This window comes from Astyanax mexicanus, chromosome 7, assembly GCF_023375975.1.
Source record: "Astyanax mexicanus isolate ESR-SI-001 chromosome 7, AstMex3_surface, whole genome shotgun sequence".
Lineage (NCBI taxonomy): Eukaryota > Metazoa > Chordata > Actinopteri > Characiformes > Acestrorhamphidae > Astyanax > Astyanax mexicanus.
Window position 1 is genome coordinate 35,271,084 of NC_064414.1, and position 139,486 is coordinate 35,410,569.

Sequence of the window (139,486 nt, forward strand, 5' to 3'; positions counted from 1 at the left end):
TCTAAAATGCAAGCATATTATACATATCATCATTTCTGCCCCTGCTGAACCAAAGCACAGTCACAGCCCTATCAAACACACAGCTATTGCATGCTCTGAGTGGAGAGAAGCCTTGTGGTCAGGGCTCGTGGTTTGGTGACTCTATCTGTGATGTCCGGTGAGGCGACTGGTCAAGGAAGTTGGATCGGAAGCGTGGTCTGTGTGTTAGGGAATGTAATGCAGTATCCTCGTTTTTTTGGTTTCCGACTTACAAGAGCTGCAAGAGTTTCCGGACGAACAAAACTCAAAAACAAAACAAAAAGAATCCATGAATGAGATTCTTTGCAATCTTCCAATTTAACTGACCAAGAAGAATGCAGTTCAGTGACGCTGCTTCTATCCAGTTTCATTGACAACTGGATTACAGATAATTCAGATTGTTCCACTAAAATAAATGTGTGAAATTGAATTAAAGCAGAATAAAAAGGATTAAATGAATTGGAATAACAGTGTATGAACTCAATGTCCTCATTCAACCCTATGCTCATACTTACTCCAATACAGGAGACACCATGAAGACACTGAGGAGCCAGACAAGGTGGAGTTGGTAAAGAACCCAGTTTTCAATATTTTATTTATAATTTTAACTGAATTAGAATAGTATTTGGCAAGATGTTGTCATCTTGACTAATTTGCTGCACGCAATTTGTTGCATTGTGAACCAAATGCAACCCAATAGGTTAGATCTTACGTCAAGATCTGTATTTAAAAAAAACTTATGGAAAGTTCAATTGAGTGCAACTCTAAAGAAACTATGGGCTAAACCCCCCACCCCCCTACAATGAAGAAGTATTACGTCCCATGTATTTTGCTATGTCCCATAGAAGCTAAAGTGCACTGCATTGATCCTTGGTGTATGCATGTTGAGCCTTCTGCATTAAATGTGGATGTGTTTTATTTCGCTTGTGTGTTTGTTACGGACAATTCTAGTAAGACATCACAGGCCACGATATTTAGTACCAACTGCACTGTCCACTGTGGGTGGTAATGCCTTCTATGACATTTTCACAGTACACATGCAATACTGTGAATCTAAGAATGTAAAACACCTGCAGAACTTTAGAAAGGGAATGTCCCATTTCATCTGGCACCTAATATCAGGCCTCACTAGATAAACAGAAATTACTTTTCATCACTCACAAGATAACACCTCACAACTTACACAGATGTGGGTGTTCCCAAGCCATCCCCTGAGTTTCACTTCATGACAACTCATGATCAATTTACATACTGTTATCCCATGACTTTTGGCATGTCAGTGTAGTACTGACAGCGTTTTAGTAATGCGTAGTTACGTTGAGGTTTTTGAACATCTGCATAAATCATTTTGATTTATGAAAGTCCTGCAGCTGTCATTGCTGAAAACAGATTTGTACATTCTTGGTGAGTGGGAATGCTGGGCAGGTCCTGCACCATTAAAAATTCCTTTGACAAAACAGATGAGGTTTTATATCTTTATGTCAACCCGAATCAAGGGTCCAAACGGTGCAAAGAAAAATGATATGCCCTCTGCAACATTTCAATAACACATGGCCATGTTAGCAAAGTGAGTATTTACTGTCCTCCTGGCTCAGATGGCCAGATATGTCTTTGAACTGTTACATGGTCTACGTCTGCCGAACGAAGCATGATTTACAGTCTTGTAAACACAGGAGAAGTGGCACTGAACATGTTTTTCCAAAGGCAATAACAGCAGCGTTTCTGGGGCTGGATTATGTGTACTCCCATTGGGCTTAACCGGCAGCTCCTCCAACGTGTTTCTATCACTGCTTCTTCGGTTTGACTCATTTGTCCCAAATAAACGGCACAATTTTGCACAATATTTCACATTATATTTCACAATATATCACAAAATATTTTTTCTCTTTCATGTTCTGTCTACATACCATGCTCTCTCTCTCTTTACTCACACTCTCCCTCAGTCTGCTATATTGCAATGTGTTTCACAGCCCTTTTCTCTTGCCCTATTAAAAGTTGCCTTTTTAATCTTGGGCCTCACAGACACTCAGTTGGCCTGAGCAGCTGTGAAGACAGGGTTAGGGTAAGGGTGACTCCCACAAAACTGAGAGGAAAAAGGCAGCAGAGAAGAAGAAAGAGATTTCAGTGGCCCACTGGGAGTCTGACTCGTCTCTCAATCATCCCTGGCTGAGCTGCAGAGAGAAAGAGAGAGAGAAAAGAAGAGAAAGAAGAAGAAAAGAGAGTGAGCGAGAGATGTCTCAGTGCATCCCCGCTCTGTGGATCATGTTTCAGTTGGAGGCCTCTCTAAACTCTCGTCACAGGCCCATGTCCCACACGTGCATGCACACACACACACACACACTCAATAGGATTTCTATCTTTCTGAGGATTTCTAGTCATACCATACATGTCATACCATAGCTCAACAATGTTACACCTAAGTTTAATCATAAACATAGGAACTAGGTACCAGAGACTAACAAAAAGCAGCTTCTGATGTCATATACTGAAGTTCGGAAGAACTATAGCAACTTTTGGGTGGATTTTAGAAGCAGTAGCAGTAAAATCTAGCAGTAAAATCAGTATATCTGGCTAGCTTTTGCAATGACATGTTCCCACACCCCGCTATCTGACAGACGTATAAAAGAAGTTGTTCAACATACATTATCATCAAGGGGTGTTTGTTTCCAGGGCCCTTTAACCATAAGACAATCAATTTTTTTTTAGTAATTTTATTATTTATTTATTATTATTTTTAAACCTGGTATGAATAAGCCAAATGTCATTATATCTACTGAATGATACCATAACATACAGCTCTGGAAAAAAATAAGAAACCACTTAAAAATGATGCGTTTCTTTGATTTTACCAAAATGAAGACATGGAATATAATCAAGAAGAAGATGGATGATCACAAACCATCAAGCTGAACTCCTTGACTTTTTGCACCAGGAGTGGCATAAAGTTATCCAAAATCAGTGTGTAAGACTGGTGGAGGAGAACTTGCCATGATCCATAAAAACTGTGATAAAGGGTTATTCCAACAAATATTGACTTCTGAACTTTTAAAACTTTATGAATATGAACTTGTTTTCTTTGCATTATTTGAGGTCTAAAAGCTCTGCATCTCTTTTGTTTTATAAATGCTCTAAATGACAATATTTTTATTTGGAATTTGGGAGAAATGTTGTTTGAGTTTTGTATCATAAAACAACACTGTTTATTTTACTCAAACATATACCTATAAATAGCAAAATCAGAGAAACTGATTCAGAAACTGAAGCGGTCTCTTATTTTTTTTTCAGAGAAGTATATCTATATAGACTTCAGACTCAATATCTGTGCATGTCATCTTCTACAGCATAATATCAGAAAAAGTTGCAAATAAAACTATTCTGGTTAGCTTAATTTAATCTTTTAACATGCATACCATTCCTGCATTACAGGCCTGCAACAGATTCCAGCAGAATTGAGAAGGTAACGCATCTGACGGTATTTAAGGTAGCCATCCCTCCGCACAACAACCTCTCCACACATTCTGTATTAGGGACAGGTCAGGACAGAAGGCAATCCAGTTCAATAGCTGTACCTATTCTTTTTTTTGTAGCCATGTCTTTGTAATGTGTGCAGCTTGTGTTTTTGTAATATAAATGTAATGTAATATAAATGTGTCGCTGTAAGAACTCAATGTACATTTCTGCATTAATGCTGCCTTTACAGAAGTGTACTGAGACAATCTGATACTATGACAGACCCTAACTTTTGCTTAGGCTTACTGATATCAGTCTGTGTGGTCCTTTTTGTCTTTGGTCTGGAGAACATGGTGTCTACAAATTCATCAGAATACATGTTTTTTACTGTTTGATGGTCAATCCCAAATGCCTTTGAGCACAGAGAAATTGACACAGTTTCTGGACATGGTTAACCTAATGCTTTAATGGAATTTGTGAACGTAACACAATATTGTAGTGCTTAACAATAGCTTGCGAATGTAGTCTTTTGTGTCTCTATGTTCAGCTTCAGACTCTACACCTTAGACTTCACGCACTGAAATTTCTCCAAATTCCTTGAATCACAATAATCCTGCCCCATCTTTTTCTGAATCAGATAATCATTAAAACAATATCCTTCTAGATTACAGAGTTTGTAACCTCTGAGGTTAACAAGACCCCTCTCTAGCCACAGCTGAGTAAAGTTTAATCCCTATTTATGATATTTAAATAAGAGAAACGAGAAGAAAGGTGGACCAAAATAGGAAAAGAGGAGAAAAGGTGGGTAAGGGAGGGTGAAAATGGAGTGAGGGGAGGAACAAAAAGAGATTGTAAGTCATGGATAAGACCAGAGTGAGCAAAAAAGAATGAATAGATTGAAAAAGCAGAGAAGTGGCAGGTCTTGCAGGAATTCGAGGCAAAGGAGAGCTGAAAAACTAAAAACAGCATGTAGAGAGCTGTTGTGTTTATGTAGTGCTCTTCAAAGGATCGCTTAATTATTTTTCCATGCTAAGTACAACAGCAATGCATGTAAGTTCAGATCGTTGGCTACCTATTCAAAATTTGTGAAGAGCATAAAAGATTAAGACAGAAATTAACAGTGCAATTAGGTTATGAGTATTACATTTTATTGCATTTTATGCATTATATGGCCAATTAGTACTTTCTTAAAATACACACATTTTACAATCAAATTTGGATATTGATATGAAACAACATATGAAATATTTTAAAGAATGCCCACAAAGAATCTTTAAGTCTTTACTTAAAAAATACTGGAAAATTAATTAGCCAATTCACCCAGTAATGAACCTCAGTCTGTAACAGATGTTGTAAATAATGTTTAGTGAAATATGAGATATATGTTTAAAAATCATATATTTGCTACTGAATCATTTTCTACTGTGGTATATATTGATGTACCATGATAGTCCTGTAACAAATAATACAGAAGACCTTGCAAATATGTGAAAAACTAGTATACCACTGTATCAGTCAATGTAGGCCTTCATAATCAGTAAATCTAAATTCATAAATTCATGTCAAGTTAATATTTGAGGATACACAGTGACTTAACTTTTTAATTTTCCTTTTGATTGATATTGGCTTTACTTTCTTTGTTTGAAGTCTCAGAGATCCAACTGCGGTAAATAATCATTATTATAAATATGACAAGCAAATGAATGAAATGTGTCACAATTAAAATCGTTAGTATGTAAGTAGTCCTTATTAAATTAGTAAATGCCATAAACAATTAGGCTGGTGAAATAAAGATTTAAAAAACTTTTTAGTGTCTACTTGATCAATGAAAAGCTTAATTGAATTACCCTTGTTGAAATGTACTAAGCATTCAAATTTCTTCTTTTCTGTATTATGATAAAACAATGTGATTCTATTCCATTTGTATTACTTTGCTAAATAAAATTAGCTGACTCAAAGAATTCACTGTGAAAATATCTGCAAAATACAGCTAAAAGCTGCCACATTCCCCCTCATAGCAATTTAAGTCATAAGTCAGGCTAACATAACAGCGCATGCCACTAACGCCAGCTAACCCAAATGTTCAGGCAGTAAAAGCTCCAGTGTATCCACATTGCTCTGAGGTCACTCACAGAGGCAACCCAAGCAGGGTGAGGCCCTGCCACCCTCACGCCTCGCCTGACCCCCTAACCCCTCCTGTCTCTTTGCAGCTGTAAAACCATGCTGAAGCATCATTAGCATGGAAACAAGATGTTACCTACGCAGACAACCTGGGGAACCAATTAGACGTGACACAGGCCTGGGCCAGAATGAGCCCCATGTGCTCTGCCTTAACCTCTGAAGTATTGGGTGACCTTGCAGCAAGCGGGCTAAGGAGGGAGCTGAGGTGTGGGAATGCTCAGGGTTCACTCAACACACATCAGCTACACTTCACCCGAGCACCACACACTTCCAATACCGCTGAATTACAAAGCCACTGCTTTACCCTGCGGGTCCAGCTTTTGTGTCCACACTTAACTTCTCACGATGCAAAAAAAGATGTCAGTAATATTAGTACTCTGTACTAATGGCTATGTTGAAAGCTGAGTGATGAATCCTGAAGGACTCATTTGTTAGGACCTTGGAGATCCACTTATCTCCACTTATATCTATACAAGAGTGAAATAAAGCTAAATAAAACTGAGTAAAATACGTAGAGCAGGCCACAGGCAGTGAGTGGCCCATCAGGTACAGAAGCGTGCTTATCTCTGGGTCAGACTCGGTCTGCGATTAAGTGGGATATGAGGCGAATTGTATTAAGCCAGATTAAGTGACATGCTTAACAAGCTACCTCAGAGAGGCCAAAGCTCAAGTGGGACTGGGTTGTCTACTGAACAGAGAGCTTGTTAAATCCGACAGGGGCTTGTTAAATATGTCAACATGGCCCTTCATGAAGAAAAGCTTTTGTTACGTCATAAGCTTTTGTTACATCAGTATTTTATAATGGAAGTGTCAATTTTTCAAATTTTTTCTCATTATCTGCTCATTATCTGATTAAATGTATTACTGGATTGTCACAGTAATTACGTTAATTATCATACTATAATTGTATATGACATAAATCATTTTTACTGACTTCAATATTGCCAATACTGATATATAGTAACTTTGTTTGATAACAATGATTTATTATTTAATTTATTTTCATTTATTTATTATATTGAAACAATGCTATATTTCAGTCCCACCGTCTCATTATTCTTCATAATTAAATTAAAATTCAAACTATATTTAAAGTTCAATTAAAACTCCATTGATCAATAATAACTGTCTTATAATGCTTTTATTTTACCATGAGTACAGTGGCATAAAATACTTTAAAACGACAAATAGGCGAGTCATAATAATTTTATTATTGTGAAATACAGCTCTGGAAAAAATAGAGACCACTTCAGTTTCTGAATCAGTTTCTCTGATTTTGCTATTTATAGGTATATGTTTGAGTAAAATGAACATTGTTGTTTTATTCTAAAAACATTTAGACAAGATTTCTCCCAAATTCCAAATTAAAATATTGTCATTTAGACCATTTATTTGCAGAAAATGAGAAATGGCTGAATTATTAAAACATGCAGAGCTTTCAGACCTCAAATAATGCAAATAAAACAAGTTCATATTCATAAAGTTTTAAAATTTCAGAAATCAAAATTTGGTGGAAAAACTTTGGTTTTTAATCACAGTTTCATGCATTTTGGCATGTTCTCTTCCACCAGTCTTACACACTGCTTTTGCCACTTCTGGTGCAAAATTTTAAGCAGTTCAGCTTGGTTTGATGGCTTGTGATCATCCATCTTCCTCTTGATTATATGTTTTATTTTGGTAAAATCAAAGAAACTCATAGTTTTTAAATGCTCTCTTTTTTCCAGAGCTGTATGTACATGACCTCAATAAACTTGGCTGACCTCATTATTGGCTATTGTGTTTAAATATTGAGAAGAATGACATACATTTATATGAACACGCCCATAACTTTAACGCCCATTCATTTATGTAACATTTTATATTCCAATTTCTAAACATTCTTAATAATTAAAATTTCAATGTATTGATTTAATTGTTTAATTGCAATATTATGTTCTACTAGTATATTAGTGGCATAAAAAGGTCTTAAAGTGACAATTATATAATTGATCACAATTATTTCAATGCTTGAAAAAAAATATGAATGTAACATACACTACAGTGTGATTTGTCATTTAAAATAAATTACAATGAATAATTTGATTGTTCTAATAATAATAATAAAATTAGCAGCCTTTTTGAGCAGAAATTTTAAGTTACATCTTATCAACGATAACATGATGTTCGTAAATACCTAATTAGGCAAACCTGAGCTATTTAGGACGACCGTGGCTTAACTGCCAGGAATGCTTTTAAGAATGTTTGGTTGGACAGAGCAAAGACATAAGGGGTGGGGGAACAACAGAGCATTCCACAGGCATTCTCTCTCTCTCTTTCCCTTTTTCTCTCTCTCACCCTTCATACGTCAATCAGTCTTGTTATCTCTCCACTCTCACCCCTGTGCCCGCCTGTCTTCCAGTTCGAAGCTGTCGATGTGTTAATCACCCTGCTCTGCTGACAGAGGGAGCCAGATATTTTAACGTCCTGATAACCCTGTACTGGACCCTGTCGTCCTTCTCACGCTGCCCTGTCTCTGGACCTCACTTCTCTGAGATCCACTCCTCTCCACCACCCAACACAGCCCAAAAAACTCTACCCTTATCTAGACTCCTAGAAATAGACCACCAGGGTCAATGAGAATCTTTGTTGCCACCTACTTTGCGGCCACCTTGAAGGAATAATCGCATTTTTATTGTATAATACAGACAGGTCACTACCTCACATTTCAGTGTTTATATATGTATGTAATTGTGTTTTATGTAAATTTGGAATAATTATGGGACCACTTTGTTAGTCTAGTCCAGTATAGTCTATTAATAATCCAACGTACCTAACCATGTTGTAGTCAATTAGATGACAGTTAGTTCATTAGTACTAATAGTATTGTCCAAATATTTTTAAAACACAGTTGTTACTCTAATACACAGTCCATAGTGGTCCATATTTCCTTTATTAGAAATGACCACACTATAACTATGTAGTGTAGTGGGTGCAATAGTAGCCACAGTAGCAGTAGTTTATGGCTTTCCATCATTATCAGGACATGATTTATTACTGACACTATATTGACAGGAAATAGATGCGGATAACAAATGGAGAGGCTGAATGGGAGTTTTGATGTATTGGCAATGGCGACAGGGAGGGGGAATGGGGTGGAGGGGGGTAGTCATTGAAATAAGAGCTGTTTTGGCGAGCAGTTGATACATTTGATACGAAACTCACTGGATCCTCGACATGAGCTGTCGAAGTGCTAGCAGGGGAGACTTATCAATCACTGGCCTTCTATCAGCCTGCCTGTTTCCCGGAGCCTGGGGATGCCCTGTTTGTGTTCAACGAGGTCTGTAAAGCTGAAGCCTGCGCTGTTACAGCAGCCCACCCCCTCCAAGCCTTCAGCCAGACCGGGCTAGAGCGTCTCCTGGCCTCCGTTTGCGTGTTTGTGGATGTCGCTTTCACGTCACTGTGTCCCCTATGAAGCAGTCCTTAAGGAGAACTTGGCGACAGATACACGCTCAGAAAAATAAAGAGAAGTGCTTTAGGTTCTCTAAAGAATATTTCCAATTCCTTAATGAGAAAACAAGAAAAGAAAAAAGAAAACATTAAAAATTTGAAATTGCTCTACTATACTCTTTTTCCAAGAAGTCCAAGAACACAAAGTCTAAGCGCAGACAGTCAAAATCTATTCATTTTGGTTCTGATGTTTCAAAGCCTATGCTGCAGTCAAAGTAGAGTACACTTCACGGCTGGTACGTCATAGAAGGCTGTTCCAAAGGACCTGAAGAGCCCTTTGCTGCATACAGTCTGATGTTCAGAGAACTTTGAGACTTTGAGGACACAACTGATGTATCCTTCCAGACCCTGAATTACCCAAAGGGAAAAATAAAAAAAAACGCAATATGATAAAATTAGGAAAACCTACTATTCAGGAGCAGAGATCATTTTAAAATGTTAGTTTTAACAATTATAATCCATTTCTGTGAAGAAATGAACAAGTATATACATTTCACGCTTCAAACTTGCTAGGGGTAGGATCTTTTTGGTGATGTTGCCACAAAGCATCTTCAGACATTTATTTTTTGTGACCAGTAGACTGCTAAAAAAGAGACAGTCCTAACAAGGATCCCCAACTGCAGTCTACAGCTACAGTGTAATAAACTATGCTAGAGTGTATTTTACATGTTGCAACTAGTCAGTGTGGTTAAGGAGTAGCAGTAGAGTGGCGAAGTCCTGTCATCCACCGGTTGAATGATGCGCCAGTCCAGTCCCACAGCTGTGACCCAGAGTGGTAGGTGGCTTTGCAAAAGCTTTGGGGACAGAGAGGCAACCCGCCGGCAATTGTTTAACACCCTGAGAATGAATATGTAAAGCGCAGCTAGCTCATAAATACAACATGAAAAGGCCCCTGCTGGGTATAAAGACATGTTATTAGGCTTACTTTGAAAAAGTGAACTGGGAGTATTACAATGAGTCTGTGTAGTCACTTGGGATGTGTCCCTTGCCTCACAAAAGGGACACATCATTAAATTAAAGAGAGGAAAAAAGTGATTATTTGGGGAAATTGTTTTGTACAAATAGAGCGGGAAATGATTTGCTCTCAACCCCTTCTCTTACCAAAACGAGGGACCTTCGCCTTCATGCTGTCTGAAGCTTTAGAATCCTACTCAACGGCCTGTTTGAGTGGAACGGTGATGTGAAATGTGTCCAGAACCAGAAACAATTATGGAGATTTAGATGAGGGACAAGAAGGAAAACTGACAATTCTGTGGGCTTCCTTATTCTGGGCTTTCCATCCCTGCTGTGCTAAGGCTTCAGAACAGTAGCTATTATACAATGGCTGCTGTCATGACTGCTGTAAAAACAACCTGTCCGCTACTTTGCAAGTCACGGACATCCAAAAAAGATGATTTTGACAAATTGTCTGGAGATTCCTCCGACATGCCGGGAGGGTGATAAACATCTGTTTTAACACAAAGGACTTGGAAGGCAAACAGTGGACAGCCGAAAAGCTTCCTCCACACCCCTGCTTGGTTTCAACAAGACAGATTTCACTCTGCCTAAGCTGACACAGATATCAAAGAAGGGAGGAACAAGGGTCGGCAAAATGCGTTTCAGATGCTTCGGTTTAGTTTGCTTTGGCTCATGGAAGGAGATAAGCAAACACTTAGGAGCTTCTAAGTTGCGCACTGATCTACACTGGAGACTGAAGTTTGCACACACACAAGGACAAACACACACACACACACACTCACAAACACACACACTTGTTTTTACGTAATGCCAGAATGCTGCAAGTCCAATCCTACACTCTTACACTCTCAAGTTTTTTCCCAAAAAAGCCCTAATTTTTTTTTGTCCTAAAACTGTTTAAAAACCAACGTACCACACACACACATTCTGTGGTGCTAATTCACCTCCCATACTCCAGATCTCCCTGTGGTACACATTACTGTGTGTTAGATTGATTTAATGTGCTGTGCCTAAGTGTAGCCAAGGTGTGTTCTAGTGTTTTTGTTCTAATGTTCGACTCACAAGGGCCTGGCCGCGGTTCTGCATGTACGACCTTAATTCCAGAAATGTCAAGAGGCTGTGTAAAATGTAAATCTATCTAAAGGAAAAAACAAAATGCAATGATAGCGACATATTTTAATCACTATAGAACATAGAAAACATATCAGATGATGAAAGCGAGACACAATATATTTCTTGGAAAACGATAACTCATTTAGAGCAACAAAAGTTTGGAACTGTAGATCATATTTATCTGCATTTTACACAGCGTTGCACCTTTTTGAGAATGGGGTTAAACTGTATACCACTTATTTATTTTTCTTGTACCTTTATATACTGTTAAATTACATGATGTAAATGAGTGATGCTTGTTGTGACCCACCCTCCATCCACCCCCACAGCCCCCCCATCAACTTTTTCATACAGACTTGCATACTTGCACTCATAACACACACATACACACAATACACATGCTCACACACACACACACACACTTAGCCAACAGATGATGTCCCCTCTTAACACAAACCATTCATCGTTACACAATTAGGACATTTTTTCAGCACCTGCTGCAGTGGGAATGCCCATTTGGCCGTGTTAATTAGATCCAGACTTCACAGCACAGAGCTGCTACACTCTGTGGCCACGTGCATTCCCAAACTGAGGCGCTCCCACCATTACGACTTATCACAGACTGCATCTGCCAATGCATCACTACCACAGCTAACAGGCCGCCGAAACCAATTCGTCGCAGGTTCATCGACTAAACTCATCTACGCCGGTCGTTTGGCTTCTGACGGGACGTCACAGAAGGGCAGCTCATAAATAAGTTAACCATTACTGCGCATGGCTTACTAAAACACTGTTTAACTAAAGTGTTCATTCCTAAAACACAAGCGACAATCCGAAAAGTAATTAGGAAGTGTGATCATCTCAAGCAGATGACCCAGACCATTAGAGGTTAAATCGCTTGCCTTCAAGAACACTTAATAACTCCTGGCCGGTTACAGCCTTTCATTGCTTTCACTTTAAAGAGCTGTAAAGTGCCACCTGAAGAGTGAAAGAAATGCCCTGTCTGACTGAGAAAGAGTCCCGCTCACACTCACTGACTACAGAGCACAATGCAAACTGGGAAATTGTGCTTATTGTTATTCGTAGCGGGCAGACATTCAGCGTGCCCTTTTTACAGGGTGTACTCCACTATTACAGGTAGTTGCGAACTATCACCACTCGTTGAAATTTCGGCCCACTACACAAAAAGAATGGAAGCACAATGACTTCAAATAGGTTTCTAGGTAAACTCCCATTGGAGCCACATAAAAGGAAAGACAGGTCTCAGACACACGTACCTTGCGTATTCTAGCTGTGTATTGGCTTATTGTTTTGCTGTTGTAAATAAGGACAGTAAAATGTCTCCTAGCATTTGTGAATGAATGGGAGTTCCACATCTTGCTTTTTTCATGACCCCTAAAGGGGACAGAGGTTTCATATGTGGTCTTGGCATTTGCTTCCAGGAGCAGGCAACATGAGTTTCTGGTCTTTGATGTTGATTTCAGAAATCCCATTGAATTTTCTTGCAGGTTGGAACGTCATCTTGGGAAAAAGTACAAGAAAACATTGCAAATGATTGTCTTTCTAAGAATAACACATTTTTAACATATATATATATTTTTTTAACAGATCATACTTGTCTTTAAGCATCTAAGACTACAGAAAATCTCACCTCTGGCCTTCTTTAGACCCAGGTTTGTTGTATGGCTTCAAGCATAGTATGAGCATGAGTGTGCCCTGAGCACCCTCTAGTGTCCATATAAATATGACATGACTGCAGAAAACAACAGCAGAAGAACAAACATGAAAACATGGATCAATACATACTCTATTTAAAAGAATAATATATAGACAGTTCAACCAAAATGTGCTGTAATAGATTTTCTTATATATCATCTATCCAGGACTTTCCTATAAAGTACTGCTCATCTACATTCACATCCAATGAGACGTTTGCACATCCATTAGCATCTAACACTCAGTTACACACCAAGCAAAGATTAAGAACAAGGTTACATGTTTACACATAGTCTTAAAGGTGTTGTGCATGTCAGTTTGAATGTTGTGGTGTAAAGTCCACTCCACTAACAGCCAAAGTGAGCAGAATATCGCACTAAGAACGAGAAAAAAAAAGGTTATTTGTGTGCTTTGTTGGCTGAGATGTTCAAAAATTATCAACAAATATGTTTATACTGTAGCTTTGTAATAGTTTTGTATTTAAAAGCAAAACAAAATACATTAAACTAATTAATTTATTAAATTGTGAAAAAAAGAGAATTTTTTTATTTGGTTCAGTTTAAGCCATAAATTTTATTTTGGTGCAGCTTTACTACGGATTTCAGTTATTTATGATTATAAAGGAGACCAAAATATACAACAGCACTGTAAATACAATCCACATATTGTTACATAGCTTTTTCACACATCTTTACAACAGGAGCACAAGTGAAAACAGAAGCCCAGGTGAAATGGGTTCAACACGTTCAAGCCGCTAATCTACATACACACGTTCAACAATACGAAAACCAGTTCTAATACCTGTAAGTCTGAATCACTAAAGAATTGTAAAAGAATGCTGGAGAAGCAGGAACCAAATCTCTCTTCGAAACCAGACACGAATGCTTATTGAAAATTATCTTTTAATAGCATCTCAATGAAACCAGACATGTTTGGATATTGGAGGAAAAAAAATCCGCTTACACAATAATGTATGTGAACCTTAAAAAAAGTAAGAAAGTGAGGGTGATTAACAGAGTGAAACTCTCTCAGCCTCACATAGCTCAGCCTCACTCGCATGTGTCTGGGAAGACAGACAAACTACTCTGGCCGTCATTTCACTCACTCAACTAGTAACTAGCAGGAATGTGCCACATTTGACAGCAATCTGCTGGCATGCAGACAAAAGGAATGGCCGAGAGTTGACTCCGAACAAAATGCAAAAGAATGAAACTGGCAGCACTGGGAGGGACGGGACTGAGGAAGAGATGCAAACAGGAAAACAATAGGAGCAATAACTGTGTCTATTCAGGCCTTATAAACTGTTAGACTGTGGATTATAACAAAAAAAAAAACACGTTCCCACATTTATCCCAAAGCTGTAATATACAGTGTATAGTTATTACAGATTATAATATGCTTAAAATGTTTTGTGTCACTCTTAAAATAGTCACTATTTTATAACTATTAGGGCAGGGTGATATATAAAATTTGGAACATTTGTTCCAGTCATTCCAGTTTTGTTATCACCTTATGGGATAAAAAAAATAAGATATATATCCTATACCCCCACTATTTTTAGGAAAAAAAAATATTAAGATGTTAGTTTCATCCATATCCCCCTAATACCTATTATACCTATTTATTTAGGCATATAACAGTTTACTCTGCTTTACATGTATTTATTATCTATTTTTTAACCCTTGGTGTGTAATAAAAGGCATAAGTCAGGCAGCATAAGTTGTTCATCCCAAAAAATAATTTAAGTCAGTAATATATTAGTTTTTAAACCAAATTAAGATTAAATATTAGATATGATGCTCTAAAATGACCCATATTGAGACAGTAGGTGGCATAGTTATACAAAGCACATAGAGATCCTGCAAAGACTGACAAGGCTTTGCATAGCTTCTTTAGGTTGTTTACCCCTACAGAAAATCAGCAAGCGTGGCAATAGGAGATGTAGAGTACAGTAAGGGCAGTAGTGTTTTTTATAACTAGACAGTAAAGCATTTATCTTTTTAGGTTGACACTGAACATCAGCCTGCTGGATGTGAAATAAGAGTTATGATGTTTTTAATAAACTGTAACATGTCGACAGGCACATCAGTGTGCTTCTTATCAGTTTATTATTAATTTAATTTCGGCACACCAATTGGTTAAGCTATGTCTAGAGCTGGATACCGTACTAAGCATTGGTACAGACAATACAAAATTTCAATATATGAGTTAAGAGATTGTAAGAGAGAGGGGAGTTTGGGCGGCTTCTTCTTTGTAGTAGGAGCCCAGAACCCTTACTGTCAAGAGCAGCTAAGGAACAGATTTACGGATATATATCTGAATCAGTTTCTCAGATTTTGCTATATTTATAGGTTTATGTTTGAGTAAAATGAACATTGTTGTTTTATTCTATAAACTACAGAAAACATTTCTTCCAAATTCCAAACACAAATATTGTAATTTAAAGCATTTATTTGCAGAAAATGAGAAATGGCTGAAATAATATAAAAGATGTAGAGCTTTCAGGACTCAAATAATGCAAAGAAAACAAGTTCATATTCATAAAGTTTTAGGAAATCAATTTTTGGTGGAATAACCCTGGTTTTTAATCATAGTTTTCATGCATCTTGGCATGTTCTCCTCCGCAAGTCTTACACAGTGCTTTTGGATAACTTTATGCCACTCCTGCTGCAAAAATCCAAGCAGTGTGATCATCCATCTTCCTCTTGATTATTTTCTAGAGGTATATATTTGGTACAGGTGGATTCAGGCATGTTCCTAATCCTTAAAATTTGTTATTTCCACTATACCTCTATATACCCACACTTTGTTTTATTAATCTAGTCCCCTGCAGATAATAAATACATGCGTTTACAGCATGTTACATTTATTTCTGATTTTAATTCTAGGTATGCCTTTTGGGGATTTTTGGTAATGTGTCATTATACATGACTCATAATATACAAATAGTCACATCTAGAAAGAACTCCAGGGCTTTTGGCTTGTGTTAAGCAAAAATAACTGACGTAACAACAAACAAATGGCAAACAACCGCCACTTAACCCTTAATAATAGTAATTTCAAATGTATTAGAGCGCAGATCCAATATTTACTATTTTGTAGGCACAACAAGATTCTTGGTTGCTGTTGAATTTGTGTTTATTAAGAATGCCTCTTTAATAGCCTAACCAGTAAACCAGTAATTATCAGTAGTAGTTTATGGAACCTCACACAGTGCACATTTTTTCACACTGGTTCTGGGGGGGGGGGGGAGCTCTGACATGCCAAAAGTCATGGGATAGCAGTATGTAACTTGGTCATAGAGCAGTTATTTGCCTTTCTTCCTAAAGAACACTTAATTCAACTCAACTGTGTTAATTGCCATGTTTAGTGTATCTGTCAGAGCAGGGAGATTAGCAAACTGTGCTGGACTGTCAGCTGGATTGTCAGTATTGCAGAGCCTTGCTCTATATCGTCGCTCAAATAAGCAGCACAATGAAGTAAGCATCTTATTTTTTAAGTGTTTCAGAGTGTAGAAATACTTGTCTAACTCTAGGAGTGTTTTAGTGCTGTCACCATAAACAGACTCTAGGTGGCACACCACACAGTCTTTTCTCATCTTATTCATTGACAGTATCAGCACTGCTCAATGGCCTTTCTATGACTACACTTAAATCACCACAACAGTGATGCTTAACAGATACATTATACATGACAGGGGCAGTTATCACCTACCTCATGTCAGTATGTTTCACAAACATTTATCATCTGGTCAGACACGGCGATCATGTTGCTAATAATAGCTGCTTCCAGTCCAGAGAATTTATAATTACCACAAATACATCCTCAGTCTTGCACACATGTGACTGCAGGTGCACACACACACACACTCACACACTTACTCACACCCACACACCCCTCCCTGCTTCTCATCTATAAATACCCTCTCCTCAGTGACGCCTGTCAGGGCCGGTAACCTTGGCTTCTCCACTAGTGCACTGATTTATGGTAGGGCCAGATTGAACTGACCTTGCACTTGGTCTCAAGCAGTATAAGTAATGGCGGGTCATCAGCGGCGAAACTGGCGGCCATCTTAGCGCAGGGCTAGCGTGTTGCCTTTGTCTCTGTCTGTGTCTGCTCCCTCTTAGTCCGGGATCTGCCAAATGGACGTGAGTGGACTGGCACTTTGTGAGCTATCGCACAAAACTGTCGGAATAAGAGCTTAACTGCAGCGGGGATCAGGCAGCGGTCAGCGATAGCTAGCTTTAATTTCATGCCTAATTTCTCCCTGTGCTCAAAGAATTGATCTTCCTCCTCTGTCTCTCTAACCTCGGCCTGGCTGTCGGGAGCCCCCGCCGGACGGGGCGTGATGGGGGCCAGCCTCCGGGCCATCCATCACCCACCTCCCTAGCCCTGGATTCATGGGACCGTGCTGAGCAGGGCCGCTCTGATGAAAGCCGAGCCACACAATGAGCTTATTTGATCTTCATAAACTCAACAGGCCAGATTCATCAAACAAGCGCTCCGTGCTAAGCAAAATTCATTCTTATTGCCTAGTGTGAGCCACGAGCGCTGTGCTTTATGTCCGAGTACAAAAGACACCCACATATGAACAACTCATTCGCACTTATTCATGAGAACAGGTTCCATTGTTATGTGCAGAACCACTGGCCTGGTTTATTGCAGCCTGCTGGAATACTCAGCAACACTTCATTTCCAGGCTTAGACTTTACATTACATATCTTCTATATTCCACTAATAAAGTTGATGTAATGCTTTAGACAGAAGTTTATCAAAGCATGCTCCACTGTGAGCAGTTTATCAATGCATTCTGTATAGGTTCTCACAAATATTTACCGGTTTTACACTGCACTGGCTTAAAACTAGGGCTGCATTACATTGAGAAAAAAATTACATTGTCATATTATGTTATCCTGTATGAAAAAAAATTACATAATTTTCTACCACATCTCTCCAGAAATCCAATTAGGGCTGGTTGATATGGTTAAAGTTGATACAACATAAATCCGATATAAAGCCACAGAAAAATTGCCAGGAATGCCTATTGTGGATGTGGATGATAGTGTATTAATGAAAATTATGATTTATGTAATGCACCCTCTAATAAACATCAGTCACTGACAGATGCTGTAAATAATACAATAATCATAATGATAATCTTGGCGATATGACAAAACACTGAATTAAAAAACAATATCAATAATACACATATACAATTTTATTATTGCACATGATATGATATGGTACACCCTTAAATTTACTGTATTTAAAAATACAAAAATTTTATAAAATTTGTAACAAAAGTCAATGATCCAGAATGTCATGAAACTAAAAATACACTCCAAATATCTGCATATATTCAGGTTTAAAGTAATATGAATGATACTGGACAGATATAATCTGTCTCTAGTAGATACATAATAGGAAATGAGAACAGTGTGAATTTTTGTTTGCTAAAAACAGCAAAAAATTAGTACGCTGATGTGATAATTAGGGGTGGGTGATACGGCACGATATTTCAGGGTATAGTATCATTTAAGATATTCCAAAATGTTGGCAATATTATTAAGTAGGATATGATGTAGCACACCCCTAATTGAAAATGTGGTAAAAATCATGTTACCATACTGATATTAAACTGTTGTCCAGTCCTAGATCCAACATGGCAAGATATTAATAATGCACCCTGTGTGTTAAAAATCGAAGTAAAAACAATTATATTGGGCTGATATAATCCTGAAATGTGACTACTGCACACATGCACATTGTGATGATGATGCTAAAATGATATATTGTGCAGCCTTATTTAAAGGCTCTACACTTTGCTCATCAGTATATGGCTCATATCCAAATGAATGCACAAAGGCACGATCCATGCCAACTGTCCAGTTGTCCAATAACTGAAAGATACTGCTATGCTTGAAAACGCACCAGATCACCCTCCAGGCCTCAGCTGTGATTTTTTTTTTACTTCTTTGTCTAATGAAACACTACAATTTAATGTGACTAATACTAAAACCACAACACCTGTTAGTTTTTACTATACAAGACTAGTAAGACCTGTAAAGAGAAATAAGACAAACGATTTGCATCTCCTCCTCTTTCATAGCCTTCTTACACTGATGCTGTAAAAAGGCTTAGGAAAAATAGGATGGTGTTTAGTGGACTTTTTCATGGGATTACACGGGAAGACTCCGTCACAATAACCGAGCAGTTCACCCCCCCGGCCATTATTCTCAGATGGAAACTACAAGCTTGCTGCAATAAAAACTCTCATATCATCCTCCAGCTCCTCAGTATGCTGTGGAGCCCCTGGAGGCTTTGAGGGAGATGACCTCATAGACAGAGTCTCCTTTAGAGGTCAGTCTACACAGTACAGAGGATGTTTCTCTGTGCAGGCAATACCCTGTGCTCTCGCTGACAAACACACAGACACACAAAAATAATTCTCTACAAGAAAAAAAAAAAAAAACTACATTTTCTGCATATTTTAAAGCCCACATTCTTTTGTGCCAATATTATGTCATTTGACATAATATTTGTGTTCTTTTAATAATTCCCTTAAATTAAGCAAATACACATTAAGTATGCTTTAAAGACACGCTCATTCGTTTCTTCCAAAATTAACAGAATGAAAAAGATTTTATCTAACTTTTGCTGGTGTAACTGTCTCTACTGTCTAAGACAGTATAAATAGTTTTTCTACTAGATTATCGAGGATTGCTCTAAATATCTGATTGTAACCACTAGCTAGAACATTATTGAGGTTGGGGTTTTGGATGAGCACCACCCGACCTCATCCACAACTCCCTAACTGAAGTATTGGATGGAGTTCCATCAACACAGAGAGGTTTAAATGCACACATTCAGATTGTCATGTCCGTACAGAGAAATATTGCTGATAGAATTGAACACTCTAAGCAGACATATATGAACCTATCGACACCATGCCTAATGCCGAATGTTGGCTAGTGTGGTTTAAAGCCACTCAGCATTGAGCTGTGGAGGAATAAAACTGACAAACTTAACAACTTGTCAAAAAATGACAAAGTCAATGGCAAATCTCCAACTGTTCAGCTATCTAGCAAACTCTTTCTAAGTTAATGTTGGTGCAATAGAGCAGGATAACACAAATATAACTAGTGGGTAAAACAGGACCAGGGCTGAAACGTGTGAGAAAGTCTTTAAATGAAGACAAATCCCAAGGATTGGGCATAAGTTTCACGCCAGTTTTATTGTTTAGCACAAGGATTTGGCTCTGCTACAGTGTGCAATGTCAATGTGTACTCTGACACAGTGTCAAAAGATGCTTGAACCACAGCACTAACACGTTTGCCTCAGACACTTTTGGCAACCTTTTTGCTCCAAAAGGCTTGGGCTAATGCCAGGCCATTGGTGTGACAGATCCAGGTGGTACTATTGCCTGAATGTCAAGGCTAGTGATGGCATAACCTCAAGGTGATACTAACAGGCACTACGTTATCAGAATGGGCAGAGCTCTTTGTCTAGGCATTGTCAAGTCATTTACCATTTAATCCACAAAAAGTCCTTCAGGAGCATAACAAGCATTCGCCGATAATGAAATCAGTGGGTGACGCACAGACATCAGTGAGGGATGGCATACTCGGAGCGCACCAGTGACACACAGTCAATCCTTATTTACTTAATTGCATGGCAAGTGGTTCACATGGAGCTATTTGTCTCTCTGTCTGTCCCACTGTTTGTCAGGATGTTTCATCACTGGCTGGGTTTTGTATCTCTGCTCCCATCTGTGCCTGTCTGTATGTGCGAGCTGGCAGAGAGACAGAGCGCTCCCCATCACTGCCGGCACAGGCTGCATCCCCACCATCCAGCCATAAATCCTGAAATAACGGAATGCACAAAGATACGCTCCAGACTGTGCCACCGCAAAAGCTGGGGAGGGGTGAGCGAGACCGAGAGAGATGGAGAGAGAGAGAGAGAGAGAAAGAAAGAGAGAAAGAGAGAGAGAAAGAAAGGAGGAGTGAGAGAAATAGAGTGAGAGAGAAAGTGCCTTTGGCTTCACTGATCCAATTAGTAGGGCTTGTGTAGCTTCTCTCTCTATACAGCTCTCTTCCTCTCTCTTGCTCTCTCTCTCTCGTTCTCTCTCTCTCTCCTCCCCATCTTAATTGGAAGCCGGAGAGACCAGTCGAAATCGCATTAACAGAGGTCCTGACAGAGAGGACCATCAATCTTTTTTTATTACGGTGTAATGGGGGTTCTTGGGAGCCGCGATTCGATTTGTCACCGGCCTCGTTCGCTGATAACAGGCATTTGTCATCACTTTCCCCCTGCGTTAATGTTATCATCCCGGGCCTGACAGCTGCCTCCATCCAGGGAGTGCCAGCGACACAGCACATCCGTCAACATAATATTTCCACGGCCAAGGGGACTGCAACAGCAATAAGCCACATTAAAGCACTTATGAGGAGAAAATCTGTTGTCATTAATTAAAATGTTAGAGGGAGCAGCGGGTCTTCTTTGTGAGGGTACTGTGTCTGTTTGTGTTCTTTACGAGGTCGGAGGGAGGTGGCAACAATCTCAAGCTTATCTTCATTCTGCTGTAAGTACTTTAAACATGTCCTTTTTCGACATAAACTTGAATATATAGAAGTAAATACAATCATCAGCTCAGTGGCCACATTGCAGCCTGAACCTCTAGATGTGTGTAAACAACAGTACATGTTGAAATTGCTGTGTGAAGAAGAGCACATACCTATACACAGAAGCAATGCAGGGGCACTCCAACATTCATTTCCTGTCCCCAGCCACCAGGCGGCAGAGTTGAGCCCGCAGTGACAGGTGCTGAGGAGATGGTAGATTCTTTTGCTGCTAATTAGACCAACATCCTCTCCTCCTGCTGACCTACAGGACGACAGTCATTCCATCAGGGAAATCAATTCAGAGTGAAATATTAGCCCCTGTACTTAGTGCTGTGTGAGGAGCCATGGCAGCTTTAAGAATAATTAATAATTTCTGATTAAAAATAGCGACAAGCTGCAGTGGGACACAGGACAGATTTACAGGAATATTTCACATTGAATAATGAAATGTAAACAGTTATGCTCTTACACCAAATGTAGCCAATTAGAACAGACTTGATTTGGAGGTTGGGGTTCATTCTTAACACTTGGACTGGATCTACAAGACTCATTTTATAAAAGTCACCCAAACAGACTATTACTATTTGTTAATGAGATGATTATGATATTATTATTTTTTTTTAATAATTTGATTTCTATGTTTTCCCATGTTCTCCCCAAGTCACACGGCCAATTACCCAGCCCACTCATTAGGACTTCCCCTATCACTAGTAATGCCCCAACACCAGGAGTGTGAAGACAGGCATATGCCTCCTCGAATACATGTGAATTCAGCCACCACCTCTTTTTAAACTGCTGCTGATGCAGCATTGCATCACAGTGCACTAAGAGGAAAGCGCAGTGTTTCGGTTCCAATATATCAGCTCACAGACTCCTTGTACTGATCGGCATCACCTTTTGGAGTGATGTGGGGAGAGAGCGCTATCTACTCACCCAGAGAGAGCAAGTCCTATTGTACTTGCAGGGCTCTGGCAGCTGATGGCAAGCTAGTGGCATGCTACATGAACAGGATCGGAACCGGCGATCTCCTAATCATAGTGTCAGCGCTAAGCCCGCTGGACCACTTGAAGCCCTTGATTATGATATTATTAAAAAAATAATAATAAATAAATAAATAAAACAGACAAAAAGTGTTGTTTTAATTCTTATTTTTTTTCTTACTTTATTTGGAAGAGTATGCAATTGGCAAACAACATATGGGAACTCCAAAATTTCAAACTTCTTACTTCCCACCTCCACGAAAGCCATTTTAGCTGTGAAGAAGAAAAAGAAAAACAGTGTGCTTATAAATAGTGTGATTTTATGCTGGAATAAAAGAGTTGTTTGTGGAGTAATTTGTAAGTAGAACAAGATAACAGAAATGACTCAATAATATACCACAAAAATGTCATGAAAGTTTGCTAAAATCCTGCACATAATATGTACAATATGTAAAATGTGACTAATAGACATTGTCCTTTCAAACCATAAATTCCATAATTAAATCAAATAAATAAATAAAATGCTAATGCTAATGTCTGCTTGCCCCCCATTAGGACATCTACTAGCTCTATGATGTATAAAGTAAATTCTGAATCACTGATAAAGCATTGTGTTTGTCTGTAAAAGAAGATAATTTACCTTACCTAATTTATCTTCGTACAAAGCCATGGCATAGACATGCAGCAGTTTTCCATTTCCAACAACTTAAGCCAACAATATAACCCAGCTCCTCATAAGCCACTTTCAGTCACTTTTGTAATGCCTGCAGTTCTGTTTCTTTCCACAAATTTGCTCACATCAAGTCTTAATATGTATAAATAGCTATAGCTAATTTGCAGCCAGTAGTTTAATTGCTACAGTAGACAATAAATAGTACAGCATATAAAAAAATACTATATTAATTTATTAAATTAAGAAATAAATAATTAATTACATTTGCAGGTAACCACTGCCCCCTTGTTGATTTTTTTGTTGTTGTTGATTTTCCAACGTATAAACAACTAGCTAACATTACATAGCTAAGCTAACAGCTAGGTTAGCTAACAGCATAGCTAGCTAACCACAGCTAACCTAGCTAAACTAGTTAGTTCACACAAGAACAGTGACTAGCTTGCTAGGTTACCATAACAGCATTTGCATAACAGCAAATCCAGATTTAGTTTTATTAATGCTATATTTTTCATTGTTATTTGACTTAATTATGTTAGTTACTAACGTAGCTAGCTAAGCTAACTAGCTAACAGACTGCTTGTTCATTAGTTAACTAATTTAGTTAATCTATTTAGCTAGCTACTTAACTAGCTAGCTACTGTAAAGTAACATATTTAACTTTTCTTAACCCTTTGGAATTTTTCAGCATAGTAGCTAGATAAGCTAGCTAGCTAAATAACACATGTATTGTATAGTTTGGTTAAAATGAACATAAAGTAAAAAAGAAACCGGTGACTGTACCCGGTGACAACAACCGAAAATCCCTACTATACCCATAATGCAACCCACTACCGTAGTCACACTAATGACAAAAAAAAAAAAAAAAAAAAAAAAAAAATATATATATATATATATATATATATATATATATATATATATATATATATATATATATTTATTTATTTATTTATATATCAGAGACTGTAAAAAAAAGATATACACAGCTATACACAGTCTATGATATGAACTATATATATATTTTTTTTTAAATCGCGGTTATTAGTTATAACATATACAGACATTTTTATTTATGTATTTGTTATTTTATTTATGTATCTATTTGAATAGCCTTTTTTAAATGCATTAAAGACAGAAAAGTGCATAATTAATTTTATATTTTTGTATTAATACTTTTTTTTTAGGTCTGAAAGGGTTAATCGTCTGTTTAAAAGTCCTGCTTGGTCTCCGGTGAGAGCCGGTGTTCTGTCGAGTTATGCTACCCATCGATACGTGCTTCCTAAAGACACTGCGCATGCGCTAACCTACACTTTTTAATTACTTCTCGTGTTTTTTTTTTTGTTTTTTTTTCAATATAAATCTGTTTTTTTTTATGTGCATTAAACAACCTGGACTCACTGCCACTGCATTAACGTGTAAATGGAAAAATAATAATTAATACAACGATTATAATATTATTATAATAATACAAAAGCAGTTTGTAATGACACAGTGATTTATGCTATCCAACTATACCAACCTACATATACTGGGACTTCTACTGGGAACATGCTCTAATATAGTGCTTATTTTGTATTTTTTTACATTTAAATATAAACTATGATAGCACGGTTTAACAGGGTAGCACAACTCGACAGAACACCTGTTCAGTACAGCTGAGTACAGCAGCCCATGGAGATCACGTTCAGGCACTGACCTTGAGCCCAGTGGACGAAGATTTGCGAAGCCAGGTGCGATTTAGCGAGTAATTTCTCTTCCCGCATCGGGAGAGGGGGCGTTTCCTATCATTTGTCTAGGCGGGCCTCTTCTGGGGAGCTAGCGCGGCTCACACACAGATGGAGCACCATCGCCTAGGGGCCAGCAAGGCTAGCAGCTCGCTCAGCATCCCCGCGCCTCCCTGAACCTGATGGAGCTGAGAGCTGAGAACTGAGAGCTGAGGGGCCACACCCAGCCTGCAGTTCTGAGACCAGAGTCAATATGAAGAGATGAGCCAACTACACCCACCACCCCACAGAGAATAAACTGAGGATTTATTTTAGCTAATATGATTCCTTTATCTTCTGTCATTATGCTGGAATGTGTAATTTAAATCTAATTTAAAGTTAATTAGATGTAATTACATTCAAAGCAGATCTAAATTTACATACTATATGATAGCATTGTGTTTGTGAGAGGCATTGTGTGGCTATTTGGTGGCACAATGGCTTATAGTGGATAGCACGTTCACCTCCCAGCACTGGGGTCTTGAGTTCAAGTCCCTGTCTGGGTGAATTTTATATGTTTTCCCTGTGTCTGCGACTGCGAGGGTTTCCTCCAAGGACTCCGGTTTCCTCCCACAATCCAAAAACATGGAGATCAGATAATTGGATTCTCTAAAACTACCCAAAAAATTGCATACTCTAAAATTGATCTGGTGTGTATGTGTTTGTGTAAGTTTGTGTGTGTGTAAATTTATGTATGACTGTGTGCCCAGATATGGATTGGCTCTCTGTTCCAGGTAAATGCTGTAGTGCCCAATGCAGTTCTCCAGGTGGACGTTTTTTTTTTCCAGTTAAGAGTATGCTGTGCGCTATTGGCTGCTGCTTCTCACCAGTGTGTGGATAAGTGCTGAGTATGAATGATTGTGTGTAGAATGTGTGAAGTGTAAAGCGTCCTTGAGTTTCTATAAAGCCGCTATATAAGTGTAGCTCTATTCCTTTATAACTGCTGCTAGTGATGCCTCAAAGTGGACAGCGTCACACCATCCACATCATGTAAAGTATTTTTAGAGGGTGTGTTTGGATGTAGTTGATTCATCCAGGAGTTCCGTACCCCCAGAGTAAGGTGTGAATGATTTCCCCCATTTCTTTAATTAAGCATTAAATCTGCCTCCTCGGTGAGTTAATGAAGCTGCTATGGGCTGGCACTGGAGTTGCTTGGCAGAAACTGCCATGTCTCCACTCAGATCCTGCTTTGTAAGCTTTTATCACCTTGCCCCCCTGATGCTTCCAAGTACTACCGATCTATTGAAAAGGGGTATAAAACAGGCACTCTCTGATCCTATGTTTGTATAGACATAGGAAAATGCTTTATTTTATCACAGAAGAGCCCTAAATATTAAATGTTTTGTCTAGTCAACAACCATTTCTGGCTTTCGGCCCTATGTCATATAACAAAAAAAGGTTGGAATGGTACAGCATTTATCACTTTTTGCCATTTAATCTCACAACAATTAAAATATTTTTTTTGTAGGGTGAAAACAAAGTGATGAAGTGTTTAAGGTTTTGTTTTGTCCCATTCTTCCTGCAAATACTTTTTAAAATGTGCAACATTTTAATAAATCTGCAGGACAGTCCAATAGCCCTTCCCTCTCCCTCCACAGATATGCCTTTGTAATATGCAGAATGTGGTTGTGCATTGTCTTGTCTAAAAATGATGATCATTTTTAAGGCAGCACATCTTGCTCCAAGATGTCAAAATGTGTGGGGTTTTTTTTTGCATTGATGTTTCAATCACAGAAATGTACCGATGCAGTCTGATACCATGACATACCCTTGCTTTTTGACCCTTTGCTCTGGTTTTCTTTTTGAAAGATAATCTGAAAATCTCATGATTAGCAATTGCATGAATTGATGTATATCAACAAACAAAAGATTTTGACCAATAAACAAAACAAAACAATACAATGTAAGAAACAAAGCATTTCTTTTATTTGCATTTTCTTTTTCTAGGGGTTTTACATGGCAATTGAACCCTGATCACATACTGTACATTTTGAAAACTTCTGCAAACCTAAAAACAGACCAGCCACAACATTAAAAAGGATTTTAAAATGAACATACATCCATATTATACTATCTAGAACTGCACTCACCTGTCATTAAAATAAATTGGCAACTCAAAAGCACAAATAATGTGCAATAAGATCCTTGCATTTAGAAATATGGAATAAAAACAGTAAAAGATCTATGTACACTGGCATACAATACAAATACAACATCTTTAAATGTATTACCTTAATAAACAAGAACTCTATATGACTATAAACAGCACATGTTTATATCACTGTCTTGTGTTTAAGTAATATACTGTATATTCTTTAGCAAACAATATCCTCTATTACAAAGATTCAGAACAAATGCACCTCTGTCTTTCAATGTTAAAGAAATGACTCCAGTAAATACAGCATTAATTAGGGAAATCAGTAAATAAGATATCATAAAAACAAAACTGCATCTGAACAGAAACCATTGTATATGAATAAATATATTTTAGTATTCTTACACATTTGCTTAATATGTGACATAATGGCCACATAATATATGCATAGGCTCAGAAATTAGTTAACTGAACTGTGTAAAGCATGATGGAAAAAAAAAAGACACGATTAAATTCTCTTCTTCTCTCTGGGCTCAGGGACAGGAGGAGGAGCTGTCGAACTCGAGTGAGCCGTTTTCTAGCGTTCCGTATCCATTCATCTTCTTCAGTTTGAGCTGATCAAGCTGACTGAGAGCCTGGCTCTCTACCACTGCCTCTTTAGTGGCAAACATCTGACTGATCTCCACAAACGTCTTATTCTTCGTCTCTGGAATGATGAAGAACACGTAGACAGCTACTGCTAAGCACACGGTGCTGAACACCAGGTAGCAGAAGGATCCTGCTGACATCTGTGATAGGGAGGCAAAAAGGGTAAAAGCTTCAGAAAATAAGCTCAAGTTCATTTTAGGCTTCAACTAACAATTATAAGATAGTTGAAATAGTAAAATATAAATGGAAATAGGAAAATCTAAAATCTTTACCTCACTGCTGCCATATGATGCTTTATAAAGAATGTTTTAACCAGTAGTTTTTTTTCCCACAGAAATCTGGTCAACCTTATTGATTTAGCAGCATTTTCTTCACTGGCAATTGTCACTTTTACAACTCTATGACCTTAGATAGTATAATACATTGGTTAACCTGTTAAACATCTGTCAAACTGCCATCTCCCCACTTTTATAACCCAGGAAACACTCAACCAGTCTGCATTGCTATGCATGTATCAATTAGTAATCCTTAGGGTGTGATCAAAGTCACAAAGTATAAGGGATTAAACATAACGTGCAAAAAAATGATAGTTGAATTGTGATTAAATGTTTTTTAAGCAGAGGAACCCCCAATATCCAATATTATATCAAAATCGTTATTTGGGAAGTCCTGGTTCAGGCCACCCCCTCCTTCCCCCATTACAACAATACCATAATACTGGCCACTCCCCAATGCAAGTACATTATTGAAATGAAAATCAGTCACGATTTGTTGAGTTTTTATAGATGATATGATAAAAAAAAAAATATATATATATATATATATATATATATATATATATATATATATATATATATATATATATATATATATATTTAAAGTAAAATTCCTTTGATTATATGTTTCACACTCTGTTTTGTTTGATTACCAAAAGCAATCAAACTTCTAAAAGCAGCAGATGATAAAACAAATATCTGGGGCAAAAGCAGCTCAAATGCTCTTAAAGAACTAGAATTACAGATCAGATTGAAGGCTGGATTTGTAAGTCCCACTGTGAAACAGTTCTGCACTGTAGACTCTAAACTGTTTTTTTTTATCTTCAAATTTTTTTTGCTATTAATAATGCATGATAATAGATTATCAAAATGATCAAATTGGTGCATCATCATTAAAAAAGAATTAAAGGTACACTATGTACTGAAGTATCTGAGAAATGCCTTTCTGAATATACTGTGAACATAAAGCAGTAACTGCACCTGTAAGAACGGGAAGATGAAGCCAATGGTAAAGTTTGACATCCAGTTCAGTGAGCCGCCTACAGTGTACGCAGCAGGACGATGTGATTGCTTAAAGAGCTCAGCCGTGATCAGGAACGGAACACCAGCTTAAACAACAAACAAAAAAGCATAATTTCTTAATACAATTACGATAATTTCACCCCAAATTTAAAAGAGTATAAATTGTTCTATAAAGCATATGCAGAAGTACACATACACACATATATTATGTGCATAAATAAATACGGCCATCCTTTTTCCATAATGTAACAGTTCATGGTGGGAGGAAGACAATAAAGTAGGTTTATGAGCTGCTCGTTATCTCAGTATGCAGGAAGTAAGGATTGTTCCAGTGCTTAACTTGTAATCCCTTTTGGTTACAAGTGAAAAATAAGCAGACGCAAGGTGTTATTTCAAGTCTAATGAATTCAGGAACAAGCCAAGCAGCAGCTTCATTATTTGTGCATGATAATTGCAGTAGAAGGCGTGCTGCAGTTAAACTGATATGGAGCTCTGGTTGTAATTCATTGTTCATGCAGGATTTTGTCTTAAAAAGCCATATTCATCATTGTTTATGAACAATGAGCCATAAAAAATCCTAATTAAAGACGTAATTACAGCGATTGAGACTGCGGCCTGAGAATGAATTATAGATTTTGGAGTGGGGTTGGATAATACATCAACAGAGTAAAGTGCTTGCAGTCTCATTCATCATTTCAGCAGTGCTCCTCTGCTCTGCTCTTGTGGCATGCATAAACTCCATGCCTGATATTGATATATCACTAAAGGAGAAACTTATGCACTTAAAAACTCCTCCTTCTTTTAAACCCAGGTTGCCTGGTAATGTGCAGTTCCATTACGATGTGTTTCATAAGCAAACTTTACACATATAATATAACATAAAATAAAAAATTCTACATGGCTTATGGCATCTAATACATAGATTCTAATCTGTCTATTGGTCTGGCTGTCTGTCTATCAGAGACTGTAAAATAAACTATAACATGCACGAAGCTACTTACTATTGTGTTTTTATATTATGTATATACAGCTATGTTTTTAGCCATTTAAGAGCAAAAACAAAATAGCAAGTAAAAGCAACATATACAGCTCTGAAAAAAATAAGAGACCACTTAAAAATAACTAGTTTCTTTGATTTTACCAAATGGAAAAACTCTGGAATATAATAAAAAAGGTGGATGATCACAAGCCATCAAACCAAGCTGAACTGCTTGAATTTTTGCACCAGGAGAGGCATAAAGTTATCCAAAAGCAGTGTGTAAGACTGGTGAAGGAGAACATGCCAAGATGTTCTGAAACTGTGATCAAAAACAGGGTTATTCTTACAAATATTGATTTCTGAACTCTTAAATGTTTATGAATATGAACTTGTTTTCTTTGCATTATTTGAGGTCTGAAAGCTCTGCATCTCTTTTTGTTATTTTAGCCAATTCTCATTTTTTGTAAATAAATGCTCTAAATGACAATCTTTTTATTTGCAATTTGAGAGAAATGTTGAATGTAGTTTATAGAAAAAAAACAACAATATTAGTTTTACTTAAATATATACCTATAAATAGCAAAATCAGAGAAACTGATTCAGAAACTAAAGTGCTCTATTTTTTTCCAGAGCAAAAATGTGCTTCACCACTGTGGGCAGTAAAAAAAAACATCATTGCCATTTATATAGTAATATTATATTCTGCCTCCAGGTGTCGCTATTTCCCTACTTCCCTACATCAGGGGAATGCTGAGGTCAAAGGATGGCCATCTGTTGATTCAGTCTAAACAATACTCTGGAGACCCTGTCTGAACATATGCAGCAAGGCACTTGTGATTCTCATGATTCACAGCAATGTTTATTTAAAACAGTAGAATGTACGGATGCACTCTTACCTGGTCCTATACAGAACCCAGCAATGATGCCGACCACACAGCCCACACTGACATACTTCATGAAGTACACATGTGTCTAAAACATAATGAAAAAAGCATTATTTAGTATTTTACTTTGGACAGAGGATATATATAAAAGTTAGCACGTTTTGAATCCATCTGATTTAAAACTGAAGTCTGAAGCACTACAGTAAATCCAATATGCAGTACAAAGATATTTGCTGGTAATCTATAGGAATGCTCACCTGAAGTATGAGGGAAAGTGTTATCCCAGCACAACACATTCCCATGACTGCAAAACCTCCAATAATCAATGGCCTCCTTCCCAGCCTCTCAATAGTGAAACACTATAGACAAAGGCAAAAACAATAATGTGAATTTATTAATATTATTAACTAATATTCATTCAATGAACTAACACTGATTTGGGATTGCAACCATTAGGTTAGTTTATAGTACTGGCAAAAACGAGATTTTATTTTATTTAGTCTGTTTTGTGTGGATTTTTTGTAAGAATCACTTCATTTACTTTTAATAAGTCTAGTATCTTTTTGCATTGAACTACTGTGTTTAGCAAAACACCAGTACAGTTTGATTGGGAATAAAATTAGATAAAATGTAAACATAAATAAAAATTCTAATGGGTATTGTTGGATGTTCCTGGTTGTTGGTTTCCGAAATTCATTCAGAAGATACGCTGGTATGACACATCTCAATTATGTTTTGCATCTGAACATGAATACATAGATTTTTTTTTATATAAAAATAAATGAGCTTTTGACAATACTACATTATTTCCTGTAGACACCATATAATACATTACATTATGGCTGTGTATTGGCAAGAGCTTGGCATATGTCAATATATGTGAGATACTGTAAGCAAGGGGCTATATTGTGTCTGTTAAAAAAAGTATAAAAATGCTATTATATTAATAAAATTTGAAAAAAAAAAAGAAAATCTATACTGCTTTATTTTTTTCTTAAAAACACTGTTTGGTTGTTTTTCAGTTTATTTAAATAGTTTAAATAAACTGAAACTGCAAGTCTACCTACACTAAGGGTGTAGAGTTCATTACAAAAGTTCTTAGTCATTGACTCAGAATTTCCAAAGCTACTGATGATAGACTGACTTAATATTCCAGAACTAAACCACACATTTATCCAGCTGAAAAAAGGAGGCAATACACAATTGCTCAAACCCTAAAACTGAGTATAGTGATTGGTAAAGTAATGCAAATATCTGGGGAGATGACTAGTAAATACAATAGAAGCTTAAATCGATTATAGTGCATTATAAACTGAGGTGGGTCTTCAGTAGTAAATGATTCTGCTGTTCGGAAACAGGATTCTGGGCTGTTATGTGTCCCGAGAGATGCTGAGTCAAGTCCACAAATCCACAAAAATCTACCACCCACCAAAGTGTACCGTCAACACTATTTGGCCTCTGGTATAACTTTTGAAGAATCCATCACTTCAAAGCTAGTGGCTTTCAGGTTCATCTTATATCTATCTTAGCTTACGAACCGTTATTGTAATCTTTTGGATAAGTATAGTCTTTTAAGCTGAATAAATCTGGTTGAATTTTCTAATTTTGTACTGGTCTTCAACATTTCGAGTGGCTTAGTGCCTTCGGTGCTAGAATAATTTGTGTGTAAAATCTGAAAACATGGTAATTGAACACACATATACAAGATACAACATAAAAATGTTTTGCAGGACCATTCCTCTTCTTCATCAAGCTGAAGAGATAGTTATAAGAGCTGGATCATGTGCGCCAGGCCAGGGCATAGTAGTAAGGGTAGTAAAAGCCCTGAACTGGACTGTTTCAAACTAGAGTTTAGATCGGGCCCAAAAAATCCGACCCGACCCAGCACGAGCCCATGCACGTTCTGCCCGAGCCCGACCCAACCCGAACCATAAATTGTCATTATGAGCCCGAGCCCGACCCGATCCGCCCCATAAACTGTCTGTTTTCAGGCTGTTTGAATGAGCGAAATATGATCAGAATTATGTTAATTAACACTGTAACATAGAAGCATAGAACTATTATTTAATTAAAATGATTTTTAAGAATCACACAGTGCTGCAAGTCAAACGCAGACAAGCGGAGGAGTTCACGTGCGCCCAGAACTACGTGATTATAACATTTTTCATTATAGTTTAATATTATTTTGTTTTTCTTTTTTCTCCTACACTTCTGTAAGTTTTAATTCGTTTTTAGGGTGGGCTTGCTAGTTTTTATTAGTTTTCACGCATCTTATCAGAGAGATCAATCTATGAAACAAACGAGGGAAAGAGAAAGAGAGAGAGAGAGAGAGAGAGAGAGAGAGATTTGCGTGTTCTGGTGTATGAGCTACTCACAGGTAAAGGTTCTCACATACTGTATCTCCTGTTTCTCTTTTATCTCCCTCGCGCTCATATTCTACTCCCATACATAATCCTGCAGTTTCTTAGTGTTTTCTGTCGTATTTTGCGGCTAGCGCGAGCACTTTAAACTAGAACTAACGCCACGGACCACGGAGAATCTAAGCTCTATTTCAAACCAATCAAAACATAAAGACCTTTTTATTTTAATTGATTTGAAACTAAGTGTTTCTAATGTCAGTACAAGAAAATGGGGTGAATTTCAAAACTCTCATTGATGATTAACAAAGCATGTTCTGTGTGGTCATGTGACTGTTTTGGACATTTCTGGATGTCCTGATCTGCACTTCTGAACTCTCTCTCTCTCTTTCTCGACTCAATAAGAGCAGAATGCTGATTTTTTTCATCGGGTGTTAGTAAAGACGAGAGCCAAAGCAGAGTGCTGACTTAAAGGAGGGTGCGGAGAGCAGCTGACAGCAGAATGAATAGCTGTAATTTTATAACCAATCTCTGGCCTTCCTCCCGTGTGCCATTCGCCTCCCAAGTGAGGACCAATTGACACTGACAGCAATGAGTTCTCCTGACTAACAGCGCGCCTCGCCTCCTCCAGCCGCTGCTGGTGCATCACTAAATCCTGGCTAAGCGATGCGACTGGGAGAGGGAGACTGCGTCTGGCCTCCATTACAGCGCTGAGATGTGACCCAGCGAAGGAGCCAGCGGGAACAAACCTCATCCGTCTCTCTAATGCCTTCCCCTCATCTCATACACTGTTTTCTATGAGTGTCAGAGCGGAAAACTAGAGAAAGTGCACTGCGGAAGATGGAGAGAAAAGCAAAGTGGAGCAGACGGAACAGACGGAGGGGCAGAGACGCTCCGGAGGGACGTCTCACGGAGGCCTGCTCTCTGTACGGCTCTAGCGCGGTGCTACAAGGAGCTGCTCATTCTTACTTAATATCACTGACTTAACAACTTTATTGTGTCAAAAGGAAGCACAAGGGGATCCCAAGCTGCACAAGCATCCCAAGCTTTGGTCTGATCATCTGTAGATTTGGCAGTTCGATCCCCAGTAATGCTACAGGCATGCGTGGCTCGAAGTAGATGACTGCACCATGTATGATGCTATCCAGTGAGGGCATCTGTTGGCTGATGTAACAGAACAGTGTCTCAACAACACCATTATTGTTAATTGAACACTGGCTGTGTTAAATTCTAACATTTGTAGTGTTAGTTTAACACTAACATTGGTGATGAACACTGGAATATATGAGTTCTGCGAGTTAGTGCTCTCCTCCAAGCGTGTTAATCTGTATAATAATGGTGCATTCGTGGAATTAAGATAAGATGTGGTGAAGATTCATGTGATTTGCAGGAAGTTTATGCTAGTTTTACTGCCTCTAGCTTTGGTAGTGTCTTTGGACACGGGTCCTATCTACACAGCAAAAACTGGAGAGTTGAAATTTCAGAGTTAAACGACTGAGAGTTGATTTTTAGCTCATTTAGACTTAAATGGTGTTCAGTGTTATAGTTATTTCAGACTCTGGTCCCCAAATAAACCAAATAAAAACTGTCGAACACCACAGAGTTTTAATTAACCTCTGCCCAATTAACCTCATTATTCGCATAATTGGCATGGCCCTAATCTTAACTTACCATGAGTGTAGTCTTGCCCACCAGGGCTACCTTCCATTGGGTGTTCAATTCTGTTCTACATAATGGTTGTTTGCCTAGCCAGCATGTTGTAGGTTAAAAGAGCAAGTTACCATATTCTGTACTGTAAATTGTGACAGAGTGTTGGTAATGCAATGCAGGATTAAAGTTCCCATGCAATCGAAAAACAAATACACTGGAGGAACGTAAGCAGGGAGGTTTTATCCTGTATTAGGAACGAAAAACACAAGCTAACCTCTCAAATATAATAATTAAATAACAAATAGTAATATCAACTGACTAATCTTCTTAAATTTTATTCTTTTTTGTGTTAACATAGCAATTTATGGATTTTAAAATATAAAAACGTAAGTTAAAGGACCTCTAGCAAGGTGTATAGCTATTTTGAAATTGTTTGACATATGACTCTTGGAAAGAATTTAAATCAGGAGTTAATTCAACACTTGGCTTCTTGCTGTGTAGTACACCTACATTATGTGGAGGTTCTTTAACCTGTAAAAAGGATCAGACTCACGTAATTCTTTAACTATTATTTAAAGCAACGCTATGTAACATTTTTATTTTTATCTTAAACAGCTTCAGAATCATTGCGATGCTCCACTGATGAGAATAAATGAATAGTAATCACGAGAATAGTTTTCCTTTTCCGGGCTGTACCATGTAATGTATAACACTGTGTGAAACTGTATTATATTCAAGTAAAATTCCTTAGTACTACTCTAATACATTAATCCAAATGCTTATTTCACTTGCAGGAACCCGACAGTAGGGATAGCCCAGTTGCAACAAGTTCCAATTCTTAAGCTAATTTTTAAGCTTATATTTAAATAACCATACTTACCCCTATGAGGCCTGCGATGATCTCGATGGCTCCAGTTCCCACAGTGGTGTAAGGGATCTCAGGGGCGGGAATTCCAGCATTCTCAAAGATGTCATTGGTGTAGAACCAGATCTGTAGGTATAAACAGAGCAGTGTGTGAGGCAGGTGAGAGAAGCAGGCACGGCGAGAGAGAGGGAGACAGTCAGAGACGGTGGTTTTGGCTCGTGCAGGTGGTGTATCGTGGCCGCACGGTTACGGTGTACAACACTTCAGATTCAATTTCAGGGCTGGAGGGGTGTATGCGAGTTTAGGCAGGGGGGTAATCAGAGGGAACACAGACGGTTTTAGAGCTGCTGGGAGTGCAGAGGACACACACGGCCAGCCTCTCTCCTGCTGCTTCGGCTCAACTCAGCCAAGACTTACCACCTGTCAGCCCCATTTACCCACACACCCACACACACAAACACAACTTTCCCACTAACATAGTCTCTCTCTCTCTCTCTCTCTCTCTCTCTTTCTTTCTCTCTTTCTCCCTGTATATTTATTTTCCTCAGTATAAAATGATTCACAATCATCTTCATTTCATATTTAATTCTAGAAGGACCTGCAATGTTAATTTAATGAACGTTAAAAAAAACCTTTAGGAACACTTATATTATGTTGAGGTTATTTAAAGTATAAAAAGTTTTTGACTCACAGATGATTTTACTAAAATATTTTTAATTTTTAATATTTTTAAATTAATTGCTTTAGACCTGTTGTGATGCTCGATGTGTACGGTGGCCGAGAAAGCCCAGCGCAGTGCAAATTGAAAAGCGCTGCAAAAGCACAAAACACATCCATCAAAATTACAACACAGGCGCAGCAAATAGAAAAACGCGCTGAAAATAGAAAAACGCGCTGCAAATAGAACCACAACACAATGGAAGTGAGTCACAACACAACGGAATTTTCCCAGGGGACCTTAAAAGATGCTGTACCAGCTGTATACAAAGGACAATAAGTGGCAAACAAGCTTCTGAAAAGTAAGTTATGTTTATTACCTGTGATTACCACGGTTGTGTGCATATTATTAAAAGTTCTGCTTCACAAAACGCCTTGTTTGCCACTTATTGTCCTTTGTACACATAGTGAAGTCCGAGACGTTACTGAAGACGCAGCTTAGCTGGTACAGCATCTTTTAAGGTCCCCCGGGAAAATTCCGTTGTGTTGTGACTCACTTCCGTTGTGTTGTGGTTCTATTTGCAGCGCGTTTTTCTATTTGCTGTGCCTGTGTTGTAATTTTGAAGGATGTGTTTTGTGCTTTTGCAGCGCTTTTCAATTTGCACTGCTTTGGGCTTTCTCGGCCACCGTAGATGTGTACTAAACTGCCTGGCCAAAAAAAAAAAAATACAAAAATTTGTCACCTGGACCTAGTGGGTATCAGTGCTACGCTAAACTCAGCATGCTGCTAAAAACACCATGTATCTTTGAAAAAAGCAAGCAAGACAATATGCTGATGAGAACTGTGAAACAGTGCTTAACACAGTCTTAATTTAGTCAACATTAAACACTGCTAATGTTAATGTTTCACAAGCTCACATGACCCATAAGTGGAAATTAGGCTGAAAAATGGCATTTTTCATATAAGTATTTTTTTAATGTCATAAAAGCAGACATTATAAACAAATATGCTTATTTAAATATTTACATAAAAAAAGATTATTTAACAAATGTTGAACGTTCAAAAGTATTTAGTGTACTAAATATGTTCCAAAACGTTAACTGCTCATTCAAATCATTCGTCCTGCCCATGATTTATGTTTTAGAACGGCAACATATAAGCCATAACATTAGTACTACCTGTCATAAGAGGTCTGTCTACCTTCTGCTACCACAAAAGATCTGACATTTTTAGCTCTGAAGCTGATCTGTGGTATTTGGCACCAATATTGTGGACTCCATGAGCATCACAGAACTTCTTTTTCTCATTGTTTCTCATGTTCATGTCACCAATTTACCCACTGTCCATTATTGGACCACTGCTGATGGGTATTGACAACTGTATACCACAAAAAATAAAACTCACAAGATCTGCCTGATGTTTTGAAGATGCTCTGAAGCAGTTGTCTAGCCATCATAATCTGGCTCTTATTAAAGCAGCTCAGAACTTTGTTTGCCCATTTTCCAGCTTTCTATACGTCACTTTTAAGAACTGACTGTTCATTTGCGGCATAATTTATTCACCCCTTGATAGATGCCACTATAAAATACAATAATCTATGTTTTTTACTTCACCTTTCAGTGGTACTAATGTCATAGCAGATTGGTGTATCCTGGCAAGTGCTTGTTTCACATTAACAGTCTTTTATTCTATACTTATGGTAAAAGTAGAGAGATCACGACAGCAGTAAGGGTTAATAGGGAATCTGTCTCACCAGGAGCACAGAAGACCAAACTCTTTCATTATAAAACATCAATATACAGGGGTTGGACAATGAAACTGACCTGAAACACCTGGTTTTAGACCACAATAATTTATTGTCTCGACGGACAGTTCTGGTGGAAACAGGAGAGTTGAGGTGCACACTGAATTCTGCCATGATTTGAGCAGCCGTGGTTTTATGTTTTTTGGATACAATCCGGGTTAGCACCCGAACATCCCTTTCAGACAGCTTCCTCTTGCGTCCACAGTTAATCCTGTTGGATGTGGTTTGTCCTTTTTAATGGCATGCTGACATTACTCTGGATACCCTGGCTCTTGATACATCACAAAGACTTGCTGTCTTGGTCACAGAGTCGCCAGCAAGACGTGCACCAACAATTTGTCCTCTTCTGAACTCTGATATGTCACCCATAATGTTGTGTGCATTGCAATATTTTGACCACACTTTGCTCTTACCCTGCTAATTGAACCTTCACACTCTGCTCTTACTGGTGCAATGTGCAATTAATGAAGATTGGTCCAAGATTGGCAGGCTGGTCCAATTTAGCCATGAAACCTCCCACACTAAAATGACAGGTGTTTCAGTTTCATTGCCCAACCCCTGTATTTAGATAACATGGAAGTCTGCAAATAGATGTGATTTTTTAATAGGACAGTACAATTTACACGACAATTAACAGTATGGACGCTAGGGAAATCAATTAAAATGCTAAAATGTAATCTCTGTTTTTGTTATGTCTTTTTATCTATAAGACTGTACATCTAACTTTTTGTTAGATGTTTTTGTCATTCATTTAAACACACTTTAAAAGCAAAGTATGCAGCATGTATGTTGGCCATATGTATTTCTTTGGCAATATCAATTTAATTTGTTGTAAATATTGCAATGATTTCACACAGTATATCTTTAACTAAGCTGTGTGACAACTGCAAAATTTGTTATATTTGATTTGCGTTAATAATAGCCTTAATATATTGCCTCGACAGGGCAGAGTAAATTAGACGCTATAAACACAGAGTAGAAAAAGGGATTCTAATTTGTTCAGCTCTGCTGGGTAAAGTATGAGCTTTCTGCTCTCTCTGTCCACTTAATCATTTGAATAATTAATTTTCGGCTAAAGAAAATAATTCAGGAAGGTAATACTCCTTGAATAACTGAGTTTCTCACAGGCACAGAATATGCACAACTTGGGTTGGGTTCTCTAATACTCCTCTGTTGCTTCATGGCATGCAATATCTTGGCAGAATGCGGCTGTACAGGAGCTTGGGGAACTACTGCCAGCTATTACATCAAACTGAGGTTTTACCCGAACCCTGCCAGCTTTGTTCGTGAGGGTGCCAGGTCACAAATCTTGGATGGATCATCTCTAGTCCCTGAAATGTTGTTTTAACTGGAATACCATCAAAATCACCTAGGCAGTCAAGTGCAAACATAAACACTGTCTTACTGCATCAATACCAGACAGCTGCATCCCGATGTTAATGACGACCACAGAGAGGACCTGCCAGCGGACTGTAGGGTCCAGCAGCAGCTGCCAGACAGACACGGTGTCCACCGTGGACAGAGAGCGCTGCTCCTCCTGCATTTCCTCAATCTCGGACTGAATGTTGCATTTGGCCCTGTACCACTTTAAAGCTGCGGAAACACAATAGACAACAGAGACATTAGTCAAGTCAAGTCAAGTCAAGTAGTTTTATTGTCAATACTGCATATGTACAGGACATACAGAGTATTGAAATTACGTTACTCTCCTTCCCAAATTTGAGTACAGATAATAGATATAATAAAAGAGAATGGGAGACACTATGTGTACAATACAGCAGGGACACAAATAGACATACATGAGACAGAAAACAAAGTGCAGTAGTGGTGAGGGAGAAATAAGATATATAAATATAAATAAAAAGAATTAAAGATACAGTTGTGGTCAAAAGTTTACATACACTTGTAAAAAAACATAATGTTATGGCTGTCTTGAGTTTTCAATAAGTTCTACAACTCTTATTTTTCTGTGATAGAGTGATCGGAACACATACATGTTTGTCACAAAAAACAGTCATAAAATTTGGTTCTTTCATAAATTTATTATGGGTCTGCTGAAAATGTCACCAAATCTGCTGGGTCAAAAATATACATACAGCAACAAAATTTGTCAATTTTGGTGATGTAGCGAGTTGTGTCAATCAAATTAGCTTCATGTCATGGCCTCTTCACTTCTTGTAAGTGATTCTGATTGACTACAGCTGTTGACTTCTCATGAGCCCATTTAAATAGGGCTCATTTGACCCAGTGATTAGACTCAGCTACAAAAGCTACAATGGGAAAGTCAAAGGAACTCAGTGTGGATCTGAAAAAGCGAATTATTGACTTGAACAAGTCAGGGAAGTCACTTGGAGCCATTTCAAAGCAGCTACAGGTCCCAAGAGCAACTGTGCAGACAATTATACGCAAGTATAAAGTGCATGGAACAGTTGTGTCACTGCCACGATCAGGAAGAAAACGCAAGCTATCACATGCTGCCGAGAGGAGATTGGTCAGGATGGTCAAGAGTCAACCAAGAATCACCAAGAAGCAGGTCTGCAAGGATTTGGAAGCTGATGGAACACAGGTGTCAGTCTCCACAGTCAAGCGTGTTTTACATCGCCATGGACTGAGAGGCTGCCGTGCAAGAAAGAAGCCCTTGCTCCAGAAAAGGCACCTTAAGACTCGGCTGAAGTTTGCTGCTGATCACATGGACAAAGATAAAACCTTCTGGAGGAAAGTTCTCTGGTCAGACGAAACAAAAATTGAGCTGTTTGGCCACAACACCCAGCAATATGTTTGGAGGAGAAAAGGTGAGGCCTTTAATCCCAGGAACACCATGCCTACTGTCAAGCATGGTGGTGGTAGTATTATGCTCTGGGGATGTTTTGCTGCCAGTGGAACTGGTTCTTTGCAGAAAGTAAATGGGATAATGAAGAAGGAGGATTACCTCCAAATTCTGCAGGAAAACTTAAAACCATCAGCCCGAAGGTTGGGTCTTGGGCGCAGTTGGGTGTTCCAACAAGACAATGACCCAAAACACACATCAAAAGTGGTAAAGGAATGGCTAAACCAGGCTAGAATTAAGGTTTTAGAATGGCCTTCCCAAAGTCCTGACTTAAACCCCATTGAGAACATGTGGACAGTGCTAAAGAAACGGGTTCATGCAAGAAAACCATCACATTTAGCTGAACTGCACCAATTCTGTCAAGAAGAGTGGTCAAACATTCGACCTGAAGCTTGCCAGGAGCTTGTGGATGGCTACCAAAAGCGCCTAGTTGCCGTGAAAATGGCCAAGGGACATGTAACCAAATACTAATGTTGCTGTATGTATATTTTTGACCCAGCAGATTTGGTGACATTTTCAGCAGACCCATAATAAATTTATGAAAGAACCAAATTTTATGACTGTTTTTTGTGACAAACATGTATGTGTTCCGATCACTCTATCACAGAAAAATAAGAGTTGTAGAACTTATTGAAAACTCAAGACAGCCATAACATTATGTTTTTTTACAAGTGTATGTAAACTTTTGACCACAACTGTATATAATATAAAAGAGTGGGAGACACTATATGTACAATACAACACGAACACAATAAACATACGTAAGACGGAAGACAACAGTGCAATATTAACGGTGTTTGAGATGGAATGACAGTATAAATAGAACCCGTATAACAGTAGTGCAAATATGGTATATAGCTTAAGGCTGTTACATTGGTAAAATTAGAGAGCTTTGACAGTGTTTTCATTTCTATGTAGGGGGTAACACTACAGTATTGTGAGTTTAGTGCTCTGGCAATTGAACTACAGTGTTACAAGTTGTATTACAGAGCAGTCTAGAGAACTACGTATATGGCAACCTTTTTAATAAAACGGTTGATGAAAAGCATTATATTTACATTATGCATTAGGGTTATTTAGATTAGATTTTTCTTCAGCTACTTTCTGTTTTAACTGACATAAATCAGTTAACAAAATTGTTAAAAAGTTACTTTATTTCAGTAATTTAGTTCAAAATATGAAACTCATATATTGTACCGATGTATCACACACAAGTTGATCTATTTTAAGTGTTTATTTATTGTATTCTTATAATTAATAAAAACACATGAAATCTGCATCTCCATAAAAGGTGTCAGCAGAGGGAAGCATGAAGTGCTGTAAGATTTTCCAGTAAAAAAATGACACTGACTTTGGACTTGATAGAACAAAGTGTGCCAACACCAGCAGAAGACATGACTCTTTAAACCATCACTGATTGTAGAAACTTCACACTAGACCTCAAGCAGCTTAGACTGTGAGTCTCTCCACTCTTCCTCCAGACTCTGGTCCCTTAATTTCCGAATAAAATGCAAAATTTACTGATGGTCAGTGATGGTTTGGAGAGTCATGTCATCTGCTGGTGTTGGTCCACTGTGTTTTATATCAAGTCAGTGCAGTGTTTTCTCTGAAAATCTTACAGCACTTCATGCTTCCCTCTGCTGACAACTTTTATGGAGATGCGGATTTCATTTTCCAGCAGGACTTGGCACACAGACCAACACTGCCATAAGTACCAATTGGTCTTATATCTCATATACTAATTCTTTGAGACACTGATTTTTGGGTTTTCATTGATTGTAAGCCATAATCATCAACAATAAAATAAATAAACGCTTAAAATAGATCACTCTGTGTGTAATACATCTATATAATATCGTCGCTGTCCAATGAAAAACACTTATCTCCATTTTTGTTGATTTTTAGTTTTACTACATAATTTAAACAGACACACTGTCCCTTACCCTGTGTCAAAATTTATTGATGAATGGACCAATAGAAACTATTCAAAATGACCTGAAATAAAATCTATTTACATTGACTTCCATTTAAAGTTTACAAGGTTTTTTCTCTCTCCTGTAAAGTTGCTGTTTTGGAGATAAGTGTTTTTCATTGGACAGCGACGATATACGAGTTTCACATTTTAATCTGAATTACTGAAATAAAGTAACTTTTCAATATCCTTTTTGTTTTTAGATGCACTAGTATACCACAGTGTGTTCCAAAGCTGTAATGTGATTGGCTGAGAGAGATGTTTTAGGAGTGCCAATATCGCACAGTAATGGCACTCTGTCCAGAGCTCTTCAAGTTTTACTTCGCCTCATACACTGACAAGCCACATAGATCGAAGAATGTAAAAGCCCACACAACAACAAACGGCAATAATGGAACTGTGGTATAATTGCAACAATACACTCGAGATTCATGTTATAATTGGAGACTTTTGACAGCAGTACAACAATGCCAATATCTGACCTTACAGTATTCCCTCTCATTAATTAACAAATTATTGAATTATTTTTGCTTTAAAAAGCAACCCAGCCGTATTTAAAATGAAACCACAATTCACAACAAAGGCAAATAGCTCAAGCCATTTCTCTCACCTGTGATGGTGGCATGAACATTGTGCTTCTCAATCAACAAATAACGAGGACTTTCTGGAAACCATGGCAACAGCATCAGCTGGATGAATGTTGGTACAACCACTAGGGAGAGGAATAGTGGCCAATGTTCCTCCTGCCAACGCAATACCGATTATAGTATAGTTAGAAAAACATCAACAAGCAGTCACTCATTACACTGAACACCGGTTTGTGCTTTTTTTTATTCTAACATTCTTGATTAAATTCATGAAGGGCTTGATGATTGAAACGGGTTAAAGAAATCTTCATTGCACATTTTTTTTGTAAGCTGATTCAGAAAATCCATTTAATAACAACACTTCTTCTGATCTACTGCTCTAACAGCTGTAACATGTGGTCACTCTATGTGACTAATCTCTGGACTGTAATCTGATGAGATTTTAACCTCATGCATTTACATTTGGTCGCCAAATGTGTCTCTGGTTGGTGTCTCCAGACTTGAAACCCATTGCTGTGTGGGATGGAATATGCAAATTTGCTTGATGAATGACAATTATTACTGGTGTTTTGGTTGCTGAATGTGTCTTTGAGAAACACATGAATCTACACTGTTTACACTGCTATAAGCATGTTTGAAACCACCTCTTTAACTGATTTGAGTGATCAGTTTTAAATGTGGTTTAGTTTATACTAGTGGTGTCAATTTATTAAAAAATGATTAATCAGCAATATTCTGTGATTAACTGCGAATAATCACAACCGTTCTTCTTAAGACGCAAGTTTTTATAGCGGATATTTAAATGTCAATAAAAGAATGAATGTAAGAAATGTAAAATGCAATCATATGTACAATATATTAGTAATATCAATATGTCAATAAAAATAATAGTATATACTTGTATATTGAGGGGAGATAAAGCCAAAGAGGGGGTCAGGAATAAAGAATACATTAAACATTTTTTTTTTACTTTTTTGTAAGCATCTTAACTTGGTTGTAAGGATTTCTGTGGTCCAGATCAGTTGATGAGTTTATTTGTTTTTTTATTTTGTTTATTTGGAGTGTTTTTTCCCTCTGTTTGGTTTGATTTCACACAGGCATAATGCACCAAAATGCTTACCAATAAACCCTGCAAGCACATTGTCTCTGATTGGTCAGAGCTGTCTGAGGCAGGAGCAAGAAAGTATTGTGAGAAGATTCTGTGTTTCAGCTTGTATATCTGTGCAGTGTGAAGCTGCTTTAACACAGAACGCTAAAAAAATTAGCCTCTGTTCTTTTAAACATAGTGTTGGATGTGCTGCACAGGTGTGAGCTTTGAATGCTGCACATACTAAACGTGTAAACAGCAGGAGCAGCAGAGACAGCGTTTGTTCATAGCAGTATATTATCTGGCTAATGTATCAGATTAAACTGCCCCTAATCAGCAGTTTAGCTGAATTAAAAAGAAGTATATTTGATAGCTGGGTCGAATTGGTTGCGTAATTAATTGTGTTAAAAAGAATGGTAACACGTTACTGATTCCACATTATTTACATGTGTTAACGCTTTAATGTTGATTGCACTAGTTTATACTAATACTTTTTAAGGCTTGGCCTTATCTGATATAATCCTAATATTCAAAATACATGAATGGACCAGATGTGGGAACCACAAAGTTGTGCAGCTGACTCTCTAAAACCAGGCAACCATGCTAAACTATTATGTTTGCCCATGTCCTTTTCTAGACAACAAACAACATTATGTTGTAATTAAAGCGCAAAATATGAAATGTGTAATAATGCTGTTGAATGTCCCCATTTCAATGTCAATGAGATACATTTGTTTAAGGTTGTCAGCACTTGGAATGCCTGCATTATTTTTTCCTAGATTAGGAAACAGTGACTATATGCATTTACTGTGGAACCTCACTCTACCTCCAGCCCTGTTAGGTCACATGATCACAGTCTAAAGTGTGAAGAGCACCCTCTGTTGCTGCATGCAGGTAATGCAACATGTACTAATATTGCAGTAATGATAAAAATGTCCTTTATCACACAGCCCTAAGTGTGATAAATACATAATAATGTACTTTACCTTTCCAAGAAGTTCATGCAGACCCAGCAGCTGAGCAGAGAAGACTCCAATACAGATAAAGATACTGGGCATGAGACCTAGAAAGCCTCTGAGATTTTTTGGAGCAATTTCTCCTAGATACATGGGCACCACGCTCAGAGAGATCCCTGAGAAAAAGAAAAAGTAAAAAAAAAAAAAAGTTAAATGGTGTGTGGATTACTAATCTGTGGAATTTATTATATTAAAGACTTATTGCTTGGTTATTCTTCTTAAAACATATATTTTATTAGCCACTATAAATTATTCAGTAACTACAACGGAGATACTAGGTGTGGGGATAGGAAATCAAAAATGCATTTTGAGCATTTAAGGCCTAGAAAACTAAAAGCTTAGTTTTCCACACTTATATTAAGCCTTACTCATGCATGCCAAAGAAAGCTACAATGAAGTCCATGACTAGATTTAATTCCTTTCTGGGGAATGATGTTGACTGCAAATTACCTGAATGTATTCCTGTGATGAAGCGTCCAAAAATGACCATTTCGGGCGAGCGACAGATCCGGCTGAAGCCCATCAGAGATCCTGCTATGAAGACCAGCACAGTGGAGTTGACGACAGTTCCTTTCCTGCAAAGACAAGACACACAGAGTCCTGTTCCTGCCACTGTTCATTAAGCTGGGGCAGTTATGCTCAACAGCCAGCCACCAGGGAGTTTAACTATCAAAACCAGATAATTGATGTTCCACGACCGCAGTGCTGAGTAAAATAGCTGGCCTCCTTGATTAGTTCTATCAGGTGGTAAACTTTCGCCCTGATTTACACCAAGCTGTGCCACGCTCTGCGTTATGATGGCCTTAGTCCTATAAAACACTTTGCTGGGCTAAAATTGATTAGAACATTAAATGGGGTTGTGAATCATCATCTTTCATTTGCATTTAAATGTCTGCAGTCTAATCTTGTGGCTCCCGTGAGATGCTCAGGGCAGACGACACAAGTGGAGGAGTTTGTGAGTTCCTCCGTGAGCATGCTAAAAAAAGCCTTATTATGTCTCAAAAGCTTTAAATATAGATAGATACAGATTCTGTAATTAAAACTTTGCAATGCTTAGTTTTAGAGCTGCAATTCATGATTATTTACAAAATTGATTAATGAGATGATTATTTTTTTCCGATTAGTCGATTAGTCAATGATTATTTCCGTCAGGCTCTTCATCTCTGCTTCCTGTGGGCACGGCATGTTTTACCTGAGCTGATCAAATCTGCACACCTAAAATTATCACCCTGTTGTTCAGTCTCTGCCTTAACATTACATAATAAGCTCCCAAAGCAAATTAAAATAATGACCCATGAAATACATGAACTAAGTGTGTGAGCAGCCCTAAACTACTGCAAATTCATCTACTGCATTTCTGTCCCCAGCACTATGTGTAGTGTATTGCAGTTTGACAGATTTTTATAATCAACATCATCAATTATGTATCTTTTAATCAAATCTCTGATGCTGCCTGAAAAGTTATTGAGAGAAGGTTGGTGTCTACAGGGCAGAACAACAAAATTGCTTCTCTTCCAGAGGGTGATCAAGGTCATCCAGCGAGGTACAGAGGGTCACGCAAGGTAATAGATGAGACAGCATGTACCTCAGTGGTCCTCAAACTCTAGGGAGCTTCTGGCAGTGTGACCAGACAGCACCAGATGTTATGGGGTCTCCTCTTGACTTACCTTCCAAATCTGGTGACGAGCATGCCCACCATCAAGGAGCCGATAAGGCCTCCGATGGCAAAGACGGACACGGTCAGCGAGTACATGAGCGTCAGCGCCTCTCCGTTCAGGCCTGTCCCATTTCGACTCACAACAGTACGGTTGTAGAAGTCCTTGATGTACTGCGTGAATCAAAACATGTGTGTGGAAGAAAAAAAGAGAGAAAACATTACTGTGACACTCCTGTTAACCACCATGAAAATTCATTTTATATGGATGCACATATTACTTGTTTCGCAAACCGTATAACACAACATGATGCTCATATGACACTACACACACACTATCTGTGTGTTTTTGGGGGAATAACATTTAAACGTAAGATTTAATCCTGTTATACATCCTTAAAATCAATCTCAAGCCAAAGATCTCAGATTCAAAGCTCCTATTCAATAAAGAACATGAGGGTATCTGAGAAGAAACACAGGATTGTGTCTCGTGTGGCAATCACTCACTGAGGCTCTCTTCTTATTTTATCTCCCTTCATTCAGTTTAACTCTGAACCATCTTCAGTTCAGAGTTTAACTGAATTCCTCTGCATTTCTGCACTTTTACTCCTTTTTCCTATAATCAGTTTATCCTGATTCACTAAGGTTTCAAGGGTACAATATTAGTTATCTTGTAATTCACTCCTGAGCACAACTGTGTGCCAGTCATTTCTGTTTCTAATGAGTGACTGAAGAGCTTTCATTACATCTCAAGGCCTTGCAATCACTCAGACAGGAATTTCTCAATTCATTTGAAATGATTTCAAGGTTTCCTGCACTGATCTGAATACAGAAGTTCTGCAGATTACTACATCTGGATCTGTGTGTTTTAATCTGAAATCTCATTCTGCGATCTTATGCTTTAAGATGAAATACGGTATTCAGTATGAACAGTGCACCACAAAGCAGCATGAAGGAAACTTTCATGGGAAATATAGCAACCAGCTATGAGACAAAAGAAATAACAAACAGGAAAATTTGAATCTTTTCATCATTAACAGACTAATGGGGCAGGGCAAATAGGTCCCCACTTACTGTACATGAAGTCCTGCTAGAGGCAACCACCGCTGAACAGACTGGTGCAAAGTAATAATGCTATACGTCTCAATTATAAAAGTTGTTTGGAGGCATATTGTTTCCATCAACCTGAAGCAATAGTCCTTATATTTCTCTTTTAAATTAAAAAATCAGGATTTCTGAGTTGGGAAGGGAGCAAATATTTATTCTAATAAATGTTTTCCCTGCAATATATAATTTTATACTACATACAGCTCTGGAAAAAAAATAAGAGATTAAAATATGAGTTTCTTTGATTTGACCAAATTGAAAACCTCTGGAATATAATCAAGAGGACAAATGATGATCACAAGCCATCAAACCAAGCTGAACTGCTTTGATTCTTTTGCACCAGAAGTTATCCAAAAGCAGTGTGTAAGACTGGTGGAGGAGAGTTTTCTGAACTCGTAAAACTTTATGAATATGAACTTGTTTTCTTTGCATTATTTGAGGTCTAAAAGCTCTGCATCTTTTTTGTTAATTTATTTTAATTTCTTGTTTTCTGCAAATAAATGCTCTACATGGCCATATTTTTTTTTTAGAATTTGGGATAAATGTTGTCCGTAGTTTATAGAATAAAACAACAATGTTCGTTTTAATTAAAAATATCCCTATAAATAGCAAAATCATACAAAGCTGATCCAGAAACTGAAGGTGTCTCTTTTTTCAGAGCTGTATATTAATTCTAAAAACAAAGAGTTTTTCTGAAAAAAATGATGCAGCATTATTTGATGGTTACCTAAAGAATCATGGCAAAAGTAACCACACAGATTTTTAAAAGTAGTCTTCTTTATGTTCGCTACAATTACTCATTCCCACCAGAGAGGTCTCTAAAAAGACTGTTGCTTTTAACAAGACACATTCCACTTCTATTTATTTAGTTCTTTTTTTTTTTTTTATAATCCATTTCTTTAGAAGTGTCTACAATCATGAGCTGCTACCAAAACCAAAACCAGAATACAGTTATTATCATTGCCCTTATTTTAGAATAAAAAGTTACAGAATCATGTTAAAGTTAAACAGGTCACATTTCCTGAGTTTCAGCCAGGGTCTGTTTCAGGCACATGGCCCATTCCATCCACATTCCTCATTCAGTGACAAATCCCTCACACAGAACTCTGCCTCTGAGGAACTACTGTTCATGCTTCCACTAGCGGAACCTTCCTCCACTACACTGTAGAGATGGAAATTACTGCTGCAAGTTGAGTATATCAATAGCAATTTTTTTTGTTTTTTTTTTTTACGAAGAGAGGCCTTGTACAGTGAATCTTTTTTTTTTAACAGAAAGAAAATAAAAATCTTAAATATTACTCAAACATAAAACAAGGTCTCATATAGAGCAGAATAAATAGACTTACTGTTTATATTGGGTTACCAGCATTGGTGTAGCACAATAATATGGATTTTTTATTAAGTTTTAATACTATAGATTAAACACTACACAAAAATATATATGCAGCTCTGACAAAAATAAGAGACCACTTAAAAAGGATGAGTTTTTTTTATTTTACCAAATTGAAAATCTTTGCAATGGATGATCACAAGCCATCAAACCAAACTGAACTGCTTGACTTTTGCACCATCGACTAAATGACAATATTTTTATTTGAAATTTGGGAAAAATGTTGTCTGTAGTTTATGGAATAAAACAATGAACAATGTTCATTTTACTCAAACATATACCTAAAAATAGCAAAATCTTTTTCCAGAGGAAATTTTTCTTTCCAGAGCTGTATGTCTTTTGCTTGGTGTTTTGGATAGTTTAGACATATTAATATATCACATGTATAGGATATTCTTTGAGCATAGAGTACCAGCGCTCAGGAAGTGAGACAACAACAAATGCACACATTCATAATTTAATTATGTTTATTTACATGAATCATCAGCTTATGGGCATGTTTCTAACATGGAAAAAAAACATGTTTTACACTATTAATTCCTCTTTTTCGTCTATTTCAGATTCACACAGACAAATACTTTAATCCAATCATGCATTTGATTATCATGCTTAAATTGCTCTTACCCCTGCAGGAGAGTTGACCACAGCCAAGTTATAGCCATACAGCATAGAGCTACCAAATGAGGTGAGCAATGCCACTGCCAGTAAAGATGAGGTAAGGTGCTACAGGAATAAAAAGCACAGATAAAATAAATTCTTCATATGTCGCTCTAAAATATAATAAATAAGAATGCTTCAACACCGTCTGCGTAGACAGAAAAATCACGCAATGTTAAACAAATGTGAACATATTGTTCCCAGCACTGATGTACATTAGACAGAAATGCAATAATAAAATAACCAGGCTGGAATGGGACCACAAAGAGGGCTACATTTACATAAGTGAACTAATGAATAATTATCTGTCAGCAGGAGCAATAGCTGAAGCCACTTGGGGTCATAGTAAATCCAAGACCTCAAAAGAACGAATCGATCATTAATATGGACAGGGGTGGACAGAGAGCGACCTTAACAAATGGTTTATGCTCATTTGCTGCATTACGGCTAAAAACGAGTACACGTATTTTTCCTCACACAGTCGAACATAGTGTTATTTAATGCTATCACAAAATAGCATTTCATCTTAATCATAATCTTTTAACCAAATAAATAAAAATGTTAAACAAATGTACACAATTTATACTTAATATATATGTCTTATGTCTTTAAACACATTATTAAGGAAAAAACATAGTAGTCATATCAGTTTCATGCTCAAACTGATATGAACACAGCAGTTGTATTATAGTCACTTAGTTACTTAGTTAGGGCTACAGCGTTCAGATGATCTGGGGAAGACTTAATTTAGCCCACTAAGTGGTCAGATGCAGCTAATCATGTACACACACACACACACACACACACACACACACACACACACACACACACACACACACACACACACACACACAAACACACGTGAGGGAGACAATGTCTTGTGACATTAAATGATCCAGATTAGTCAATGGATGAACGGGCAAAGATTGACTACTAAAACTAATGCTGTATAAACCTGCCATCTACTACCACTTCTAAAACATTATGAAGCAAATGATACATTTAACAAATCTATGGAGATATTAAAGAGACAAATAAACTGAAAGAAAAAAGCATAAAATTGCCTTTTTCAATAATCCACTTCCTTAAAATCAGTGAAAAATTTGTGAAAAAAAAAACTGTTGAGACAGCTAAGGATGGTCAATCTGGTTAAGCTATTTGACCAGTTTAGGGTATGTTTTTACTGGAATTTGGTGGTTTAGTTGGTCTACAGCCATGGTTAGCCTGACCATGCTAGACCACCACTGTGCCTGGTATGACCAAGCTGGTTGACCAGCAGGAGCAACAACATCAAGCTGGTCAACCTACATGTCAAAGCTGGTTGACCAGCATTACCAAGCACGACCAAAAGACCAAAATCAAAAGGGCCACAAACACTTTTAAGAGCCAAAATTTAGAGGGTATGTTTTCACCGGAATGACCAGATTTACAGCCACCTTTACAATTAATAACCAGCTCACATCATAAGAACCAGCAAAAGTTGGTCTTAAACATGATTTTTTTCCCATATATTTTTATTATAGTTACTAAACCACCAAGAGTTACTACTACTACTACTACTACTTCTAATAAAAAATAATAGTAATACTTGTAATAATAATAAAAACAACAATAATCACTTACTGATGTTATTTTCCCTGGTGAGGTAATCAGTACTTCTTCTGCCATTTATATTTCTATAGTTTCAGTGAAGAGTTCCTCTTCTAAACCTGGATATGAATGAGGTTTCCTCTCAGCTCGGATGGTACTGTGCTACTGGACCTACAGCTGACCTCATGTTTGCCAGAAAAGGCGTGGTCAGGCTCGGCGGAGGTCAGCCCGTATAGAAACTGTGAAGCTGGGCCTGTCCTCTCATCGTCGGGGTGTCGAGCGCTCGGCTCACGATACAGCAGCGCAATCACATGATAGCCAGCAACGTGACTCAGAGAAAGACTGGTGAAATCAATTAGTTAAGTGAATTTAAAACTGCGGCCTTTGGTATGAAGGACAGAGGGCCTGTGGTGAGCAGGCCGGCTCCAGAACAGCACAGGAAAGAGCATGGCGGACAGAGTTATCCGCTTATCAGGCTGCCGTGAACTTTAAAGATGCCAGATAAGCTCCGGCTTCGCATCTTTTATCGATTAAAAATCACTACTATTGGGGTAAAGTTTTTTTTTTTAAGGAAATAATGGTTTATAATGTTTATGCCACAAGTACCTCAGTGAACCTTGCAGTTTGGAGCTTGAGCAGTTCACACTTTGGGGCAGTCTTCTAGAAAGAGATTAGTCACTAATTTTGGACTTAACAGAAATTTAGAATGGAAACTATCTCAATTAAAAAGCACTGTACTGATAAAGGTCTCTATATCTTAGTCAATAAAAACAAATCCACCCTGATGTGGTGAAGGTATGGACAGCTTGCAGCTAGTTATGAGAGTTTAGCCGTTAGCATATTAAACAATTAGACAATGATAGTCTACAACTTAAAGCTTCTTCTGCATTCAAGTGCTAATCAAAAGATCCTAGGGTGCCTCCCACTTGTGCAGTTGGAACTACTAGCAGGTCACCTTCAAGTACGTTGTTGTTGTTTTTGTAGCAACATGGCTAGATAATTTGGCTGATGCCAAAAAAAACCCCAAAAAATGTTGCCTTGTTGTCCACATTGTCTCAATCAGAAAGCACGGTACTGAAAAAATTCTCTATATCTTAGTCAAAAGAAACAAATCCATCCTGATGTGGTAAAGGTATGAACAGCTTACTGCTATTATGAGGGTTTAGCTGTGTCATTAGCAATTAGCATTTTAACCCAATAAATCAGAAAGGTTAGCTTAACCTTTTATTACTAAACTTTGCTTCAGACAGCTATGTGTGCCTTCTTCTTCAAGAATTCTATTTGAGAAGGGAGCAATTAATGTGTTTACAACTTAAAGTTTATGTTGCCTTCATGTGCTAGTCAGAAGATCCTAGGGCTCTTCCCACTTGTGGAGAATTTGGCTGATGCAAGGTTTGTTTATACCTGCTTTTTGAGTGTAGGTTTAATTAACATGTGTACAAATGATATTTAGGTACAAACAAAACATTTACACACATGCACAATATGTTTCTACATATATTTTTTATAGCACATTCACAAATTGGACTAGGATAGTTGTAGTACACAAATATGTGCAAGATATGCGCATAATATTTTTTACAGAAATACAGAAGTGTGAAATACAACTGCTGGCTGTGAAATTACTTGTGAACATTGATACCTTTCACAAGCTCAGATCATTGTCACACTGTTTAGACTCCATAGACGTCATAGATGTGTTATCGGTATCATTATAGCACAGTTAGTTCTGACCCTGCAATGTGATTGGCTGAGAGGCGGTCTGTGAGTGTCGTTATCAGCCGGTAATGCACTGTAACCGAAGCTCTTCATGTATTACCCCGCCACATACAGGCAACCTAGCAATGATGCAGTGCTTACAAGCCAAACAGCACAGCTACAAACAGAGCAGCAATGGAACTATTTTTTATAACCAAACAGATGGTATTTCCTCCTCCTTTTTAACTCAAAATCTTTCAATAAACAGCAATAATGGAACTGTGGTATAATTGCTACACATTCTAGCACAAAACTTGATTGTATTATTGCTTAATTGTTCCGATTTAGGGCCTGAATTGCCTTTGGGAAGGTCCTCCTTCTCATCTTTTCTGTGTTTGTCTTTAGGAGCAGGCTACCGTGGCCACAGCAGAGAGAAGGGAGTCCATTACTGGGGTGGTTGAGGTCCTTTACTATCTTGGTCCTTTACATGGTCTTGGTCCAGCACCACCTTTTGAAGATGGTCTGAAAGTAAGGGTATTAAGTCCGACTGATCGCACCACCCATATTGGAGAGCACTTCTGTCCTGCTTGGTGCTGTATTTCCTGTCAGAATTATTTTGATTGTGCAGATAAAGAAGTTCCGCAGCACCTTGGAAGACAGTCGGAGGTCCCTTAGACAACTGTGGTGGTACAGACACTTGTGGGCCTTCTTCGCCAAGGAGTCAAGATGTTGAGATGTGCGAAGTGAACTCCAAGGTACATGAAACTTTCTACTGTTTCCATTCTAGCTCTGTTACTTCAGGCAGGATGGTAGATCCACTCATGCTTCTTGCTGCAGTCCACTACCATCTATTTTGACTCTCTGACATCATGGAAGAGCTTATTATCTTATCACGAGTGCTCAAGATGTTTAATCTCTTTCATATAGGCCCTCTTATTGTTATGTCATCAGTAAACTTGAGAGGGGAGCTGGACTTGGCCTTGTAGTATTAGTATGTCTCAATACCTGTGACAAGTACTATCAAGACAAGAGAAGTAGTCCTTGAAATGCTCCATTCAATGCAAACTAAAATACTGGAAATGAACTGAAATATCAGGATCTCCATTAATCATTGTAGTGTCACTGGGAGATAATTGTGGATGAAAGGTCTTGAGATCTCTCTTGTGAGAAACACTTGGGCCAGATTGAGATGTCATATGACTTCCATTAGCATCATGATGCTACTTTGTAAAAATCAATTATAGCCTCACATAGCAGCCTATTCAGAAATGGAAAGGACACACTTCTTAATGTACTTGTACTGTACCAAGCTAAAGCATGTGGATGTGGGCTGTGTGAAGAGAGAAAGGAAGACAGATAAAGTGATTGAGCGTGCTAGCTGGCACGTGTTTCTCTTAAAGCAAAATAAAAGCATGCATGCACAAGACAATCCACAGAAAATGGATATGATGTAACTGTGCGTTTTTTCTGTGTTTATATTTGTGTAGGTAAGTTACCTTCTCAGGAAGGCCTTTGCTTATGAAAGTGAAAATGGACAAATACTTAATATTCCAAATATAAATATAGAAGAAATACTTTACACATAATCATTGCTATAGTTCCATAGAAGATAATGTGGTAACATTGCCATTATATGTCCAATTAAATGGCAATTAATGGTTCAAATGTTTTGTAGATGAAGGCTATGTAAATGTAAATTGTTGGCATGCCAATATACACATTTATATCGTGGTATAATTTTATAACCTTAAAATAGCAGGAACCAGTTAATTTAAATGTAATGTTTTGTACAGCATACAATAAATACGTCAAAGTATCGGTTTGAAATATTGCCCATATTGGCCAATTATTCTAAAAAAAAAGAAAAAGAAAAAAAGAGCAATTATCGGCCCATAACTATATAACATAGAAGTAATGTCTTTATCTGTTTTACTCCAAAAAAATGAAAACAAGCAGCTGGGCAGTTTAATTACAGTTTAATTTTAATGGATTTCAGAGATCTTTGCATATGTTTAAATTTCCAAGTAGAAGTTATTCAAATCTGATTTTTTGTTTTTTTAAAACTGTGGACATTATGAAATTGCGCCGTTATTCTTTACCATTACAGAAATATACTGGTCATTTCCATGTATAAACAACAATAATCCAATAATTAAAACAAGCAAATTCATTAGTAAAGTGTAATGTAAATGTAGCCTGTGTGTATAGGAATTAAACCTACACTGCATCTATAGGAATTAGGCACATATATGTCATGTTAATGTTGATAAACACCTCAATTTCTGAAATAAATAATTCAACACAAATTTCAGGTTGGCACATCTTTGATTATATTACTGTGTACAAATGTTATGATGTGCATTAATTGCAAGTGACTATTAAGCAATTTTGTCCCCATGGTTGTGTGTTTGCGTTTCTCAGATGTGCCTCCTTCTGGATCGTGATTTTTTTTGTCATCTGTTTATGGTCTGTCCCATCCCCCCTGCCTGGCATGACTGCCTCAGAATGATGAAAGTGGTCAGCAATGGGCAAAGTAAGTGACATTTATAAGCAGTGAGATATTGACAGGTTCAGATGGACTTTCTTTGGCCTGGACGGATTTTGCTCTCTCGCCTTATGAAAGGAAATGAGCCCAATGGAGCACCTTAGCTGAGTTTTGACCTCTTACCACCCATACTGTTTATTTTGCCTTCTGACGAAAGTTCACACCACTGATGTTTAGTTTGATATTAAAGTTTTATAAGTTATATAAGAATATTTGTGAAACAGTAATACGTTTTTACATTTCAGTCATGTCATAGACCAATCATAAGCATTACCTTACACCAGTCAGTTGACAGTATTCCTAATGCTAAATTCACCTACCTCTGTAACATAATAAACAGTGTAAACAGAAATGAAAATAAGCAACTAGTATCCGTCATGAATCTGTAGCACTTAATTATATGGGCACATATTTACTTTTGCCTTTTTTTAAACATTCTAAAATAGTGTATCTTTTTTTCAATGTTTCATAGTAATAGAAAGCAAATTGGTATTAAAACAATTGTTAATTAACACAAACATGACTTGTTATGACTGGTAAATATATGTTATGTTTTATATTATGTAATATAACATATTAAAGTATGTAATATAACATGATAACATAATATAATGTAATTAGCAAATATCATTATCTACATTATCTACAGTTAGGCTGGGTATCGTTTTAATATTTTCAATACTGGTACTGATACGATACTTAGAATTCTGTATCGATACCCAAACTATACTTTTTCAATACTTTTTCTAAATTGTAACCAAAAAAATGACAAAAAAACAAAAATGATTATTGCACAATGTATTTATTTAACAGCTGATATGAGTGATCTCATTATCATACTGTCATAATCTTTTTGGATCTTGTTGAAACAAACAGAGGGCATTTTTTTTGGCACTTTATTAAGAACAAAAATCATTAAGAATTAAGAGCAATGATTATTGTTTGTGCTTGAACTACTTATAGTTATTAAAAAAAATACATTGGCAAAATTAAATTTAAATTAAATTTAAATTATATTAGTGGTGTCAGTCACTAAAAAAATAATTATAATCATGATTCTTTAGCACAGTGGTGGCATGTCGACAATTTAAACGATCACAGTATGACAACATGCTCACAAGTATCGAAAACAGGCACCAATTTTTTTTAGACCTTTCGGTACTTGGTTGTACCAAGACATTTTGGTCTGTGCCTTTTTGGTAATGATTTTCGATACCCAGAACTAATCACAGTAACAGTGTAGAACTATTCAGAGTACCCTGCTTTAAATAAACTGCATCTTTTGTAAATAAAAATAAAGTATTATTCGTTTATTAGTTTATAAGTAGTATTATTCTTGTTATGGGATATATTATTACTAATAGTGATTAATTTAAACTGTAAATATACAATATAAAATTGATTCTGTACAATGCTAAAAATGTCTAAAAGTACCTGTTTTTTTCCTCAATACTTCTCAGGCTTTACTGACTTACTTCAGAGAGCTTCTCTGTGTATAAAATGAAAACTAGGTGAAGTAACTCTTGGTTTGTAGGATGGATTGCACTCACCTGAAGATAACTCTAGCTTAAAAAAGACACTGATCCCTTTGTCTGGTGTAAGCTATTTCAGCTGGACTGGTGGAGTACTTCCACGGCCAGAGCATCACATGTGTGAGAGAATCTAATCTTTGAGGACAATTGTGTTTTTATTGTGTGCAGGAGGTGGGCTGTAACTTCAGACGTCCCTCCAGGGCTGGGTCGATATTTCCTCCCCTTATTTCAGCCGCTGTCTTGTCCCATGTTTAATTGCATCGTGTAATGCTGGGGGAGCGCAGTGGGTAGTTAGAGGAAGTGCTGCTCAGGTCAGTGACCCGGCTGCCTCAGTCACTGTTCGGCCTCGGCTTTCTTCTGTCCTGTAATGCATCTCCAGTCAAAGCAGCTACAGTGAGCATCATCTGCTGCTCTTCATTGTATAAAAGAAATCCAGCAAACACAATTAGTATTCAGTATTAGTGATCCTTTATAGTATAGGACCCCACGTGCAAGTATACTGACTTTATTTCTCAATGCTTGTAATGACAGTTTAAATGTAGTAATCTCAACTGGACTAGCATTCATATAACTGGACTCTCAAAAAAATGGCAGTTAACATTATAAACACTAATTTAAATTTTTCATACTAATTAACCATATATGGGTCTTCTATAATTTGTGGCATGTTTTACCTGAACAGAAAATGTCTCTTTCAATAAAGCAATCAATAGTAGTATATTTCTTTAGAGCAACACATCCATTAGTTACAAAGATTTAACAGGACAATTGATTTTTTTCAATGCTTAATATTTGTCAACAATTGTTGGACAGAATACATGTCATTACAGCCATTTTATGATATCATGCACTCCATGTAAAATGCATTTTAAAGATTCAGAAGTTTATTTTGTATTCAGCAATGTTTAAAAAATATATATTTTATTTATATATATGTTTTTTTACATTAAGGAGTTCATGAAACATAAAACACTGGTACATTTTATAGTTTTAATTGATGTTGTGCAAAACTCCAAACTGTTGAGTATATAGTATAAAATATACTATAAAAATATAGTATAAAACATGGTATAAAAATGCACCATTATAGTCAAAATATTGAAAAAATTTGAACCATCCTCACAGTTTTTAATGCATTTTTTAAAGAAATAATAGTTGTAGACTGGTTTTTAATTAGTTTTTTTATTTATAATCTGGTTACTAAGACATCCTTCCCAGAAAAACAAAACAAAGACAAAGGCAAAGACTAGGTACACAGTACAGCCATATGAATCTGACATTTTCCAAGCTAAATGAAGCATATGGTTCAAATCATTTTCATGTAATATTAAAATGTTATTATAATGTTTTCCATCAATAGTTAAAATATAATGGAAATTGAACAATTATTTTCATAGTTAAAGGAAATGAAGTTTAGTCCATTTTTTTTATTTGTTTGTATGTGCATTTTTGTCACATACTTATCTAAATCACTAAAAAGTATGACCTTGATCTAAAGAATTTGATTACATAATAATTACAACACGTGACGTCATTAACTTTCTCCCCGATTTTTACATGATTCTTAGGAAAATACAAAGATAAATACCATCAAATGCTTCTTCAGAGTTATGTTTATTGGACAGCTTAATTTCTATTCTGTTAGCCTGCATTCAAATAATTTATTGGGTTTTATTCTGCCAGGATAATCTATATTGTTTAAAAAAAAAAAATTCAGGCAACATATTTCACAGTTTTAATTTAGACTATAATATGATTCAAATCTAAAAAATATCCTAAATAGATAAAAAGATTTACATCAAATAACATAAAAGCACTATATTTAAATACATTTGTCATGTCGGCACATTTAGATTAATGGGCTGCTCTAGCTAAATGAGCACAATGATCAGTATTGAAATCAGCAAAAATGATTGAAGTTAAATCCATATAATCCACAAGAAGTCTATAACGTAATTATGGTGACAGGCCTAATTGAGTTAATGCATAATATATAATATTTACACATAGTTATCTTGTAGTTGCGTAATGAGCTTGTTTTTGTAAGGTTAATAATATTGCAAAGACTAAATAAGCTAAGGATTTTTTTTGTCAATATTCCTAATGGCAAATAATTACTGATTAACCCTTTCAGACCCTACGTCCATTACAATGGACATGATTTTATTATTTTTTTAAATGTTTTGTTACACATAAGACTAATTAAGACCTTTTGTTAATCAGAATAGACTATAAACGAGTCAATGACAACGTTTATAAGCCAATGAAACAATACCTTAGCCCCGCCCCACTGCACTGGAAAAGAAAAAACAGCACTTAGAGCCAAAGAGGCAAATTAAAATAACTAAGCCTTACTAATAATATGTAATTTAAAACACTAGAAACTTTTTATTATGTTTATTTTAGCGTTTAGGAATGGTTTGTGAACAAAAAGGTCAATATCAAATCTAAAATAAAAATGTTAAACACAGGCTTCTAATCCAATAGTTTATTTCATTGGATTTTAAGTTTTTAAATAAAAAAAATGTATAAGAATATATGTGCATTACAGACAGAAAACATAATTCTACATATTTTCCATCACTGAGGATGATTTGGGTCTTAAAGGCTCTTAAAGTCATTATTCTCATGATGTTTAGCTGTATTCCTGTAATAACAGAGTTAAATACCAAAATCAGTTCTTAGCCCCTCCCATTTTTCCCGGTGCTCCTCAGTAGCTGTGACTCAAGAGTATAGACTGAGTGACTGGTGAACTGTAGTTGATTACTGAGAGGGAGAGAGCGGGCGAGCGAGCTTCTCTAGTGTGGAATAAGAGGCCGTTGTGTACCTGATCACGTTAAGAGTGACTTAGATTGATGGCTTCTCCTAAAACCTAATATCCTCCCTCTCTATGGCTGATTTTCTGATGAATGTAATCAGGGACTGACACTCATACACTTGACAGGAGGCCATGTTCCACAAAGCAATGATGTCCTTTGACTTAGTAAGTCCCCATGAAATAGGATTCGGGGTTCTCATGAGATTCACATATTGGAAAGGGATTTGGCTTTGTGGAAAAAAAAAATGTTTCTGTTAAATTTAATGTACAGGGTGTCATTATTTGGTTTTATTAAAATGGTTTATGTTGTTTGCAGTGTAATGCTTCTCCAGCAGTAAGTGTCCTGTGACAGTGAGGCACTTGGATGAAAGCCGGGACACACTTGACATCTGTCATAGCATTGAGGCCCTCTTGTGGCCACTTCAGCGATTCAGGAAAAAAAAAAAGAACGGTCAAAGAAAACTGCTTCAGATCTGTCAACACTGAACACACAAGCATTTGTCATATTTCAGAAAGTGGCCATTCTTTTTCCAGTGATTATACTGTACATACGGAACGAGGCCAAATATTGTAGCCCATGTTGAGGCACTCAGGAATACAACATCATGAGTGTGTCAAGCCATGCAGATCACATGCACGAGAGCTTGAAAAAGGGGGCTTTAAACGTAAGCCGCAGCATCTGCGAGCCCGCATACATCACTCTGTTTATCGCCACTGCTGCTAATTGAACAGAGGCTCACGGAATGGTGCCCCCATGTGTTCCTTGGCGCCGCGCAGCCATTGGCTGTTGTTGCGGCGACGCGGCCATTAATGAGACAGGGCCAGGAAGATGGATTACCCAGTGCCATATTGCCCATCATCCCCAATCAAGAACCACCCATGGAAATTGATTGTTCTAATTTGCTCTCATTATTATTATAATACCCGGACAAAATAACACACGCGGCTCGCTGTCAAAGCCGTGAAAACCAGCCATTAGTTATGGGGGAGACAGCAAATGCGTTTTATGAGTTTCGCAGTGAGTTGAAACGTTGGATGCAAACACATCTTAATCAGATTTCTCCTCCCTCCATCATGGTGATATAGCATCTCATTACCTCCACCTCAGAGAGTGGGGGGAAGAGGCAAGAGTACACATCCATTTAGATTTTAATGTCAGTGTCACAGTTTTACTTTGTGAGTAATGCCTTGAACTTTCCCTCAACAAGAGCAGTAGCAATCACACATTCAAATGCCAGACTGGAGAAAAAACAAAAAAATAACAAAACAAAAAAAAAAAGAAACAGCCCCCCTCCTTGCTTTGTGTTTTGTGTAAAAAAGAAAAAGAAAAGGAAAAAAATCAGGTTGAGGAATAAAAAAAAAGAAGAACTTGTTTTGTTGATTCCACAAATTCTGCTTTACTCAGCAAGTTTACATACTCTCATTATATATAATCTCTCTCTGTCTTCCTCTACCTCTCCCTCACTCTCCCCCTCTCCCTGTTTTTTACCCACTCTCATCAGTTTCCCAGTGCGACCAGCGGGCCTTTACCTGCTGTTTAGCAGAACATCTAACCAAAAAGAACAAGTGGTCAATACCTCACAATGTGTCATGCGGGATGCGTATAAGTAGCTCTGCCTCCAGTTCAGCCCGTGATGTACATCATAAGGGCTTCTCCTCCAGAGGCAGATAAACCGGGCTGCCCGCGCCGCTCCCAGCACAGCTCTGCTTACGCCGCACTCTGCCCGTCTCGCGAGCCCCTCTCATTACATATTATAAGGCTTATAAGGCATGAAAACGATCAGAGCGGCCTGCGATTATGCATCCCTAATCACAAACTAGCCCTACGAAGCCGTGCTGCTCTTGCCCTTTTTATTAGGCGACGGTGGAGGAAATGGCAGGTAAATCAGTTGAAGATTACACCTCAGATATTTTTATGACAGAGCCAGGAGCCTCATCAGGAAGGAATATTTAGCCAGGTCAGCAGTGCATTAATGGCTGAGGGACATCGTCTGGAATTAGGGCTGTAATTTAAAGTAGCCTTATTACCGCGATCACTAACATCCCGGCTTTTATTAGCGACATGACTTAATAAAAATGAAAACTATGACTGCAGCGCCCTAATGCGTCTTAGGCTGGTCTCTGAAGATGTTTTGTAATTTAACATTTGGCCAAATATAGTATCATTCAATGTAAATTACAGAGGAGTTAGAGGATGTGCAGGGAGGCCGGGTGTCTAGTTAGAATGCTTTTTAAGCACTATTGTTCGAGTGTTTCAACTTGGCTGCAACTTCCTGTCCTCATGCCAGCCCATCAGATCAGTTAGGAGCTAGCTGTGCAGAATACTTACCTCTGAAGTGTGGCGAAAGGGTTTCTCCAAAAACCGTGACCTTTTCATTATGATCAGAACATTTTTCTTTTGTCTAATGGACAAGTGTGTTTGTGTGTGTATGTCTGTGTGTGTATCTCTGTTTGTGTGTATCTGTATGTGTGTGTGTGTGTGGTAGGCAGACCATGCACCCCGTTCTCCTGCTTTCCCCAACAGGCCCTGTGTAACCTTCAGCCCTACAGGGGAGAGGCTTGTAAATTACCAATGGAGTTTCCCCTTCCCGCTCCCGCTGCTAGCATTTCATTAACCCCATCCTGATCTCCTCCGACCTTGACTGCTTGCCTTCACTCACAGGGGAATGGGCTCTCTCCTCAGCCCTCTCTTTCCTCTCCCTCCCTGCCAAACGGCTTTGAGCTGCAGCCAGTGCATATGTCACCCACAGCACTCAGGCCTCGCTGATTGAGAAACAAGAGAGAGAGATGGACTTTTACTACTGCTGTAGGAAGGAGTGCACTCCAGTGCCAGCCTGTTCTGTATGGCTGTACAATGTTCGACTATTATCCTAAATGCTGGCCTTTTTATTGAGTTATAAAGTTCTAAAAACATATTCAGTGATTACAGAATTGCTCAGTAACTACTCTGATATTACTGAGGAGGGTGTGTAGAAGTCTGGACTAGCTGATGAGTACCTTAAGTCAAAACTTATTGTGCTATTACAGAGCACACAATGATATGACCTCAAGTTATTATCACGATGAATTAAACATTTAACCATGACTGTGATAAATTGACAATTGTATAAAAGCACATTAAGGTGTTCAGTTGGCTCAGAGGTTCAGTTCTCCTCCATGTTGCTTCCATGTCACAGACAGTATAGGGTAGAGTCATGTGACTACACACATGACAGTATTTTTGAAGAGGACGGTACCTAGAGACACACTGGGCAAAAATCATTTACTTCAAAATAATCAACATGTGCCAGAAAACATTGATTAATTGACCTTTCAATTAATTTCCCAGCCCTACTTTTATATCAGTTTAGTGCTGTGTGAATATAAATATGTAATAAATGTTTAGTTATACAGTTAGTTGCTCTGCAAATCATTACATGTATATTCAGAGCAATGTTGAATATGAAATTGCAGCATGCTTTTTATTGTCTCTTTTTATTAAGATACATAATACACAGACTAAAATATCTGCTATAAAGGTAGACTAGTTTTTCCTCCCACCTTCATGATGTATTATCCTATATTTTGGATGTTGTCTGTATTTCAACAACACCAACCAGTTGCTTGTTTCAAAAACCTTGTCTCTCTATTTTTGCCGGTTTTCACTTTTTAATATAATTTGATTAGGGTTAGAATCAAAATTTAACAATTGCGCCAATTCAAATGCACTAGAATGACTAAAACTAGAAGAAATAAAACCTTTTTTTAACATTAGCTTCTATTGAAAAATATTTTTTTTACACCTACTGTATTCCTGTAAAGGTATTTGCATGATAATGTTGCTTATGTGGTGTATTTCACTGGATTCAGTGCAGTGCATAAAATCATGTATAAAACATTTTCAAATATATTTCCGTAGTGAAAATTAGAATATAGGGAATTCCCTTATATCCAGGATATTAAATATTGTTGTTGTGTATTAAAATATATGGGATATATATGCCAACAAAAAGCATAACACATGCTTTATTATATATCATAAATAAATAATGCTGTCTTACAAAAATAATATTTCCAAATCCAAAAAATCTTTCAATGGAAGTCAGTGAAAAAAAAATCATGTTATTTAGGCCATTTTTAATTAATTGTCCATTTATCGCAAAATTTGATGCTGCTCTGGTCACAATTAATACCATACACTGCTCTGTTCACTGTGAGGGGTAATGCTATATTCTATATCTTATTCCCGGTACAACAAGTGACATTGTGGAATGGTAAAATTCCTACACAACTTCAGTAATGGAATGTCTCATCCATCTGGCACCCACTATTAGGCTTCACTCATCATTCTAAAATTCACATCGCCTTGGCATGAGCACATTGTCCAGATTTCAGACTCACTCTTTCTAAGATAACACCTCACAACTTATACAGATGAGGCACTCCCAAGCAGTACCCTGAGAGAATTCTCAAAATACATACTGCTATCCTATCACCTTTTTCAGCACGTCAGTGCATATATCTTTCATATGTGCTGTATAATAGGTATTATTCCTTCCAATCAAATGTATATGCATTATCCACATATGTGTCCAATAATTCATACTTACATGTATAGAAGCAATATATACTGTACATTCATATGCACAGTACACACTAAGAAAAGTAAGTACAGATTTGTACTTAAAAGAGTACAAAGCTTGTCGCTGGGGCTGTACCTTATATTGAGGTACAAAAAAGTACCTTTCAGTGAAAGTCCTTTTTTGTACCCATGTTTTTTGTGCCAGTAAAGATTATAAAAATTATAAACATTATATAAACAATATGGCTCAAAAACTTGATGATCCAAAATTGTCTGGCTTTCAAATAAAAAATGTGCAATTAAAATATGTATTGTTTATTAGTACAGTGATACAGAATACTGAATGTACCCTTTGTCTGGTTAAATGGTACAAATCTGTACTTATTGCTGTTAGAAATTACTTTGTACTTCAGAGGGAACAAATCTGACCCTGTAAAGACCAGTATTGTACCTTTGAGGGTACAATTATGAAGAGTGTACCTTTGAGTACAAAAAAGTACTCATATCGTACCTCTGTTTTTTAGAGTGTATATTATTTCAGCAGGCCATTGGCAGTGTTGCATATCACAGGCAAGCTTACATTTCTTATTTTGCCATCTTATCCGTGACGTTTTTTAGTGTAGCTTGACCAATCAGACTTGGAACTCAATGCCTCTATTTTACAATTGAAACACAGACTCTGCGTGATTAATTATTGTGGTGTTTTACAATGTTATGCCGTATCGCCCACCTTTATTGTGACTTAATTCCATTCGTACAATGTTGTGTGAATGAAATTTACTATTAAAGCTGGTTTCTGCTCCTGCTGTAGACAGATGCTTATTGAGTTAAAGGAACGAACTTTTTATTGCAGCATGTCATTTTGTGATTAGTTGGTGGTAACTAATTGTGTTGTCTTCTTGCATGCAGCACTTGCAGTTGGATGTGCTGGAATGTGGGCGTGCATAATTCAGCGAACTGAGCCGAGTAAGGGAGTCGTACAGCAGCAGCAGCAGCAGCAGCAGTCTGACCCCACACTAAACCTCACACTAAAGCTGTGTTCATTTCATTCCGTCCAGCCTCACACTCTGCTTTTGAAGGGGTGCGGGATGACAGCTCCCTTAATCAGGGCTGTATCTGGAGTGAGGTGAGGCCGGAGTGAGAGAGGGGAGGATTATGCTGATGCTGCTGTCTCTCTGCCCCCAGCTGCAGACTCCGAACCTCCTTTGTTCTCCTAGAATTTATGCACTTGCTCAGCAATGTTATTACAAGTCAGAGTTTATTGGGAAATTGTTACATTATGTGAAGTGTCTAACAAATTGCTTATGCTCCCGTAATTGGATTACAACAGCCGTGTGCTCTCCCATCGGTGAGATTAGGCAGGCAAGGCTCCCACCGATCTCACAACCCAAGCAGTAATTTTATTTGTCTTGCCTCGCTCTCCCTCTCCTAACAACGTGGTTCTCTCTGCTGCTCCTTGCCAGATGTCTGTTTGCAGGAGCAGCCTTGTTTTTTGGCCCCTGACAACACAATTACAGCCATTGCGATCGTAGCGTGTGTGCGCGCGTTACCGTCCGCCCCTAGAATGGGGTCGATTAATGAAAGGCTCCTCGGGGCTACTGCGGGAGCCCAAGGCAACGTCACACACAAAGCCACAGCCACAGGAGAGTAGTGGAGTCAGGGGCCACACCAATACATAACCTCCATATTGTGTTCTTTTTGTATTAGGGGTTGCATGACTAGTAATTTTTACTAGTCGACTAGTTGTAATTTCCATAGGTAAAGCAAAAAATCACTATTTTTGACAATAAAGCTGACAAGCAACTTCAGTCATCTTTTTTTCTGCAAGTAGATATTAAAAAAAAACCAATAATGCTATTTACATACAGCTCTGGTTAAAAAAAAAGAAACTACTTAAGAAATAATGAGTTTCCTTGATTTTACCAAATTAAAAAATCTCTGGAATGTAATCAAGAAGAAGATGGATGATCACAACCATTGAACCAAGCTAAACTGCTTAATTTTTGTACCAGGAGTGGCATAAAGTTATCCAAAAGCAGAGTGTAAGACTGGTGCAGGAGAACATGCCAAGATGTATGAAAACTGTGATTAAAAACCAGAGTTATTCCACCAAATATTGATTTCTGTACTCTTAAATCTTTATGAATATGAACTTGTTTTCTTTGCATTATTTGAGGTCTAAAAGCTCTATTGAAATGTAAACAATACAAAACAATAATGTTTAATTTACTCAAACATATACCTATAAATAGCAAAATCAGAGAAATTGATTCAGAAACTGAAGTTTTCCAGAGCTGTATATGTTTACAGCGTGTTTCATCTTCCTACAACAACTGTTAGTGGTTAGCACTGGTTGCTTAATTTTGAGCTGATTGATATGCACTGTAAAACAATTATTGTACTGTGATGTGATTTACTTTCTTTAACATCTGTATACATCCTTGATACTGTTTTTTTTGTCCTTATAATTTGTAGACAGCTCCTTACTGCGGTGACTAGTTGATGTCCTGGTCAACTAGTCTGTTGGTTTATTCCTAGTGTGTATGTGTATTTCTGATTTAAGCCCTTCCAAAAATGAACATATATCAACAATTTCACCATTTAGGAATTTTTTTTTTCCACTATTACAATATAATAGTACAATAGTTACAATAACTGATTCTTTCCAAAGAGAAAAATGGTTAATGTATGATTATTTACTGGAAGAAAATAACCTTTAAAATTGCTACCGGTTCCATTGTTAAAATGTAAAGGCAAAAACAATGTTTTGGTTAAATTAAACTTGAATTGAAGATCAATTTGTATAAAAGCAAAAGTTTATCTATATGTATTAAAGCAAAATCACCTGATCTGACCTGACCCATAGTTCCACTGCACCTTCATGCTGTGAGAGGAGAGATTGACACTGGACATCTTTATTTACTCATCTGGTTATCTGTGCACTAAATCTTAACCAAGCATCAAGCAGTATGCATACTTTACATTTCTAAAATCCCTTATTATACCCTAAGGCTTATTGTGCAGTAATTACTACAATGGCTACAATGCAAATAGTTAACTTATTGCTAAAGTTATAGCAGTGTGTAATAAGTATTTGGACCTTCTGGCTTGATGAGTTTATTAAATGATGGCTATTGTGCCAAATGGATGCATATAGGAATACTTTTCGCATCTTAGCATTTATGTGCAAATAATATTAAAACCTTGCAATATTTCTTTTTTTTTTCTTTTTTTTGTTTGACATAATGCCAGTTTGGCAGTTGCCCTATAAATTGTTACTGTTGTTTTGTTACAGTTACTGTATATTGTGTCAAAATGTCATGAATAGATCAACAGCTCTAAACATGTTCTGAAATGAAAATATCACATATATTTCAGCATATATGTGCAAACAGAATTATGGGAATTCTATTTTCCTGTCATATTCTTGCCTTGTTCCATGTCGTTTCCCTGTTCCCTGTTTTCACCTGTGTTTAATTTGTAGTTCCGCCCCCTCGTTACCTTTGCCCAGGTGTTTCCTGTTTCCTTTGTCGGTTCTTTCACGTCTTGACGTCTGTTAGGTTGTTGGTTTTCTTAGTTTCTGCTCAGTGTATTCCTTGTTTTGGTTTATTTTTCTTTATTTCTGGTTATTTGTTTGTTTTCATGTTTTTATTTAATCATTTTCCCTGCTCCAATCTGACATTTCCACTTGGGGAATTGTGGCTATAATTTTTTAATGGTTTTTATTGCAATGAAAAAAAAATGGCTACTTTACAGGAGAAGGTGAAAACCTTAATACATTTTACTGGAAGTCAATATAAAAATGTTCTATTATACTTCAGTTTGAAGCATTTTGTTGGTCCATTTGACATGAAATTTTGACTTAGTATAAAGAACAACAGATAGATTCACATTATGTCAAAAAGTGAGAAAATGTGAGAAAACATTTAAAAGTAATGACAACAATCAAATGTATGTTACATTTTAGCAAAATACCAATAAACACCAGCAAGATTAATGCAATTATTTTTATACAATTTGGAGATACAAGGTTTTGCATGACGACAAGTACGGTTAATCCATTATAATATAGCGTGTTTTCTTTTCTTGATAGGTTGTTGGACGTACACTGAGCACAGCATCCCAGAGTTCATTACGTGCTTGTAGTTGTGTTTGTTTTTTGTTCGTTTTTAGACGTTAAAGATATTATACTCAGTGCTGTAAGAAAACCCGAGACTGTGTATGACATATTGGAGTAATCTTATTAGTCAAGCCAGCCTCTTACATAAAAAAATGAAATAGAAATAATCGACCCTGCCGCTAAGGTATGTGTGCCCTGAAAATGGCTTAATTTTTATAATGTGCCACTGACACGAGATTATCCAGCAAAGTAATGGCTAATCGATAGGGACTTAAGTTGTCAGTAGAAACAGATAACATACTAAAAGGGATTGATTAGATGAATTTTCTCATTTTATGAGAAAGTCTATACCAAAGGTGGCAGCAAAGCTTGTTAAAGGGAGTGTGTACTTATCCTTGAGGGGGGGGGGGGGGGCTGGGTGGAACGAGAGCTGAAGGCAGATTGTCGAAGAAGGAGAGGAAAAAAAAAAGATTGAATGAGAAGAAGCGCTGACCTATGCATTCTGTTTGACGCTGAGCTGATTTATAATGTGGGATAAGCCTTGTCTAAAGCGGGAGTGAAGGATGTCTCCATGTAAATGATCTTAAATGAGATCTCGCAGGCTGTTGTCACAGTGGGGGCACTGGCAGAGAAGAAACACAAATCTGGGTGGATGATGAGACCTTGTTGGTCCATATAAAGCATGGTGAGAGAACAATTCCGGATAGACTCGTTTCTTATACTCTTATAGAGAACTAAGCAATTTTACAGTGAGAGAAGTAGTTTTGTGGTGATCAGTGGTAAGTGAGTAAATTGCTCTGAAGGCCTCACCTGAGAAAATGCTAGATATTTACGCATCCAAATATTGCATATTATCACTGGCTGGGCTTTTAGAACCGGCTTACATTTGCTGCATATGTTCATTATTCCCCATGTTCATTACATCCACCTTACATAACACTCAGTATCTCAGTCATTATCAGCAGTATATATATATATATAGTGGTATTAAGCTGACATCTGGTTCCTGGCTCTTTGAAGTGTGGCAGCTGTTGCTCCTTGTGACAATATTCGTCTTCTTTAGAGCCATGTGTGATGCTTCCAATTCATCCACTGTGGCACCTCTGTTTGAGCTACCTCTCATTACAATCATGAGTCTTTCCCGAGGTCCTACAGCCTTTCTTTGCTTGCATTTAGAGACAGGTGAAGAGAAAGTTGTAGAATATAAATGTGAATTTGGCAGCTGAAAATATGTTTTGAATGTAAAAAAAAAAAAAAAAAAAAAAAAAGAAACGCTTACAGAAAAAAAACTAAATCAATGTGTCTTTATGTAAATCCTAACCAATATGGGTTGGACAATATGACAAACATTTACATCACAATATTTTTCTCAGCTTTGGTCAAACAATATAATTTCAATATAAAACAATATATAATATACAATATATTATATAAAACAATATAAAAGACACAGAAACTGCAATGATTACCCACAATGGTTGTATCTACCTACAAATATGTGAAACATTAATTTAACCAATTAATATACTGTACCCTGTAATGAACTTCAGTCAGTGACAGATGCAGTAAACTGAATTGAATGTTTTTCTATTGTGATGCATTTTAATATTAAATCACTCTTAAGCCCTCATTTCAAGTCATTTTATCCATCAAGTCATCATTATTTATTGACAGAATGCAAAGGTTGAAATAGCCAAAAACGGATACAAAACAATAACACACACAAATAAAGGTGCTAGCAATTGCAGGTTTAGTATCTACAAGCAGGTCATCTGATTGACTTCGATGCAGCACTAGTTAGATAAACTGTTGAATAGTAACTGCTACTTTTAACTGTTACACCCCAACATATCTATTATCTACTCAATCAGGAGTCAGGATAGCCTCACCAACCTTAGGTCAGAATCCAAGATGGCTAAACCACACATCAAAGGTTGTATCAGTGTAATTTTATAGTTTACTAGCACTTCTATCTAAATTATTTTTCTCATCAAATCAGTCACACAAATCGTAGTACTGCCCAAATTCTCTGTGGACATGTTTCTATATTGTTTAGATGTGCAAAATACTGTATGATTTGTTATTAACTGGTATTCCTAACAATGCTAACCTGGGACAGTGCTAATAATAATAACCTGGGATATAAATATTGGGTCATACTTTGGTTGTATTCACTGTAAAATGGCAATTAAGCTTTAAAGTCTTTAGCCATGTTTTTTTTCTTCTAAATGTTATGAAATAGTGTACATCTATCTGAACTTCTGATGTAACTGGAACACAGCATTCATACTGGTCTTCACTGACTCTTGATAGTTTGACAGACACAAAAATGCATTCTTGGCATTTTTACACTACTTTTGGTTACGTTTATCATTCTTGATACCAGATTGTCAGCGATCTGATTACAGCCCTACTAGATCATATTTGTATCATGCTCAGAACCAGTTTTTTCCTCTTACTCTTACTCATTTCATTGGAACGTTTGTTTGTCTGTATACATGGCACCAAGACAAGACATATGTAAGATGTTGCTTCAGTCAACAGAAGATTTACTAATCTTTAGCTATGATTGTTAGAGATTTATTTCCTTTTTTTCTTTTTAATGCACATTTAATAATGCACACGTTTGTTGACTTATAACAACTCTACTCATTTACCAGCATGTACTGCATTTGTTTTGTTTCTTTGTTCTTTTTTTAATTTTCAATGTAAATATGCGCAATATAAGCACAAATATAGCTGTTTAACTGTAATTTCTTTTGTGCACTGTCCTAAGTTTAATTCCTTGTAATCTATCAACACACCCGAGGAATGGGATAAGAGGGGTTTTATATATATATATATTTTTTTTTTTTTTCATTTATTTTATACTATACATAAAAACAAACTAAACTATGTACTTAAACCATTGTTCACAAAAGAGGATACAGAAACCTAACACATTGGAGATAATACGGTTTTAATTTTATAGAAACAATAAGCACCACTAATCTGTTTTGACAAGAAGCTCAGTAGTCCACTTAGCCTACTAATGCAAGAGTGTGTAAAAGTCTTAGAGAAGCCCAGCCATTGTTTTTGTGTTTGTTTGGGGACGAAAGGCTTAGTTAGAAATGAAGTATTTTCCACTTGCCTTTAAAAGACTTGATCTATAGTCTCCATATTGTGCAAATGCGGTGCCATGTTGTGCCTATTGTTGTGCTCTCCCCCCCGACTGGATTTCCTCTTTCTTTATGAAGTGTGTGATGAGGAGGCACACATGCTGCTCACTTCATTTCAGGAGGGCTCGCTGACAACCCCAACAAAAGAGTCTGACCTCTGCGCCTCCTCTTTTCCAAACATTAGGGTAATTCCCTATGCAAATGGGCCTCGGAACTGCGCCGGGCCTCGTGCGTCTCCCCTGCGCCTTTTACAAACCCAGCTTTGACTGATTACTCTCTGACAGCTCCAATGTGGGCGCACTTACCCAGATTGACATAATCATTAGGGGTGGGCAGACCTAGACCCGGAGCTCGGCAGTTTTATCTATTTGAAGACACCTCCTCCCACTCCTCCCCCGGCTTTACCAAAGCAGCTGAGACTCGCTCTCACACACACTTACTCTCCTGCTTTGACACAGGCTTCACACACATAAAAGAGAGGCAGACCCCTCGGTCCTCTCTCGGCCACCCCTTGCATTCATCATCCTGAAGTTAATTGGTGTGGGCTTTAAGCAAATTTCCAACAGGCCAGCCATCAGCCGGCTGCTTGAAGACGCAGGGCAGACGCTGACTGCTGACCCGCCATCATATGCTGCCTATTGATTAAACTGGAGAAGCAGACCCTTCGGATAGACTTCCAGTCTGGAGAATGCATTATCCCTATGAAAGATAGAAAAGGAGGAGAGAGAGAGACAGACAGAGAGAGAGAGAGGGAATGTGTGTGTATGTGTTTGTGTGAGTGTTTATATATATGTGTGTGCACTGGCCATCAATATGTAAGATGAATGGGGGTTAAACTCATCCCTGATTTAGAGTTTCGGTTGGAACTTTCCCTAGGCTAATCTACCTCTCTCTTTCCCGTCCTGCGCTCAAATCCCGATCGCTTTGCCCGTGCCGAGAGTCTTGTCAGCTTTATTGAAATGTCAGGAGGAGAATAGATCACTGTGGCGAGAATAATCAAGGTTTTAATTGATTATAATTGAATTGATCTAATGGAATAGGGAGCTGACGATCATCTAATTTTTGCTAAATGAAAGGAGCGATAGGCTTGCGCCGGAGAGTGGAGGCCCTCTTTATTTACGGCTTAAATTATACCCAGATAAAGACGTCACAGATTAATGCCCTCTACCAACTATTCTGAGTCTAGAGGAAAGGAGCATTACTCTTACAAGCGAGCGTCTGCCCGGCTCCGTAATGAATGCAGATCACTGACCCATAAAATAGAATAAAAAAAGCAATCTTGTGTTGTGGATTCACATTATCACTAGCCCTCCCCCCACCCACCACCACCCCAAACCCCCCATTCCTGCCATTCCCTAAGAACCGCTGAGTCTCAATCAGGAGGGAATGGGCGTTTGTGACAAGCCGCTCACCGTAGGGTTAATTAAACAGCGCGCTTTAGCACCGGCGCTGTCATCTGCCCGAACACAGATCCATCAGTCACACACACACTTTATCCCCGCATACACCATACACATGTCAAAGTGCCAGAGGTTGGCGGTCCCTCAGTGACAGGCAGGGACATTAAATCTTATCTGGTTTATCAATTATTCCCGTGATTACTTGCGCAGATTAGTCGGTGGGCTCAAGGCATTGCTCAGATTTATTGCGCGGCCCTTCGCTTTTTGCATTTGCAGTAAGGGCTGAGAGTCTTGAGCCGAAGCCACCCCCTCTGCGTGGAGTTCAGGTGATGTATTTTTCTTATTTAATACTCAGCTGGAGAAGTGCCTTCTATTATTGCCACCCATGACACTGGGCAGACAGGCTTCCAGCAAATCACTGCCTGGCACTTTACTTTATTGGCTTCATTAATAAATATCATTGGCCTCCACACAACACCAGCTCTGAAGCCCTGCCTCTCAGAATGCAAACACACTATAGATTAGTTGGGCCTTAAAGCGGTGATGATAATAATGCATATCATAAACTCTTTAAAGCCTCTCTCTCTCAGTCAGCATTTGCACTGGTTTGAGTAAAGCATAAAATATATATATGTATATATATATATATATATATATATATATATATATATACATATATATATTTCAAGGTGATGATGTCCTCCTCTTTAGGAGCTCAGAGCACAACGAGCTGCAGCTTTTGTCATATATCAATCGAAAATGTCCCCTCTTTTTCTTTTAGGATCTGCTTAAGTTGGGAGGAAGACACAGAGGAAGAAACAGAATGTCCCTCTGTGGGCAGATTGCCTCATGGGGGATAAACACAGTTCCCTGCTGGACAAATAGGGGTTTCTATGGGTTTAATGCACTATAAACAGAATGTATCAAGAGCCACTGGTACTTTTCCCCCAGCATATGTGGCCTGGCATTTAACAGGGAGACATTGAGCAGGGAAAGCACTTTGCCGGCCCTTTTAATATGGCACAGCAATATGAGCATCCAGCTTCCCTCTCCCTCACAGATTCATACAGGCTTAATGTACCTCTCCCAAATCCCATTAGCTGACAGGCTGTTGAAACAGCTTGAATTTGTGAGGCTCATGCTTGAGGGATCAGGCCAAACTGGAAGGCCTGGCACCCAGTCAACTCGACAGAAGCCGTTGCCTCTCCTCTTTAGAGAGGCACGGGCGACAAAGAGCTCGTCAGCGCTCGCCACTCAAGAACCAGCAGGGAGGCAAACTGTACAGTAGTTAACTCGCTAATATGGACAGTGTGCAAGCGTTCTCTTTTATAAGTGATGCTGAGGACAATGGAGAATCAGAAAGGGGAATCAGGACGGATTCTGGGCTCAGGGTCTCAACAGACGAAGGCCGTAGTACACTTCATCTGCTGTTTGTGTTTAGCTTATGCGATATTACATTTTATGTTTTGCATTTACATTCAAATCCCTTTTTCTCAAGTGCCTTTTTGCTTTAGCGTGACCTCCGTGCTAACCCTCTTAGAGAGAGGAATGATATACCCTGGAGCTGTCTCTGTTTCTGGGTTTGGTCGCACCAGAAAGCAAAGCCAATCTTTTGCAACATTATATTGCAGCCTTCAACTATTGAAAGAGCAGAAGTCGGCTCATAGCAGCAGCAACAGCAGCTGCCGCCTAAAAAAAATAGGTCATTTCATTTAAAGGTGACAAACATATGTCTTTAACGGTCACACCGAAAAAACGTTTCCCCCTCTCCTGTCCGCTGGGTAAAGAATGGGAACGTAACATTTTGGCTCGCTGATCAAAGCTCAGATCCAATTTGTGTTCCCGTGTGCGAGAGAGTGAGCGTCCGCTGGGCCCCTGGGGCAGTAGTGCCCCTCTCAGCGCTGACATTTTGTCCACTCCGTACATCGCTGAGTCCTGCTCCAGCAATTAAAGCAACAAAAAGCACAGAGGCAAGCCTGGCACTGCATCCCGTGTATGCTTCACGCTGGGCTAGCACTCAATACCTCCGCCAGACTCCACTCAGACTTTTACCTTTAAAATTGAGTTAATGTAAATGTAAAGCGGGACTGACCTGATTCACCACAATGTTATATTATATGCGATACTATACAGAGATACTATATATATATCGTTATTAGGGATGTTATGATATGAGAAATGTGGCAATCAGTAATAAAATATGCGATTCTCAGTAGGGGTGTAAAAAAATATCGATATATCGAAGTATCACAATATTTCGTTTTGCAATTCTGTAACAATACAAAGTTTCCATCTAAAGATTGGTGTCAGACAATGATTTTGTGTTGTCATTAGATCCTATTAAAGTAAACTTTTTAACTCAGATTTGATAAATACAATAGTGTTTTTATAAGTATACTATGATTGTTTTGATATGCATTGTATTAACAAGTTCTGGCCAATACACAGCCCTAATTCTCAAAACAAGTTTTGACACTATGATAACAAAAAAATTCAAATGTATTTCTACATAAACAATTTCTTTTCTACTAGTTTTTATTTAGCAACAACAGTAAGGTAGAGCCTTACTGAGCCTTGCAAATCTTCTCTGCAAGTAATAAAGACTGTTAGACTCTTAAAATAAGTTTGTACCACACTAATCTGAGTCTAATAAATAACAGGACAAAATAGTAATGTTTCGATTTCAGCGGCACAGAGCCTTTAAATATTTAACACTATTGCCTTATAAAATGTACTCAACCTGTTGTGGCAGAGTGTTTAAAACATGTTTAAAATATGATTAAAACATGAAGACTGCTCTCCTGGTTCCTAGTATCAAGTCCAATATTGACACATAACCATGATAAAGTGATGATATTTAATTTGTCCCTATGTAGGCTTAAAATGCTACTCCTGTCCATAACAAATTAAATCATAATCTCATATCTCAATAACAGCTGCAGCCGTTTTAGTTCTTTTTGGTGCCACACACAAAAACGTACTGTCACATTTTTACAATTTCGACAGTATCGACTTTCGTACCAAAGTGTCGGTTCTCGTAACATCCCTGACATGGTGTTTATTGTATATGTGAATATGTGAATTTCTCTGAAATTAATCTTGCATCTCAAATGATGTATTGTATCAGGAAAGCCATACATCACCACCCATCTAAAGTAATCTTTCTAAGCCAAGGCATTTAGGTGATGTTTTAAGCATTCGAGATGCATACATTGTCTTAAAGATGCGAGGTACTCTGTCTGGACCGCACGTTGTTAATATGCATGTTCACAAATGAAGAGTGATTTTAATTTCAGTTTTTCTAATGAGATAAGGAGACGTGTCTTGTCCGGAGTGAATATGAATGCTATTTTTCATCATATTCATCAAGCATTCCGTGCTGATGGGTTCATTACCATCAAATTAGAGATAAAAATCATGCTAGTGCCCTGAAATGATGTGGAAAGACAGCGCTGATAAGATTAATGATAAATACATTAGTGCTGGGCCAGCCATAAGACACGTCTCAGATCCTCCAGCATGCGCATGGGCACACTGAGAAGCTACCGGGTTTAATTCAGCCAAGACATTAGTGCCAGCACCACGTTACACAATGCAGCAGATTTATGTATAAAGTCTATAGTCGGTACTGTGAGGGAATTGAGTGTGAATGGAGTTTGATTATATGACATGGAATGATATTGTGTATGGAGCGGTCCATTCTGTATCTGTGGTTCTGAGCTTTATGGTGCAGACAGAGAGAGGACTTGCAGTTGGGACAGGCAACGGTTCTGGTCTTTTCTGTCTTTTAAGGTAGGCATAGCAGGAAGGCAGAGGACGTCCTACGGACAGAGCCGCACTGCTGTGACATATCGCCACAGCTGACAGCCTTTAACGTCCCATCTAATTTATGTCGTGTGGGGAATGGGAATGAAATGTTAATAAAGAATCTCTGCATCACATATTCTTAACTGCAGCCTCAGGCCTCTCCCTGCATCTGTCATGGAGATGGATACAGGAAATGGGAGGGAGGAGGGGTAGAAAGAGAGAGAGTAAAAGAGAGAGAGAAGGAGCGATGAGGACTAATCTTTAATGTTTATTTCTGAAGATTTGGGATTTTGAGTCTTAAAAAGAAAGGCTCTTTCTGAGGGAAAAAATGTAAGCAAATGATATCGCCAAACACACCAGTAAAAAACTGGCGATTAGTTCCGTGTACTAGATTTCCTAAGAGAGTATTTAGGCAACATGAATTGACTGCAGCCTGCTTTGAGTGGCTAACATTTATCTCATGTCTCCAGGCTGTCATTAAATAGATTCTCTTGTCTGATTAGTTAAACATGATATTGAGCTGTTTGGATTTCCTCCAGCCCAGATGATGGATGAGCAGGGTCATCTTTACACAGCCAGGCCTGAAGAGGGCAATGTGCGCACGTGTCTGCGTGAAGGCTGCGATCATTTGCGCCGGCCTGGACACACATGCCAGTCCTGACCTTTCAGAGAGAATGTCAGGAAAAGGAGTATTTCTTGGCCGGCGTTGAGGGACTGCATCAGAAACTGCAGGCCCTTTTTGTTTTAATACTGTATATTATGTATTCTACATTACACCTTACTATGTACTGTAGGTTTTCTTTACTTTGAGAAGTGTGAACTTGTGAACTCAATGTAAAATACAAAGCAGTATTTTGTATTGAGCCAGAACAAATTAAAAGTAGAGCTTTTCACCTTATCAGCAGACCCAGCCACTCTTTTTTTAATTTTTTTTATGAACCTCCAAGAGTTCTTGATTCCTGCAGTTAATAGCAGTTGAAGTGCAGGCGGCCTGTGTCAGTATTACTGGAAAGCACCCTAAGTGGAAAAGTTGGGTTTAAATAGTTTTTGGTAATTACCACGAGGTTAAAGTTAATATATCACACACAGCAGGGGGATTTTATGGCCTTTTGCCTTATATCGTCTACCCAGTTACCCCAGCACTCTGAGCGCAGGCAGACATGCGAGAAATTAAAAGTGGGGCCCAAACCGATTACTAAGTGCTTCGACGATCAGGCAGAGGAGGAGAGCTGGACACGGAAAAGGACATATCCAGAAGTGTGGGGACGTCCATAATCAAATAAGAGAAAATGAAGAAGAAAAAAAGGAAAAAAACTTATGAACAGAAAGAAATCTCATATCTGTAATGGTCAGTCGCTCAGGTCCTGTCCCTGGACCATTGGGTTTTGTGGTCAGATTCAATTTCAGATACTTTATTGTGGCACTGCCACTCCATTAAGACTCATTTCCTTCTCACCAGTAGTGACTTTGGGGGACCCGAGGAATTTGAAGGCCAATTGACTTTTAATATGAATCACGCTGTGATCGCCCCATACCCGTCCCCTGCCTACAAATTAGAAATGGCAAACAGAGTGTCCGTATCCAAACACTCTTTTCATGTTTTCCGTTCATGGTCCACAAGTCACACACCTCCACCCACTCTGATGCTGTGCGAGCATGCGTGTGTGTGTGTGTGTGTGTGTGTGTGGGTGGATGGATGGAGGGTGTGTATAACAATTGAGACCTAAAGGCCTGCCTTTTATCTGTTGGACAAAAGATAACAGAGATGAATAGATATTAGATAATCAGTCAGAACACTTTACAGTTTAGTTTATATTCAAAATTGCTGGAACTCTGATTAGGTTACAAGTGTATAAATAACAACAGATGAACACATTACAGCAGCTGTGTGTGTGTGCTGAAAAAAGTATCGTAATTTCCAGGCTATTAAGCGCACCTGAATGTAAGCCGCACTCACTAATTTTAAAAAGAAAAAATATGTACATATACAGGCCGCACCTGACTATAAGCCGCAGTTGTCGATGTTATATAACATGATATATTTACACACTTTAAATTAAATAGGCTATGTACGCAAATAATGTTACATACCATAAACAGTACTGCCACGTGGCTGGTTTAAAAAATACAGTCAGGAACATTTACAAGAATATAGTAATCTAGCCTATATTGTTTCATTTAAACAGTTTGGGTGAGTAAAGCACTTTAATTTATTTACAGAAAGCTTAGATTTCCAATGTTTTCCCATGATTAAACTGGCCAGTTTTGGTGGCATAAAAAAGTTATAAAAAGCCGCAGTGTTCAAAGTGTCTGAAAAAGTTTGCAGCTTATACCCTGGAAAAGCTTAAAAATTAACTATGATTCTGAGTCTGTAATGAAGTTTAGCTATAGGTATTTGCTATAGCTACTTATGCTTACTTAACTTTAGTTTTATTCTTTCCATCTCCATCCAAAGCTAAAGATTAAATAATAATTTATTAATTCCACAGTGAGGAAATGTGCAATATTATAGCAGCAAGGATAATAGGACATGACAGAAATATCTATTTAAAAAAATACAAGAATATATCAAGAACTAAAAAAAAATTAATTTAAAAAAAGATGTGATGTGGTGATCAGTGTCCAGTGATAATGCACATAAGTTAATAAACAGTTAATAAGTAGCAATTAAATAGATAGTCACATAGTGACAGTGTATAAATAAATAGATATATTGTATGCGTATATTGCTTTACAAAATGTAAATAGGAAATTGCACATATATAAACTGTGAATAAACTGTTGATGCCTCATCACCTAAGTGTAAGTTTAGAAGAGTAACGCCTGCTTGACTGTCTCAACATGTCTCAATATACAATATACAACTACATTAAGCTGGTACTTCCAGAGATCTGCCCCCTACAGCACACTGCAGTGCTAACCCCGGCTCTGTGGCACCCGTTCATTAGTATGCACAGGCTCTCTCTCATTGTGTGTGGCAGGAGCGAGCCGGAGCGGAGGGGAGACAGTATTTTATCCACGCTTGCCAGTATTATGTGGCTGAGTGAGAGATTCGCATTATCGTAATGGGGAAGTCAGCGCAGCGAGATGATGCCCTGCAGCCACGCCGCTGATTGGCGGCAAAGCTGTATTTATATATAGCAGAGCTGAGTTCACTTTTAGTTCAGAGCCGAAGAAGAGGCAGAGGCCTGACAGCCTGCCTGCTACTCTATCTGCAGCGTGGAGCCCTGTACAAGCTCTGCCTGCAGCCTTGCATACATACGTGGAAATAATCCAAAGCCACAGGCATGAGTTTATTGGATCAGGCCCAACAAGATAGTCGTATTTATGCAGTGCATCACAATAATGACTTTATTGTCTTTGAGAAGTGTGAGGACACTATATGTTCCTGTGTTTTCTCTCTTTGTTGTTGTTTGTTTTTGTACATAATAGAGTTTAAGCAGTGTGGGAAGTCAAATTTATGTACTTTACCACTCATTTAAATAGCAAGACTAATAAATAAGTGAAAGAACGAATAAATAATATGTTTTAGTCCTATGCAAAAGTTTTTTTAAAAAGGGACCAAATCACCTAGTATTGGGATTTGCAACCTTTTACAACATGTGTGCCACAAAACTTTCAGCAGACATGAAAATTACATAGACCATTTAAAATTTAAACAAACAAAAAAGCACAGTTTTGGGCTTGACACAATTTATATTGTTAATAGGAGAAAGATAAAACCTTCTTTACTTTAAATGTAAGTCAATGAAAACAGAGTTTATTGCAGCTAATTCAGGATTTTATTTATTAGTCCATTTATCAAGAAATGACAGTGTAGAAATTTTGTAGTAAACTAGAACTGACATGAAAAAATGACTAAAACTTTTTTTTTGCACTATAAGGCACACCGGACGTCTATTTTCTGGTTTATTTTTATACATAAGGTGCACTGAATTATAAAGCGCATTTTAAGAGACACTATAAGGAGCTTTTAATTCAGCAGGTCTCACCGCTGGGTTGTGGTGGGGGGTGGCTAAGTAAGTTAAGTAAAGCTAAGCTAAGTAAACAAAACTGTAATAAAAAAGTATTTCTTATGAAGTCAAACAACAAAGATTTCTCACCTGAAAACTGTTTATTTGGGTGAGTAAAGCGCTTCCGTTTACTTACAGTAGGCTTAGATTTCTGAACTTCTTCAGCACTAAGGCTGCATCATTAGCATTAGTGGCAAACCGCTAGCAGCTTCACTGAGGAACCCTGAGTGTTTCAGTAAGGTTATAGCTTGTTTTAACACAGTAAACACACCGGCTACGGTCTGTTAAACTCCTCTCTGTAGAGCTAGCATGGTTATTGGCTAATCCTAATGCTGCTCTAGCAGTACTAGCAGGCTACAGGCAGATAAAAATAGCGGTTAGCGGCTAATGCTAATGCTACTGCAGCCCCAGTGCTGGAGAACTAAACGGAAACTCCTGTAAATCGCTGTACTTCAGAGGAGAGGCTTTACTGGTCCTTACAACCTGACTGGTGAAATTCATACATAAAGTGCACTGGATTAAAAGGCACACTGATAATTTTTGGGAAAATGTAAGGATTTTAAGTGTGCCTTATAGAGCAAAACATACGGTACTTGTTTTTCATATGACATCAAAGCTATACACTATATGAATAAAAGCACAGGGACACCTGCTCATTCATTGCTTCTTTCAAAATAAAACATTTTTTTTTAAGTTTCTTCTGCTTTTGTTGAAGTAACTGTCTCTGCTGTTTCTAGCAAAGGCTTTCTAATATAATCTGATTGCAGTCAGTATGTTGGATGATCAACACCTCATCCCCAAACCCTAACCCTAACCCAAAAGTGTACCCCTCAAACCCATGTCTGATATTAGGACTAGATGCCATTTCATGTTTTTTTTTCTTCTTCAGCAATATCTAATCTACAGACAGTAATTATCTACAGTAACAAGGCTGTGTATGACAGGTGTGTGTACAGTATGTGCATTTGCACATCTGTGTCAGCAGCATTAAATACAATTATGACTACAGGTGTGCCCACATAGTCTACGTAAGTGCTAGTGTGTAGTGCTAATCATTTTTCAGTGTTACTTGTAGCGGATGTGTTTGCTTGATCTCACTTAAATTAACAACAACAACAAAAAAAAACACAGGCACTGAAACAGCAGAGAGATTGTGATGAAACATGACATCTTATGAACTTTTAACAAGGGATAAATAAATTAATTAATGAAGAAATATAAAGGAAAATGCAAACTAGGGAAGGACCTGGTGTACTGACAAAGAAAATAAACTGTTCCACAGTTTGTGTGTGTGTGTGTGTGTATGTGTGTGTGTGGTATAAATATAGAGCCCAAACAGTGTGACATTAGTGCCACACATTTCTCCTTAATCAGCTGAAACAACTGTGCCAAGTCAGAGCCTCTCTGAGCAGTGGGCTACAGTATGTAGATTCTACAGCCAGTAATGTGGGCATAGCATCTTTTACAGACACATTACCTCACACAGGCAATGTTTACACTCTATTCTACACAAAGCTGACAAAAATAAATGAAAAGCTTCAAAAAGAAGACACATCTATTGATGCCTCTTTACCTAAGTGAATAGAGACTGATTGTCTACCCCAACCACATACTGTCAAGCAAAGTCTTAGTATAACATTTACTTATTACCCAAGATGTATAAAGTATTAGAGACTTTAAGGATCTATCAAAAAAGTGGCTTGAGTAGAAGATGAATTGTTCTTTAAGCTCCACACTTAAGTGGAAGTACTAAAGTATTCAACATTTTTGTACTTACGTATTGCAAGAAGTGTATTGTAAGATGTACTACTCAAGTACTGAAAGTAAAAGTACAAGTATTGTACAGTACACTGCTCTGGTAGTGATAATGTGGGATTCCTAACAATTTAACAAATATGTAGTGAAATAAAAGTGGAAATAGTTAAAAAGTTAATACTCCTGTTGAGAACAGATACCGCATTTTAGTACTTAAGTACAGTAGTGAAGTATTTCGGTGTGACAGTGACGACAAAGATGTAGTTTACCTTTCCCACCACCATGCTGTGGGGGAGAAATATGGTGCTATCTGCCATTAATGTGGAGTATAGAGTGGATTTGTGTTTCATTAGGAGCTAAATGTTTCAATTTTTGACTTTTTGACTTTTTTTTATGTTTTTTCTTGTATTAATTGTATTAATTAAAAGACCAATACAAATGCTGAAAAAAAGTTTTAAATTGGTTTCCATTGAAAGATTTGTACTGTAACTGTAACACTGTAATAATGACAGCAGATAAAATGATAATGTAGTTTTTATTATAATCTTTATCATTATTATTGCTGCCTATAGAATATGATGGAAGTTATGAAACATACAGTAAATGCACACTGAAGTGAACTTCAGAGATTTAAAAAATATATATTTTAAGTATAAAAGTATTGGGACACCTGCTTATGTGTTGTTTCTTCTGAAATCAAGGGTATTAATTAGAGTTTATCCTAATTTTGTTGCAGTAACTGTCTTTATCATCCAGGCAAGGCTTTCTACTAGATTTTGTAGCATTGCTGTGAGGATTGTTTTTCTATTTCCTATAGAATTTTAGAGATACACTGTTTTTTTTTTTATAAAAATGATATGAATGATATATTAGACCTGATTCATTTCAGGTCTGATGAAAAAAATATATATTTTTTTTACTAAACAACAGGTTTTATGCAAGTCATGATACTGTAAGTGACAGCTGATAAAATGATAATATGTTGATGAAAATATTAATGTGATTACATTTTTTTCCAGGGTATTAAAATAGTTTATCCTGATTTTGTTGGAGTAACTGTCTTTACTGTCCAGGGAGGGCTTTCTACTAGATTTTGCAGCATTGCTGTGATGATTTGATTGCATTCAGACAGGAGTGTAGCGTAGGATGTTGAATGACAGGACAGGACAGGATAGAGCAACACAATTCCAGAGAACACAACGGTGGGGGGCTTTATACCCCTCTTATCGCTCGCTTGTGCCTGGCATTAGGCAGCATGATTACAATAGGTTAATTTTTATCTGATTCAAAGAGTCCTCCTCTTCTAATATCAGTATTTTTCTACAGGGACTAGACAAGCTGTGTGTGTGCATCTCCATATCTGTTTAATCAGTGGTCACATCTTAAAGTAGCTGAATACATTTATTAGAAGGGGTGTCCATACACTTTTTAAATATAACATAGACGTATCTGCAGAGCCTTTTTTTAGTCTTTGTTTGAAACATTTGCCTGAGTTTTCTCTTTGTTCATTTTTTCAAGTTTAGTTTAATATACTGTGTGTTTTTTATTGTTTTAATTTTGTAGCAACACTGGTGCTGGTGGAAAGTATATGACGCCAAGCTGAGTTTAAGAAGTGCACCTGGAGTTAACAACATCTAAGCAACACACTTTAAATGAAACCCATCAGATTAGTCTTGAATAGTGTAATTAGGAGCGGCACTGTGCCTCTTTTTCGGAGAACACTGCACTATTCTACATCCTGGGGAACACAGTCAGCAGTTATGTCATCTGTTTACCCCTGATTCTGCATTCTCTATGGGTTTTATGCAACTAATAGCTAATGAGCATATGTGTGTGTGTGTATGGGGGTGTGTGTATAAGCACATGTGCAAGTGTGCACCTGTTTAGACATTTGACTAGTGGACATTTGACCAGAAGAGTTTTGAAACATGTTCCTTTTTGAAGTTATAGCTTTTATTTTACCATCCATCAGGTTTATTACTGGGTTGTAACTGTGGTGCTGTCACATTATGCCTAAAAAAAACTAATGCTTTTAGCAAAAACGCTCTCCTGTTTGAATCAACATCACATTAAGTTGGACACAATTTTTTATATTTTTGTATGATTGAAAGGTGAACCCTTTTAAGCCGTTTAAACATATTTCAACATTATTCAACATTTTATAAAGTATAGATGATTTCCATTTACACTACTATATACACTATTGAAATTTATTGAATAGTTTCCTCAAGGGTTTAGTGAAGACATCTTTTCTTTATAGAAACATCAACACTTCCACAACTATTTGCATTTGATTTTTTTAGACAGAAATAAAAAGTACAGCTCTGGAAAAGAATTAGAGACCACTTAAAAATGATGAGTTTCATTGATTTTAACAAATTGAAAACCTCCAGAATATAATCAAGAGGAAGATAAATGTTCACAAGAATTTTTGCACCAGGAGTGGCATAAACTTATCCAAAAGCAGTGTGTAAGACTGGTGGAGGAGAACATGCCAAGATGTTGATGAAAACTGTGATTAAAAACCAGGGTTATTGCACCAAATATTGATTTCTGTACTTAAAACTTTATGAATATGAACTTGTTTTCTTTGCATTATTTGAGGACTGAAAGCTCTGCATGTTTTTATTTTTTATTTTAGCCATTTCCCATTTTCTGCAAATAAACACTCTGCAACTTTAAAAGACAATATTTTTATTTGGAATTTGGGAAGAATGTTTTCTGTATTTTATAGTATTAAACAAGAATGTTAATTTTACTCAAACATATACCTATATATAACAAAATCAGAGAAACTGATTTAGAAAGTGGTCTCTTAATTTTTTTTCCAGAGCTGTACGCTCACAAACTTTACTATCTAGTCCATTGTTTTCATGTTATTTTAAGTGTCCAAATGATCAAAATATAATAAAAGGAAAATAAAACCATAATATTCATCATATTTTTGAGATAAAGACATTACATTGATTCCAGGTTAGTATTTTAACTTTCATTTATAAGTATTTTGTTCAGATTTCTTAACCATTTCTAATTAAATATTGTTTTAATTTACTGTTGACATTAAAACTATATATTATAACATTCAAATTATACTTTTCAACATTGAAGGTCGATTGTGTGAAAGCTGGGTAAGATATTATCATGTTTAATATATGATAATGCTGTTTGGGGCCGTTTTTAATAGACAGTTTATCATAAAATATTGTCCACCCATTGAGTGAGCTTTTTCATCTACTTAAAAAAAGGTTTATACATAATGTGTCAGTTATATCACTCCTGCACTCCTGTTTCTGCTGGTTAAGTATACAAGACAGTAGTGTTTGTTTGACTCTGAGCAGCTAGTCATGCGTGCTGTGGTCTGATTTGTTCTGAGGGCAGATCTGCTGTTCCAGTTGTTCATCTGAAGACTTGTGTGGTCTGTTCGTGTGAGGTGGGAGAATGTGTTTGATTTAACTTAAAAAAAAGGCATTCTTGGTGGGGGGAGAAAGTCTGTGTGTATGGTGCGATGCGATGCAGAGGCTTTGAAGGATTTTCCCCCAGAAAGTAAGTCTCGGTTGGGAGGAAAACGCTGAGGCCAGCAGCTCACACCTGCTGGAGCAGAGCGGATGTGCATACTCTCCCAGGGCCATGAAGAAAGCCTTTTTTTTTTGCACAAACATTCACACACATATACACAGTCTTGATATACTAAACACACTGGTTTGATTAAGATTAAATACAAGTTTATTTTAGAGCAAATTATAGGAACGAGACATGTCCTTGTACTAGAAACAGAGATTTTGGTTTTGAGCTGTAAACAGAATTTTAAAAAAAATTAAGCAAACAAAAAACTATTTAAAACAGCTACAAATGTAATTACTCAAACCACTTCTTAAATTAACTCATACTCGTTTGTACCACATTATAGCAGTGTAAACGTCTCCTTTTCACCAAGAAATAACAACCAAAACATTCTTACATGAGGGCTTGTGCATGCTACACCAAAATAACATAGTGCAGTAGCAGGTGTTTGGTTTTGAGTATAAAAAAAACAAAAACTCATATGCAACCCATATCCAATACTTAAATTACCAAAAACTGAAATATGAAGAAAAAAAAACACTACACTAAGTGTGACATTGTGTGGTTTCATAAAATATGGCAAAGGAGAGATCTGTGTATTCAAAATATAAGATAATTAGTCATTTTAGTGACTATAGTTATAGTTGTGGATCTTAATTCACATTTACACCACTGCTGTAAATACACATTACACTTTGAGCCCACCTCATGGAAAGCTATCTAAGCTAGCCAATGCAAGTAAGTCAGACAGCAATCAATGTAAGATCACATATTATCAGTACTGACGAGTGTGTTATCTAGCAAGTTTGTCACTTGTCTTCCTCATGTTTTAGTCTCTTGTATGTAAGATTTACTTGTTTTGAGTATTTTGATTGGTCCTTATATCTCTACGTTTTCTCTGTGCTTCTTTAAACAGTGTTTTTTTTAGTCTATTAGTTGAATTATTTTTTTATAGCCCATAACCCCTTTTTAAATTTATTTAGCATTTTCTCTTCCAATTTTCTCCCTAAATTAGCTAAGCCAAGCTAAGTCAAACCCATTCAGATACATTAGCTCACAGACACCTTGTGCTGAGCGACATCATCCTTTGGAGTGATGAGAGGAGAGAGAGCGCCATCTACCCACCCAGAGAGAGAAAGTCCAATTGTGCTCTTTCAGTTCTCTGGCAGCTGATGGCAAGCTGCATGCCCGGGATTTGAACCAGCAATCTCCTTATTATAGTGACAACGCTAAGCCCGCTGGACCACCCGGCACCCCCATAACCCCGTTTACAGTGAGCCCATTAATACATCTTGATTATCTGAATAAATCCAGATAAAAATGCAATATAAATGCAAACAAGAAACCATTTAAAACAGCTAGAAATGCAATTACTCAAACCACTTCCTAAATTTATTTCATACTCGTTTGGACCACATTATTGCAGGGTAAATGCAGTGTAAATCTTTTTCACCAAGAAATAACAACCAAAACATTCTTACATCAGGGCTTGTGCATGCTCCACCAAAGTAACATAGTGCAGTAGCAGACGTCATTCTCCCTAGTGTAAAGTATGTGAAGTATCAAAATGATTTTGCAGCTGTTACTTTAGGGTAAATTGGTTCAAAATATTTCTTTACAGGGGATTTCTGAATTGTGTGTGCGTCTGGTCGGCATTTGATTGATCAATATTGTATTAAAATTGCTACACCCATATCTAGTGTTTGATTACCTGTCTCATACTGACTGTGAATGGAGTGCATATCACTGTCAACTAAATTAGATTAGCTTAAGTGTTAACTCTTGCTTCTTTGGGCTCTCAGCATGGTTTAGTTGCACTCTCTGCAAAGCAGACTGGAGCCATCCATACCAAATATTCAATTAGAGCTTCTATCAAAGCTAATTAATTAAGAGCTCAGTTGGAACAAAGGGCACGTCGCGTGCTCCATCTCTGTGGATTTGGGACTGAAAGGCGCTCGTGTGGAAAATGTTTACATACGCACCAGGCTCAGGTGGGTTTCCCATAGGTATGTTTGATTCCTCCGCCGTCGCAGGAGCGCACACGCAGCATTGCCAAGTGTAGTTAAATCTGCCAGCCTGGCACAGACCCAGATATTGACTAAAGACATAATACACCATGTCATAATATTCCCATCATCTAGGATTTCTAGGATTTTAACAAGTTCATCCGAGTCGATCTGTGCTCTGGTTCTATTTTAGTGCTTACTGCTTGTGTGTGTGTGTGTGTGTGTGTGTGTGTTTTGTTTTTTTTTTTGCTTGGGGTGGGGGTGATAGAAGGAGATTACTTAATTTACTAGATGTTAATGACATATTCATTGATTTAGAAAACAGTTGTGCTAGCTTCCATCTCGCCATCATTTCTTTGATGAGCTTTCCTCCAAAATAATTGTGCCTGTTAATTAGCCTCGTAATGACTGTAAAGCCCCAAAGCTCTCTGACAAAAGACTTGAGTTTCCATGCTCATTCCGAACAGCTCGTACTCTGCATTTATAATCCTTTTCACGGGATTCGCCAGTCTTGCATTCGAACGTTCGGAAGAGCTCAAGGTGCGCAGGAATTCAAATTCATCTCGTATGATGGGAATGTATGGTTTGCAGAAAGACAAGGACGTGCAGGATGTGATTTAGCAAGCTCATATGCGGCACCTTCAGCAGAAGTTTCCTCACTTTTTTTTATTGGAGCTGCAGAAGCATTTAATGTGATTTATGTAGCCGGATGTAGAGTATATCTCATTTTATTCGTGTTTCAAATGAATTAGAATAAGATGGATGGACGGAGGTGGCCTGGTTATAAAGCGCTTCTTGAAAATGTGCAGACAAAAATGAGTTTTAATAATAAAGGGGCTTCAAGGGAGTATGTCTTTACAGCCAGCCTTCGAGAAAATAGCATCCATCTCAGCAATCATTGTTTTCATTAAGAAATGACAGGTTGTGAAGCTTTACTGCCAGTGGTGTTTCATCGCGGAACGTGGTGTTTAATGTTACGATGTTACGCTGGTGGAGAAGCTAGGAAAGACGTATTCTACCAGAAATCTTTTGAAGTCTTTTGTCCTTTTCTTTGACTTCCTTTGTTCTGTCAGGGCCCAGCTGCGGTGACTTTTTCTCGCTGGGTGTGTGCTCTGATAGAACCGGCCGTGTGATTAAGGACTCCAGGGGTGGAGAAGCTTGTGGCGGCCATTATTCAGCACCGAGATGGATGGACTTCATGATGTGCGTTTTACGTCAGGCCGAGATCTGTGCCTAACTAGGCCTGAATAATTCACAACAGTCGTTATTAGAGAAGGGGCCGATCGGCGGCGGAGAGACGGGATAATGACATGGCTCGGGGTACGGAGTTGAGCGGCCGAGTGTCAGCCTCATCTGAATAGTTAATGCAGACTTTGAGCCTAAGTGTTGACGGCAGAGTGGAAGCGGCAGAAAAACCCGCTGCTAAGTCTGGGGTAATGAATGGAGAGTGGCAGAGACAAGTTTGCTAGAGCGCAGGGCTGATCTCTGGTTTGGGGCGGTGAGCTGACTCTTTTTCTCCGAGTCTTGTCATAAAGAAGCAAGAAAAATCCCCACCAGGTTCTCTCATAAATATGCTAAGGAGGTGGATTAATATTATAAATCTGAGTTTTATGAGTGCCAAAAAGAGAGAGAGAGTGCGCTCTATAGAGCGCCCGAGGATATGCATCCATGGCAAAGTGCTTGGCAAACAGAGGAAGGGCAATAATTCACTACATTTGCTGCCAGTGTTGTTCTATGTGAAGCTGCAGCAACAGCAGCAAGCGTAGATCTGACTGTGCTGTTCACATGCCCACACAAAGGCTTTGTGTGATGTGCAGTGTTACGTTACTCATGTGGTGGTCTGAAGATCGAGAGACTGAATCAGTGGGGTCACAATTGAGCACAGAACCCCTAGCTGTAGTCAACACAGAGTATAATGAATTGATAGCATCTTCATGGTTTACAGCTGGCTGATATATGGGACTGGTGTCGCACAGCAGTACTGATTTTTAGCATTATCCATGATCATGAATGCAAAAGCTTCATTAGCTACAGTATATGTTATTAGGTGCCCAGCTGGGAACCAACACTGATAAATGTTTTTATCTGATTAAATGTAGGTCTTTGACATTGGGCCGCCAAAATTTAGTGACAGGGCAATGTTGAATACCAGCGTAGCTAAAAAAAATCCAATGCCAATGTTGTATTAAAGTAAAATATCACTCACTTGTCTACTAAACTACAATGTTAACATCCATTAATCATGAAATTTCAGCATTGTTAAATATTGATGTGTTGTTAGAGCATAATGGAAAACCAATGTTGTTTTGAAAGGATATGTGACTTTTCAATCCAGCATTCTTCAAAGTCTGTACAATGTTGGGTTTAGATGTCAACTTGATTTTCATTTTCATGGCCGTATTCAGAGTCAATATTATGTGGATGCAGAGTAAATGCAGTTTAGTAAAAGACAGTTTGCAAGAGTTTACTCTGCAAAAACACAATTTGTCACAAAAATGCTGATCGGAGAACTGATGTAATTCTGTGGCCTTTTTTTTTTTTTTTAATGGACGTCCGTAAAACGAGCTATACAAGTTGTTCACAGATTTGCACAACCAGAAGAAAAGAATATGGATGCAAAAATGGATAAAGACACACAGGCTTGTTAATGTCGGATAATTTCACCCTCAGTTTCCCTCTCACTGGCTCTAGCTAGCCCCTATAGCTAGTGAACTTCCAGTCACAACACTTTTCAGACTTCCGAATTTAGAGTCGCCAACAGGTCCATATATTACAGCTGCTAGATACTTGTTGGGGGTTTGCGAGGCATCAGCATCGGCCCTTAAGGCCAATTTATACTTTTGTGTCAAACCTACGCTGTAGCTTATGCATCGGCGCGTACCCTACACCGTTGCCTATGCTGTAGCTTGACATGCATCTCTCTGGAAATGTAACTATGCGTAACTATGTAACTATATGACGTGGACAATCACAGCTGTGATTGGTTCACTGGGCCTCGTGCTCCCGCAAACACATTCCTACCTTTGCGGTTTAAACTGCAGAGCTATGCAGAGCCACTGATACCCACACGTGGAAGTAAAAACACCCTCCACTGTGTAGTGCACTCTTGCTAAATACGCTATAAGCTACGGCAAAGGTTCAACGCAGAAGTATAAATTGGGCTTTCACAAGGACCTGGATCGCATCTTTCAGCTGTTCACACATACAGTAGCAACTGAGCCTGTGTCAGCTGAAATCCAATTTGCTTCAGACCTGAGACTTTGTGGCTGTCTTGGCGATCTCCAAAAACATCAAATGCCTTAAAAATCTGAGCTAAAATTGTGTAATGTGAACCTAACATATGGCAACCCCTATTGGAGATATCCCAACCTTAGTACAGTTTTGCGCTTTATTCCTGCTGGCACACCTGATTCAGCTCATTAACTAATCACTAAGCTCCTTATTTGCTGAGTCAAGTGTGTTAAAGTAGGGAAAACACGAAAATATGCAAAGCATGGGGTCTCTAGGACTGACTTTGGGAACCATTATAGTTTAATGCTTTAGAAATCTACAGAACCTACAATTACAGTACCAGTCAAAAGTTTGGACACACCTTAAATTTAATGTTTTTCATCCTTATTTTTTTTCTGCACTGTAGTTTAATACCAGTGTCATCCAAACTATGAAGAACAACATAGTGTGCCTTCTTCAAAGTGGCACCTCTTGCTTAGATGACAGTTTTGCACATCTTGGCTGGATTTTCTCAGTCAGCTTCTTGAGGTAGAGTCACTTTACATGGCTTTCAGTTAACAGCTGTGCTGAACTTGTCCAGGGTTATTTAATTGAATTTCTTGTCTCTTAATGTGTTTGAGAGCATCAGTTGTAAAGTTGTGAAGAGGTAGAGTTGGTATGTAGTGAATAGCCCTATTTAATTAATGTTTTAATCCATATTATAGAAAGAACTACTCAACTTAGTAAAGAAAAAATACTTTACTAAATGAAAGTCAGTCAATACAAAACAAATCATGAACTTGAAAGTATTCTCAAGTGCAGTAACAAAAACAATCAAATGATATGGTGAAACTGGCTCTCATCTGGACTGCCAGGAAAGGAAGACCAGAGTTACCATCCTCAGAAACTGAAATTTACCAGCACCCCAGATAAGAGCACCTAAATGCTTCACAGAATATTTTGGTTTGTTTAACACTTTTAAGTTACTACATGATTTCCTTCATAATATGGAAGGCTTTAGTATTCATTTACAATAAAAGGAAAATAAATAAAAATAAAATATTCAATGAGAAGATGTGTCCAAAATTCCGACTGGTTGGACTGAATGTTCCAAATGCATTTTTTTAATGCATAATCTGTTGTTGGCCTAAAATACATGCAGTGTGGAGCATGCATGCATACAGGACTTTGTAGGTCCGCAGGTTGCTTTGGAAAATAAGCAAATATCTAAAAATATCCTCCCACCACTACTGTTTACAATGCTTACTTTTATTTTTTACATCAGGTCAAGCTTTAAATAGTGTGGGAATGTAGAAAGAATAACACGATCACTTTTTAAGGTTTGAAAATTAAAAAAAGGTTGAAAACTTTATTATACTTTATTATACTATCACTTTTTTAGAACATTATTTTAACTAAAAAAATTACATGTGTAAAAACTGTATTTTTATTGCGCAGCAGCACCAATATTATAACAATACTGAACATTAAGATACTAAAAAAATAATCTCCAGTGATTACGATCCGTTAATGAATGTGGCTTCCTGAATTGGAACATGTACATAGAGGGTAAGAGCGGTTCCCTCTTTGCTTACACGCTATTCGTCCTCCGTGTCTCCGTGGCCTTCTCTCGTTTGCCCCACATACTTGAGACTGTGCTCTTAACAAGTGTCCAGGCCACAGCGCTGGTGCTGGAATCCTGCTCTGGCGCCCTCTGACCCCCTCTAATCCTCTCTCACTCTGACTAGTCCCGCTCATAAAAGTGAGTGACAGGATTTCTGGGTAGAAAAATGTTTGCGCATTTGGCTTCCTCACAGCCCCATGCAGGGCTTACAGTATCCATTTCACAAACAACGATTTATGGAGAGACAAATGAGATGATGGCTATTGTCACCTAAGGGGTGACGACTTCATGATAATATGTGACATGACTTATAGAAGCCGTATAAACGTATCCGAGGCTCGAACAGACAAGTTAATGTTCAACTAAGCTTAGAGTGTTTTGTCTTCTAGTTAAAGTGCTGTGCTCTGGGCCATATGCTCAGCATTAGGAGTAATGCAGTGTTATGTAAGAGGACTGTGTGGTCTCTGTGATGTGTTAGTGAACTGGTTTGTGTTGGGTGGTTTACTGGAAGCTGTGGGAATGCGTGTTGCGTGTGGCGAACCTCTTTCCTCTGCTGTGGACGTACTCAGTCTTAGCATCGGCAGATCTTTGGATTGACGGCGAAATCCAGCACCTGTTGTGAGCCACAAATGTAAGGCAAACTCCTCATGGTCTTCGTGTGGCGATCAGCAGCTAGCGCGGGTATCCTTAGCGTTTGTTACGTGATGGTATTAGGCTGATCAATTCAAAGGCTAAACACTAGACCCGTCATATGATAACATTTGACATGGTGAAGAACATAGTTTAAATAACAGGCCAGTGCATGCCAGTGTGCATGTGACAGGCAACACACTAAAACACACTAGTATAGACTGACTAGCATAGATTTGTAAGAATATATTGTCTAATGCTTAATGCTTAATAAAGTCAAGATCGATCTATTGTTGTTTTGATAATACTATTAAATGCAATTAATCATCAATTCATTACTTTTTTACAGTAGCTGTAAAGAAATGTCTAAAACATGGCAAAGCCAGCGTAACTGCAAAACTGTACCTTCCTCTATTCTGTTTTTCACTACTTTAAACACAAATGTGGTATTGACTGAAAACATAGAATTCACACTTTTAACAAAATTTTACCACTTTTACCACTAAACATTAAAAGGCCATTCCACCTGATGGGTGGCATTTGCTTGTTGTATCTCTTCCAAATTAAACTTAAAATTTCAACTCTCAATCTAATAGCACATATATTTAACTTTTCAAAAAAATATGTACTGGTCAAACTCAGACAGCTTAACTTTTAATTTTTTGCAAGGTTTCACACCCAAAGATGGTTACATTTTTCTCAGTCCTGGTACCAAAACTGTGACATTTATGTGACATTTAAAAAAGCATGTTTAGAAGCAAGTCCACTAATTCATTTGATTTTCTCTCAAGAAAGGCTTTATTTTAAAGAAATATTTGACTGCATGTTCAAATAATTGATATTTATGACAATAGAAAAAAAAACACTATACATGAACATTGTATTTTTCTAAAATATGCAAATCTAAGAAGACCCAAACCTGAAATTGATCAAATCTATTAGCATTCAATTTATTAAGCAAATGAATAAATGATGAACCAAACTAAAATTGGAAAAAAGTGGTTCACACTAACTAATATTCACATTAATAAATCAATAAACCAGGGGGCAATACGCACTCCTGTTACTGGCACTCAGTCCTGTTACTGGCACTCAGTCCTGTTCCTGGCACTCATTTCTGATACTGGAACTCACTCCTATTACTTTTTATGTTATGAGTAACAGGACTGAAAGTAACAGGAATAAGATTTTAGCATAGAATAAGCAAACACATAAAAAATATGTAAATGGAAGATATGCTGATAGCATGAGGACACTGAGCACATTCTAGTGATTTTCCCAACATTTGCATTAAAAAAAATAAACAAATAAGATCTAAGAATTAAATTAGGTAACAGGAATGAGTGTTACAATAAGGTCAAATATATAGAAAAACAATTAAGAGAACTTAATTTTGGTCTTCCCATGATCTTCAGAAGAGCCAACTGATGTCACTTCCTGTTGTAGATGTGACTTAGAATGTTTCAGATGTTTCAGATGGGGATATGTTTTACGGTAACAGGACTGAGTGAAACCCAGGGACACAACTAAAATATTTTGGATTTATTATGAAAAAAATATTTTTAAAGCATAGATGAGTCACACAACAATGCAACCAAAAAAATTACATATCTGAAGGATTTTAATAATTATATTTCATGGTAAAGTTTATAGTTAGAGAGTGGAGACTGGTGACAAATGCTATTTTTTCAGTGTTTTAAGTAGTTTTTATTATGTTTTGTTTAACTACATATCTTACTTTTGCAATTAGATCAATGAATAAGACACTATGCTTAATACTGAAATGTATTTAAAAGTTATTTTGTGTGCACATTCTACAAGTAATTTCCTGGGAACAGAAATGTTACTTATTTGGTGGATTGGCCTGGTAACAATTGGCGTATCTGTTCTTATAGTGTGATAGTAACTGTTTGGTAATCTAAGTTGGTGTGATAGTCTTGACATTTGGCCATGTAGTATTAAGCTGTGTTTAGTAGAGTTTTTTTCAGACTTAAAGTGGGTTAAAACTGTGTCCAGAGGTTAATAGGGGTCAGGTCAGCCGAATCACATAAGTTGTGATTGCTGTTTAGACAAACAGAGAGCCGCGTATCTGTTTCAGGGAGTGAGTCTAGACTGCGGCAGTTTGCTTTTCTCTTTCGGCCCATCTGCGTGTTTGATCTGGTGTAGGCCGTCGACCTTGCTGTGTATCCGAGCCCCAGATCCGGGGAAGAGGTCAGAGCAGCACGCAGCTTGCACTAGCATTACCAGTCCAGACTAAGCCTGAGGCCTTGCTCCGGCAGCTGATCCAACACGGAGATACACACACAGTGTCTGCTTCAACACCATCCATGTTAAGTCTGACACCTTCTTGGTTTTATCTGTGTGTTTTTCATTTGTTTAAGATAATTGGAGTGGTGATTTTTTTCAGCGCAGTGATCCAGTCCACAGCTAGGTCTGGATTTGAGATTGTGATGAGTGATCTCTTTCATTAGCGCTTTGAAGGGTTTTGACCTCAGAACAGGAACTGTGATCCATGTATTCTCATCATAATGTTGGGTAAAGTAGAAGTAGATGAGAGAACGATCAGAGCCGGGGAAAGTGTTTATGACAGAAACTGGATGAAATATGCCTCAAAAAGCATTGCAGTTCGTCCACTCGTTTAAAGTCCTCGAGTACAAACCATCACAGAGATGATTTTGTAGGACAAATGCAGTTCAGTAGTGATGAATGCTGTTTTATTGACTTGGAGCTAAAGGCTGTACAATAAGAGACACATTAAGTTTCCCCATTGAAACAGGATATTTCAAAGCGGCCATTTAAGTCTCACAAAGATGAGGGACCAAAGAAAAATGTTTTGCTGGTTTCCTATACTAACTTTACCATTCAGCTGGTGTGTTTTATTTAGAACTGTGAAGGCAAAGGCTGTGTGTTGGGGGTGGGGCATGGAGGATGGATGCTGATAGCTTTAACCCTCCTGTTATGTTCAGCTGTAAGGAACAGCAATAATGATCCTGGCTCCAATAAATCAAATGCATGTTTAACCATTTAGAAGTTAAATATTTTTGCTTTTTCAGGCTTAATTAATAATAATTTGATCAATATTCAGTGTAATCTCCAGCTCTGAAAAAAAAATAAGACACCACTTAAGACAATTATGATTTTATTTTATTTTACCAAATTGAAAACCTCTAGAATATAATCAAGAGAAAGATGGATGATCACAAGCCATCAAACCAAGCTGAACTGCTTGAAATTTTGCACCAGGAGTGGCATAAAGTTATCCAAAAGCAGTGTGCAAGACTGGTGAAGGAGTCTTTAAAAACCAGGGTTGTTCCACTGAACTCTTAAAGCTTTATGAATCTAACCTTTTTTATTATTTGCACTATTTGAGGTCTGAAAGCTCTGTATCTTTTTGTTATTTCAGCCATTTCTCATTTTCTGCAAATATTGGAATTGGGAGAAATGTTGTCCATAGTTTATAGAATACAACTATATAAACAGTAAAATCAGAGAAGTGGTCTCTTATTTTTTTTTTCCAGAGCTGTACATTTTCATTTTTATGTAAATATGTTTAACTTATGATGATTCTCTCATTTAAAAAAATAAATAAATCACATTGAGACTTAATGTTAAAAAGAAATTGCAGCCAATATACAATAATCTAATATACCTGAATAGTGTGTGGGGAAATTAATATTTAAATTCATTATGCACTGACATACCAAACATCATAAGATATTCTACTAGTATCCCTAGAATAACAGACTAATATCATCCCAATTCTGCACTGACCTGGAACCAGGATATGTGTGTTGGACCTCCTGTATTAAATGTGGATATGATTTCTGTTCACACAGACAATTTTAGCCAGACACCACTGGTCACGATCACTTCCACCCACTGCACTGTCTGCTAATGTACACATTTGGAAATTAAATGTCTCATCCATCTGGCCCTCACTATCAGGCCTTCCTCAAACTCTGATAATTCATGTCCTCTTGCCATGAGAACGCTGGCAAGTGTCAACCTCATTCACAAGATAACACCTCACAGCCTATACAGGTGTGGCAATTTTCAGTTCATTTCTAGAAGTAAAAAACAATAATCAATTTACAGTACATACTGCTATCCCATGACTTTTGACATGCCAATGTCCAACAGAAAATGAGTCATTCTCCAAAAAATAATTACAATCAACAAAACAGGGTGGTTTAAACATAGTCTTATATCACAGCAATGAATCAGTAAAACAGGGTATTCATTAGTTGTCACGACAATTGCATTCGTTTTTTTTTCCTATACAGTACCAGTCAAAAGTTTGGACACAATCTTTTTTTTTCCCTATATTGTAAATGAATACTAAAGTTATCCAGACTATAAAGGAACTCATAAGGAATCATGTAGTAACTTAAAAGTGTAAAACAAACCAAAATACTCTGTGCAGCATTTAGGTGGGCTGTAACTTACGGTTTCTGAGACTTTTAACTTTCATCTGAGACTGATGAACATATTCTTTGCAACAGAGATAACTTCTGCTCTTCCTTTCCTAGGACGATCCTGATGAAAGCCATTTTCATCATAACGTTTTAGGGACTGTACTTGAGGGTACTTTCAAAGTCTTAAAATAATGAAAAAACACTGAATTTAAGTTGCTTCCAAACATTTGACTGGTATTGTATGATTTCTCATGCAAAATATGAATAACCATCATTTGTGCTGACTTATCAAGTAGAGCAATTAAGAGCATTAATTACAATGAGTTGTTGACTTTGCTTAAAAACAGTGGTTTATATTATTTTTTCCATTTTTATCATACATAAAAAAATATATTATTAAGGATTAAAAATGCATTGCTATTTGAAATAGTGTACAAGTAAATTAGTTATTTTTGGTCTTAAAACATCACAATTTTTTTCTGGCACAATTTTTTTTATCGTCCCGTCAAATGTATTGTGATGGGTCTAACAGTCATAGTTTAGTTACTATAGCTTGTATGAAGTAATTTAACAGTGAGAAGAATTTTTTAATGGTATAATAAAAAAAATCCAGTCCAGCTTTCTCTGATTAATTATCACAGTGTAGGATGTCAGCCGCTGGCAGCGTGGAAATTGTATAGACAAACAGAGGAAAAGGGGGATTGTAATAAATCTGAGTTATCTGTGTGTGGGGATCGGCGGTGGGTATGAGCAGGGTGCGGTCACGCCTGTTAGAGGTGGGCTGGGATTGTGTTGCGCCCTTCGCCGGGTTCGGATGTCAGGCCCGAGGCTCTGATTGAGTTACAATAAAAACAGCAAAAGGTCACGCTTCTGTAGCCGTGCTCTGACCACGCACCGGCCACTCTCAAGGAAACCTGAGGTCATTTGAAAGGTGCGCTGCAGGCCTTCCATCCTGCCGGTGGTGTGTGCTGGGAATAAAAGCTGGCATTGGGCTACTAAAAGTAACATTTGATCCCACACCAATCATAAAGACTGACTGAGCTTTTTTTTATCACTGATACAGTGCTGTGTAACGGGCGTCTCATGAAAAATAGCAGAGTGGGGTTCACTTTCAGACTCCCTGCAATGGCCATTACTTTAGTCCTCAATTACACAAATATATATTCTCAAGTTAGCAAACGGGGTGTGGAATATTTATGGTTTTAGAGAGATTAGGCCTGGATAATGATTACGCTTTCATATAAAAACCCAAGATCATAAATATGTCTTTGTCCAGATCTTTAATCTTTTCATTTTGATTTCGTGATAAAGCGTGGACCAAAACTACAAAAAAAGTAGTAAAGGGCACGCTTTATGGGTAGATTTGGGCAATTGGTCTGGAGCACCAGAATAAAAACAGCAGATGTTTGTCTTCAAATCACGTCACCTTTATTTCGCCACAACAGTGCAGAGTATTCACAAGCGCGATCAAAAGAAAAAAAAAAAAGAAAAATAAATAAACAGCCTCTCAACAGAGGAAAAAGGCTATGACCGCAAAGTCATCGAAATCTTACACACAATCACGAACTGTACAAAAAAGAAAATAAAACAGGAAATTAAAGCCTCCTGCAGCATGACTAGCTCAAAATGGCTGTTATTTTTAGACCACCCTCACAGGTGTCTCTACCAGCCCTTTTATGCATGTAGCTCCGCCCCTCCCATAATTAGGCCATACCTTAACTACAGGTAGGGGTACCTTAAAGGTATACACACACATAAACATAAACACAAACATATACATACATTAATGTTGACATTATTTACACCATAATTACATTCAGATTTTTACATTCAGATGTCACTGGATGGTAAGTATTATTACATTTTTGTTCTTTCTCTCCCACAGGTGTTCCAGTAAGGAGTCCACCCCCCCTCATCTTGTAGCACATCCGGAGTAAGTATATTTTGTCTATTTATACACCTAAAAAAAATAATTTAATGTCCCCAGCAGTACTGGTGATGTGGCCAGGCCTCTGCCATCATCACAATATGTGATATATATATATATATATATATATATATATATATATATATATATATATATATATATATATATATATATATATAGTATATTGTTATTTATTTTCCTAATATAAATGTAAACTACAGCTATATACTAGGTTTGAAGGCACCTGCAAAATTTCCGTTCATTCATTCATTCATTCATTCATCCTTAAATACATTCAGTCATCTGTTAAAAAAAAACATTTTTGTGTGTTATTTTTCAATATTGTACCACCCTAATTGCAAATAAAATAAAATTTTAGGTTTATGAAAAAGGTATGAAACAAAATATCCCATCCGCTGGTTTTCAAAAGAAAAAATAAACATCTCCATGGCAACAAACTATTCGCTGTTTCTCAAACTGCTGAAGCAGACCTTTATTTATTCATCTTAATTAATCAAATTATCATGTAATGCACAGTAGTCAAGCAGTAATGTTTCTGATCTGTTTTTTACTAAGATCATTGAAAATTTGTTATAATACATGGCAAGTTGTCTTCATTAAATGTCCAACCTAAATTTGAGGAAATTTCACACTAATGTATCATCAGTTTAAATAGCCTGGGACTGAGTTAAAGAGTCATATAAGAAATGTATATTACCAGACTCACTCATATAAAACATTCTGGTTTGTTTAATACTTTTTGTTTACAAAATAATTCTGCATGTGTTAATGTATAGCTTTAATATCTTTAATATTACATTTACCATACAAAAAAATCCTAAAAAGAAAGTAAACACATTGAATGAGAAGAGGTGTGCCCAAACGTTTGACTGGTACTGTAGTGATATATATATATATATATATAACACAAACAAATACTGTGTTTATTGCATCCACATGTTTGCAATCCATATGTCATATTTTTTTTTACATTCTTACCATTTTAATACCGTTATCACATGACCACCCTCACACTAGACCTGATATACATGTGCAGAGGTTTCCAGCTGTGTCCAGCCATTGAGCGAGAATCATAAGCTCTGTGAGGTTCATGTGTTGAGAATGTTCTCTGCCTGTAGGTTCGACATGGTGTAGACCGTTCTCAGACCACATACTGTGGAGCTCCTGTGGAATTTTCCATGGCCTGCTACTGAAAACGACTTCAAGCTTGCCGAAGACTTGTGTGATCTAGAAAATACGAAGGATTTTTAAAGCCGCACCAGTAAAAGAAGTCTGAAAGGAGCGATATGTTAAATTAGAGCATGTCTAGTAGTGTACTGGAGCCTATCTAAGCTTTTAAAACGTCTGACGTTGACGTTTGCGATTCTCCACAGGCCTGGCGTGCATAATTAGATGGGATGAGCATTCTGCCTCGCAAACGATCATCCTGGATGCTTGTTTAGGGTTGACATGGGCCTTGAGCTGCGCCCAGACTAAATTATATTCCCTCTCTTCTCTCCTCCTGCCTGAGTGAATGCTGATACAAGCAGAAATTCATGCTCACCTCACCATCTTTCCCTCCCTTCCCTGGGCTCCTGGCTCCTCTCTCAGACTGGGCTGGAGGAACGAGAGAAAGCGAGAGTTACTTCCAAATCTTTATTTTTTATACAGCTTTGGAAAAAGTTGCTCTGATTTTGCTATTTATAGGTATATGTTTGAGCACAATAAACATTGTTGTTTTATTTGATCAACTACAGACAACATTTCTCGCAAATTCCAAATAAAAATATTGTCATTTTGAGCATTTATTTGCAGAAAAAGAGAAAGAGAAATGGCTGAAATAACAAAACAGATGCAGAGCTTTAGACCTAAAATAATGCAAAGAAAACAAGCTCATATTCATATTTACATTTTAAGTGTTTAGAAATCACTATTTGGTGTAATAACCCTGGTTTTTAATCACAGTTTTCATGCATCTTGGCATGTTCTCCTTCACCAGTCCTACACACTGATTTTGGATAACTTTATGTCACTCCTGGTGCAAAAATTCAAGCAGTTCAGCTTAGTTGGCTTGGGATCATCCATCTTTCTCTTAATTATATTCCAGAGGTTTCCAATTTGGTAAAATCAAGGAAACTCATCATTTTTAAGTGGTCTCTTATTTTTATTTGATTTTTTAAACACAGCTGTATATATACCTTCTTCTCTGCCCTGTACTCATCCTTTTTGTAATACTCAAGCTAAAAGCTATCAGAATTAGAGAGTATCAAAGTTCCTCATTGTACATCACCCATGTAATCCGTTTGCCTCCAAGCAAAGAGGAGCAGAGAGAAGACTTTTTTTTCTTCTTTTTTTCCTAAATCGGCCTGGAAAAGCCTGCTTTGCCTGAAAAGGTTAGGCTAGGATCCGAGCCTATTTATCTGCTGTCTATCCCTGTCTACCCCTGCCATCATGCCTCGCTTGGGGCCCAGCAGTTTCCCCCTGCTCTTCTGGGGAAAGAATGATATACTGGCTAAATGAGCTTCTTTATCAATCCACAGGAGCAGAGGGGAGGATGCCTGCCTCCTCAGCTTATGTCATCAATATCCTCTTATATAAATGTCAGCTGTACCATTTTACTCATAGCTATTTCCCACACTGCTGATTACATTATCCTGTAATGGAGGGGAGCTGGTCTTGGTTTGGCTCTCTCTCTTTCTCTCACTCTCTCTTTCTCTCTCCCTTTCTCCTTCTCTAACTCTCCCAATGGTAGTGTGTCAATAGCCTGCCTCCATGAAACAAGTCAATTTTCTGCTGGCTTGGCAGCAGAATAAATCTCAGAGCTATCCAGAGCGCTGGAGATATTTATATTGAGAGCGTGCCTGTGTGTGTGTGTGTGTGTATGTGTAGGGGTGTGTATGTGCCGGTGTGTGTGTATGTGTGATGTGAGTTTGTGTCCTTGGCTGAATGGGAGTGATTTCTTGCTTGGTCTCCACTGCAGAGAGAAAGAGAGAGAGAGAGGCAGAAAGAGAAAGAAAGAAAGAAAGAGAGAGAGGGAGAGAGAGAGCACAGAAGAAAGCAGGCAAGCCAGATAGAGTTAAAGAGGGCAGAACAGAGGGATTGAAATTGCGCTATGCCCACTGGGTAGAAGGGAGGAAGGGAACGCGGAGTCGTTTCTCGTTGAGCCCTTAAAGCACGACTGGCAGTGATGACCCGCTGCATTTGTTTTACTCGCTGCAGTTGAGGTGGCAGGAAGAGACTTATGTGCAGATGGATGCTGCTTTAAAGCTCAAGGGCCTCTCTCCCTCTTTCAGGGGAGTGGATATTGTGTTGGCCAGTGATTCATTACAAGCAGTTCAGGTGTGAAAGGAAGAGGCCAGGGCACTTTTCCTTTTTTTTCCCCCCCAGCAGCTCCCCAGCGGTGCAGAGGAAAGGGCTCTCATAGCTAAAAGACACTTAACACTCAACTGACATTTAACTGCATCAGCTCAATGTCACTTTTCCACTGAATTCCATTTATCAAGTGCTCAGCTGCGTACGTGATTATTCGGCCTAATTGAGCAGCTTAGTCTTACACTTAAAACCCCAATTCAGGGGCTTTCTTTGTGTATCTTATTGATGTCGTCCACTTCACATATGAGTCCTTTTAACAAAATGACAGATTTCAGCTAAAGGCACAGATTAATATGTATATGTATCATACACAATATATCATGAGACAGTAACATCATGATTAAAAAAGCCATGAAAAGGTCTTGAAAGCAGTGTATTATTAACATGTATTTATGTTTGCAGTTTATATCACATGCATTTACACTGCATGGCCAAAAAAAAAGTCACCTGGATTTAACTAAACAAATGCTCTGAGGTTGCTGCAGTTGGTCAGGTCTAGGTTCAGCAACAGTATGTGCTAAAAGAATGAGGTCAGCTGACTACCTGAATATACTGAATATAGACATCAATGTCTATATCAATGGAATAATGTTTTCTTCCCTGATGGCACGGGCATAATCCAAGATGACAATGCCAGGATTCATGGGGCTGGAACTGTTTAAGAGTGGTTCGGGGAGCATTAAATTTTAATTCATATTCTACAGGATATCTTCTACAGGAATCATTTGTTTTTTAATTCAAAATAAATAGAAAATAATAATATAACTGAAAATCGATGAGGGAGATGAGGGATTTTTGTCACTGGGACTACAATATTAAATGTTATGGGGAGATATAGGAATGCATTTATATAGCTTCGCTATTGTTAATTTACAAAGTAGCCTAATAAAAAGATTGAATCTAAGTCTTACCTTAAAAGAATTGTAATACACCAGTTTACTGTAAAACTCATCAGAGTAACTAATTCCTCACTAGGTTCTACTGCAGCATATGAAGCTTTTATTGTCTTGTTTACATTTCCTTTCCGCCTTAAAACACATTTCCATTCCACCTTAACAGTTTCGCTACATTAAAACAATTTCTCTCTCCGTTAGAACACAGTTCCCTTTTTAGACTGTAGCAGATGATAAAGTGTTTTAAGAGTTTTTCACATTTCTGCTTAGGGTGAGCATAAATTACATACAGTCCATATTAAACAGAACGTGGATTCCCATTTGAATGTTCTATTCCACCTTAAAAGCTCCAAAAAAAATAGTATCTACAGCCTGAAGCTAGTGTGCCGCGACAGCAGCAGCATTTAAGGCGGAATGGCACATTTTTCATAGCATTTAAGGTGGGATAACAAAGTTTTGTGATTTATTTATGTAAAGTAAATATTTAAGAAAGCTAAGTAGATAGCGCTACTTACAAGTAACACTGGAGCTTGAGCAGCTTATGTATCTTAACTTAAGACACAAGCCACCCGACCAATAATGAACCAGGCAGGTAAACCAGAGAAATGATTATTAACATAAAAATGGTATGATTCACTTTAGGGGTCTTTGGATTCGTATCACAATATTATAAATCATTAAAATTAATACAATTTACTATTTCAATGTTATTACAAATATATATTTTTTGTAATTTTGTAAACATTGCCCACCGTTAGCAGCAATACCATTTTTTTTCAATTTTGATACCAATACCAATGCCTAGTTTTAATTTATCTGCACAGACATCAGTACAGTATTTGTTTTGGTGTAACACTAATATTATCCAGTTCTGCCTTTTTGTAGAAATAAGTTGTCTTTTTTTTTTTGGACAAGATTTTTACATAAAATGAAGGCACCTTAATAAAAGCAAATTGTATTATTAAAGGAAATCACTTATTTCTTCCTTAAACCGTAAGGAGAAATTGGTAGTATATGGCCATTTATTAGAAGGGCTCATCAAGTTTTTTCAAGTAAAAAAAAATGAATTCAGTAATGTACAGCATGTTATATATTTCCATCATGTCTTATCTTGATGCATGTTGGACAGATTCTTTTTTACACCCACAGATAACATTGCACCTCTTTTACCATACACAAGGGGGCAGTAGAATGGGCCTGGTAGGCAGTAGTGATCTCAGGGGTGGATGAGAAAAATAGGCTGTGTCTGAAACAGGCAGTATTCTGAGGCAGGAAGTCACTCAGTCAAGTCTGAATCAGTGTTTATTAACATAGCTCTTTATTAGGGACAAGTGCTAACAGTTTGACATCATTAAATGCTCATGTCTAGCAGTATACTGTCTTTAGTTTGGCAATGCAAGACATAATACAGAGACCTTTATCACTATATGGCCTACTAAGTGAAATATTGTGAGTTCTCGCATTATATACACAGCCACAGTGAGTACAGTATGCCAGCTGGATTCCAGATATATGTTTTTATCCACATCCAACTTCCTTTCAAAGGTATGTGCTGCTCATCGATATATGTAAAAGGATAGATGGATTTACAGTGATAGCCACTGGGCACCAGCAATTTACTGCTACTTCACAAACTACTGCATGAGCATCCTCTCATTGCAATGCACTGATGATCTCTAACAATAAGCAGTAATGATAGCGTTTAATGGAAAAGCAAACGTATGATTGTGCCAGTAAGCATTGACCTTTTCTTTCAATTATACCGGGAGCAAAGGTTACAACCTCTTATGGTTCCTTTTGCCTGAGGTTTTCTTTTATTTTCAAATTGATTCACGAAAAAGAGGCGGACCGGCCAACTAACATGAAATCAATGGGAGAGTGATGCGATATTAAAGCAGTGATTTGGGCTTTGCTGTGCGGTGCAGGCTAAATAGCTCTAAGCCAGTGGTGGCTTGACAGGCCAGAAATGTGACATTTTGAAATGTGCTCCAAGTAGCAGCAGACGTTCAGTGTTTTATTTAAAATCAATGCTCCGGCTGTAATGGCCTCCTCAGGAGTTGTGACTCTGATGTAGCTATTCTCTTTCTTTGTTTTTTACTTTCTCACTGATGGGAGAACTTAAAGAGTGAGCATCAACTAATATGTGGCATCATGGAAGTCCCGTTTTAGTTCAGCCTGGTCTGAGTTGACAAGACGTTGTTGTGCCATTATTCTTCTATATCTTGTGTCTCATGACTTTGCTTGTCGTATGGAAGCTAAAGAGTGCTTCACTGACCTGTGGCATGTGTGTGCTTCCTTCTGCATTGAAACTTTACACACAGACGACTCTAGTCAGGCACTACGCTGTCCAAAATACACTTTACAAAATAAATTAACAATAAGTAAATTAACAGTATAAGTATCTGTATATACAAAGACAACTGCCTTTTCAGGAATATTAATGTGGTGACTTTATGAGTACGAAAAAGCATATCAACCCAACTACCTCATTATTATTGTAGGTCAACTGTAGCAAAGCTACATATATTATTAATATAACACAGTGGAGCAACACCAGCAAATGACATGTCTCTCCAAACCATCACTGATCATCAGTAAATTTTGCATTTCATTTGGAAATCAAACACAGTTCACAATCAGTGATGGTTTAGGAAGCCACTGATTTGTGTTTTTTCCATTAAAATAGATCACTCTGTGTGTAACACATCTATATAATTTTTAAGTTTCACATTTTGAACTGAAATAAAAAATTTTTTAGTAATTTTTTATGATATTACATGTTTTTTAAGATACACTAGTATACCATTCAGTAATAATGTTAGCTGGGTTAGCTAGATAGTTAGATACAGGGCTAGCTGACAAGTGCCTTTGTAGCAACCGAGCAGTTAGCTTAGCTAGCTTAGCTAACTGCTCGGTTGCTACAAAGGCACTTGTCAGCTAGCCCTGTATCTAACTATCTAGCTAACCCAGCACACACAGCCTTACTCACAAGATAAGACCTTACAACTTACACAGATGTGGAGGTTTTCAAACTGTCCCCTGAGGTTACACTTTATAGAGAATTTACATTAGGATTAGATTTTGGCATGCCAATATACAGTACCAATCAAAAGTTTGAAAACACCTCTTCTCATTTAATGTGTTTTATATCTTTTTATGTTTTTTATGTGGTAAATTTAACATTAAAGATATTAAAGCTATACAGGAACACATATGGAATTATTTTATAAACAAAAAGTGTTAATAGTTTTTCCAGCTCATCCCAAATCACCCATCTCAGTTGGGTTTAGGTCAGGAGATTGTGGAGGACAAATAACCAAATCTTACCAATTACTACATAATTTCATGTGTGTCCCTTTTAATGTCTTTAATATTAATCCATGATATAATGTAGAGAAAAAAAATACATTAATAAATCCAGAAAAAAAAATAATGAAATGAGATGTGTCCAAACTTTTGACTGGTACTGTACATTTCAAGGTTTGTGGCAAGTACGTTATTCTGGTGGTAATCAAAACTGTTTTTATGTTTGTTTGTTTTTTTTTTTACTTTTTTTACTTTTTTAAATGGCCTGCAAAGATGTCCACTGTCACTTTGTGTCTTCAAAAGATAAATTTACTGTAGCCAAAGTCTTTTTCATTTTTACTTTTGTGCTCGTAAAGTAAAAATAAAAAATCATACTTATTAATACAATATTACAGTTAATGCAAATTGATTTAGTAGCAATAAATTCAGTCTGTAGCAAAACTCTCAAAAAGTTGTGAAACAAATGCTTTCATTTCTCATTTTTTTATACTATACACTAAATAAATGTATCAGATTATGTCCTTTAACAAAAGCCTACATTTCTAAATGCACAATTATTTTTTCCATTTTCCATGCTGGAGTTAATAGCCAGTGGATATGGGCGAGAAATGACATGGGTGTTTGACAAATGACACAAACAGTTCATTGGGTTTAGGTTTGTTAACCTAAGAGAATGCATCCCTGGCCCTTGGGGATGTTAAAATTCATGACTGTTGAGTTTTTTTTATTCATAAGCCTCAGCCTTGATGAAGCTGTCAGGGGTGGGAGACACACGAGGGGTCAAACACACTCTTTCAGCCACACGCGACCTCACACTGATGAGCCTAATTCACACATCCTCAAGACCTCCCCTTGGAGCCCGCCAATCACAATAGCTCCCACTTGACCTCCGCTCCTCGACGGGGGTCCCCTATTGGCCGCGCAGTGAAAGGAGAGGCCCGCTGCTCATCTCCATCACAAAGGCAGCATATGTTTGTGTGTATTTCAGCACATGAAGCTGGCAGTGTCCATATTAGCCTGACTAGAGAGACCAGGTGCCGGAGCAGAAAACACCCACAGGCAGTCCATTCTCTCGCTGATGGAAGAGAACGGCAGCAGTGTTCATGAAAACACAGCCGCAGCCCCTTGACGAGCGTCGCTCTCAAGCTGAAACGCCCAAGTGCTGCTCTTTTTGTGGTTCCCACCAGACCAGTGCTGGGATTCTTCAGAACTAAAGAACCCTCAGAGGATCCTCTGCACCTTAACAGGCTGCTCAGCTTCACTGTGATCCAGTGGAGTTTGGCATATTGAAGCTAAGAGTTGTAGATGGTGACTGATTGCACAAGCTGAGATAATTATAGCACTAAATCCACCTCGATTCGGGATATTTTCTTTCTCGTGCCCCTGTGCCGCACGGGCAAACAACTCGCCGCTGATTAAACATTGATTTTTCTCAACACACCTCCACCCTGACAACCTGTACATTAAAGAAAGGCCTCACAACATTAGGAAATAATAACCTTTGTTATTTCAGGACAACCAGAATATTCTGATCTACATTTTGAATTGATCATTTTAGCCAAGTGCAGGTTATCTCAGAAATTGCCTAAATACAGCCCTGGAAAAAAATGAAGAGACCACTTCAGTTTCTGAATTAGTTTCTATAATTTTGCTATTTATAGGTATATGTTTGAGTAAAATGAACATTGTTGTTTTATTCTATAAGCTAAGGACAACATTTCTCCCAAATTCCAAATAAAAATATTGTCATTTAGAGCATTTATTTTCATGCATCTTGGAATATTCTCCTCCACCAGTCTTACACACTGCTTTTGGATAACTTTATGCCACTCCTGGTGCAAAAATTCAAGTAGTTCAGCTTTATTTGATGGCTTGAGATCATCCATCTTCCTCTTGATTATATTCCAGAGGTTTTCAATTTGGTAAAATCAAAGAAACTCATAATTTGTTCCTGGTCTCTTTTTTTTTTCCCAGAGTTGTATGTACACACATCATTCAAGAAATAAATGCAAAAATAGTTGCACCCAGAAGAAAGTGTCGGGTTGCAATGCTATTCAGAAGGATGATACAGAAAAGTTACCAGAAACAATAAATGATTAAACATATAAAACTAATATGGGTGATAGACTCTTGGTCATATTTATTGAGCTACACAAACATACATACAAATGATAACAGCACTTTATCTGAAGAGCTCCTGCTGCTGTTCCTCACTGTATGAGTGTTTTTATCCAAGTAAAATAGAAAAACAGCTGCAAACAGCAATTATTTACTCAGAAAAGATACCAATGGAATTGCGCAATCGATCCACTGCTCAGAGGAAAGTTCTTTTAGGGTGTACTCACACTAGGCCCGGTTTGGTTTAATCGTGCCGGAGCATGGTTCGGCCCCCTCCCCACTCCCCCGCAGGCCTGCACTCACACTGCGCTAAACGATCCGTGCCCGAGCACGCTTTCGTCAACAGGTGACTTTTGTTTTGAAGAACAGTATGCGCGCGCAAAACAATGGAGTTCAGGATTGTACTGTTGTTTTTGTTTCTCTGGAGTCGTTTTGGGTGTGCAAATACGCAACTGAACCAGAGATTCATTGATTGTGCAACACAACGATTTACTGCTAATCGTGCTGCACGTGTAAGAAGATTTTTACACAAGTAGCAGACGTCCAGGGAGAAATTTGCAGCTTTACTCGCGGACTACAATTCACGTTCATCAGTAAGGTAAGAGACGTACTTGCTATATACATACAGTAAATAGTGACCAAAGGAGCGAAACATAAAACTCAAGTAATAATAAAATGTGTTTGTTGTTTAGGACTTGTAGATAGTAGTCCTAATTTATTATGGGTAACACTAACCATTATGGTGCTCTTTAGAACCCTTTTCAAAAATATTATATGCAGAATTGTGTATAACACGTCCTCCGTTTACAGTAGCATCGCATCACTGACGTCATCTTGATCCGGGCACGGTTTGCGCTCACACTGCATCTGTACCATGCCGTACGGGTCCAAGTGAACCGTGCTCGGGCCCACCTCTCCAAGTGGGCCCGGGCACGGTTCAGCGTACCGTGCCCGGGCACGGTTCGGAGCGATCACACTAGCCAAACGAACCGTGCTTTGGGAGGTAACCGTGCCCGGGCACGGTTCGGATTGCCTAGTGTGAGTACACCCTTAGTCCCCTAGACGAGCCCAGAATCGGTCCTGGGTACAGAATCATTTATTTTCTCAGCCCAAGAGATAAAACTCCATAAAACAAACAAAGAAACTTCAGAGCCAATTTTAAGAGCCATGTTTAAAAGAGCAATTTTAAATATATTAATACTGTAGCTTGAAGGAGGATTTTAATGCACACTAAATTTAATGTATTTGTTTACTGGAGAAAGAAGGGAATTCTGGCTGATTTTAATACTGTAGTTAATACCTCTAATGGCTTCAATAATAATAATATATTGTAAATTGATATTAAACTTGTGTCTTAATAGTGCAATAGAGCTTTTGATAAGTATCTCTTTAAATACTTAATTTTTCAGTATTTTAGGACCATTTATAGTGTCTATGGAACTTTATGGAAAATATTTAGCCTTGAAAAGGAAGCTGTGTTAAAGTTGTTGGTGTATCTCTTTTTAAGGTCTATTGCTTGCATTCTTTAACCTAATAGTAATCAAAGACCTTTATTTAAAAGCCAAGACATTAAAAAAACTAATAATGAATAAATAAAATAAAACAATAAAATAATCTGATATAGCTCGAAAATGTCAAAATAAAAAAAATAATAATAATGTGATATACATTTTTGGTCATACCACCCAGCACTAGCACCAGGTCTTCTGGATGTGTGATGCATCACAACAAACCGTTACAAACGGTCCTGATGCTGAGCATGATGCTTCCAAATATGAACTCATCAGTGACAATCCATGCCCATCTGACATGACTGCCCACTAAGTTTCATTCCAGTCAGTTTATTTGTATTTTGATGATAATGATGAGTAAATTATAATGGTCATTCCTTTTGTAAAACAATTTGATGTATTTTTTTTTATTTTATGTTATTTTGTCTGGTACAGGTGATGCATGGATAATGGAGGACTTAAGAGAAGGTGAACAGGAGGTGAAGGAATGAAGAAACGGTGAATCAGAGAGAGAGAAAGTAAAGCAGAGAGAGAGATGAGTTTAGCTTGCAGCGTAGGACCTCTCTCTATGATGGTAAGTGAGCTCCTCCTAATTACTATTCAATAAACTCCCGTTAAATTAACAGCTCAATAGGCAGCAACATCTGCTGTATGTGGCAGGCCACTGAGTCGTACGTCTTCCAAATCCTCTCTCGCTCTCTCTCTCTTTCTCTTTGCTCTCTGCTCTCTCTTTTACTCCATTGTCTCCTTCTTCCGCATTGGCTTTCAACAGCTTGGTTCCAGCTTTTCCCCTGTGTTGCCCCATTTCACACTTTTCACAGTCTCTGCTTTCTCTCTGGCTGGTTAGATAATTCACAGTTGAATGTGAAGGTGTGAGGAGTGTGTGCTCTTGTCTATATGTATGTGTGTGTATATGGGAGTATGTGTGTGTGGTGACAGCGATGCTGGAACAGGTCCATGGATAACTGCATTATTCAGCACCTCCCCGCTCTGACGTCTTAAAGCAGATGAGAGGGGCAGCGAATGACTGGACGAGTGTCTGTCAGTGAGAGATTACTGCAGCCGCTCAATCAGACTCCTCTCACTCCCCTCTGCAGAGCACAAAGAGCCAGACAGCTGTTGGACCCATCTCGGGGCATCACTCACTGCTAATGAATATATCACGTTGACCCCAGCGCCCAAGCTATGGGAGTTATCCGTAGTGTGGTTTTGAGGGAGAGGGTGAGGAAAGGGCAACGGAATTAGCCATGCTCAAGTGGCTACAATTGGCGTGAAAAAACTGCATCCAATACAAGTCAATGGTTTTATTTATCGTCACTGTCACGCAAAAACCTGTATCTCTGTCTTTGTTGTTTTTCCCCTTTTTTTTTTTTACACCATCTGAATCTGGAAATTGTTCTTTATATTGTCTCAAAAGTTGAGAATAATGGACCAATAGAAATGTTTATACTGGACTTGGACTTGGAACAAAATAAGTGGCTCTAGAAAAAAACAAGTGGCCACTTAAAAATGACGAGTTTCTTTGATCATACCAAATAGAAAACCTCTGGAATATAATCAAAACGAAGAGGGATGATCACAAGCCATCAAACCAAGCTGAACTGCTTGAAGTTTGGCACCAGGAGTGGCATAAAGATATCCAAAAGCAGTGTGAAAGACTGGTGGAGGAGAACATTCCAAGATGGATGAAAACTATGATTTAAAAAAACAGGGTTATTCCACCAAATATTGATTTCTGAACTCTTAAAACCTTATCTTTTCTTAGCATTATCTTAGGTCTGAAAGCTTGATAGAATAAAAACAACAATGTTTTTTTTTTTTTACTGAAACATAAACCTATAAATATATTGTGGTTAAGGTTGAAAACTGGCCAACACGCTTGTGGAAAGGGCACATGAAATATCAGAGTTACAATGAGGCCTGATAATAGATGGCTAATTCCATTTCTGAAGCAGAATCCACAGTGTCATGTATGTTTAATGATACTAGATCCTCGCCCATGATTCTGACATGTCAGTGTACCATGTGGCTGGAGCTATACTCTTGTACGTTAACATTTAGTACCATGCTAACTATAGCCTAATTTAATTTAGCTTGATTCAATTACTACTACACACTTGCTACATTACTAATTGTTACCTATTAAGTTCTTTTCTATATTGTGAAAAGAATTGAGCAGTTATTACTTCTCTTTGTGATGAATTAAGTGGATTTTGAAACATTCTCTAAAATAAGGTTGGGAACAGAGTCAGAGCACCAGAGATCAGGAGAGTTTGAGGACCCATAAGCCCAATTTTGGCTTCTTTTCCTATTTGCTGTGTTGCTTAACCACCATTTTAATATGTCTCATCAGTGCCTGTCATGTAATGTGTGACTTTGTTTTTTATTTGCAACTAAAGAGGGCATTTTAGGGCGTGAAGGCAGGAGTGGTTGCGTCCCCTGCTCCTCTTTAAGTCTTAAAGTCAGTGGTTAGCATGCTGGATAAGGGCCACATCTGTCATCGATAACACTGCATAAGCATGGCCAGCGAGCCAATAGGCAGATCCCTTAGTCTTTAAACTCTCCCATCATTTTTTTTTTTTTCCCATTTTATTACAATTTAGCTAGGGCAATTGTCCCACCCATTCAGCTGCTACTTAGCTGTATATCCCCCATCACAAATGATGCCACAACACAAGGAGGGTGAAGACAAGTATACGCCTCCTCCGATACATGTGAAGTCAGTCAACGCCTCTTTTTAAACTGCTGCTGATGCAGCATTGCCGAATAGCATCATAGCACACTTGGAGAAAAGCACAGCAAATCAGTTCCAATACATCAGCTCACAGACGCCTTGTGCTGATTGACATCACCCTTTGGAGCCATCTACCCACCTTTGAAAGAGCAAGGCCAATTTTGCTCTCTCGGGGCTCTGGCAGCTGATGTCAAGCTGCATGACCAGGATTCGAACTGCTCAAACATGGTTAACTGTGAGCGTTCCCTGCCAAACTGTGTCCATGTGCAAAAGAGCACAGTGACACAGTGAAAGAGCAGCCCGTGAATCCTTTTTGCCACCGTTGATATTTATATGTGCAGACGAGAGCCCAACCCCCATTCCTCATCTTCTTCTCACCTGTTCCACACTACAGAGCTCTCAGCATTGATCCAGACACACCCGGCTCCTCACCATCAATCATAACACTAGCGCTCCCCTCACGCCTAGCCAAGGTCCGCCCGTCCTCCTTTCCTTTTTTAGCCGCCCAGGTAAAGACATTCATCAGCCATCTTAACCCTCACTCTCCATTTCCGCCCCTCTCGCTCTTCTGCTCTCCCTCTGTTATTGCTGAGGCGCTCTGTTGCGTGTCTTTGGTGTCTTACCCTGTGAAGCAACTAGCGAATAGGGCCAGTCACAGCTCAGAGAGAGAGGGAGAAAATGAGAGAGGGAGAGAGAGAGAGAGAGAGGGAGAGAGGGAGAGATGAACAAACAGTCATTGACACAAAGAGGTCACTCCATAAATCTTAGGTAGATAGAGCAATCCCATCTGAGCATCTATGGGGAAAGCCTGAAACTGGAGACAAAATGATCAACAGAGAAATTGAGTGAGAGTAAAAGAGAAAATGGAGATATTATCTATGGAACGAAGAGTGAGCTGTTATTGGAAATCTCTCCGTTGTGCACTTTTTCTGTTGGTCCTTCTTCAGCCACAGTTATTTCACCGCTACTAGCTGTCCCAAGTGGTCTAATCAGGCAAGTGAAAAATCTTGCGTTAATTAATCCTGTGAAAAGGCCAGGGCTAATTATAACAGGTGAGCGATGATTCTCTAGCTCCAGTTTTCTCTCCTTCTCTCTCTCTTACTCTTCCACGCATGCGCTAAACCTCTCCCTCACTCCCTCCCTCCCTCTCTCCCTCCACCCTCACTGTACATCTGTCTTTCTGCACACTCCTCTTCACCTATGATTGATGGCTGAGTCTGTTCCTGCAAATCTAGCCTGCTTCTTGTGAGAGTGCGTGTGATATTATTTTCAGACTCAGTGTGTTTGGCACTGGTCTAACGCTGCAGATCTCGTCCACGGTGTATATATATATATATAGTTATATAAGTGAAAAGTATCAGATGAATGCCACAGGGTTGGCAGCGGGGAGCCGCAGATTACGTTATAATGAGCAGAGAAGACCCTGCGATGCTGTTGTTGCCAAACTTTCAGTTGTAGTGTTTTGTTATTTATGCGTTAGTTTACTTTTGGGAATGCTCTCGGTAAAGCAGGTGAAGCATGACATGTTCATTTGGTGAGAAAAGGATGCGCAGTCGGGGAGGAATATTTCTGTCCTTATTGTCAGCAGGCATTCGTTAACACAGCAGCAGTCACACTCACTGCATTTGCTTGTAGGAAAGTTATCTGTACACCCAAATTAGCTCTGATAGCCAGATGCAGCCGAATATGACTGCTGTCACCCTCATCTCTCAGAGCTGCTTTCATCACAAGAGGCACAGTTCCAATGAAAATCCATCATCCATCAGGATTAAGGATTAAGATATTAATTCCACATTAATTAGTGTCAGATTGCTCAAATAATGTCTATATTTCATATGGGTAAAATTACATGTGTTTGGTACAATTTGTCTAACTAAAAGTTAAATTAGTTGTCATAGTGGCATGCAAAAGTTTGGCCACCGCTGGTTAAAAAAAAAAAAAAAATCTGATCTTTAAAACATTATATACAGCTCTGGAAACAATTAAGAGACCACCTCAGTTTCTGAATCAGTTTCTCTTATTTTGCTATTTATAGGTATATGTTTCAGTAAAGTGAATATAATTTTTTTTCTGTAACCGACAAACAACATTTCTCCCAAATTCCAAATAAAAATACTGTCATTTAGAGCATTTATTTGCAGAAAATGAGAAATGGTTAAAGTTTATAGAGAATAATATAGAAAAACAAGGTAATTCTTGGGCCACCTTGTATCCAGTGCCCCTTTTTAACACATTTTCCATGATGCTAAGATCAAGGCACTTGAAATTGTGCCTTTTGAATAAAGGTAACTGTCAGTTTTAAGCTGTGTTTTGGGATATTATGCTATAACTGTTCCTTTTTTATCTTTTTAACTTTTTCACTGATGAGATTTTGCAGTTTTTCTACTTGTGCCACCGTCTTCTATATAAGCTCAAAACATCAGCCACCCCCTTAACAGTTGGAGAGGTGTTTTTGTGTTTTTACTCTCCAAACACATCTTTGATCGCTGCAACCTGAAAATTTAATTTTAACTTCTTAAGTCCTGTTGTACCAGGGCTTGTTATCAGGTTGCATTTAGATTGTTTATGTTCTTTATAAATGTCTAATGCTAAACTTTTGCTGAGAGTACAAGAAAGGCTTTCCTTAGATATTTTGAAGGTCATTTTTGCAGGTGTAGCTGCACTGTAGAACAGTGCGCCACCTGTTTCACCTTTCAGGAGTCTGCTCATTCTTTCTGAAGGCTGTTTACATTTAAATGTGGCCTTTGAATTGTTTTTTTGTATATTGGTATTACAAGAAGTTCTCACAGAAAGGTTTCTTGCTGTTTCAGAAATGAACTATATGCTGCACCCCCACCCACTTTACGTTGATGGTATTCACCCAGTTGCCTACATTCTTAAAAAAATGGGTAGAACTACATCAACTTAAAGGACAATATTGATACTTAAATAGCTATTTGTCTGGTAAAATTATTGTTTGCATGGCCTGAAAACCTATTGTAGATGGTGTAAAAGCTTTTAGAAATGGTTCTATAGAGCACAAAAAGGGTTCCACTATTCTTATGAGCCAAATTAGCCTTTCTAGTAATGTTTAAAAAGTACCAATAAACTATTAAGAGTGTAGATTGTGATCATTGTTTTCCATTTGTTCTTCGGTCCTAATGCCGACCGGACATAGATCAAGTCAGCTCAAGTCGAAACCATTGACTTTGCAATCAGTATAGCATTATAATACATCAACTCACTTCGTGAAATGATTTGACTGCACTCCTGCAATGAATAAATAAATGTATGTATATCATGCTGCTGATACAGATCAGCAGGTGTATTGATAACACAGCCACTTACAGCATAGGTCACCAGCGAGTGTAGCTGTCTTTAATAAGGCAATCAGGGCAGGGAGAGATAGGTCATCGCTCTTTCCTGTCTGCCTCGGGTCATGAGGACTCTCCGTGCTGTTCGGTTGCAGAGACTGGACTTGGGCCACGGCAGCTAACCTCAGGTGCATACCTGACACACTTTGTCCTCTCAATATCTTTCCTCTGACACAAACCTATTCCTCACCTCTGCCTCAGGACTTCTCCAGGATGTGACATTCGAAACGGCGCTGTCAGAGAGTGAGAGGCGATAAGTGTGCTGTGTCTGACTATGAGCCACTTGTTATCTGTGTCCCCGCTCTCATCCCTCTCGCGCTCCTCTCACTGAGCTGATAGATTTCCTCTGCTGCTTCTGCTTGTTGACCCTAACAGGGCAGACATGGACATGTTTTAAACCAGCTCTGGTCGAGTCATCCACCCCAACATTTTCATTCCCAACACTGTCCATCAGTTGATACTGAACCTCTGATTGATGTGCTATACGTTTATTATTTGTTTATATTGAAATCTTTTTTTTTTTTTTTTACAGGTTTTCATTTATGTTGCCTCTTTTTTTCACAAAAAGGCTTAAATTAAACTGCCTAAATGTATTTTTGCCTTTGAGTTAAAAAAAAAAGGTTAATTAGGGCTCCGACTGGTCAAGCTGGCACTATGATCAGGAGATTGCCGGTTCGAATCCTGTTCATGTAGCTTGCCATCGGCTACCGGAGCCCTGAGACAGCACAATTGATCTCTCTTGATCTCTCCGGGTGGGTAGATGGCGCTTTTTCCCCCTCATCACTCCTAAGGGTGATGACCGCAGCACAAGGCATCTGTGAGCTGAAGTATCGGAACCGAGTTGCTGCGCTTTTTGCTCCAAGCACACTGTGATGCTATTCGGCAATGCTACATGAGCAGCAGTTCAAAAATAGGCAGTTGCTGATTTCACATGTATCAGAGGAGGCATGTGCTAGTCTTCACTCTCCTGGTGTGGGGCATCACTAGTGATAACGGTCTTAATGAGTGGGTTGGGTAATTGGCTGTGGAAATTGGGGAGAAAATCGGGAAAAAAATTGAAATAAAATTATAAAAGAAAAAGAAAAGGTAATTACAAAACTATAATTATTATATAGGATTATTTTAACAAAGCACAAAACACAATACAGTCTTTTTACCATATATATTTTGCAGGAATGTTGCACAGCTACAAACTTATTGAAAAGATTTATATGAAATTATAATTACAAAACTCTCCAGAGGCCTTTTATAATTAAAACAATGGAAGCACACGCAGCCTCAGCTAAGTTGGAGCTGGTTGGCTGCGATGCTAGCTAACTGTATTTCAGAGCTGGATTACTCACTGTGTTGATGACAGACTGAAGTCACTGTGTGAGTTTAGTCTTCACACTGGCCTGTGGCTATAGTGAGTCATCCTGTCTGTTTTTAGAAAGGTTTGGAATCTCATATATGCCTCCCGTCATGATCATTACCACCTACTGTGCTGTTCACTGTGGGTGAAAATGCCTTCTATAATATATTCTCAGTGCACATGTAACACTAGGTAAATTCATTTCATTCAGTAAACAATGTTAGACACAAATGATTATGTTTCACTTATTGCAAGTTGCAAGATGTTTGTACAAAATATAAAAATATATATGAATTGTGCTCATTTATCTTGTCTGCCTGTATCTGGCCTTTTTGGTCATGGTGCTATAAGAAGACATACATCCCTCGGACAGGGTGTCAGTCCGCCCATTTGGTGAATTGTGATTGAATACTTTAAAAACAAATTGTTATACCCCATTATCTTCTATATTTCAATCACTCCGTAAAATCCGTAAAATGGACTTTTGGTCTAGTAAAAAAAGGTTAAAAAGTACTTACCTTTGATGACAGTGATGGCAGTGCATGGAGCCAAAGCAAGTGTTATGGGATGTAAACTTTAAAGGTTCGATTTTGAACTTTGTGTATCAATATAAAAAAATGGCAGGTGTAAAAATGTGGGTTATAAGGCAATCTTAATCTTATCTCTCCACAAACATAGGTTGGAGGCTATTGAAAGAATGCTTATAGAGCATATAAGCAGAGAATAATCAAAGGTTATGACTGACCATTACAAAAAAACAACATGCAAATAGCAATAAAGATCTCCGAAGGTACCCTACCCACTCAGAACACTGTACTGAATGTGCAGTTTGTTGTAGAACCTTTACTTAATTCATTTGGGACCAGTTACTGACATAACAAAAGGAAAGAAGATAAATGGCTTACAACTGTTTTGTTAGTTTTCTTCACCATCACCATTTAGTGATTAGAATGCACTCATGCATTTGTAGTTTTGGCAGATCAGGCCTAATCATGATGCCCACAGCTACTTGTGTGAAATACCTCTCAATCTCAGTCCTCGTTTTTTTTTAATCTTCTTTTAACCACAGCCAAAGCCCACCACTGCAATTAGAGTGAAATGTCACTGGGCCCAGTGTGGCCCACGCCTCACTCAAGCTCCTCTCCACCCAGACCGTTCCACCGCGTGTAATGAGAGCATGCGTCTGGAGGCGGGTATGCATTCCGCCTCATCTGCCCCCCTTTCAGCCAAACGCAGCTCGCACAGGCCCCGCTTCCATGCTCGGTTTTCAGCAAGTTGTCAGCTCTGGTTTCACTCAGGTCCTGTGCCAGCTCCACATCCATTACTCATCTAATTGATGTGCAGGCTTGTGTGCTGAGCATTCGCCCTGCAGATTAACCACCCAGAGCCTTTTCCACTGCAGCCACTGCGGCCCACAAAGCTGCTCAATTCGGAGTTTCATCTGGTGTTACATTAAACTATGTTGTCCCAGAGGGCATGGGAAAAAAAATTCTATGGGTCTATGGTGGATGGAGCAGAACATAGGTTCTGCAACAAGCTCTTAAAGATCCAACAATAAACAAGCAAGCATGTGTGCGTTACTTGCGCTGGGTTCCATGAAGAATTGTAGAACAATCTATGTATATCTATATGTGGAATAAATAGTGATAGCATGATGCTCTGGGAAATTGAGCATTCTAGACATGATTTAACCCATTGAACACTAGGTTTATTAATCAGTTAATCAGTGCCACAGGGTTCTACTTTAGGGTCTATGAAATTGATATTAATTATGCCATAATGAAGTTATGAAAAGGGAAAAAATGTGGGTAAAAGGGTCTAAAGAATTAAAAGTCCCAACAATAAGCTGCAGCAATTGGCAGGTCATGTTTGGCCACATTACATTTTTTTTTACATTACATTACATTACATTAGGCAGATGCTTTTGTCCAAAGCGACTTACAATAATGATGTACATAGATTAATAGAAGTTTAAGGTAAATAGGGCCTAAAGGAGGTCAGAGGGAAATAGTGGGATAAAGGAGGAAAGGAGGGGAAGAAGGAAATGAAGTTAGACTTAGTTAGTTTGTTAGTGGTGTTAAGACAGAGGCCACACCAACAGTGGAATATCCAAACTGCATAAGTCATTGCAGTAATGTCATTTCAACCAGATACAAGCACATGTTGAAATGACGTTTCCGTATAAAACAATAAAACATTATGCAGGATAACTTAAAGTCTTTAGCTTTAAGAAGTAATAAACACTTTTACAAAACCTGTTGAGAGTTATCAATTAAGGTATCCACAATAGATTTCTTAAATGTTAAGAAGAAACTTAAAATTGGACACAATGAAGCTGATGTCTTAAACAGGTATTGTGGTTTTCATGTGTTTTGATTTATTATTGTTTTCTAGCTTTTGCTAGTATTGTAGAATCAAATGCAGTAAAACAATAATGCAATATCTGGTGTAGCAGTGTACAGCAGTTTATGGTTCAGTTCAGCACAATTGTTGCAGACATGAATTAGAGGAGGCTGTCTCTTCAGAGAAATGCCTTAATCACATCAGATTGACCTTGTATTTCTTTTTTGTGGGAGGTAATTTACATGGGGATGACAGGACTTTTGGTGCCAATGCTGTGCTTGCCAAATGTTAATCCACCTCAGTTGGGACTGTATCCAAGCTACTGTTGTTAATAATAGATGCGGGGCCTGGTTTGCAGAATTCATGCTTTCATAGTTTGTCATGTCTTGGGGTAAGTGAACTAAAAACGTGTTTTTTTTTATTGAAATCTCTGTATCTGACTGTCTGGAAAACTCTTAAAAAACAAGATTCATAAAATAGGTACTTGGCCTGGATGCACAATTCTAGAGAGACCAGTTGATATAGAAGTATTTCTGCTTGTATGTGACGCTCTTTACCCTCTAATGTCTGAGAATAGGTATCAACTGAATAGAAGGTATTTTTATATTTATGTAGCATAAGGGTAATAATAAAGGACAAAAAGACAATGACAAATTGCGTTTTGATTACTAAGATAACAATTGTGCTTGGTTGTAGTGAGATTTGGAGAGACCTCCTGCAGTACCACATGTACACCACATGATGGAAAAATAAACTGATAGCTGATATGAGACTGGCTGTCCAATGGCTGTCTAAAAACACGTCCTCTATCTGTAAATAGTGCTATAAACAGCCGGCTAAAGACGTATGATAGATCGATGTGATAGGAGTTATTCTGTTCTTTGGCAAACTGTCCGGTTTCTGGGCATCACTTGAGCTCCCTCATATGCTCAAGTCTTGGGGACACTAACATCTCCATAATTACAAACATCTGTGTGTGGGATTAGGACATCATCATCATGAGGCTAGTCAATACAAGAGTTCATTTAGTCATGGGCGTGAATCCAAGCGTCTGAGACTGTGTCTCTTGGGTGATATGTAATATGAGTGTCTTTCAGTTCTATGTGAATTGTGATGCAATTAAGAGCTTTAAAAAACTGAACAACAGATTTCTCTGACCGCTTTCAGGAGCAACTGTTGAGGTTGAAAATGAGTTGTATCCATGTTCCGTAACAACTGTCAAGATAATCTAAATTCCAGGGGGTTTGTTTTGATTATCATTCATCTTCAATGTCTAAACTGTGCTTAAACTGTTGGTTGATGAAACTGATTAATGTAAATATAATAGTGTTGCAGTAGTATATATATATATATATATATATATATATATATATATATATATATATATATATATATATATATATATATATATATAAACAAGGTACAAACCTTTACAGTTTCAGTCACCAATGGTCTGATGAATGTATAATTTATTTTTTCTCCTAATGTATGTCATTACATCTAATACAACTTACTGTGCTATAGTCTAATTTGAAATGCCATAATTATTTATTCATTTAATTATTTGGGTATTTAAGTGTGTTACGGTCTTCTTTATTTCTCACTAATTTAAAAGAAGACTGAATTAAGCCACGTTCACAAAGCTGCTTTTTAACATTTAACATTTAAGTGCAGTATATTTAATATATCAGGTACTATATTTGTGTTTGTTTTCTTTGTGCCTTTGGCAGCTGTAGGATGGTGTAGTGTAAGGAACCGAGATTGACGTTACCGTCATTACTGTCTATCGGAATAAAGACAAAACGTGGTGGACATACGATTTTACGGCAAAAAATGCTAGGCCGTGGAGAAAAAGCTAAAGTTTACTGTTCAAAGTGTTTTTAAGCTTTTATTAAGTTTGTTTATTTTTTGGTTTGTTTTGATTTGTTTTCCGAAATTGAAAAACATGACAAACATGTAACACAGAACAAGTGGACTTTTTATATAGTTCATATGCTACCTTTCGTTTTTTAGTTAATGACTAAAAAAATGATTAATCTGAACAGAACGCGTGGTTTTAACAGTGGACCACTCAATAATATTAATTATTATTATTATTATTATTATTATTGTTATTACAATCATCATCATCATCAGTTCTGCATATTGTATTTGTGTTCTATTCTTTCTCAATATCCCATCCATGTGTGTCATTTTCATCAAATCAAATTTATTTGTATAGCGCTTTTTACAAATGTCACAAAGCAGCTTTACAGAAATGTGATCACAGGACAAATTTTCATAATTTTGCTCAGGAAATGCGGAAATAGGTACATGTTGGGTTATGAGGAGTAAACGTTAGTAGAGCATTATCTGAGGGACTGTTGCCCTTCAGCTCAACCTCAGTACTACCTAAAGATTAAATGAAGACGTACGTGAAAACCTTGGCGCTTCTCGATTTAGAGTATCCGATGGAGACGTTAGGCCACATCCATCACAGCAGATGTGTGCATGGATGATTTAGTAGCTTTAGAAAGGCCATGCGAGCTAAAGGCAAACTTGATGAAAAGATCCGACATTGCCTGTGAAATCGGAGCCCTCGCGCTCGGAAGCAGCGAATAAATTCAATAATAAAACTGTCCAGACAGTGTTCCACAAGGCTATAACAAACTGACTCATTTCCCTAAGTCCTGTGCGTGCACTATTTACACCTACCTTCACTTCGAGACCCCAGTTGATTTGAGACCACAGTCCGAGGCCAATCACAATCGCGCTCATATCGCTGTTATTCTGTGGATCCGGTCTGTTTGAACATTTATCAGACAATCAGGACAGGTTTTATGTGCTCTAGAAATTGGATATGTCTAATAACATCAAACTGAATGATAAAATATAGTGCATTTTGCATATGTGCTGTTTGTTAGTAAAAAAAATACGTGCTAATATTAATTCAGGCTACTACTTATCAGTCATTAAGACAGAACTAAATATTGTAATTGCCACGATTCTGTAAGTAGAGTTTAAGTGTTTTTTTCGTCTCAGTTTATTATTTAAGTATGTGTAAAATTGTCAGAATGGGACTACTACCATGTAGTGCCTGCTGTAGCCCAAGTTACATAACTAGATGTAATCGCTTTAACCCAAAAGCAGTGTATCTCTATTTGTGCCGTTTATCACTTTTTGACATGAGTCTTCACATTTGTTCTTCACATTTTATCTACATGTCGTAATGAGTGAACCAATAGAAATGATACAAAATTGCTTGGGAAATCTTTTTATATTGACTTCCCCCAAAAAGGATTTTTTTAATAATAATAATAATAATAATAATAATAATAATAATAATAATACAAATAATAATAATAATAATAATAATAATAATAATAATAAGAAGAAGAAGAAGAAGAAGAAGAAGAATTCCTAATAATAATATTACTTATATTTCAAGTAACTTTTGTAAGTATGTTACTTTTTATGATGTCTTAGCAGCCTCTTTCTGCTCATTTCTAAGTTTAAATGTTAGCTTTTGTATCTAGGTGTATAATGGCTATTTTATTTTTATTTTTTGCTCTAAAGAACTTGTAGTGTTGTATACAGTGGTGAGATCAGGAGTGTATTGATATTAAAGCGACTCAGAGCGTTAATTCAGTGGGTATATTTAGCTTGGCATACAGCGGAATGGAGCATTTTTTAGCCTAGTACATTTTATTTAACTTAAACGAAGAGAGGGTTTTTACACTTTTTCTATATCATACAAGTTCACATTTTTGTTTATTTTTGTGCTTACGTAGTGGTTAAATTAACCTGTAAATTTAAATGCACATATCAATACATAGAATAAATAAAATAAAATAAAAATAATAAAATAAATAAACGATTTTTATTACATTTCCGTTTCGTTAATTCCTATTAACACTTGCTAACACTAGCATGCTGTGGTAGCCATTTTTATCTTCGTTCCGAAATGTGTAAATGTGTTTGCTTGTTTTCTCCTTCATTCTGCTGGTCAGTCTAAGGCCTGCGGGGCACCGCATGACTAATTCACAAAGATCACACTTCTAGTCTAGCCCAAAGAGCCTCCATCACTGCACACCCCGCTGCCGTTACTCCACCGCCAGTCAGTCAAACGATCATCTCTTTATAGAAAAAGACTCAGCTGTGCAGCGTAACAGAAAAAAACACAGCCTTTTTCTGCTTCAGCCACTGTGATTTCCATGCATATGAGCAAGTTCAGCGTTTCTGCCGTTACCCACATTTCACATGCTGCGCAAGTCGACGCGAAAAAAGGGGGCAAATCCCCATAACGCCAAAAATATGGGAGCAGGAGCAGCAGGCGATTTTTAGAGATGAAATATCTTACTGCTGATGTGTGCTGGCCCTTTGCGCCTGAGTTATGGCACTGGAAGTGTGGTGCAGCTGAAGGGAACGCTCTCTCTCTCTTTCTCTCTCTGTCTTTTTATCTCCCTCTCTCTGTCTGTCTGTCTCTCCCTCTCTCTTTCTCTGTGGCTGTCTCTATATGTCTGCATGGACTATCAACGGTGATATACTGCATGGCTTCAGAATAGTTTTACATCAAAATATTTGATATGAACATATACATAATAAAACAATAAAATACTACTACTAATAATAATAATACCACCGAGATACCGAGTTTCATTTTTAAATCTATTTCTTTTTTGTGTATTGCGTGTTTAAATCTATTTTTAATTTGATAATAGATTTAATTCCTACAATAGCACAAAATCATCTGATGCTAAATATGCTGAAGCAAAATGAAAATTCGTATCGACAAATCATTAATTTGAAAGAAATAGTGGGAACATTAAGTATTCTAATCCGGTTGGGCTCCTCCTCCCGGCCATGCCCTCTAATTAACGGGGCTCCTTCCTCGCTAAAGCTTGCATTGGACTGCAACATAGTCAAAGAGCAAGAGAGAGAGGAGGAGGAGAAGAGAGGGAGGGAGAGAGAGAGAGAAAGTGCCAGTGGATATAATTGATTGTCTCGCTATCAACAATAACTTGTTAGTATAGTCAATTGCAGCTGCTTTCCAGTCTCACTGTTTGCACTGAAGCATCAGAGGCTGTGGGATTGTTTTGTGGGCACAACTGGACCACTATCCAGGAGCTGTGGCCGAGAGAAGTGGCACTTTAAAGGACCCCAAGTTCTCCAAGCCTGCGGCAAAACGGGCATGAAGACAGCGGGCATGTAATTCCACACGTCCACCGAGCGCATCGTCTCTCTCGCTTCCCTCCACATCCAGCACATCTCTACGGGCTGAATTACTGTACACTCGCCTCTGCAGAATCACCTGCACTCAGATACTGAAGTGCTTCTGAAACGAGGTGAGATCAGACTAAATAAAACAATGAGCTCCAAAGAAGACGCGAAAGGCGCCTCGGTGGAGGACAGGAGGCGAAGTCCCCTAGACCATCTTCCTCCTCCAGCTAACTCCAACAAGCCTCTGACGCCCTTCAGCATAGAGGACATCCTCAACAAGCCTTCAGTCAAGCGCTCCTACTCGCTGCTGCCCGCCGCGGAGAAGGCCACCCCGGCCGGACACCCGCTCGCCTCCCGCGCGCTGCTCACACACACCTCTCCTCTGTGCGCCCTGGAGGAGCTCGCCAGCAAAACCTTTAAAGGACTGGAAGTCAGCGTGCTGCAGGCCGCCGAAGGTAAACACACTTCAGCTGCATATTACACACATTCAACTGTATAGAAATATATCGACAAAACGAAGCAAACACACGGAAATATTGCACAGATTACACGTGCTGCACTGTCACATTTTTTTCATATCCTATATTTTTTCCTTCATATCTTTCTTTATTCGTTCTTTTTTACTCCTTATTTTAAGCTATTGATAATTTTAAATACATATAATTTAACATGGCATTCACAGTTATTATTTGGTGTATGTTTTTAGAACGGTCTGTAAAAGTTTAACGTAATTTAAAAATATATATAATAATATTTAATATGTGTAATTCTAAATATATTTTTGTCAGCCCAACAAATTAACCTAATTTTAGATTAAATAATTGTATTTATAAATAATCTAGTAAACAGTAAAACCTCTATACAGATAGCTTGCATTTTGAATTTAGAAATTAAGGTGCATAAAAAGCAACAAAAAGAATTGAGTAGCTCCTTACAATAAAAAGTAAATATTGTTGTTATTATTATTATTATTATTATTATTATTATTATTATTATTATTATTAATTATATAGCCATTGTATTTATTTTGCTAAACATGCTGCAATTTGTAATTACATTTTTTTGTTAATTTTTAATTTGCGAATTATGTATTTATTATTTTTAACAATGTTGTTTTTCTGTTTTAGTTATTGCTGTGGTATTGATTAATTCATTTTGACCGAATTTTGGAAAGTGTTATGAACCTGCTGGTGTGTGTTTGTGTGTGTTTGGCAGGCAGAGACGGTATGACTCTGTTCGGTCAGAGGAATACTCCTAAGAAACGGAGGAAGTCCCGGACAGCCTTCACCAACCATCAGATTTACGAGCTGGAGAAGCGCTTCCTCTATCAGAAGTATTTGTCTCCCGCTGACCGGGACCAGATCGCCCAGCAGCTCGGCCTGACCAACGCGCAGGTCATTACCTGGTTCCAGAACCGGCGGGCGAAGCTCAAACGCGATCTAGAGGAGATGAAGGCGGACGTTGAGTCGGCTAAGGCCGTGGGCTCGGTACCATATGAAAAAATGGCCAAATTGGCAGATCTGGAGAAGTGCGCGAACGGCATCGGCGGCGGACCGGCGGGGCACGACTCTCCCACGCTCTCCGCGCACGAGCGCGAGGGGGTGAACCGCGCGCCCACGTCGCCGTCCTCGCCGTTCACGGACCGCACCACCAGCAAAGAGTGTTCTGAGGACGAGGACGAGGAGATCGACGTGGACGACTGATAGACCACTCGCGCTCTCCCCCGAACTGCTCTTCCTGCAGACCCCACAGAGGTTAAAGTGCCATTAATGCACCAAATGTATTTAAATGACTGAAGAGAAAAAAGAGAAACACTCAAAACAAGCATGGGCCGTTTTCTCAGATCTATTTATGCAGTGACAGCTATCTAAATATCGCAGCCATTTAGCCTATTTATTTTAGACCAACCAGTAGTGGAAGAAAAGCAATAAGTACCATGACATTCTCTCTCTCCTCTCCCTCTCTCTCTTTCTCTCTCTCTCTCTTAATCTCTCTCCCACACACACTACAAAACAGTTGCCCATTTATTCCACATAGAAGAATCCGTACCGTGTTTTGAGTAATTTACAATGCATGTTCTGTTTTGTTTTACGATTTTTATTCTTTGTTAATGTGACTGCAGCTCTGAAACATTACCCTCTCCAAAATCTTCACAGACTACGAAGTACACGTGTGTGTATCCGTGTAAAGCGTGTAGGACTGAAACACACTCAGCGTTTGATATACGTTTTTGTTACAAAACATTTCATACTGACGTTATTGCGTGAAAAAGAACAAACAAAAAAGGTTGGATCTAGGTCACGTTTTGAATATATTTCTTATGGTTTGTATGCCTGTAAGTGCCTTTTTAAACCAAGACACCATTTAAACCCAGTGTACAAAGTGTAATGTATTTAAAGAAAATAAAAATCTCTTTCTCAAAAATTCACTCTCACTTTAGTCATATTTTTATTTTGTAATTCGTATCAATCGTATTGGTAATAATAATTTTGTAAGTTCAGAAATGTGTAAACATTAAACAGGCTTCACTTTTATTAGTATCAGCTGCGCGTGCTGCTAAAACACCCCCCCCCCCCTCTTTTTTTCCTCTCTTTTCCTCTCTTTTCCTTTTTTAAATACAAAAGTGGACTTTTACACTCTTAACAACCCTCTGCCTTTCAGTCTCGCCTCCTTTTCTCCTTTCTTTTCCAGATAGGCGTAACCTTAGCCTTTTGGACGCGTGTTTTGAAAAGGCTATATTGAATAGATTTATGTGAGAAACAGAAATCTGGTTGGGTGAATGTGGGCATAAATGGTGCCTGAAAAAGTGCAGTTTTTGGGCCACTTTCTGCACGCATGAGACTGGCTTTTCGCTGTCATTTTCAGAGTGAAGCGTGAAACGCGGGGACAAATGAGCAGCCTTCCCTCCTGCGCCAGGCTCCAATGGGCCTCAGTGCGCCTCCCGCAGCTCTCAATACGGAGACAAGCGCGCTCAAAGGACACAAGCGTTCGGGGGCCATATGGTTTCTGAATTTTCCTCACAATTTTAGACAATTTGATGGATTGAGTTAGGCCTCCCTTCGAAGTGTTTCGCTCAATTTTCACAAAAGGCACTAATGCATACATAGACCCTCTCCTCGTACGAGGGCATCTGGGCCTATTAATGTTCCCTCTTTTCTTTCTTTTCTCTCTCGGCTGTTTTAAACAAGTCTATGAATTACAATGAAACTGACGTGGTTTGTAAAAAGGTTGCCTTCTGCCTTTATGTGTTTCTGTGAAGGGCTTTTTTGGGCAGCTTTTTAAAGGAGTTAATGTTGTGGCCTGTTTTTAATACTAAAAAGAAGAGTCACCTGATTGAAGCCTTTGTGTAAATGTTTTCTTTGATATATTAACAGAGAAGATTTTATGTGACAGGCTGATTTTACACTTGCCTTTAGTTTGCACCCAGATTAATTTCTATTTATTATCATAAATAGCAAACAACAACAACAACAATAATAAAAATAAAAATCATAATTATTATTATTATTATTATTATTATTATTATTATTATTATTATTATTATATCATGTTAATACAATATAGAATTATACAATTCACATGATAATTTGAATATATATAGTAAAAGCAATTAGAACTATGGCTTTAAGAACACATTTTATTTTAAATGTACTTTTCTTTTTTATATGTATTTTAAAATTTAATCAGTATTATGAAAAGTTCACTTACACCTAGGTAATTCGGCTGTTATCTTAAATAATTTTAAACTCTTATGTCAGTTCGTAATTTAGCATTTAGCATTGCATTTAGCATACAATGTGTATGAGTATCACACTTTACTGCATACATAGACCATACATTTATATGCATTTATATATTGCATACATAGATCACACTTATTATTTATTCGCTATTCCAAAACATTATAAGCACACTGATGTAATGAGATGTAATGAGAACCACTTTCAGGGTCAGAGACAAAAGGGCAGGTGCAGACACCTGTATATACATATTAGTTATATTGTGACATTACCTATTGGCTCCTTTTCTTCACTGAGCCATTTTGTCCATTTCTGTTACTTATTCTGTAGCGCCTCTCATGATGTCTCTTATCAGTATAATAGAAACCTTATAGGTGAAACTTTGCTACCTTAATTAATTTTAGACCAAGGTTGGCCATCTCTCTCCCAGCTGTACGAAAGCCTCACAGTTTGCTGTGGTTTTATAGCCTAAGCTGCAGAGTTATAGTAGAGAATACAGTGTGCTGATATGTCAGGAGCAGTTCCTTATTTTATGAGGTGTTGTCAAACGTGGCAAAGATAAGTAATACTACAATCCGAAAGAGCAGAACGTGGTAATTAATCCCCAAGTCTTAAGTGTATTTCAGCTCAAGAGTGTGAGAGAAAAAATCACTAATTCAATCGTCCGGAAAATTGAAGTTTGATGCATGAGTCCCTGCTGAAACAATGGGGTTTGTACACCCTCCCTCTCTTTTCCGTGCCTAATTGTAAGGATTGAGGGGAGTTTTCGACGATATTTTTTATCTTAGTTAAAAATAAAATGCTAAGTAGCCTTCTTTTTCGTGATAGACAGGTACACAGTGAATTTCCTGCGGTGGAATCCAGAGTTTTTCGTCTGGATGCATTTGGTTTAAATCCATAGTATTAGCAAAGCAGGCTACTGGAAATATCCAAGTCCTTAACGTTCTAAAAACTTCTCATCGACTCCATGCGAGCCTGTGTGTCAAAAGAGTGTATGATTTTTAGGTGAAATATTAACTAGATTAACCTAAGGGGAAAGCTTGATTGATCACTAAATAGGTCGGATTTGAAAGTTTTAGTTATAAGGCTCCTGTAGAGCCCCTTAATACTTCAAACTTCAATTTTACGGACGATTGAGCTAAGCGTGTCCCTGACAAAATTGATATATGTATTAATTTTCTTTAACTGTTGATTAATTACTACTCTCCACTGGAAGAATTATACGAGACTTTCTGCCTCACATTTGCATATTAATCAAATTCTAGTTGATAACTCAAACGGAAAAATGGATCTAGGGGAATTGAGAGGCATAACTCGAAAAATATACCTAAGCCAGATATTTTTCCCTCCCTTGCTGCTAAGCTGCTTGTCTAGTGTATTAAAATCAAAGATGCAGAACGAGTTAGCCTGGCTATTTGGTGAAAACAGAAATTGCCTGTCCAGTTTTATGATGTGTTCATGCTGAGCAGGCAGATCTTAATGTGACCTGTCAAAATGTCCAAGATTTAAAGGAGAAAGAGGCTTATTCAACACACAAGCTGTGTGTGTGTGTGAGAAAGAGAGAGAGAGAGAGAGAGAGAGAGAGAGAACGACAACAATCTGACTGGCTAGATCTGTTGTACACTGAAAACAATGTTGATTTAACCGATATATTATATTATTATTGCAGATTAAAATATGAGTAGATACTTTTTTGCAAAGGTTTGTTCACCCCAGGTCACATAAAGACACTTTTCGTTCTTAGGTACTCTCTTAGGTTAGCTAACTTAGGTATCTCAGTTTAGGTTATTTAAAACTAATTAATGCAAGGTGAGTAAAATAATGTCCACTGTCGCGTTTTATTATTATTTTTTTATGTTAATAAAATATACAAAATGTGTGCAGTAATTCGCAAATATCCTGCAGACGATATAAAATTACTATTTTTTGTACTTTTTTTATCTGATTATTTAAACAGCGACACCAAAACCTTTACATAAGGCTTTAGACATCACACGCACGTCTTGCATAATCTTTTGTTGGTAAATTATCTGTGGAAAGTTTACAAATGCTTTACAGCGAAGATCCTCAAAATAGTGTTTTGTTTTAGTTTAGTTTAACAAAACAATATGGTCAAATGTATGTTATATATTACACATAACATAATGTTCCGTAATCAACCATATATCAGAACTAACACAGTACAAATATGTTTAAAAATTCAGTGTGAATTATCGCATGACATTTAAATTTCACATAAAAATGTCAAAGGATGGCGCCACATATAATGCTGTATGTGCAATGAATGTGTATCTGCTAAGTTATGGTTTGTTATGTAACAAACAGTACGTGTATTTAAGTACACTGAAGTGAAACATTGGTCCTGTGCCAAAATGCTTATTTTTTGGGGCTTTTGTTGGGAAACACCACAGGGGGCGCTATATATTATGCCATGTGCCCCGTTATAATACTGCTGATTGACTTGCAGTTACAATGTCAAATGTTTTAAATATGCAAAGCATTGCACTACCCCTATTAGTCTAATCAACCCTGTAACTATCCAGCAGACACGAGCCACTCTTTATTCTGGCCAGTGTCTCATATCTGCCCTTAAGTCAAACGATACTGTTCATTAAACATCCCATTTGCGCTGTCCAATTTCAGCTGCATATAACAAACAACGAAACGCCATTAAGTTATTAGTTCTGGCATAAAGACACTGTGTCCAATAATTCAATTTTTTTTTTCTTCATTTAAAAAGAAAAACTGACTTTGGACTTGATATAACACAGTGGACCACCACCGGCATATGACAGGACTCTCCAAATCATCACTGATTGTAGAACATTCACAAGCAGCTTGGACTATGTTCCTCTCCACTCTTCCTCCAGACTCTGATTCCTTAATTTCCAAATGAAATGCAAAATTTGCTGATGGTAAATGATGGTTTGAAGAGCCATGTCATCTGCTGGTGTTTGTCCACTGTAATATAAAAAGTCAGTGTAATGTTTTTCTAAAAAATCTTACAGCACTTCAAGCTTCCCTTAGCCACCTTTGTGGAAATGCGGATTTCATTTTCCAGCAGGACTTGGCACATTGTCCACACTGCTAAAAGTACCAACTGGTTTTATATAATAATCTGATTTTCTGAGCCATAGTAATCAACTATAAAAGAAACAAGCGCTTAAAATAGATCACCGTAACACATACGTTTCACATTTTGAACTGAATTGAATGATGGTCAAGACAAAGTTAATGAGCTACCATAATATGGTGTGTTTTTTTCTGGATAACCAGCTGTGATTTTTTTTATCAGGGTGCTGTAAATATGATTATTTGATTTCTGGTTAGTATTATCAATCGAAACGTCCATTAATGAACACATGAATGAAAGAACTGAATTAATAAAAAAAGGGTGAAACGGTGTGGTCATGAGGCTGGTGTAGCAATGTATTTATGTATTGCAAGTAGCAGTACATTTTTCTACATTGCCACTTGGAACAGGCCAGTTTATAAGGGGTTAAGAATTCGTTTTCCCTGACGTCAAGAGATGAAATGTGATTCTTCTTCACTTAATTACTCAATTATATACTGCTGGAAATAACGACATATTTCTATTTTTCTATATATTTAATATTTTTTCGCTATTTCTAAATACAACATATAATTTATATGGTGAAATTATCTAACTCTTACTAATTTAAATGGATATGTATACCGTTCTAGCAATAGCATAGCTAGCTAGCTAACAACTCATTTAACCTTGGTCTTGGTTAACATTAGCTAACATGGTAGGTTTAAAGAAAACAGCGAGTTTCCCCTAAAACAATGTACACGTCATATTTTAGTTGACAGTTAAAATAGTTAAAATTATTTGTGCATATGTGAAAGGTTCTTACCTTAAGAATATAAAAAAGCGTCCGGCGCATTAACATAAAATAATGTAAACAATAATAAAAAGTGTATAAATGGAAAATAAATGCGTTTTGATAAGAAACTTGCGCTGATTTGCTTTTCTTCAATTCAACGTCCTTGTTGTAATCTGCCATCTTGGTTCCGATTGAATGTGAATGCCCCAAACATGTCTGGATGCAATTAAATAACAATGTTACAATTTACTACCAAAGTGTAAGAATATGCTAAACGAAATGCTGATATATTATTCAAACCTTTTGCATTTTTTGCTTGCAATCCGAACGACTAACGTAGTTGAACATTTCAAGTCTGTTTTCAACGGTTTATCGATGTCACATTGTCATGATCACAAAAGTGTTGTGTTTAGGACATAGTTTGTCTTAACTAAAATACACAACTAAAGATTCAAATCACATTATTGTTTATGATAAAATGAAATTATGAAATAGTTGTGGTTAGGTCATGTGACGTCGCGACTAAAATGCAAGCAATAAGGACGTCACAGCTATAACAGAAACTAATACCAGGCGTCAAGATCCTAGATATATAAGATATTTTAAGCTGCATAAATCATATTCATAAATCGTATAACAAACTGACAATATAATTATCTCGTGCTGTATCATGCGAAAGTAAGCATTAAAAATGCATTAACAAAATGCCGAACCCCAAACTGAAACTAAATTAATGCACGTAGCTGCGCCAAATTTCCACATCACATATGTAAAATACACTTAGTTATTCGTCTGACTAATAATATACCAAACAAATCAGAACATATTTGTGATTTAAAGCCGATTTAAAAAATACACAGAAATCGGGAATATGACAGGAGTATATTTTATATACTGTAATTTTAAATGTGGTACAACATTTATTTTTAAAATAATATATGGATATTCATTAGGTGCAGCAGATTACTTTGTTCAAACAGATTTAGTTCTATACAAGAAGCTGTACGGTAATTGTGTTGACAGCACCACTTTATTTGGGACTAATTCTGGGTAATCAATCGATCTTAAAACTGTGGCATGAATTCCACAATATCTTAGAAACATAATTTGAGATTCTGGTCTGTGATGATTGGATTCCAGCAGAAGTTCCAGAAACACATGCTGCAAATTTCACGTTCTACTACATCCTTGTGACTCCGAAGCCCAATGAAGAACACTGAACTCACTGGTCTGGTGTTTGCTCTCTGGCATGGAGCATTTCCATTCCTGACATACCCATTAAAATGGGATGCACTTGGTCAGCAGCAACAACACTCAAACATAAAGGCTTTGGCATTCAAGCAATCATTGGTTAGTATCAATGAGCCCAGCAGCTTGCGTCTATGGACTGTTGGCACCCAAATTCTGGCCAATACTATTTGTGAGCTTCAGCAGATATGAAGATTCATTCAAACATCTTCAGATGTCCAGTTTTGGTGAGTTGCCCATTGCAACCTCACAGTTCTTTGCTTACAGAATTGAAACCCTGACAGTATTCTGCTGTACTACATCAAGTTTTGACATGCTGTGTCTTCTGAGATGCTTTAAGCTCACAACAATTGTACAGAGTGGTTATCTAGGTTGGAAGGGCCCTTTGTCAACTTGATCCAGTCTGGAAACTCTCAATTGATCCCTCTAATAATGTTTTTTTCTATATCGCACTTTTCTGAGCAAACTCTAGAGACTGTGGTGAAATTTTGAGGAGATAAGCAGCAAAAGAGACACTCAAACCATCCAGGCGGGCACCTACCATTACGTTTTCACCCCCTTCTGATGCTTGATTTAAACATTAACAGCAATTGCTGGCCTATACCTTTATGGTTTTATATACTGCACTGAAGTCAGTTACTGTAAAGGACACAAACAGGAGCATACTTGTGAGTGTGACTGTAATACAATGAACAGCTAATAATGCAGGAAAGTGCTATTGTTTTTAGTATATTTAATTTTTGTTTAGACTTTATTTATCTTTGACTTTGTCACTTTTGCAAGACAAAAACGTAGACAACAGTCGCTAGTTTGTTCGTTACCACATTCAAAAAGCACAGTCTCAGTTTCTAACATGTTATTATTTTGTGTTCTGGAATGGCTCGACCATTGATACTCAAACATAAAGGTTGCATAAGTCAAATCACGAGGGCGACATCGCGTGGTAAATAGGAGTGTTTTCATACACTTTCTTCTGTGCATTGCTATCATGGACATCTACTCCCATCTTGTGTTGCAACTCAGGTAATGCAGCTCTACCCGCCATTGCAGGATTTATGGAATTTCTTTACATTTAGTAAGTCTACACACTTAAGCAGTTAAGTGTGTTTAAGCAGCTAAGTTTTATATGTGATAAAGAACGTGACGGCTCAGAACATTGTAACCTTTTTTGTCTTTTTTGTTTTTAGAATACTCAGGAATATACATGCACTAGTCTGAAATAGTAAAGTCTATATTATACACTTTATGTTTATAGGTAGATGTCGATCAGTTATGGTCGAAATGTGGACGACAGAACTGTACTAAATAAATAAATGTTCACTCGTATACGCTATATAAGCTGTTGTATATCTGTGTATTGTATAGTAAAGTACAATAAAACTAAATACAATACGTAAGTATAGACTTAAGTATAGACCTGTAGTGTTAAAGGAGCTATAAAAAAAAGGAATCTGTCCTTTAAAAATGTTTATCCTACAGGTGCATTTCACTGAATATCATTGAATATCCTTGAAAAGACATTATCATATTATCTCATAGAATATAACTAAAAGTAACTTTATTTCAGTAATCATACATTTATACTCACTAATTGTGGAAACTTCACACTAGACCTCAAGCATCTTTGCCTGTGTGTCTCTCCACTCTTCCTCCAGACTCTGCTCTCTTGATTTCCGAACGAAATGCAAAATTTACTGATGGTCAGTAATGGTTTGGAGAGACAGGTCATCTGCTGGTGTTGGTCCACTGTGTTATATCAAGTCCAAAATCAGTGCAGTGTTTTCTCAGAAACTCTTACAGCACTTACAGCGCTTCCCTCTGCTTACAACGTTTATAGAGATGCGGATTTTATTTTTACAGCAGGACCTGGCACACTGCCAAAGGTACCAAATGGTACCTTTATATAATATTATATAATATTCTAATTTTCTGAGACACTGACTTTTGGGTTTTCATTGGCTGTAAGCCATAATGATCAACAATAAAATAAATAAACGCTTAAAATATATCACTCTGTGAGTAATACATCTATATAATAACATAATAGTTTAAAAATTTGAACTGAATTTCTGAAATAAAGTAACTTTTCAATGATTCAATACTCTTTTGTTTGAGATGCAGCTCTGAGTCCAAGGCACAATGAATGTAATTGGTTCTCAGCCAACGGGCGGGGAGAAACGTGATTGGTTAGTAAGCTATAGGCGGAGATTTTGCCCTAACCCTTGGACTAATGGGAGGAGTTGAATCAGATACAGCCCCACCCCCTGGACTTGTACTTCTGCAGCCAGTGTAATTTTGTCCATAAACCGGCTGAAGTGGTTCTTTAGCCCGTCTGTTATAATTTGCAGTTGCGCATGTGCAGTAGCGTACTCTTTTCCACAACTCACTGAAGCCCTTTTTGCACAGGAGACAACAAGCTAGCTAATGGAGTGCTCGGAACCTCTCCTCAGACGGCCTGAGTATGTCTGCTCAACACGGAGTAAGTTATATACAGGCCAAAACACTTTTACACAACCACTCTTCTCATCTTTCACTCCTTAAAAGACTTTAATGCGCTAAAAGATGCCGCAATATGGCTGTTTGTTGTGTAAAAAGGCCACAGGACTGATAACATGATGTTAAAGAGTTGTGTATGTGAGTACCTACCAGTCAAGTAGTTGGCGGCCTGTACCCATCGATAACAAGTGCTCCTTACAGACATTGCGCATGCGCCGCTCTACAGGTTTGAACGTGTTTAATCAAAATTTTTTTTCATTGGTTTATTAAATAACCTAAGCTCATTATTTGCTTAAGTTTTACAGAAGTGAAATGTCATTTAAGAATAATAATAATAATAATAATAATAAAACAGAACTAGTCACTTGCGCACCTGGAGCATGTTCTAATATAATGCTTTTTGTATTTTTATTTTTTATCATCTGTATTAATTTTTAATATATATTTTTAATGTAGAAAAATGTAAGATATTCAAATGAATTTGGTCAGTCTCAATGTCCTCACACATTACTAATAATTTTAGCTTACACAGATACAAATTACAAATCCATTTAAACACCTATCCATTACTGTAAATAATTTGTTGCATAGATATATGTAACAAATAGAGTCTATAGCGTAAATAAATAAGCTTACTTGTAAAACTCAGCCAACCTGATAAACATATGAATAACCACTGTGCTTTAAAAACTATGAAACTGGTCACTAAGACATATATCAGAATCTAAAAGAGCTACTAATAAGAGGGAATCTGTGTACATGATTGTCCATTTCATGTAACTAAAGATAGGATCATCCTAGCATATGCATGCGTTTTTTTAAGTTCAGTGCATGATATTTAAACAGAAATGAGTAAAGTGTCATCATGTTATATAGTTATATGTGTGTGGTTAAGGTTGTCAGCCCTTAAATTTATCATTCAGTATATGTCAGTGTATGTATATCAGTATATTGGGCAGTGTTGGCTTAGTGGTTAGGTAACAGGGTTTTTAATGACATGATTGTGGGATTGATATCCATTTGGCTCTTGATTAAGGCCCTCAATCCTCACTGCTCCCTGGGTACTATAGAGATGGTTGGCCACCACTCTGGAGGTGTGTGTGTGTGTGTGTGT

The 139,486-nt window shown here is 37.7% G+C and overlaps 2 protein-coding genes and 2 long non-coding RNA genes across 4 annotated transcripts in view; 2 read left to right on the top strand and 2 right to left on the bottom strand.

The window, feature by feature from the left end:
- Nucleotides 1-8,644: 8,644 nt before the first annotated feature.
- Nucleotides 8,645-24,013, bottom strand: LOC111196035 (uncharacterized). Its single transcript, XR_002651981.2, has 5 exons — nt 23,168-24,013; nt 22,704-22,795; nt 21,656-21,804; nt 12,857-12,958; nt 8,645-12,726 (listed from the first exon to the last, which is right to left on the bottom strand). It is a non-coding gene; the product is annotated as an uncharacterized LOC111196035 (long non-coding RNA).
- Nucleotides 24,014-26,859: 2,846 nt separating this feature from the next.
- On the bottom strand, nt 26,860-52,341 carry slc2a15a (solute carrier family 2 member 15a). Its single transcript, XM_007249450.4, has 12 exons — nt 52,114-52,341; nt 50,458-50,556; nt 47,350-47,510; nt 46,133-46,257; nt 45,653-45,798; nt 43,603-43,735; nt 39,599-39,786; nt 35,747-35,857; nt 31,117-31,218; nt 30,872-30,947; nt 28,955-29,082; nt 26,860-27,838 (listed from the first exon to the last, which is right to left on the bottom strand). The coding sequence occupies exons 1-12, from the start codon at nt 52,156-52,158 to the stop codon at nt 27,584-27,586; spliced, it is 1,569 nt and encodes a 522-aa protein (XP_007249512.2). The 5' UTR covers nt 52,159-52,341; the 3' UTR covers nt 26,860-27,583.
- A 74,323-nt stretch (nt 52,342-126,664) lies between these two features.
- Nucleotides 126,665-129,200, top strand: lbx1a (ladybird homeobox 1a). The gene is made up of 2 exons (XM_007249449.4): nt 126,665-127,495; nt 128,256-129,200. The coding sequence occupies exons 1-2, from the start codon at nt 127,189-127,191 to the stop codon at nt 128,741-128,743; spliced, it is 795 nt and encodes a 264-aa protein (XP_007249511.2). The 5' UTR covers nt 126,665-127,188; the 3' UTR covers nt 128,744-129,200.
- Nucleotides 129,201-138,153: 8,953 nt separating this feature from the next.
- The window catches only part of LOC111196014 (uncharacterized), an 11,663-nt gene continuing 10,330 nt past the window's right edge, over nt 138,154-139,486 (top strand). Inside the window, exon 1 of the long non-coding RNA XR_002651955.2 lies at nt 138,154-138,355. This is a non-coding gene — a long non-coding RNA (uncharacterized LOC111196014). The remainder of the gene's footprint in view (nt 138,356-139,486) is intronic.

What these genes read in the sequence shown, in the direction of transcription:
- slc2a15a (XM_007249450.4), bottom strand. Translation starts at nt 52,158, where the DNA reads ATGGCAGAAGAAGTACTGATTACCTCACCAGGGAAAATAACATCA. An exon ending in AGCTGTCTGGTATTGATGCA is followed by an intron (nt 35,858 to 39,598) that starts GTAAGACAGTGT and finishes TTATACCTACAG; the next exon opens with ATCTGGTTCTACACCAATGA. An exon ending in TCATCTTCCCGTTCTTACAG is followed by an intron (nt 27,839 to 28,954) that starts GTGCAGTTACTG and finishes TCCCTATCACAG; the next exon opens with ATGTCAGCAGGATCCTTCTG.
- lbx1a (XM_007249449.4), top strand. Translation starts at nt 127,189, where the DNA reads ATGAGCTCCAAAGAAGACGCGAAAGGCGCCTCGGTGGAGGACAGGAGG. An exon ending in CGTGCTGCAGGCCGCCGAAG is followed by an intron (nt 127,496 to 128,255) that starts GTAAACACACTT and finishes TGTGTTTGGCAG; the next exon opens with GCAGAGACGGTATGACTCTG.